At 44.3% G+C, this 144,179-nt stretch overlaps 2 protein-coding genes across 7 annotated transcripts; both read left to right on the forward strand.

Annotated features, from left to right (window-relative positions):
- The first annotated feature begins 1,161 nt into the window (after window positions 1-1,161).
- Window positions 1,162-44,237, forward strand: hipk3a (homeodomain interacting protein kinase 3a). 3 transcript variants are annotated; one of them, XM_023816912.2, is made up of 16 exons: window positions 1,162-1,537; window positions 10,335-11,541; window positions 34,548-34,671; window positions 36,487-36,606; window positions 36,780-36,866; window positions 37,201-37,385; window positions 37,650-37,809; window positions 39,119-39,242; window positions 39,465-39,586; window positions 40,070-40,197; window positions 40,282-40,449; window positions 40,822-41,130; window positions 41,572-41,718; window positions 41,799-42,049; window positions 43,337-43,476; window positions 43,565-44,237. In XM_023816912.2, exons 1-16 carry the CDS (start codon window positions 1,462-1,464, stop codon window positions 44,018-44,020), a joined length of 3,804 nt encoding a protein of 1,267 aa, XP_023672680.1. In that variant the 5' UTR covers window positions 1,162-1,461; the 3' UTR covers window positions 44,021-44,237. The 3 variants fall into 3 exon arrangements, with proteins under 3 accessions (XP_023672680.1, XP_023672689.1, XP_023672697.1); XM_023816921.2 differs by having other exon boundaries at window positions 40,073-40,197; XM_023816929.2 differs by lacking the exon at window positions 1,162-1,537 and adding an exon at window positions 8,141-8,307.
- Window positions 44,238-49,259: 5,022 nt separating this feature from the next.
- On the forward strand, window positions 49,260-104,460 carry LOC111847644 (UPF0606 protein KIAA1549L). Of its 4 annotated transcripts, none has more exons than XM_072718141.1 (23): window positions 49,260-50,121; window positions 74,064-74,387; window positions 76,568-77,062; window positions 77,301-77,416; window positions 79,674-79,893; window positions 80,878-81,011; window positions 81,487-81,655; window positions 83,400-83,459; window positions 84,662-84,813; window positions 85,171-85,342; window positions 85,802-85,965; window positions 86,075-86,110; window positions 88,569-88,759; window positions 92,275-92,337; window positions 92,445-92,578; window positions 93,474-93,598; window positions 94,609-94,832; window positions 95,635-95,767; window positions 97,027-97,392; window positions 97,664-97,761; window positions 98,072-98,220; window positions 99,997-100,148; window positions 100,513-104,460. In XM_072718141.1, the coding sequence occupies exons 1-23, from the start codon at window positions 49,911-49,913 to the stop codon at window positions 100,795-100,797; spliced, it is 4,173 nt and encodes a 1,390-aa protein (XP_072574242.1). In that variant the 5' UTR covers window positions 49,260-49,910; the 3' UTR covers window positions 100,798-104,460. The 4 variants fall into 4 exon arrangements, with proteins under 4 accessions (XP_072574242.1, XP_072574243.1, XP_072574241.1 ...); XM_072718140.1 differs by having other exon boundaries at window positions 49,261-50,121; window positions 92,272-92,337; XM_072718143.1 differs by having other exon boundaries at window positions 49,261-49,643; window positions 92,272-92,337.
- Window positions 104,461-144,179: the final 39,719 nt, after the last annotated feature.

Raw genomic sequence — 144,179 nt, forward strand, 5'->3', positions numbered from 1 at the left:
ATTTGCCAATAAGCTAACACGTGACGATACTTTTAAATGTCATTATAATGATTAGACATAGAAATGACGAATGACTAGTATAAGAAATTAAATTTTTTTTAAAAACCATATATATATATATAGAGGGAGAGAGAGAGAGTTTTAGAAATAATAATGGGATTTCACCGTCATATTTCCACGTACACGTGTATCCCTTTTTTATTGTCTTGTATCTTTCTTCGGGACAAGGGAATACCAACTCACCCCCCCCCCCCCCACCCAATTTTACGTATGATTTTGCGTACAATTTCACGTATTCAAAGAGCTCTGCAAAGTACAGGGCCTCCTGAATCTGCCAGCGTATTCGTATTCATTCCCAAAAAAATGAAAAAGTGAAGTTTTGCTATGTATTTATTTGCCAACAAACAGTTTGAAACGCTAGTATAACTAAACATTGTGTTGAATGAGACATGCTGCAGTTTTCAAAAGAGTGAATGACTCAATCATGCCCACTGCATATCAGTGACATAATAATTAAGGTAAAACTGAATACATAGCAATCATTATATCATATTGTAGGCCTATGTGAAAAAATGGCTAAATAGAAAAAGTCTATAACAATGTCTTTGCATGCCACAATTTGTGTACTTAAACCCTGTTTGAAAAACACGTGTAATCATTTCACCGTGTCTTTTACCAAAAGTGTGATATTAGAAAACGTCATATACATAGTCATGTGTGAGAATTTTTTTCTTGTTTTAATGCCAATGTTCATTATTTATACTGTTAAAATTTACAACGTTGTTATAGTCACGTCTTCGTGTGATGTAATATCAAATATAAAAATTCTGCAGTTTGGAATAAATGAAGAAATGCTGTGTTGCATGTGGAACGTTGCAATGGTCGATTACCGTAATATAAGAAAGAAATGATAGAAACGACATGCATTTATATAAATACACACTAATACATACTTCATTTGGTAATTCACTGAATAATTCTGGTTTTTATTAAACGTATGAAGAAATATCTTTCCACGCATGTCACGGCTCTGTCATGTGGCTTACTGTGCGCTTTAAATTTTTGGACTAGAATATTACGGTAGCTACGTGCAGTAAGCCTGAACTCGGCGATGGATTTTTCTGGTCTGACAAACACCCAAACATTCCACGCGCAGGGCAGAGCGAGAGAGACATGTTAGAGTGAGAGACAGTTACAGCCTGAAGAACGGCGGGGAGTCGGGGACGTTTGTCCCTTTTCAACTTTGGAAAATGGGCTTTATTGCCCTTCCAGCCAAGAGTAAAGCTATTTTTATCAAAGCAAAAGTCGTTAGGTACACAACGAACTCGATTTGGTTCGAGTAGATGCATTTCTGCGAGAGTTATTCGGAGTTTGAAATGTGGGCGATGGTGGTTTTGACGAGCGCGAGGTCTCCCCTCCTGTCGTCCAGGACAAGATGGCAGCAGCGCAGGCAGACTGAGCATGCTATGGGTGCGTTATAACTCCATAACATGTCCGGAGAAGTCCTGGATTTTATCAGTTGTTACACTCTGTGAAGGTGAGTTTTCCATATTTTTAAAGATATAACTACGTAGTTGGCGGTGTCTCATTACAGGTAAGCGGCAAGTGCGCAGTATGCTTAGATCACACTGAACTAGCGATATGTCAATAAGCTCGGGCATTAAATGTAATATGTGAAGTTTTACTCCTTAAGTAGGTATGAAACTAAGACATACTTAATTGTGTGCTATCCGAAGTGGGAGGGGGGTTGGCTTGCTTTAAATAACTGTTGCCTTTAGCTCGTTAGAAAACAGGTTAACGGTTAGCCGTTTGTACCCACGTAGCGATGTCCAGCTGTCTTTCATATAATTTTCCAACAGAAGAGCCGTGCCCTGCTGCCAGTTCTTTACCAAATGCTACCAACACCTTAACCAGCGCTACGTAACTGCGTTGTCAACACAGGACTATTTTCGGCCAGGCTAAATGGCTAGCGAGCTACCATGCCCTTTTGTATCTACGCCCATCACGACGCCTTTGTTTACCGTTTACAAAAACAGTCAACGAAAGTAATCATTATTTTCCACAAGATTATGGTACACGTAAACTAGCTGGTTGTAGCCAGAGTTGATTTATCTGCCTGTTTTTCGTTTTAATTCTCTAGCCGCCGTGGCTGACACTGCGCTGTGTTCTGCTGTTTATTGCCGTCTCGCCCGGCCTCTACCCGCTTAACCATTCGGCCCTATCTCCCTGTCCTTACTCTTATCGCACACGTCTTCGATTTGGCTACATTTTTGCCCACATTTTGTTAAAAGATAGCTTCCCTGTCGTCGTTTCAGCGTCGGAAGTCGGGATACGACTGCAAGTTACATTACAAGTAAGCATACTTGTATTAGAGCAGGACTCTCCTGTCACCTAGCTGGGCGCCTAGTCCTCCCAATATGCTGCTCCCACGTCCACAGTTGAAGCCAGTTCACTTTGGAGAGTCATTTGTGAAAATTTCTGCTTTACTACTTTATGCGACTGTACAGGAATGGGTTCCGTTAATATGTAGTACTTACGTACAGAAAGACACTAGAATTCTCGGGGAAAGTTTCTGGACTACTGATATTGTAGCTCAGATAAAATGTAGCAATTTTGAGGATTTCCGCTGTGCATTTTCTGTTTTTTACTGGATAAAAGTGACTGCTGTGAGCTTTGTTTCTGTACCATATAAGTCCAAGTGTGTATTATATATTGGAAATGGACATTACCCCTTCTCTTCTCTTGCATCTGTCACTTAAGCAGTCGCCACCAAATTCCACCCCTTGGCTAATACAGGAAATGCATTGGCTGCTACTGTTTCAGAAGAATGAACTTATTTATTGGCTATGGAAGTCAAATTGGAGTCACACGATGATGCGCCTGCCATCTGGGAATATAGCCCAAAGGCAGGGTCGCTTGTGTTTAATCAGTCTCTGGTTACTAGTTGAATAGTATGAGCTTGAAGTAATTTAGCATGTGGATAATTAAATGGCAGTTGTTTGTCTTAGCCCAGTTCATTGTAAGATGAGACCAGTTGAAACCCCCCACTTCCATTTCACCCATGTTCACCAGTTTTTGAGAATTGCAGAATGTTTTATGAAAGTAAAATATATGTTGGTTATCATATAAAAAATAATTTGCTGTTGGTGCTACATTGCAGTTTAATTTTACAATTTAATGCATAGCATAGACTTAGGGTGGGGGCAGCATTCTTTTAATGAAATTTACAGAGGATTTGAGTCACCATCTTCAGTTGAATAAAAAGTACTTTTAAACATAAAGGCACTAATATTCTGTAGCACAGTATGTACTGTAAGTTCTGTAGTCTTCTCCTATTGCCTCTTTTGAAACAATCTCTCTGAAGAGTCTTTACTTGACACCCAACCCTGTGTTCCTGAAAAGCAACTAGCAGGTCTATGGTGTAGATGGTTGTCTTTATCGGTAGCTTTTGAATTATGAGAATTGGACCTTTTAATGCAAGTCTTAGATTGTTCAGATTACTCGGAGTGGTGCAAAATCTTTCTCACCTCGATATTTATGTAGAATGTTAGTTTTAGTATTTACCTCCTAAGAATGACAATTTGTATGTACCATTAAACATAAGGAAAATGTCACTTTTATGATTGGGAAAAAATTGGCATATACATACACACTGATAACTGACTCAATCCTGTCTCCATGTGACTGGGACTTGCTTGATTGCATTGTACTGATTATGTGAACTTATCCCTAGCTTTCTAAGTATCTGGAACACTTGTGTAGTGTAATATCAGGCATCAAGGCCCATTATAGACCATTTTTTGCAATCCTAGAGTATTTGAGTCAGTTGACCAGCCTCATGGCTGAAAATTTAGTGTTTGCAGTGAATAAAGGGAGTGTGTCTTAGCACACACAATTAGCCACATCTGGAACTGGGAAGTGATTCATTTTACACTCTGCCATGGTGTAGGTCAATATCAGGTCAAGTAATCTTTAATGTTAAACACTAAAGTTAATATTAGCTTTCCTCTCTGGGGGTAGAAAGGTTATGCGGGATTTTTTGGTTTGGAATTCTTAACTCTGCTATTGTAATAATCTCAAGATGGAGCTCTTAAGATTTTTTTTTTGGCTTTTCCATTCTTAGGAATGCTGGGCAACTTGTAGTGACAAATAGGGGTGATTTATTCATGTAACCGAATCCCCTTTTGAAGGTTATATAAGACGCGTGACTTCTGAGTTATAGTCAGTTCTTTCTCATTTGTGAAATTCTCTGGTGCTTTTAGCTGTGCATTCCTGATGACCTTCATTGGTGCTGCCCTGTGTTGTCGGTGCTACTCAGGTAGAGTCATCTTGTTTAGTGCAGGGCTGCTGGCAGCTGTGTCTTGCTGGTGATGACAGGCCTGTTCAGGTCCATTAATGCTTGCAGCATATGGTTGCCGCTGCTGCTTCATAAATTGAGATAATGCAGCTGGGTTCATCTGTCTGCCAGCAGTCACACTGTCCCAGCATGTTAAGATCCTAACCCTTCCGTATGCTTTCACCCATCATGCATTATTTTTCAGAATGCAAACATGCGGCCAGCAGACTACTTCCTGAACAGGAAATGTTTCATTTCCATTGCATAATAGAAGCTTCCCAGCTAATGTTTGGGGATCAGAAAGGGGTCCACCCATTCAGAATGGGTTTATGCTGTGATGCAGTTTACGGAAATCCCACTTTATCTGGCTTATCTCGGAGATGTAACACTCTTAAAAACAACAGTGGCAGAATCTACTGGCCTAAACAATCCACTGGATGTATTGATAATGCATTAAACCACTGGAATTTCTTTGGAGTTTGTGCAATTTGGAGTTACTTTCATAAACTACTGAAAAGAGAACTGAAAAGTGCAGTGAACTGCAACTAGCTGACTTTTTTTTGGAATAGTCCTATTCCACTCACTTCCTGTGTTTTTTTCCCTGTTTACCACTGTGTAGTGATTAAAAATTTGCCATATACATAAGTAAATGTAATCTGATTTTAGCTGGCCTGTAAGAATGACTAGAATATTTTTCTGGGCCAGCAGAGGGTGGTAGATCTAGGTAAGTTGCTGTTTTTGTACTCGATGAATAAACCGCCAATTACACTGTTATTGAGTTAGTCAATTTAGCAAGATTTTGTGATCTGGTCACTTGAAAGTAATGTCAGGCTGGGTGACTGTTTCACTCAGTTTTAGCTTAAAGTGGCCATGCTGCTCCTCCAGAGATTTTTGTGTTTCTCAATACACTAGAATAGGCCTAAAACACCCTTTAACCACTAGCCATCAAGGCACATAAATAAAGTGTGTAACCCAGTATTAATGGAGATTCCTCACAAGCTGCAGACACTGATATGGGATCTTACTGCTGTACTTCTACTCTATTAGGCCTTGTATCTCTTTCTTGTTGTTGAACTTTACTGTTGCCACATTGGATCCTTTGTGCCTTACCATTGAAGTACATTCTGTTCCTTGCTGCTGCTATTGAATGTTACATGAAGTCTGGCTTATCTGGTCATTTCCGTGAAGCCCCAACTGGACTTGGACATTGTGTGGCACATGTTGCATGGGGTGTGATGTTTACCACCCATCTGGGTGCAGCTGAGTTCTTTGCTGTTTGGATGAGCTAGTGCATTGAATGGTTCAGGTTGTTCTACAACTTGGCCCTGATAGTTGGCCTGCTCATTTGATACACAGATATGCTGTTTGAAAGTCATTTGTGTCTTATAAATGGCACAGTTGATTTTCTTTAATACTTTATTGAAGTACCAAAAGTATGGTACTTGGTGCAGTAAAAAAGCGCCCAGAAAATAAACTGTGCCATTTATAAGACACAAATGAGGTTAACAACCACACTCAGAATCTTGAATGTCAGTTTGTAACTGATGTCAGTAATACTTCACATTTCTGTTTAATATGCCGAAACTGGATTGGATGTGAGTCTGGTTTTAATACGCTGTAAATAACTCTGGTTATATCCATAACGCAGCTTAATACCAGGAGATACATAAAGCTAAATTAATGAAACAATGATTGAATTAGATTGGATGTGTGTATAGACACATTCATACATACATTTATATTGTATTCATAGATATGCATACATATATACGTACACATACTTTCTCTCTGTAGCCCTGAGTTAACACTTAAAACTGGCTTACAGAGAAATTTTGAATTAAAGATTGTGGCTTTGGTCATATATAACAAATATTTAATAGTAGTAGGCGTCCAATTTTTGATACCGTCCAGGCATCACAGTCAGGTATATGGTATTTTGGCTGCATTTTAAAAAGCACCACTCTTCCAGTATTTTGAAATCCCCCAAAATACAGTTTTGCCAAAAGGAAATACCGTGGTGTGCTGTGGTGTGCCATTATACTGCTAAGCTTGAATATTAGTTCTACTGATAAATGCATTGATAGTTCAAAAATGTGAAAATAATTTCAAGTACAAACATGTAAGTGGAGTTGGTGTGTATTAACCCTTACATAGTTGATTAAAATGCACATATAGGAATAGATAAGTGGAACTGTAATTCAGATGCCTTATTGAATTCTCGGTTCTTAAAAATTTAGAACGTTTCAAATTTGGAAACTACTTCTCACTACCCAGCCTTACACACCAATCCTCACTCCCTCCTGGTGTTTTACGTGATATACAGTGATGGTTCATAAAAATGGCAAGTCGCACTGGTGCGCCTAATTATAAAATTTAATCGCAGTCTGAACCCTTATACTAGCTGATAGCTGCAACTTCCCCTCTGGAAAAACTGTAGGCCTCAACACTGACGCATTTGAATATTTTACATTATTTAATGACATTTTTTTGGCATATGCGTTAATCCAAAGCAGGGTCAGCCAGTCTCTGGCCTTGCTCAAGGGCCCAACGGTGAAATCACTTCACTAACCATAGAATTTGAACTGACAGCCTTCCAGTCATGGGCACAACCCTCAGAGCCACGCACCATGCACTAATATAAACTGTTGTGCTATGCCGGAACTGGTATTTACCTGGGTCGACTTCAGGTATACTGTTGTGGCTAGGTCAATACAAATTTGCCCCACCCTCTGATACCTTTTGTGTTCTATTGTGTCACTGTGTATAATTGCTGGTAAAAAATAGTTAAGCTTGGGAAATAAAATAGTCTTGCTTCAGCAAAGACATGTCCAGCAAAGACATGACTAAGTTCCACAGATAATGAGGACTGTCTGACAATCTGTTTGTGTGCTTCAACAGTTGCTGATGTTCTAGTTCCCAGACCATCTTCTACAAGTCTGAAGTAACTGGATTTATCTTGCAAAACCAGTCCCAGGACAGCTTGTTTTCTCTTAACAGTGACAGTGTTAGATCCTGAAAAGAGAAGTTGTCCTTCACATTATTAAATAAATTCATGTAAGACTTTTCATTTAAGTTTATTTTAATGGTAGCTATTTGTGCAAATTGTCTACAATATAAAGTAGTATTTAACTTGTGATTTATGAGTTACATTCATACTTTTACTGTGGTCGAAAATTGGAATTCTAGTGGAGAACCTTCAGTAATCTTCAAGCATGTGACATATTTTAAGGAACTTTGGGTTCTAAGGAACTACAGAATTCCCCAATTAGATTCACATTTTCTGGAATATAGCTAATCTATATTCCAGAAAATTTCCTTTCGTCCTTGACACTTGCTGGCTTAGTTACAAAACTTAGAGCATGGTGTGAAGTTCTGACTTGCAGTCATTTGCGTGATATCAGTCAGCTGCTACACACCTTTTCACCAGTCTGGGCATGTGCTATGAGCTCTCCCTGTGTGACTTGATATACAGAAAAGCCCAAAGCCAGGCACTATTGGGAAAGTTGGTAGGACATGCTTGTGAAAACCACATTCCCTTTGTTCTCTAGTTTGTGCTGGAAAGTGTGACTGCCACCTGTTGAGCTTTGATAGTCATGATGGAGTTGTCAGTTGGCTTTTGGATGTGTTCTGTTTTGCTGTGGTTAAGTTGTGCATCTTCGCATGTGTGCCTGTGCTGTGTGGGGGAGGGTGTCGGGGTTTTCAGCAGCCGGGGAGGTTGTGAGCTGCAGAGGCAGTCGTGCAAAGGGGAAGCTCGTGGGCTGCCTGTTGCAGTCACGTGGACTGCCTGTTGAGCACTGCACTTGTAGCCTGCTCCCTGGAGCGGTGTGACGGAGGCAGGCAGGCAGGCAGGCAGACACAGCCTGTCATCCTTTAAAAAAAGAAAAAAAGATAGCAAAGGTGTGGGCTTGAGCGTCGGCTTAGGTCTTGGCATGGCCAAGATGGTGGAAAGAGAGCAAAATGAAAAACAAAAGGTAGGCTGACACCTAGTGTAACGTTTGCTGTTTGACATTGCTGTCCTTAACAGCAACTATTTAAGCAGGGTGTTGTTTCACTGCTACTGGCTAATTATAGTGCTGGGCAGTAACCTATGATTTTAAAACTATTTTTGCCCTGGCTTTGGTAATGCTATTACTGACCACTTGGGTTTGAGTGCAGGGGGAATAGAAAATTTGGGTGAGGCACGTCTCCTTTTTTTTGTGCTGTCTCCCCATCCTGGGCTCTGTTTGATTACAGCTGAAATGGCAGCTGGTCTGTCAGATGATGTGTCTGCTGGGACTCCAATAGAGAACTGGGTCGACGGCACCAGTAGTGCTCAGGCAGTCTAGGTAGTGTCAGTGTACCAGAGCTTTGAGTGGGTAAATGAAGCAAGGTGTGGTTCCCTCACCAAAGCCTGAGGCAGAACAGAGAGTTGTGCTTCTCGTCTCTTGGCTGGGCTGCATCACTCCCCAGGCTTTGGGCTCTTTTTTTCCCTTCAAACTGGAATAATTGGCTAAAAGGTCTTTCAGTCTGTAATTTGAGAGGACCCTAGCGTTCAGGGTTGCTGCTGTGGCTGTAGGTGACGCAGTGTGCCTCCAAACTTTCTCTTTGCTGAGTAACATTCAGTTGATGAATCAGTTGCCTAGAGACCCAAAAGGTGCTGCTAGGAAACCAACTATAAAAGGTCATGCAAACGTTTTGAAGATAGATGTTAGTCATTCTTTACCTGCCCTAGATGTTGGGCACATCACTTTTTGTTGTGTGACTGTGTCCCAGTAAATCGACTCTCATGCAGTTCAGTTTTACAGTATGCGAATTGAATGAAGCACCGTCATATGAGGTCTTCGGCCTCTTTTGTTCCAAATTGGTGAGCGAATGTCTGTCATCTCTTACATTAGCTTGTCATACTGCTGAAAACTGGCTAATGGGCTTATCTTGGTATATGGGTTGTCAACAGCAAGAGTGTTGCTGAAATTTGTTGCTATCTTATGCAATCTCCCAAGCAAATATTACAAAATGAGCAAGCTTGGATAGGCGAAAAAAAGAAACTTTGCTTCCATTACATTTCCAGTACAACACTGGAAAGCTGCATTTCAGAAGCTTACTTGGGCTTTGCCCATTAAAGCATCTAGTATGGCATGAGCTCTTATGAAAATGTCAAATTATCTGGCTGGCTGTTTTATATTTTAATGTACAGTTTTCAGTTCCTTTTAATCAGCCTCTCTGGAGAACAAATGAACTGTGTAAAAATGCTGTAGACATTATACTCGGCATGTAAAGCTGGGTATTAAGTTATCTTTCAGGTTTCAAATGCAGCCGTTGTTGACTTCAGTGTGGTTGCCCCTCTGTCGGTTGTGAATCCTAAACAGTAGTTTTCGCATGAGGTTTTTATGGACCTGGAAAGTTGTGTCTTGGTTTCATCTTTATAATGGGTATCTATAAAACACTTGCAATGTGCTTAATGATAAACTGACAGCAGGGTGTCTTAATCCATCGTGCAGCAACATGCTGCATTTTAGCTTCATGAGTGAGTGTGAACACTTGGCCCCAAACAGAAACATTTCTTTTCATTTTTGCAGTGTGCCTTTTATAAATAACTAGAATGACACCTTCTTTCAGCGACACATACTTCAGCAGCTGTGCCACCAAGCTGAGGTTGAGCCTGTTCATTGCCAGATATGCTGCTATGTTTGAACGCGAGTGACCTGTTTTAAATTAGATGTTAAGTTGTGTGTTTTACTTTGATGCCAAATTCAGTTATGCAGATGTTACATTTCCTTTCTTAAAAATGTTTGTTTCATGAACATTACAGCTAACATAAACTGCAAATGGCTAACAATGTTATTTAATGCAATGACATATAAGCACAGAACTTACAAATCTCACGCCAGCATAGACAATGTATTGGCTTGATAGTAAGTTGAACAGGATATGATGAACATATGTCTTGATGATTCTGTCTGTGTGATGGACTTTTTGAACCATCTCTTACTGTGCTGATTTATCCATTTCTCTTCCACAGGTATGGCCTCACAAGTCTTGGTCTACCAACCACATGTTTATCAAACCCAGACAAGTGCCTTTTGTAGTGTGAAGAAACTTAAAGTAGAGCCCAGCAGCTGTGTTTACCATGAGAGAGCCAACCCACGGACCTATTTGAATGGTAGATCCTTCGGCGTTGTGCACTCTACGAATATCGTTCCTTCATTTCAGAGAAAACACTCAGCGGCTGGGCGGAACTTTTCATTGCAAGCCTTGAGTGACGTGAGAGGCGAACAGGACAAAGGAGTCGGGCTCACCTCACAGTGCAAGGGGGCACAGCAGGAGGGTGTGGGGTGTGGAGGAACAGCGGGGAGGGTGAGCGGACGGGACGGGGGCACCGCTGGCCAGAGAGGCATAGGTGACAGCAGCAGCAGTGGCTGGACGAACTGCGACGAACGGAAAGAGCAGCAGGAGGAGGACAGCGACGAAGGTTTGAACTTGACAGAGAAAGCCCAGCGATGTGGGCTGAAACGTAAGAGCGAAGACTTGGAGAGCCGCCGAAGCGCCATGCAGATAGTGGAGGATCTGTCCATGTTGCCTGCGATGTTGCAAACGAATGTGGGGAACCCAGCGGCAGGGGGTGGGCCCAAGCCAGGTGGGGGAGGGGCTGGGCCCGGGGGTGGTGAAGGGGATTACCAGCTGGTTCAGCATGAGGTTTTGTGCTCCATGAAGAACACCTATGAGGTGCTGGACTTCCTGGGCCGGGGCACTTTTGGGCAGGTGGTCAAATGCTGGAAGCGTGGTACAGGTGAGGTCGTGGCTGTGAAGATCCTGAAGAACCACCCGTCATATGCACGCCAGGGTCAGATCGAGGTGGGCATCTTAGCACGGCTGAGCAGTGAAAACGCTGATGAACACAACCTGGTGCGTGCCTACGAGTGCTTCCAGCACCGCAGCCACACCTGCCTGGTGTTCGAGATGCTGGAGCAGAACCTGTATGACTTCCTGAAGCAGAACAAGTTCAGCCCGTTGCCTTTGAAAGTCATCCGGCCCATATTGCAGCAGGTGGCCACGGCCCTGAAGAAGCTGAAATCTCTGGGCCTCATCCATGCCGACCTGAAGCCAGAGAACATCATGCTGGTAGACCCGGTGCGTCAGCCCTACAGGGTGAAGGTCATAGACTTTGGCTCAGCCAGTCATGTCTCCAAAGCTGTGTGCTCCACGTACCTGCAGTCGCGGTATTACAGGTGGGTTTGTAGTTTGCGTTTGCTCCGGGCTCCTCCTCCATTCCTTCCTGCTTTAGTCGCATCTCTAATGGTACAGTGTAATTTTCTCTGTGGCTTTTCACCACTATTGCAGTTCTGAGTTTGATCACTTTTCTTTGATATAAACTTCCTTTTACCCAAATAGCATTTAAACTGCCACATACTGTTGTCCAGAAAGTTCCGAATCATTTGAATAACACCACTGATGGTCAAAAGCATATACTCATCTATCTATCTATCTATCTATCTATCTATCTATCTATCTATCTTCCATACCAGTAATCTAGTACGTGGATCTCTGTGAACCTGGAGCCTATCATAGGACAAAAGTGGGGGAAAACACTATACAGGATGCTGGTCCCTCACATGTTATTTTAATATGTAGTTTATGGTTTGATTGATTATGGGCAATTGTTCTGCTTACAGTGACTTATAATTGTATCCATGTTCCTACATAATTATTCTGTTCACTGTGGAAATGGTGAGACATTCAGTGTTTATCCTCATGAGGTTTAGAGCACTTTTAGAAAAAGGTGCTATCTGAGAGCAGTTTGTCAGACAAGACTTATTTTTGTGTTTTTGATAAGTTGTATTTTCAGCAGGAAATAAGACTTGATGCAAGCTGAGCATCTGTTGTGCTAATCGCTTGTAAGTTTGTAATAAGTCAGCCTAAGAATGTGCAAGAAAATATTTTCTTTGTCTTTGCTTTTCTGTGTATTAGATATTTAGTGGTAATGTGCCAAAAGATGTGAGGAATGGATTATTTTTTAACCATTGAAATGCCTTGCATGCCATGAGCAGTTAACATGTTAAGCTGACTAAGTACTGAGTAATGACCTGCAGATTTTAGTATGAGCGGTGCAGCCAAATGTCTGTTGAGGATCAGAGTCACACCCAGGTGTCTTATATAACTGGTCAGCAGAGCCGATATGTTTATAGCAGCAGGGTCTCCTTTATTATGTCTTGCATATTTCTTGACTGGCAAATGGAAAATTCTTTGATTGAAGGGCCACTTCTATACTCACCTATTTCCTTTTAAAGTATTTCATGCCTTGTGTGCAACCAAGAGGGGTGACACATTTGGCTGTACCAGTGGCGTTGCTGGGTCACGTGTCTCTCGAGGTTTGCAAGGCCAGCCACCTGCAGCCATACCTCTCTTGCTCCATACCCTGTTGCCTGGGGGTAAGAGCCGTGGGCATGGGCCTGCCTTTGGTCTGGCTTATGGAATACTCTGAATGATCGGCGTATCAGCAGAGCTCTGTGTCTTCAGCTCGTCAGCCTCTGTAGCTGCTCTGCTTTTCTGGCCTTTGCTTGTGGGGATTCCAGCTGTCCTCGCTTCGCCATCACTTCTTGTAAATGCCGTGTTTGTCAGGAAGTGGCATTTTTCCTACTTCCTGTATCTCAGAATTGTTCTCTGCAGCTTTTTAGAATTTCCTGCCTGTAATTAAGCCAGACTAACTGTAATTAAGGCCAGTCTTCATCCTGGGGAGAAGTGCTCAGCTGCTGTCTAGAGTAATATTACTCATGCTTTTGTTAAATTAACTACTAAACAAGTGAACAGGACTTTTTTACCCCCAATACTTACCTCTTCCAAACACCTGAGGGAGTTGGACTTTTCACATCTATTATACACTGTATAATGAAAAGTGTGTTAGCTTGGCTAATCTTTGACTTTTGTAGCGAGGTTATCAATTGCACGATAAAAAAAGGGTCCAGTGCACATTCTGAAGGTCAGATCTGTTTGAAATGGTAGAATGTCTGTGCCTTGCATTTAGCGTAGGCCCTTGAATCAGCAGTCTGCAATTAGCAACGCTAGTGTCTTGGCTAAAATGCATGTCTCTGGCGTCATAGGTGATTGGATTAAAGTAGCAAATGCATCATTTGGCCCAGGTTCAGGCTAAAAGGACCCAGGCGGCAATGCTGAAGGTATTGGGTGGAAGTGGGGCACAGAGGCGCACTGGTTAGTAGTTAATTGGATTTTAATTCCAATTCCAATTTTGGGGTACCTACCATTTTCAAAACAAAATAATCAAGATAAAACGATTGTGCTGCATTTCATTTTGCAGTGATGCTCCTCTTTTGTCTTGTTATAAATCTAGCGTACCCCTTTTTTTTCCTCAGTTAAATTTTATATTTATAATTTTGCCTTAAAATTTGTTTGAACTATGAGGCTTTCCCCTCTGGACCCAGTTCGGTCCACTATGGCTGAGGTTAATGTGTTTGATCCACCCGAGGGATAAGCAAGCTCAGCGTTTGAGGCCTCCATGGGGTGGTTCTGCAGTCCAGCCTGTGCGGGGTGACCCTGGTGCAAGTGCTCCACTTTTGGGGAATAAGCCATGTTACCAATTTGTACCAGGGTGCAGAGAAAACCAGGTGCATTTTATTCCTGGCAGTCTGCATGTGCCTGTCGAATGTGCCTATTCAGCAGCGCAGGGAGGTTTCCTGACATTAACACCTTAGGTTAGTGGTAGGATTGTGATGACACCCAGTCAGATCTACTAAATGGTTGTGAGTAACTTCAGCGATGGCAATGTTCTTAGCCTGCAGGCGTGGACCCCAGTGCCTAAACACATGACTGCTTTTGGGCAGTCATGAAAGTCGGGCTTTGCTTCTTTGCCAAGTAGCCATCGTGCATGGTTTTGTGCTGAGAAGAACAATCCCTCAGCTGAAGTATGGACCGTGTAGCAGATCAGCTTTGCCTACTGCTATTGATTAGCTGCTGCTAAGCTTCTGCCTGGTGTCAAGAATTGGGAGTGTAATGTGATCTGTTAGCCATCTAGTGTGATTAATATAGTCACCATGTGATGAGAAGCGCGTATGTAAAGTGTATTTATAGAGCGTTTTGCTGTTGGTGACGGTCACTCAGCTTCCTACAGGTATGGGGCATGTGGGTATTCCTGATCAATCCGAGCTATTATTACAACAGTCGTGTGTGTGTGGGTGTGGGTGTGGGTGGGTGGTGCTGGTGGGGGTAAGCTGATTTTATGATGCCGCATACCTGACCAGGTCCAGTTGCATGATGTCGTACAAGGTTTTAAATCTCATTGCCTTGGTTGGCTGTTTTGGTGAGTGGCTGTTTGAATGGCATGTGCTGCTAAGGTGTTAAGGGCAGGTGGCTGTGGACACCTACCTCCCAACATGACCCTTAAGCTCAAAGCACCGGTAGTAATGCTGTCCGCTGTGTGGGCCGAGGCTCTCCCTCAGTGTGAGATGGCTGCTTTGCTAATGCTCACTTTGATCCATCTTTGTATTTGAAACTTCTGAACCAACGTGACACCTGTAACTATACCTGTAAATAAATCATATCAAAAGTACTTTTATTGTAATAGGTTTAATCGTTCTCCCTTCTCAACACATACATTATTTTTCTGTTATGGTTTTACCCCAGACCGTACCGTACCACTACCAGAATCTCTGCACATATTGAGAAAATTTAGAGTCTGATTCTGCATCGTTATTATCTTGTAAAGGGATCAGTTCAATGTTTCAAGCCTAATATTGCTATCCAAAGTTTTTTTTTTTTTTTACACCCCATCAATTCTACTTCTGTTTAAGCCAACTAATTAGGCTATTTTGAACAAGTGACACTATCCTGTTTACTGTTTATATACATTGTTCATAATTTATTTATAATTTGCATTTCTACATAATTTTTTCAAATCTGGTAGCAAATATGCTGCATTCTGCATGTTTTGTGTGCTTGTGTTGTAATACTGATCATCAGTTAAATTTGAGCTGTAAACAGGAATGCATTTTGCTGAAATGTGAATGCTGTGGTGTAACAGCAGATATCAGTGGGATCTTTAAGTGAAGATTTGTGTGCCATCACAGGGTATACATGCTGCTCTGTACGTCTTGCATATGTTGTTTTATCAGTATCAAATGTGACAAACGTCACTGATCTCCCCGCTGTTTCTTTGGTAACGCGGACTGAAAACATAATTTGCCTGCTCTGTGAGACTCCTCTCAGTCTTACATTCCTCTGAGGTTTCTGCACATTTTGATCATGAACAGGAAGGATTCAGGCCTGGGGAATTGGCGTGTTTTCAAATGCAGGCTGGGCAGTTCGCTGTGACATGCACTGGTGGCTGTGGCTGCCCCTGGCCCCAGAGCAGAAAGCTACCACAGCCGCTGCCCCTGCACACTCGGTCCCCATTCGCTTGTTTCTGGTAAACGCAGGACCTTTCAGGAAATGACTCAAAAATAGAAGAGTACATTTGTACTTTGTAGCACAGAGAGGAAGTTTGGTGAAGCACGCAGAAGCAACTCAACATCGTCAGTTGTTGCTGTTCATCCACCAAGTAGCACCGCTAACTTTTGTGTGATGAAACTGATGAGAATACTTTCAGGATTACTTAGCAGTTCACCTTTTATTTACACTTCCTCACTTTTATGTCAAGAATATCAGTATTTAAATGTCTTATATTAAATGTGTTATATTAGAAGCTTTATAAGTATCTTCCCTCTGAAATCTAAATGTATGACAGCTGTATTCAGGCAACTAATGCTACAACACAGAAGTCTATTTTTTTGGGTAGTATAAATTTTGCTGTGCCAAACTACGTGGCCTCAGCTATAGATTTCTGAACTTCTCTGTATCACATATGTACCAACTACATAGCAGCCCAGTGTACAGGGAAAAAAAACGTAAACAGGAAATGTGTGCTCTGTGCTGTATAATGTGTGCTGAGACAGAAATCTGGGATCTTTACAACTTGAAAAGAAATGTGTGGAATGCCATGTCTGCAGTTGTTTTTCTGCCTCCGACCTCCCCACCCCTTCCCCCCCGGTGCCCGCGTGCTTGATGGGGAATCGGCAATGTCGCTGCTGCACTGCCGGGGCCAGTGCATGAGCACACGAGGAGCTCCTTAAAATAGCCAATGGGAGGTGACCAAAGCCCGTGCACTACTATAGATGGTGATGCTTTCTGGCAGTCAGGGGGAAATAAGACAGAACTGAATGCTACTGAGGTCAATCAGCAGTTCAAGGTCAGTGTACTCCCATGTCAGCTGTTTTCCTCTTTGCTCTTCTGACAGCACTGAGGCGATCTGGAGAGCAGAGCAGAGCAGTGAAGTGTAGGGCAGGCCAGGGTGGTTTGATGCTTTTTTTCCATTAGAAAAGGCTGCTGGGTTTTTTTTACGCACACACACACACACACACACACACACACACACACACACACTCACACACTCTATCTTATAGTATCTGCTTCATTTCTTGTGCCAAGTTATGTTTAGTGTCCTTGGATAACTTTATTTTAATTGCTTCCTTGCATGATACTTCATGCAGATTCTCCAAAAGATCCTCCACCCCTACAGTTTCTATATAATTACTCTATGCATTAACTCATAAATGCCAGTGTGGAGCTGTAAATTACAGTTAATTGTGCTGCAGCAAAGTATATGCGAACAAGCCTAGTTCTATTATTTATAAGCTTTTGTGCTAAATGTAAGACTTGACATTTAAAATGGCCAAAATGTGTGTTAGCTTTGAGTCAATTTGAGTCAACTGCTCTTATGTAACTTCGTTTGTTTCATACTGTCAAAGCTGCTGTGCTTTTATGCTTCGAAACACAATGCGGATAAGCAGCCAAGGTTACTGCCTGAAGTTAACAGCACATTGAGCCTGTTAATGGTGCTGTTCATCCAGCGCGACAGCCTGTGTCACATGTAGATGGCCTTGCGTCTTTGCTTTATGCACTTCATGTGTTTAATCCCATGCTGAACTTGTTCTGGTCAGTTGTTCTGTGTGTTTTAGTTGTATATTTTTGGATGGGAATGTAATGAAGTGTCAAGGTGCTGAATCCTACCTCTTTCAATAGATATGTAAATTGTGAAATATTACTCTTTGGGGAAATACGATTTCATTGGTGAACAAATAAAACCAAGATGGGTTCTGGCCAGTTTGAAAAGTCTCTGTATCATGTTAAAAGTATTAAGAGAGAAGCTGGTTTTGTTCTCATCCATCCATTCATCCTTTATCTTCAGCTTATCCAGGGTCGGGTTGCTTGGGATGGTAGTCTCAACAGCCACCACCTCCAGCTCCACTGGAGCCATACCATATGCATGTAGACTAGTTGGGCAAGCTCCCATGAGCCCTCCAGTATCCTTGTGAGGGTAAAGTGCTGATCCCACGTTCTGCAACCCGGGGTGGAATTCACATGGTTCCTCCTGGATCCGAGTGTCGACCAAAGAGTGGACCCTGCTTTCCAGTACCCCTGCACAGACCTTCCCCCTGAAGTTGGAAAACATCCTCCAGTCCCCGTTTTTAAAAACTGGCAGACTGGGATGGTGGTCCCAATCCAAAGACACAGTCCCCAGTATCCATGCAGTGTTGAAGAGGCGTGGCAGCCATGACAGCCGAACAACATGAAGAGCTTTTCAGAACTCCAGGATCTATATTATCTCATCCACCCCTGGAACCTTATCACCAAAGAATATTTTGACTACTTCGGTGACCTCAGTCCTAGAGATCGGCTAGCCCAAGTTTTCAAGCTCTACTTCCTCCAAGGAAGGCGTATCACTGGGATTCAGGAGGCTCCCATAATATTCTTTCCACTGCCTGACTATATCCCCATTAGAGGTCAATAGTTATCCATCCCTACTGTAAACAGCATGGGTAAAGCCCTGACAATTTGCCAGAATCTTTTTGAGGCCAACTGAAAGTCCTTCTTAATGGCCTCACCATACTCCTCCCACACCTGAGTTTTTGCTTCGGCAAGCTGCTTTCCGCAAGGCCTGCTGGGACCTTTCAGCTGCTTCAGGAGTCACGCAAGCTAACCAAGCACTTACAGCTTGACAGCTCCCTTTACTGCTGGTGTCCGCCATCAGCTTGGGGGATTGCCACCACAACAGGTATCAGCAACCTTACAGCCACAGCTCTGCACAGCGCCTCACCAATTGAGTCACGGAACACTGCCCATTCAGGCTCAGTGTCCCCTGACTGCGTGACTGCCAGAGGTGTGAGTTAAAGATCTCTGGGACCAGGGGTCTCTGCCAAATGCTCCAAGCATACCCCCTCTATGCGTTTGGGTCTACCAGGTCTATCTGACACGTTTCCCCACCATTGGATCCAACTCGCCACCAGGTGGTGATCAGTTGACAGCTCATGCCCTTTCTTCACCCAAGTGTGCGAAATGCATGGACGCAGATCCGACGATACAATTACAAAATTGATCATTGAACTGTGGCCAAGGGTGGTCTGGTCCCAGGTGGACTTTTGAATACCCTTGTGTTCGAACATGGTGCCCATCATGGACAAACTGTGGTAAGCACAGAAGTCCAATAACTGGATACTCTGAGCTGGTCTTTGATGCATGAGCACAGACAACAGTCAGAGCCCATTCCCCAACTCAAAGTCGGCATGAATGCCTCCATGAAAACAGTTGCAGAAAACAAAGTACAAAATAATAAAAAGGAGGTGACCATCTTCTTTACCAGGGTGAACTCCCAACATACTGGCAATGAACCAGGAGGATCAAGCATCTAATGGAAATGTGACTATTTTGCCGAGACTCGAACTGTTGATCTTCTGGGCGCTTTTCCAATGCTCCAAGTACCTTACTTTTGGTATGGTATTTTTGGTACTTTCGCTTTTCTTTCTTGAAGTACAAAAAGTACAGTACCTGGTGCAGTGAAAAAGCGTCCTCTGATCACAGGCATAAGGGCCTAACCTGCTGAGCTACACAGCACCCTCTAGAGTACATCACCATGTCATAAAGATTCAGACCTGTTTGGGGAAACTCCAGTGTATTTCAGATCTAATTCCGTAACCTCATATATATAATTGTTGACCTGAATGTTCCCTGTTTGTTTTGGGTGAACAGTTAATATCCTTTTTACTATGCCAATATACTTTCTTGCAAGTATAACACTATGGTTTCTGAAGAAAGGGCAATACAGAGTAATGCTTTGTTTAACCAAACAAGAGCTGATATTGCATCACAAGCAGCTTATTTTTTTTGGCTAGGTTCAGCAATCAAGCAGGTACATGGGATGCTCATAGATTGGCTGCCTTGTGTTTCACTGCGGTTTTGTTCACCATTTGGGGAAACAGATCATAAAATGATTTATTCATTATTGTTAAAAATGCATGAGTAGTTCTGACTGTTCCTCGGGTTTCTGAGAGAGGATCCCGGGAGTCTCTCTGATGAAGGGAAACTTTAGGTGCTTAGAGGAAATTACATGGAACCACCCCACCCACCCAGAATCACCAGATTACGTACCCCTTAAGCCCGACTCACACTTCTTATCTGTATCCCGTCATGGTCAGTGCACTGTGCATGTGATGTAAATCACCAGTGTCCATACAGCCCTGACTTTGCATGTAGTGGATGTTTTGTGTGTTGACTGAAAATGTGCAAGGAATTGATAGTCTACTGGTAGAATTTCATTCCTGTACATATGCACCAACAGGGACCATCTTCTTAAACAGATGAATGTAGTATGAATGTAGATATCTGCGTGCCGATGGCATGCAGAGCATTTCCGCTTATGGAAAGGTGAAGTTTTAACTAGGCTTAATTTGCATACTCTTTAGGGCACTAAAAATACCGCCCAAACCTAGTAAGAACTTGTAAAATTTTACCCATATCAATACAATGTTTGTGTTTGTTGCAATACATCTGCCCTGTGGTGATCATGGGGAATATCATTGCTGTGCACATGTTCCGACTGTGACCATCTACATCCATTGACATATTTGGTATGAATAGAGTCTGAGCTCGGGCCGAGTGTGTAAGCTGAAAAGTCAAGTATGGACTAGGCTTTAGCGTGCTGCATCCATAAAGCTGTCCTCAGTGGAAAGTGAAATGGGGGCAGGAGCACGAGCCACCCTATGGGGTCATGTCTGGCACAGCCCTGTCGCATTCGTGTCTTTCGGACTATTTAGCATGGCTGAGATGATGGGCTCGTAATTCTTGGCCCTACGGCGTACATGAGTGAGGTGTGTGCAGTGTAAGGGATTGAACTTATTTATCAGATGTTTTTGTCCCAAGCGACTTAGAAGTGAGGAATGCTTTGGAACAAAGAAGGTTGACCTAGCATCCCTGGAGCAGTCGGGGTTAAGGGTCTTGTCCAACGGCCCAATTGTGATGTGATATTACTCTGTCAGGATTTGAACCCATACCCATACGAGCACAGCTCTCTAACCACTGAGATACATATGGCACTCTTTTATCAGTATAGCAGAACCTTGTTGCGCATAGGTGTGTAAGTGACTTTATTGCATTAATTTTTATTTGTTTTTCTTTTTGTGCTGTGTGTGTTTGTGGCCTCCTGTGGCAACACAAACTGATTACTGAAAACAGTGTTCTTTATCTTTTTCCTCACATCCTCCTGTCATGTTTTCTGTTCCTGTGGGTTTTTGTTGAATGCCTTCAATTCATGTTATATGTATTAGAATTCATTTTTTTAATTTTAAAGTTTTTCATCATGCGTCTTTTATGCTCTTGTGTAAAACTAGAAGCAATGGATCTGTAATCCTTTTTTTTTTTTTTTGCAGCAGCATTTAGTCAGGCCTTCAGCTGCTTTATGGTCTGTGTGGCCTTCATCAGTTACAGCGTCTCACCAGCTGCTATATTTACAGAGCTGATGGCCCTGACATGTTAAAAGCATAATTAGTGGGCAGAGTTATTTTCTGCTGTCGTCCCCTTTTGTTATTCTGGCCTTGACTTGACGTGCAGGACAACAGTGCACATGGAACAGCCCTGGGCTGGAATATCGAACATGTATCCAGTGGATAAGCCCCTAACAACAGATGATGGGAGGCTCATATGTGAAGGAGGTTGTTCCACGCTCTCCTCACCAGTGGGCCGGCCCCTGCGCTGTGGCAGACGGGAGGCTCTGAAACACTGGACAGGGGAGCCAGCATTTCAGTCTGTCAATAATTTAAGCTGCAGTTTGGCTCAGTGGATTACATTTCCCGGGGGGTGCACTGGCCATATTCTCCAGTCAGCTTGTCTCAGACGGGGGGAGATGGCGTCCTGCTTCGCTCGCCCCCTTGCGAGTGTCTCCTGTTAGTGCTATGGAGCCAGTAGCACAATGACAGCCTAGCCTAGTGAATAAGTACCACGTCACCCCTCCCCCCAGTGAAATATTCCACATTCGGCACTTTCGTGAGCACAGCACTTGTTACTCTATACCCAGCGATCCCGTGACGCAGGACGGATCTCCTGCTAGCAGTGTGGAAGCATATTTCTGAAGCATGAGATCATGTCCTTGAATAATGCATGCCCATCTAGCTAATAGGCAGGGCACACCCAGTCCCTCCTGCAGGCGTGCATCTCATTTGCACAGGCTGTTCGAACAATACTTGTTTTTCATCAGTGTAATGTGAAATTTGTTGACATTGTAGAAGGACCTTTTTTCGTGTGTGTGTCTGTGTGTGTGTGTGTTAAAAGGAAAACCATTTTCTTTTTCAGGACTACTGCTTTGTTTTTGACTAAAATACTACTTAAGGGTCCCTTCCATGAACTCCTTGATCCTCCTCGTTTTGTCTTTCAGTGCTCTTCTGAACTCTGTCCATCTTACAGATTGGCTGAACACTTCATTGAGTGGATTTTATCTGAGAAACCCCTTGTGTATGTTATGAAAGTTGTTTCTTGATCTCTAACGAAGCAAACTTTTTCCACTCTGCTGTCCTCAGGCTGCCTTCAGCATGCTGGTGAACAGCAGAAGTCTCATTTTGTTTTAAATAATGCAGCTTGTAACTCTGCAGGCCATATGCACTTTTGTGGCTAATTATAACAAAAGTAGATCACTGGGAAAGGTGATATTAGCTGGCAGGGGCCCGCATGCAGAGCCATTAGCATTTAACCGGCTGCATGATGATGGCGCTCAGCCCCATGAGCCTGCGCAGAATGTCGGCCTAACTTTATGTTCTCGCGGGTTTGTCCGTTTATAGACACCCTTTGCTGGCATGCTAATGAATGTGTGCCTAGCTGGTCATGTGTCTTGGGGAATGGCACCATGCTTGGTCCATGTGTGAGCTTTCTTGGCGACAAAGTGATTTCGCCTTGCCGCTGGCTGGGACTTCAGAACCAGTCCTACAGAGACGCCTTCACTGGGGTGTGCAAGCCTCACTTGGCCAGACTGTTGTATTATGGCTGAGAGCGTCTTGGAACAAGCGGCAGTTTGTTTGGATTGGCCTCCTCCCGCCTCAGTCTGAAGTGTTTAGCTGGAGGCTTCGGCAGCTGATCTGCTGGGAATGAAAAGGCCTGTTGGTGCCCTTGTATTGTTTTGCCCCGTGGTGCTGGCACTTCACCTGGAGCAGCTCCAGGTCAGCGTCTCTGAGAAGCAGGGGGCACGATGAAATGTCACTAGCACTAGCAGCCGCGTCCAGCCGCATACAATGTGATGCCCTTTGGTTGCAGGTAAGAGTGTTAAGACCCATCAGCACTTCCCCTTTGAAACAGGTGGCTTGGTGTGGTGCTTTCAGTGAGGCTACCAGTGGGAACTGTGCCCACTCGAGTGCCCATATTTTGAGCCCGTACATGGAATTGGCATCACGTTTGCACTTTGGCATCACGATATTTTATCATCTGGCAAATAATATGCCAATTCTGATTATTTTAATTTGTATCTTTATAACAAGAAAAGGCAAAGGCGGGAGGTCACATCTAATTTGACAGCAGAGTTACCTTAGTCTAAATTAAGCATGTAGCATTTGTGCCAAGGAGAGCTGGGGGTCGTGTGAGTGATCCATGCACGATAGGGAGTCCTACCAGCCTGCTTTATGTGCCGTGGAGAAAATGACCGATACATAAATGGACTTGTAGAAGCACAGCTGATGGCATGAGCACATCACTAACTTCCTCACCAGCACTAGTGGTGCTGCTTTCTCCATTAGTCTAACAGTGAAGTAAAGCTTATTTCTTAATGTCGTCCTGCTTTAAACAGGGTAAGGCTGCCATTCACTGCCATTTGCCTTCATGTGACAGTAGCACTGCAACTGAAATTAGCTGCTGAGTCATTTTCAAAATGTGATGATTCTTTGACTTGCAAAAGGTTCTGCTTATTTTTGTGGGTTTTTTTTTTGTTTTCAAACAGGTTGGTGGTAAAAATGGTTAATCTCTTGCCATTATCAAAAATTACAAAGGGCATCTTTACTTTTGTTGTTTGATTTTTCTTTTATGGTGGTTCCGTGTTTTCCATCATTGGTTTTACAATACTTTAGATTGTTATTCTGCCTTCAAAAAGTATTACCTGATGAATGCAACAAAATCTACAAATTTTTAATCTTCTAAAGCAAAAGTTGTGATGTATAGCATTTAAAAAAAAATATGTATTTAACTAGTTTGCATGTGACCTTTTCATCTCATTGCATCTGAATTTAGTATAACATGACAAATTATTGAGATTCAATAATTAAAATTGAATCCAGGTAACCTTATAAAATGGTTGTTCAAATTGAACCAGTTTTTGGAGTTTAAACAACAATAGAACACCAAATGTGAAATTTTGTTTGACGCTCAAAATACATCCAATAACACCCATGATGAAGTATAACACCAATGACTTTATACTGAATATCAGTTTGATTTATTTTTCCCATTCATCAGATAAAATATTTTATTTCAGTCTGGTAATTTAAATGACTTTATAAACTTGGCAAAACAAATGTGAAATGGCAATGAAAGGCCCACACAAATTAAGAAAACTGCTCATGTTGATACAACAAATACAGTGCCTTGCAGAAGTACTGAACTCCCCTTAAAATGATCAGATTTGCCTGAATTACAAATGATACATGCATATTATTCTTGTCAGCATTTTTATTACAAACCAAAGTCTTTCATAATACATTTTCAAAGTCAAAATCAATTGTTGGGAAATTCTTTAAAGAAACTCAAAGTGAAAAATGCCGCTTGTAAAAATTTTCAGTGTAGTTTTTGCTATAGTCACCTTTGGTTGCAATAACAGCTCTAAGTATTTTGTGCCCCATAGCTACCACCTTTTTATATATATGTTCAGGAATGATTTTGTCCATTCTTCATGGCAGCTCCAGATCCTTCACATAGGTTGGATGTCACTTGTTGACTGCAGTTTCCAAAGAGTCACAGGTTTTCAGGGATTTAGACCTGTGCTTTGACCTGGTCCGTTTACGATATTCACCTTGTGCTTAGGATCATTCTTCTGCTAGAAGACAGATTTGCAGATTGAAGCAGGTTTTCTTGTAAAATCTTCCTGTATTTTATCCATCTCTTCTCTTTGATTTTGACAAAATGCCCAGATCCTGAAAATAAAAATAATGCCCTTAGTGTAATGGTGCCACCACCATACTTTACTGTAGGGATGGTGTTAATTGAGGCATGGGTCGTATTACGTTTGCATCACACACGGTGCTTTGAATTTTGGCCAAAAATTCTCATCAGACCACAAAACCTTGACCAGTTATGTTAGCTGGGTCACTGTCATCATTGCAATGTGCCCATGTGCAATAATCACATAACCAGACATGCTATGTTAAGTAAGGCAAATCAAACATGCCATGCTACAAATGTTTTTGTTGCTTGATGAAAAAAAACTTGCATGTTCTTATTTTCCATGATTAATCTACAAGAGGAGTCTGTCTGATAGTTACTCTGATTTAAGGGTTTTTGGATACATAGAGTTTGTTGCCAATGAGTGACGTGGGCTGTACCTGCACAGTGAACCACCAATCACAGTTAGGGCTGGATGACATGCGATCTTAATATTGACATCACATGTTATGCACGTGCAATTCTCGCATTGCAAGGACAGCGATAGGAGTGTTGTGATCAGGTTTTTCCATACCCTCATACCGTCAGGATATTATAATGCCGTTTATTCTCAAAGACAGTATTTTGCAATACAGTTTAAGTATTTTGAAGTTTCGGTGAAAAGATTTGTTGAGTATGGGAGGGGTTTTGCTTTTGCTAAAACCATTTTTACTCTGTCCTGAGAAACAACTTATCAAGCTTTGCAGTTTTTTTAATGATTGTTCCTTTAGAAGTGTATCTGTATGTTCAAAAATCAGCTTAAAGTTTATTGCCGCTGCTTTTGCATGAGCTTGGCATGCTTTCTCCAAGGAAGTCATAATCATTTTTATCCTTGCTGTTTATATCACTCATGGATGGGTTCATGAGAAATTTGTTTTGAACTCCATTTTAGATATGTAAAAATCGCATTATATAAAACACATCACAATATCTGTAGTTTTCCAAAATTATGCAGCCCTGCTGTCATATTTTCTGGCAAACTCTGGTTAGCTCTTCTTGAGTAATTTCTTTCTGGCCACCATCCCATAAGAGCCAGCAGTCCGCACTGCTCCAGTATGCTCTTGACATGGTTGACTAGTGCACCTTTACTCCTCTCTCAGCCACTGAACTCTGTAGCTCCTTCACAGTGATAGTTGGCCTCATGTTGGCTTTGCTCACCAGTCTCCTTTTTTGCGTCATTGCTGGGTTTTAAGGGAGTGCAGGTTTGGTCTAACTTCCACTTTCTCAGTATTGTATAACAGTATTACACTGTGTACTGGGAGGACCAACCTCTTGGATATTTTTTGTACCCTATTCTAAGTATATGCAATTTGGTTAGTTTTTATCTAGCTTTATTATAATTCTCTTTAGTTGGGGTGTAACAGTACACAAAAATCAGTTTGGTACGTACCTCGGGTTTGAAGTCATGGTTCGGTACGTTTTTGGTATAGTGGGGGTAAAAGGAAAAAACAAAAATTGCTGGTTTTTTCTTTATTAAACAGTGACTTAAAGTCTCTGTCAATACTGCTGCAACCTACTAGTAATAAAGTAAATCTCTCAGGTAAATACAAGTAAAATGAATATCCATTAAGGTGCACATTTAGGAAATTAACTGTGCTGGATCCTGAACCTGAACTGTACCTCATTAGCAGCTTTGAGCTTCATATTAAAACTGTGCAAAATATTGTCTCAACATACAAAGCATAACAAAATAAAAATCCATTATGGTGCAGCACTACAGAAAATACCTGTGCTGTACTTGTATTGACATTAACAACTTCCAGCTTCAGAGTAGGGTGTTCGCATGGATGCGCTGTGGTGCGGCTTCGTCCGCCCCTCTTCGAATGTTGCTCGGGGGAATCACAAAAACACACAAAGGTTCCGCATTTGCTGCATTTGTTCAGTACATATGCGTATGGAACCAAAAGACTTGTTCGTTACACTCCTGCTCTTTAGTCTTCATTTTCATTCTAGAAGGTGAGATGTCATACCCATGAGAAACTCCCATAAAATATGCATCTTCCAAGATGGTGTCAATATCTTCTTGATCTAGCCATCATTAGTCACACTAAAGTCAATATATTATGCCATTGCTTTTTTTGCACAAAAAACATTTACAAGAGCATAACATCATATAACATCAATGATACAATTAAACTGATGATACAATGATACAAGGAAACACTTCTCTACAGCTTTTTGTACTTTCAAAATGGCTGTTTTTAAAATCAGCAATACCAATAACATGAAAATAATGGACAAATGTTAATTTGAAATTTATAATCTTAATTTTGTTCTGTTTACATATTTGATGCACCTTGTACCTATATGAAGTCTATGGGGAAAAAAGTGAAATATCTTTTTAAGTCTCTGAAGCAGCATACACTATTCAGGGAACAAATACATGGCTTTTTCAAGAACTTGGCAATTAGAAATAAATTTAGGGGGAAAAAAATGGTAATCAATTTAGTGCCAAACCCTTATATATAATTGGGCAAAAATTTGGCTTATAAAATTGAGATAGGGGCATATTTGCAAGTTGCACTCTTATGTCCGAATATGCCCCCCATATAGAGGCTGACCACATCGTCGCATATCATGTGAAACACCTGGAGTGAGCGAGGAATTGGTCTGTGTATGCATGTGTGTGTGAGCGAGACCACTGGAACTCGGTCCAATTCAGTTCCTCGGAGGTACTACTGAGGGGGCACTTACAGTGATAAACTTGGTCATTGCTTGACCACAAGTACTGGCACTAACGTGAAAGTTATGTTGAGGTGCAGAAATACAGATGGTAGATAGAATTATTTTTGTTCCTCAGTAAGGTTGAATTGTCTCCAATTAGTGCTGGTGGTGAAACGTGCCTGCGCTTATTAGCAGGGTAACTTAAGATCACTTTTTTATTCTGTCAAATGAAAGATCGATCTGCTGGCCAGATTTATTTATGAATTATAAACATGACACGGGTCGTATAGGTAAAATCAGGGTTCTGAAGTCTTGCGCTTTGACCGTGAGACATGCATTTCAACCAGTTCACACGCTCTCACATGCCACACCTTGTGTTTCTCATGCTGAGAATTAAGGGATAGTGCCTGCCAAGGTTTCCTGTTATAATATAGAATTAATGGGCTTACTGAGTGAAGTTCTCAACCGAGTTCATAGTTGTCCCTACTGAGTTAGTTAGTCACCTACCAGCCAATTGGAAAATAGCATTTGTTACATGTGATCCAGCTGCAAGTATGTTATCACATGGATGTACACACATGCGGAGTGCAGACAAGGTGGAAGTGGCAGAGCAAGATCCGATGAATCTTGTAGGCCGGGCTCTGAAGTGTCATGCACTAACCCTGAGACACACTGCGCCTCTAACAGATGTAATCTTGCTCAAACTTTTGATGAAACTTGAGCCCTGTTAAAATATAAATAAAAGGCTGTGTCCCGTTATGATCGCGATTGATCCCCCCTGTTACTACCCAATAACTAACAAAAGAACTTGTTCAAATATGAGATTAGTGCTGTAATGTTTAATATATTTTTGTTGTTGTTGAAACTGATTTAAATACATATTTGTATTGAAAAAGTATTGCTCAGGAACCTGTATTGAAATCACGGTATTCTGGTACTGGTATCGGAAAATTTTGAACGATTCCCAGCCCTACACGTTTGTCACCACATCTTGAAAAAGACCCTGACATTTATGTCTTTAAGCCAAATTCCGTTTTTCCTGTTAATGTGTTCCGTCCTTTTTTCATCATGACAGTGCCCATGCTGGAAAATGTGTGTCTCTTGTCAAAAAACTTTTGGCTAAGTGATTCATTTTCAACAGTGAAAACCTTGCTGGGCCAGCAGTGCTTCTTTCTTCAGACTGCTCCTTGCACTTGTTTGGTGATAGTTGTGGGGTTACACTTCTCATTTACATTACAGGAAGCACAACAAGCCTCATGTCCTTGCCTGCTTGGAACATAATGTGCTCAAGCAGTAGCCTTTGAAGTCAGCTTTGCACTCCTTTTCTCATGATGGAGCAGTTCCCATTCTCCTGGGCTCCTGTCAAAGTCTGAGAAACATGACAGTCATTGCAGCCCTGTTTCCGTAATTGTTTTGTGGAGGTTTGAGGGTTCCCCAGTCCTGTTAATTCTGGAATAGATCGACACCCCTGTGTAACTGATCCCATGGCTTTTCTTATGTAAGAGTCGAGTTTCTATTCCCTGTGTCCGCTTTCTTAAAACGGCTGTGTGCGTTTGCATCATCTGGGCATGAAGTATGTGTCTGGTCTGTTTGTGATCTTTGCATTGAATATTCTTTGCTACATTGTGACTTAAAATTGCTAGATTTATAATATTGATAGCTCCCCCATAATTTGCATAAAGCATTGTTTTGGATCTGGTTTTAAATTAAATTGCTTTTGATGAATTCTTTATGCTGCGTGGGACGCCAGACCGCCCCGACCTGGTGGCCGTGTGCCGCTGCTCATCCTCTCTGACCCCCAGCCTCCTGCTTTTAACACTTCCTAACTGCAGGCCTGAACTTTGGTCTGTTCATGGCTCAGGTGGATGGGCCAGTTGTATCCACCCGGCTGGGTTCTGTCTTTCCTGGGTCTTCTGTGAGGAAGGTGACCTCATACATGCCGCCTGCATACATTTGCCCTGTCTGCCCTGGGCTCAGTCGTTTGCTGTTCTTCTGTAGTGAATTACAATGTGAAGCACCACATTTCCAAATTGCTGCTTGGTGTGAATTTGCAGGTCTGCTGCAAAATGTCGCTCAGCCTGAGTGCGTCCTGTATGGCTGTGTTGAATTGCAGTGCCTTGCGGCCACGTGCTTGGCTGTGGCATGCTCGGCCAGCGGGTTCCCTCCGTCCACGTGACTGGCTGTGCTCACGGCCCTCTGGCTCACCGGAGACGGCAGGCGTCAGTCACTCGCACTTCGTACAGCAAAAGAGAAAGGGTGGTGCTGCTAGGGAAGCTTCTGAAGTGCCCTGTTGCCAAGGGAACGGCCACGCAGCATAGTCGGAAGGCGCTGTGCCTGCTGCTCCTGAGGTTCACATATCAGCTGTGTTTGTTCTCTGGGAGCTGCACCAGATATGCAAAACATGAATGACGTGCAACATTTTAAATTTTATATTATATTTTTTTGCGTCTGTTAGTTGACCCCCCCATCCCCCCCCCCCCCCCCCCTTCAAGCCACGTTGGGCATGATTACATCTACTTAACACGTGTCACATGGCTACAGCCCTGGGCTCGACAGATCGATGGCTGCCGTAGCCACTTTTAGAGCCAATAAGCTTTTAATGGGTCACAAGATTCCTCATGAAGACCAATTGCTCTGACTAGTGGCCACCCGGCCCGTTAGTCTTTGCCAGCAATCTCTTGAAGCATCTTGGATGGGATGGGCCTGAACTTTGTACTATTTCGATTTTATGCGGCTACCATTTGTCTGCAGATGTGCCTTTATTGCCTAAAGCCGACACTGTTCAGAGAGCTCAGAATGGCCCAGTGTGCTTTAATTGGGGAAATAGTCACTCAAGGCATGCGCTACATCAAAATAAAATTAGCTTGCACACCACCAGCTGTTTGCTGGAAGTGTGCCTTTCTCACAGGGTGTGTCTGGAGCTTGCTGCCAGTGGCAGGTGCTCTTCAGGAAGTTGAGTGTATGTCGGGCTCCCCTGTCTCTCTAACTTCTATATGGTGTGATTCTCGCCATTTGACGTCGTTTGGCTTCCCCTGGAGGCAGCTTTGCACGCTGGGCCTCAGCTTCACTAACCTTGCTGTCATCTTTGGTCTTGTTCTCTGCTGCTGGAGGGTGTGTCACTTTCTGATTGGCTGTGCTCAGATGGCTCAAAAGGTTCTCCTGCCCCTGGGCCAACCGCAGAGAATCGTTTCCCGGGCACAGCAGTATATGCCATGTCCGTCTTCGGTTTGTCTGGCTGCTTTGGGTCCAGTTGTCCTACATTCTTGTTAAACCCTGAACTTCGGTGTGACGGTCGCTGGGCCAGGAGCTGCTGCTGGGGACCAGGCTTTAGGCCCTTCCCATGATGCTGAGTGTTAAGTGTTACCCTTTGGGGGCCTGTGAGTGGAGGCCCGAGGTCTTAAGTTTCACAGACGTTGGGCTCATGAAGCAAATGCTCATTCTTCCCATAATGTCATGGGTTGGGTTTCTTTTGCTCATGTTGCTTCAGGGATGTTTTTAGATCTGTTTTCATGCGGAGTAATACAATACTGCTGTCTGCATGGGAGAAAAGAATAGATGAAGAAAAGCAGCATTTGAACAGCGTCCCTGAAACCGGCGGTCTCGGCTCCATGTTAATGTTTGTGTGGTTTCATGTGGATCACTTCGGTGTGCGTGTGAATAGCAGTGTGAGTCGCAATGCCGTCTACGCCCTGCTCTCAGCGGCCTTCTATAGTTTGGAATTGTCGTCTTCCTGTTTCTTGTAGCTGTCTACTCACCTGACACCTTCAGCTGCTCCTTGGATACCCGCTGTCCGTAATGGGCTTTTATTAAGTGTATAGTACCATCATCGCACTCAGCAGGTTTTATACCGTTCACAAGCATATGTTTTATTCAATTTAGTGCTGATGTGTTTTCACAGTGGCTGGTGTCCTTAGGTGATTTTGTGGTTAACTGCTGTTTCCATGGTGACCTGCAGAGCTGCAGCTGGGTAAACTGCGATCTGTACGCAGCGTTCACCTTTTCCCAAGCCCCAATGATTCTTTAGTGATTCTCTCGCTCTTGGGTAGCGAGGGTGTGGAGGGTCTGTGCCTCCTGGGCCTGTCCTGCGAATTAAAGATGATGTTCAGCAAAGCGCAATGCTTCAGGGGCAAGAGGAAGATGAACGTTTTGGTAAAACCCCCACCCCAGTGGCTGATCAGCCGAGTTGACCACCCCCAATGAGCCATAGCATAGTCATATAGCGGTGGAATCTGAACATGTGGAGCTGTGTCATGTTATGAAGATGTTAAATGACTCCTTTGCTGTGTAGTCTGCTCTTTCACACATGAGATGGCATTAGGAAGCTGTCAGGGCCGCTGGCTGAGAACTGCAGGGTGTCTGCCTGGCCGCCACGGCACCCGGCAGAAACGGCCCATTGATTGCTTTTCACATGTTTGGGTGCTCATTTACATTCTTCGGGTCATTGTGCTTGTCTTGTTAGAACAGACTCTTTAGCAGAATATGGTCTACAGTCGTATTGTTTTGTACATATACTAACATGTCAGGAAGGCTTGAATGGCCTGAATTTCTTTTAAGCTCCTTTTTGGAAAAGAACAAACTTGAGGTTTGAGCACATGAGGTAGGACCCATTCTTCTCCCTTGTCATAGTTATACACGCCACCTTGCAGAAGAACAGTGTCTCCTCATTGTTGCCCTTGGTCAGGAGGGTCTTGGCTGTACCCTGTGTGTCGCCTCCTCGCTGGGGAGCCTGATTCTGTCCTTGGCAGATAACAGGGTGATGCCTTAAAATCACCTTAGGAGCTGCAATGGAAGGAGCTCTTTGTTCTGTGTGACTTTGTGTTTGCTCTAGAGGGTTTGCTGGGATACCCAGGTTTTCTGGTTTCTTTTTTAAACTTTTCCCCTGTTTATTTGGGGGAAAAATTAAACTATTGTTATACTTTACCGTTCGGGTTTATGATGTCGTGATACAAATGTGTGTCTTCTCCTGACGTTGTTTACTTTAGAGTAGTGAATGAGGGCTTTAGTTTTCTGAAAAGCTTCCATAATTTCGGTTTACAATGTTGACTTTACTGTTGCTAAAAATGGCAGTGGTTCGGCATTCTGTGAATTGTTCTTAAATTAGTACTTTTCCTGTCAGTGAACCTGTGTTTATTTTAAACCTACATCAAATATATTTTAAAGATCCCACCTGTTGTCTATGTATTCTTAGCGCTGTCAGCTGCTCTATCTTGGCTTCTTGTCTCACACCTGCTGTAGCCCCCCCCAGCAACCAGGATGCTCCCTGTATTGTTATTGGTGGCTGGTGTCCGATTGGGTTGAGAGCTCTTTCTCGTTGTCTTTAACTGTTGTCCTCTAGGCCCCAGGAAAATGTGCTGAAAGAAAAGATGTTGAAATGACAAACCTGTCACCCCATCTAATCCATACTCCTCGTACAGCCCCATCTTTACTGGATGGATTAACTGGAAATGTGAAAGCCAATAATGTTTTTACCTGGTTGTGACACTCCTTGTGAAACAAATTACACCTATTAAAAAACACTATGAAAAGAACCACAAACGTTATTTTACAATATTCAGAAATTTTTCTTGCGCCACACAGCTTGATTATCCCTGACCTGTACAATGTTCCTGAGAAATATTCACTGAATATGTTTAGATGGCAAATTGGCAAGATAGTGGCTGCAGGCTCCCTTTGCTGCCCCCTATTGCTGCTGTTTCCGTCCTCTGCTGCCCAATCAAATTAAAGTTTATTTATCAAATGCACAACAGTACAGCAATGAAATGAGTTGGACTTAAACATTATCCAGGAGACCAATTACTCAGGTTCCTCAGTTTATCCTGGTCTTCTGCATGTTTTCCCCTCTTCCTGCAGTATCGTCTCCATCCCACAGAAGGTAAAAGTGGGACACTGAAGCCCAGATGATCGATCATACTTTGGTCATCTGTCTTAACTGATCAATGACTCAACAGTATGTGTATATAAAAGCAAATACAATTGGGAAAAAAAACTATGGATAAATTAAAATAAAGAGTAAGAACAGATGGGCACATGGAGGATGGCGTCCATACTTGCCGGCACCATCTTGATATTTTGGGGAAATAATGGCAATGAATTAAAATGATTACATTTCGGACAAAACCTGAAGAAGTAGATGTTCAACTCTGAAAACACTGTTAACTGTGATCAGTTCCAGAGACACTCCCACGTAACTTAAATCGGTAGTTTGAAAACTTTTTGGTTTCCCGATAAATTTCGCCAGCACTGGAGAGAGTTGTTAAGAATCACATCCAACATGCTTACTCATTTTAGACGACATCCGAGTGCATGTGCGACCAGAGCAAGGCAGAAACAGCCTTTGTAACTGGGCAAATACATCAACAGTAACAAATGTAACCAACATGATTACAATAACCTATGTTTAATATCTTAAAATATTTTTGTTTAATCTTGTGACATTTCAAAATCACCACCTCAAAGAATCGTGATGTGTAACTGAATTGAACATGAAATACCTCATGATTTGGTTTTCTAGGCTTCTGGACGTACTTGTATCTGGTTATGGTGTTACACAGTGGAAGATGATTTTTTTAAAGTGCATGTTGTGGGTGTCTCACCTCCATGTTGAACAATGGCTTGTTTGTGAGTGGCAGGTCATCTCCCTGATCGGGTTGTAGCATGAAGTAAGTGGCTGTGACCTGGGTGTCGTGGGTCACCGCTCGGTATGTCATTCTGTAATGGCTCTGCTCTTACAAGCGATTCATGTTTCCTTCGTCACCAAGGAGGTGCCATGAACCACGTGATCAGGTGAAGCCAGAGTGGCCTGGCTTGCGTGTAGACATGCTAGCTTGTATAAGGGTGTATGGCACGCTTGCGCCCAGTCACTGCGTTTGCGTAAAGGGAGATAATTGTGTCGTCTTACTGGGTTGCTTAGTGACAGTATGCTGACAACGCTCCAGTAATGTGTTTATGATCTGAAGCACAGCAGCATGGGACCAGCGGCAGAGAAGCACAGAGTAACCAGCGTATGCTTTGTTTCTTTAATGTTTAATGGTTTGTCGCCTTCGGCATGGTGGCCACTAAACGCCTCACCCTGGTCTCCTCGCAGGGCTCCAGAGATCATCCTGGGGTTGCCGTTCTGTGAGGCCATCGACATGTGGTCACTGGGCTGTGTCATCGCAGAGCTCTTCCTTGGCTGGCCGCTCTACCCAGGCGCGCTGGAGTATGACCAGGTACACTGCCCCCCCCCCCCCCCCCCCCCCGCTGCCATCCTCCTTTCTGCTCCAGCCCCATCCTGCAGCTGCGGAGCTGTGGGGAGCCCCTTCCTCCCTGGGAAGACACCAAAGTATTTTGGGGTTTCGCCCAGCTTGGTGTCGCTTTCAGCGTCAGGTGCCCTTCACACACATTTTGCTTTGCAGGCATGTTTAAGATGTCACTGCTGCGTCTTCAGCCTGGGAGGCACACGGGCACTGCTCCCCCCCCCCCCCCCCATGATGTGACAGCTGCACATCTCGCTGGGCACCCAATGGAGGTGCACCATATATCAAAAAATCAAGATATCTGTATTCAATATTCAAAGTTGGTAACATAACTACAAAAATAATGGAAAAGATCACATTGGACAGTCAGTCAATTTCCATGGTGGATGGAAGGATTTTGTTGGCTCTTCTGAGAAGTAGAATTGCCACATTCAATCTGAAAAAATATGGGACTGATGGAAAATTAAGGTCTCAAGCTACCGTCCCGTGATATGTTTTTAATTCATTAATAATCGTGGCCCACAGATCAATCTTTATTTTTCCACTGAATTTAAAAAAAATGACGTAACATCATTCCACTAATCTGTGCTTGCAAACTCCCAGCCCCCGCTCAGCCAGAGGTGCCTCAGAGGTTTTCCGGTTATCGGTATTGACGATATTAAACTAAAATGTAATAGTTGTTGGTACCTTTCACACCCAATTATCTCCAATGGCAGCAGGAGGCCTGCAGCCCTGCCTTTATCCGCTAGATCACAGTGCTCCGTTCGCTTTGGCAGTATTGGACTGGCTGCTCTTTGTAGATATATGCTTATTGTTTGTGTGCGTATGTGTGTGTGTGAGTGGACTGTCTCCTGGATCGTTCGTAGGTATACAAACAAAATTGGACCATTATTATATTGGTTCCTTTCTTTGAAACTTTTACTATGCTGCCTCTTTAAATCTCTCTGCGGGGCCCCAGAGCTGATATGTCGGGGGTCACCCAGCAGCTCTGTTGGCTGGCTGCTCCTGTTCCCTCTTCCAGCTCTGGGTCCAGTTCCGCTCCACACAGCAGAATGTATTTATAGCATCAGGGGGCTCACATCCCCACAGCCCCATCAGCAGCCTCTCGTCGCATGGGTCCGAAGCCGGGCCTCTGCTCGTCTCTGCTACTCGCTGTAGCTTGACCTGGCAGCACAGCATGTGGGTGTGGCCTGGTCCATTTTCGCTGGATGAGGTGCTGTGTGCCCGTGATTGCTGCTGCTGTCTGCGTGTTTGTGTGCTGCGGGTGGGGCCTCAACTTGATGGCACAGCATGCGATAGGAATCCTGGGAGTCCCGGAAACGGTGAGGCCACAGAGTAGGGCGGGGCACTGAGATTGCTCGCCGCCTCAACATGCCGAAGTGCTTACCGCCGGTGCCCTTCCCTGTGTGGCAGGCCAGCGCTAATGGAAGCCTCCCTCCTTGCACCCCAGCGTCACAAACGTCAGCACTGCAGGCCCCCTCCATGCTGCCCCCCCTGCATGCCACTGCAGCATCACATTGCAATACTTCACCACATTTCAACCCTCCTTTGATGCTAATTGATTGTGCAAAATATTGTTCATGTTTTAAGTTATTTTCTTCGAAAATGATGATGAACTACTTGACTACAGCATTTGTTTTGGCATCTGCATTCTGGCGTTCTTTCCCAGGAGTCTGTGCGTGACGTGTTCTGCTCTCCGACTCCAAGCCGAGCAGCATCAGGGAATCTGCTGTGTGAACTAAGCCTTTATTTACTGGGCAGTATTTAAACACCTGTACACTTCCACAGATCCGTTACATCTCTCAGACGCAAGGCCAGCCGGCTGATCACCTGCTGAACGTGGGCACGAAAACGAGCCGCTTCTTCTGCAGGGAGTCGGACTCCCCGTACGCTTCGTGGAGACTTAAGGTGAGCGCAGTGTGCTTGTGCTCACCGGGGATGCCGCCCCTGCACTGATGGGGCCCCTGCACTGATGGGGCCCCTGCACTGATGGGGCCCCTGCACTGATGGGGCCCCTGCACTGATGGGGCCCCTGCACTGATGGCGCTGCCTCCCTCCTAATCTCCATTCCCTCTCTGCAGACGACTGAGGAGCACGAGACTGAGACGGGCATGAAGTCAAAGGAAGCGAGGAAGTACATCTTCAGCTGTTTGGATGATGTGGCGCATGTAAGTGGCATGAGCACCGGGTCTGGGCTCAGGACCCACCTTTGGCCCAGTCTGTGGTCATGCTGAAGTTGGGGGCTTCTCACTTTATCTGCTCAAATAGGGAAACGCAGCAAATAAAAAAAAACAAACAGATTAAGTCTTGATTAGTCATACCAGGAAGACATTAAAGAAACAGCAGGCTTTGTTCATGTGACCCAAGGCAGGTCCTGCACACCTAAGAAGGTGCATTCAGTTGTGGGCCTGTGTGTTTGCTCTTGTATGCAAATCACTGGTTTGAATTGACAGCATGAACATGGAGCCATTCTCCATGGACTCATGGCTTCCTATTCCCCAGGTGAACTTGGTGATGAATTTGGACGGAGGTGACTTGTTGGCAGAGAAGGCTGACAGGAGAGAGTTTGTCGGCCTCCTGAAGAAGATGCTGTTGATAGATGCAGAGAAGAGGATCGTTCCCGCTGAGGCCCTGTGCCACCCCTTCGTCACCATGCAGCACCTGCTGGACTTCCCCCACAGCAACCAGTAAGGGGGGGGGGGGGGCGGCATGCACACAGCCTGTGGTGTGTCTCTGTCAGGCCTCAGACTTTTTGGAAGCACGTTTGTTAAAAGCTGTGTGATAAGCTGCTCTTATGAGGAATGTGACCTGACCTGCTCCTAAAGTGCTCACTCTGCTCTCTGACAGCAGTATAGCAGCCTCGCATTGCTCAGGATAACATAGGTGTGTGGCTCATACAGCACTCACTATTCAGCAGACACTGACGTTATTCCTTTGCTCCCTTCACATAGTGTCAAATCATGCTTTCACATTATGGACACATGCTGTTGTCGTTCCAACACCTACGATGTCATCAACCGCAATAAGGCTCCGTTCATGAGGCCTGTGGGCTCCAGCAGCACGACCAACCTGACCGTGGCCTTTAACAAGATGGCTGCGGTCCATACACAGGTGAGCCATCGCAGCAGCGCTCTCTCTGATGATGCCCGTGGCTGACCATGTGCTTGCTGGCCTCTGAATACCAGCCTCTTCCCATGCAGTGTGAGCAAGCGTTGAGCCTGGTAGTCAGGCCGGGAGGGTACGCCATGAGCTCCAGAAGGTAGCGACTCTGCTGGTATAACGTGTTTTTGTGCCCAGCATTTGGTCGCTTCTCTCCAGATCACGTGGCACCACTAATGCCTTGTGGTAACATGCCACATCTTGGAGACCCTACTCTGTGGTTGCTGGAGGAGGCGTTCTCCCTCAATTCACACAAGGACATTTTCTCTAGGGCCTTTCAGTCCTTCTGAGAACTTTTATTCAGTACATTATTGGTTTTCAAAGAAATTCACTTGAATTCGGAACTGCAGAGAATAAGAAAAAATTACACTAGATAGGAAAGCTTTTCTCTGCTGTGAATTTTTCAGCACATTGAATCTGGCTTTCATTCAGGTTTAGCTTGTGGATTTTATGAAACGGCTACCGCTGCAGGAGTATCTCATGCAAAAAGAATGCTGTCGGTGTTACACCGCTGTAGCAAAACCATATCTCTTCAGACTTAGAATTTATGAAAGCTAATTAGATTAGCACTATTAAGACAGCAACTGTTTAAAAGGTGGGCAGCATGTGGCTTAGCAGGCTAAGCCTCTGTGCCGGTGATCAGAAGGTTGCCGGTTTGAGCCCAGCCATGGCAGGATAGTCATGTTTGTGGGCCCTTGATCAAGGCCCTTAACCCCCAGCTCCAAGGGCGCTACTGCAGGTGGCTGCCCTTCGCTGCCTGGCTCGCTCTCACCTACATAAGTGTCTGTGTGTCATGGAGAGCAAAATGGGAGGCGGAAAAAGAATTTTCCCCTCAATAGATCAATAAAAATGTATTATTATTAATAATAATAATAATGATAATAATAAAACGCACAGTAGACTTATTTCCCAGAACAAAGATGCTTGAGCAAATGATCCATTATGTTTATGTACCATCAGCTATAAGTTAATGCCCATTATCTCATAATTATTTATTTCATGATTAATGTGCAGGTGAACTTTAAGAAACAGCATCTTGTTGTTTTCAGCATTGGCTCCCTAGAATTGTTACAGACTTTACAATATTGCCACCTACGGGGTTGTTGCTGTAATTGCAGCTTTTTTTTCTTTTTTTTCCATCCTTCACCCAGGCCCTTCCCCTCTCAATTCCTGTTAACTTTCATGCTTGCAGTTTTAAGACTGACATTGTTTTTGTCTAACATTTCTGTATATCTCTTCTTCACCTGATTTTTCTGTGCAGGCTTTAGCACCATCTGCTCCCAGTGTGATGCATCCTGGGATACCGCTGCAGACAGGAAGTGCTCAATTTGGCTGTAATGATTCCTTCCAGCAAACGCTGATCCTCTGTCCCCCAGCCATTCAAGGTATTTGTCAGTATTTGTATTCCTTCTTTATAATATTTATTTTTATATAATTGTAAATTTCAACAAACTCTTATCTTAACATTTGTGTTTTCCCGTCATTTAACTTAAAATTAATTATTGTGGTGATTGATTGGAGGGTTTAATAACGTGCTTCTCAGCAGGGGTTGCCTACAGAGCTGCCCTACCCTTCCCTTAACCATCAAGCACTCGTCTGTCCCACAGGAATCCCCCCAAACCCAAACAAGCCAACAGGATACCCGGTACGGATGGAGAACGCCCTGCCGCTGGTCAGTCAGGCCCCCGCAATACAGCCGCTGCCCATCCAGCCGGGAGTCCTTGCACAGGTGTGACATGAGGGGCTGTCTGTGTCTGTCTGTGTGTGTGTGTGTGGTCATGCATATATGTTATTGTGGGGATCAGTTGTACCCACAATGTGATTAAAAACCTGTTATTTTGACATTGTTGTGGCCATTTTGGTCCTCACAAGGGCAAACTCAGTTTTATAAAAATCTGTGACTGCAATCAAAAAATTAAAATAGCCAAAAGTCTTGTATTTTGTTTGGTTGTCATAGTTGGGATTTGGATTTTGCCCATAGAAATGAATGGATGGTCCACACAAAGTTGTGAATACAAACGTGTGTGTGTGTGTGTGTGTGTGTGTGTGTGTGTGTGTGTGTGTGTGTGTGTGTGTGAGTGTGAGTGAGTAAGTTACTGCCTGGATTTTTAGCCCCTGGGTGGGATGTGTTACGCCTCTGTGTTGAATTTTGTTGTTTTCAAAGAAGTCTTTCTACTGCACTCGCCTGCATAATGGTATCTCTCCTGTGCAGCAGACATGGTCTAACCGGGCCCAGCAGATCTTGGTCCCAGCCTGGCAGCAGGTGGCACCGGTGGCTCCCCCCTCCACAACACTGGCGTCTGACACTGTGGCTGGCCCACAGAGACTGGGGGATTGGGGGTGAGCGGCAGGCCTGAGGCTTTAACACTTACAGGACAGCAGCCTCTCTCTCTGCTGACGCCTCCTGTTGCTGTGTGTTTTCAGGAAAGTGAGGCCCCATGGCAGCCATTACAGCTCCATGATGGCCCAGCCTCTTCTGACCAACCAAATGAGCATGACAGCCCACCAGCCAATCAGCATAGGCATCGCACATGTGGTGTGGCCGCAGCCCACCGCCACCGCCGGCAAGAGGAGCAAGCCCTGCCAAAACAGGTGAGCGGAAAGGTGCTCTGGCGCTGTGCCGTGTAAAGAAACGGGATGCATACAGCGTTGAGCAGGAATCCCGGGACCGGTCACAACTGAGATGGGCAGCAGAGGAGCCATCGCCTCATCCCACTAAGATGTTTCAGAAAGTACTGCTGGGGCTCCTGTCTCTGCATAAAGCCTCTTCCAAGTGCTCCCATGTTCATCCGTACTAGCTGTAACTGGACTGGTTCCTATCGGGAGTCAGTGCCTGCTGGGTAAATCGTGTTTACGGTCAGCGGTCCTGCTCATCTGTCCACCTGTTGCTTCACACTACTGTTCTCTGGCCGTATTTGGTTGTTTTTTTTTTGTGGCTCTGATTTAGATGTTTTCCATCTGCAGGGTGAACACTTTCATACACAACACCAATGCCCAAAACTCAGCGTGCCAGTCCCCAAAGATAGCGGACCCAGTGAAGAGCGTGCAGGACGGCCGGCCTGGCGTGGGGCAGGAAGCGGAGCCCGAGCCGCCCCCAGAGGTGGGCAGGGAGGCCGAGGGGCATGAAGCATCCCAACAGCAGCAGCAGCAACAGCAGCAGCAGCGTCAGGCCATCGTCATCGCAGACTCACCCAGCCCCGTGCTCAGCGTCATCACCATCAGCAGTGACACTGATGAGGACGCTGACACCACTCAGAGGCACTCGCTGGGGGAGTGAGTACCCACCGGGAACCATTGGCACTCTATGCGGGAAGGTGTGGGGCAGGACCCCCTACTCGGGGTTACTTACTTCCTGGGGAGCTGTAACCTTCTGCACCCCAGGAGCCGTATCCCTCTAATCCCTAGTGTCTGCACCTTTCCAGCCTTGCATGAAAGGTTAGAGGTCCTTGCAGAGAGAGAGAGAGACGCATTCCTGGCCTGTGACTTTACAGCTGTCCAGCCATTTAAAATGCTGGGTTTGTTTTAGTCTCTGCTTGATGCTGTTGGTTGAAATACTGCTGTAATCTGTCAGGAAGCCTTCCCTGCCTGCTCTGGCTGTGGAATCATGGTCTGAGGTCTCTGTTTGATCTTCGCTACTTAGTCGTCATCTTGGCACACGGTTGACGGCCTGGCTATTGTCTCTTGAACATACTCCTGGTTGCTGCATCCTTGCAGGTGTAAGGGCAGCCCAGACTGTGAGGCGTGTCAGAGTACCCTGAACATGGAGCGTGTCTGTTCCCTGAGCAGCCCGGATAGCACGCTGAGCACCAGCTCGTCCGCATCGGTGCAGTCCAGCCCGTCTCCGTGCAAAAGGCCTAACAGGTAGAGTGCTCAGGCGGGTCCCTCTGCATGCTCATTCGCAGCTGCCGTGTTCTCTGAGTGCGATCCCTCTGCCCTTGTAGCATGTCTGACGACGAGCAGGAGAGTGGCTGCGACACGGTGGACGGCTCCCCGGCCTCCGATTCGTCGGGTCGGAGTGACAGCCCCTTCATGGAGCAACGCTACATCGAGAGCAACCAGAACCGGTCGGGTCGCGAGGCCCGCGTGTCGCCCGAGGTGGAGGCCAGCAAGCCCGGCGTTCGCACTATGGTGGTGCCGCCCATGCGGGTGCAAAACGGCAACAGCATGGCTGACGAGCAGATGGCCAACACAGGTAACGAGCTCTGATTCCCTGGCCGCCCTCGTAGGCTGTACCTGCCAGCCACTGTCCAGCAGTGGCTATGGCTGTATTTCACCGTCACCCCCCAGCGAAGTGCCCGCCTGCTGTATTCAGCCGTTACTCCCTGTTATTCTTTACGCTTAGCTTGTTAGGAACCCACAGCTCTGCTGCTGTTACCAGGTTACCAGACGGCTAGCTTGGGGCATGCCATCAACCTTTACCGCCCCTACAGACAACATGTAAAAACAGATCCTTCCCAGAGCAATAGGGCACGTGCCCCGGGGCAGGCGGTGGGTGTGGGGTACCAGTCAGGAGGAATCACTGGTGCTGATGTCTGCTTTGCAGGTCACATGGCTTGGGCAGGGGATAACACGTCCCTTATAGGTCACAGCGCTTGTCACAGGTGACTATGGGTGCTGTACCAGTCAGCCTCTTTCTGTGCATTCAGCTCACAGTTCTGCGTGCACATCCCTTCACTGTCTCTCTCGTCCATCTCGGTTTTATTGGGACACATTCTCCAATTCATTCTGGTGTGTGTTTGTGCACACAGTCAAATATATACATCAAGGTCTGTGATATGTATATATCTTTCTGTGCTGTACTATTCAAAGTGCATGTTATAAAACTATATAATGCCTCAGTGCTTTTCATAAGCATTCGGAAATGTTTGAGCGGTCCTGATGACCTCACGAAGACCTTACGCTACTGGCATTTTAGGAATGTCTATGGCAAGCGCCTCTGGCTTTATGTGGAGTTTGCAGCATGCACTCGATGTACCTCGACGTTCCCGTCGCTCTCTGTATTACCCAGCTGAACCTGTAGGGGGCGCCAGTTAGAATATAGACAGCTGAGTTTTGACTGAAGACCCCCATCTAAAGCTGATATTCCCAGATATCATATTTCATTGAAAGAAGCCCCTTACTGTGCCCCCCCCCCCCCAATTCCAGAAATAAAGCTGTACATAAAAGCCCTACACAGGCTATTTTCAGGCCTCAGCTGTTAACTATCAAAGAGTATGTGTCAGACTCTCTCCTTCCAGGAGACATGCAGCTGGGGTTAAATTGGCTGCCCGTCTGATGCTCTTTAGAAGGTCGCTCCCAAGTCAGTTGTGTTTGTATTTCATGTTGAAGCTGCAGCTGACAGGACTCAAAGTGGCCCACCCCCTGATAGCTCCAGCACAGCCCGTGCCCGCATTTGGCACTGAGAGCTTCAGGACTGGGTTGGCCACTTTGGGCCCCTCTGGAGAGCCCTTGCGCTGACTCGGCCCGCTGTCTCCCGCAGTCTTAGACACCTCGTGCCAGTCCAGGGGGCGCTGTGGCCTTGGCCGGCTGAACCTCCACTCCACCCCGCTCCTCAACCGGCAGCAGAAGATGACCTGCGCATTCCAGCAACAGCAGCAGCAGGCTCTCGGCTTTGGGCAGGTCAGCAGGGGGCTCGCTGTGCCGCACCACGGGAGTGACGAGTTCTGATCTGAGGGCCTCAGCTGAATGTTTCCTCCTTCCCCACCAGGTCCAACACTTCGGCTCCTGCCACCAGGAGTGGAACGGAAACTACAGCCACCGCCGGCAGCAGGCCTACGTGCCCCCCTCGGTGCCCGGGCACACCTTCACCCTGCCCCACGGCAGCCCCAACCACACTACAGCGCACCCGCACCTGGGGGGCCCCCAGCCCGCGCTGCTGTCCTACCCCCCCGCAGCGCCCCTGGTCACTGCCGCGCCAGTGACCCACATCCTTGCATCACCCTGCACCACGCGGCCCGTCCTGCAGCCGCCTTACAGCATTTCCCACCCGGGTGCCATCCTGCACCAAGTGACTGTGGGCATCAACCCACGCCTGCTACCCTCCCCCACCATCCATCAGAGTCAGTTCAAGCCTCTCTTCCCCCCCCACTCCTACATCGCCTCTCCCGCTTACGCTGGCTTCCCCCTCAGCCCCCCCAAACTCAGCCAGTACCCCTACATCTGAGCTCTGGGCCGGTCCCCAAGCAGGCCGGCCCGGCCCCGTCCCTGAGCAGCCTGCGCCTGCGGAGGCAGGGGCTACCGGAGAGCAACGTGGTTTTCATCTCCAAAGCCATGGCACAACAGAAAAACAACCTATTTTTTGAATCATGTAGACTTGGGTGCAATTGAAACTTTGAGCTTTAAAGAGTTAATGAAAAAGAATAAATCAAACTCACTTTTAATGTGTTTTGCACATTTGATATACCTTCCCATTGGATCTTCTATGGTTACTCTAAAACAGCTGAATATCGGGGGTATCCCACTATTTTTCTATAATGCCTTCTACCTTGTGCAAGACACATCTGCTCCATTTGTAAAGCCATCCCCGTCTCGAGTCTGAGGGCGACGGGCGCACATGCCTCTCCAGGCCGTGCGGCAGTCTCACTCTGCGTGTTATTTCAGTGTCTTCAGTGTGTTCGGTGTCTCAGAGGTTTTCACTTATCAGAAAAGGTTCCTCACGCTGCATGTCTTTTGCATGGGCAGAAAATGTAAGGAAAGATGCCTAGACGTTGCTCTTATTGTTCGTGTCCTGAGACGCTGCATTGTAACTCGTTCCCACACATAGTGCCTTAAATATTTGAGGTTGTTAATGTTACTACTTATATTAATGTACTGGACTGCAGCACTTGAAATTCAAAGCTGTCAATGCGGTCTGTGTGTGTGTGTGCGTGTGTGCGTGCGCGCGTGTGTGTGTGTGTACACGGGGCACATGCACATATCTGCATGGATGTGACGGATAGCATTGATCAGCGGTCATTTTTGGGTTCAGCAGATATTTCAGAAATTGCGAGTTTTGGAAGATGGCATGCTTTGCTGAGGCAAATGTTTGCTGTATTTTTTTTGCCCCCCCCCCCCCCCCCCCCATCAAATGAACTAGTGTACAAAGAGCAAGACGTTAAATATTGCTTAATATTTGATAATCAATTTCTATTTAGTATACTCTTACTAACAGTATTTATACTGTTTAATGAAACTGCAATACAATCTGAATACTTGTTGATTTTGTTTTTTGTATTTTCCTTGTGTTTGGATTTCTTTGAACATTTAGAGTTGTGGTGGGCATGGCTTTGGGTAGATTAAGACAAATGCAAATAGCTCTTCACGGTTTGGATTTATCTTAGCTTGAGTAAACCATGCAGTATTTGGTATGTGATTTTATATATATATAATTGTCATATATATATAAAATGTAGATCTAGATTTAGTGCTGAAGCTTGAAAAGGTGTGAGTTGTGTGCAATTTCCTCATTTATGCATGTGACAGAATTTTCCTTATTTTCTCCTTTATTACACCATTTAAGGCTTGTTGGTGTCGACTGCTTATTTTATACATTCCGTCAGGGAGAATATATATGCTGTGTGCCCCCCTCCCCGTTGTCTGTTTGCTGGTATGTGCATAAAGTTTTTGTCTTTACTTTTAAATGAAGTTGCTTTTGCAGCACCAAAGACTGTAATTGATTTTCCTAAGCAAGGTAGCTACTCTTTGCATAGACCTCAAGTACGCTGTTTTTCTGGAAATGGGGTAAACTTACAAAAAAGGTATTGAAAAAATGGTTGAGGCTATGTTTAGCTTTTGGGCGAGTAATAAGTTGTATCCTTTATCTTGAATGTATCATAGATAAGCTGCTATATAATGATTGCCACTTCAGATAGCTGTGAAATTAGGTGATTAACTTAGTTCAATCTTAGCATTCTTATTTTTGTATGTCTAATTACCTGAAATAGAAGTGGGTTTTTGATTTTAATTTTTTTGCTTTCATGTTTGGAGTGTCATTGTAACTACTGTATTGCAGATTATGGAAGTTAGTTGCATTTTTTCTGGGGTGTTTTTTGCATCAGTATTTTATCTTCATTAACCTTTTGGGCTCATCACTGCATATAAATGGTCGTATTGATGTAACTTAATTTTTTGTATGTTTTCTTATTGGCATTTTGTAGACAAGCAAAGCTATAGCTTGCAGGATTGACTTAACTTTTCAATGTGGCAGTTAAGTACTAACAAGGATTAACTCCAAGACGTATGGTTTCCCTGGCATAGAGCAGTAAATGAAATGCCAAGGCATTCAGTAATGTCTTCATGTAATAACACACCACTAAGCACTTGTTTGACTGTCAATAAGCTAAAACTAGATGAAAATCATATGCCTTTTTCCTGTTTAGTGACATTGCAGTGTTCAGCTGAAAACGTTTGTCAATTACATGAAATTTGTGCTATCAGTTCAATCCTTATGAAAGTGATTTTAAACCCATTTTTATCAAAGACATGAATTACTGTACGTTTTCTACCAATTGTTTTTACCTGTTCAATGTAATATTTAATCAGACTGGGATGTTTCAGGGTTCCTCTCCTGGTCTCAGTGTAACTTGGCTGAACCATATAAGAAGCTGGTCTGATTGGTCTGTCTGAAGCCCTCTTTACCCCTTGCTAGTCCTTTCATATCAGAGTGGGCTCAGTGACTCGCTGACCACTCCGTTGACGACAGTGTGAGCAGCACTGTATTTGTGCCTTGAGAATCCAGTGGTTTAGAGCACTGACCACCACCACCTGCCCCCCCCCCCCCCCCACCCCCAAACCTGCTTTTCAACCGCTCGCTAGATAGGGGACAGGGGGAATGTGGGGAGGAGTGTAAAGAATGGTGAAATTCTGTCGCAGAACCAACAGCGAACGACGCAGCGCTCCAAAAGTTGCAGTTTGACCAAAAAAAGAAATTGTCATGCTGTCGTCATTCCTGGGATCTAAATTCTGCTTTTGCAAGCTGTTGAGCAGAACAGCATTATCTGGGAATGACGACGGGCGCTGAGGACATATAAGCTCCTTGGCTGATTTCAGGAACTGTTGCCTGTCTACAAAGCGTCAGCATGTTGCACAATGGCCACCGCTGAGAAGGAACTTTAGCTGTCTGACATCTAATGCTCCTTTTGGAAATCCGACTGTGGCAGAATGGAAGCTGGAATCTTTTAATGTGTTTCATCAGGCTGTTTTGATGAGTGTTCTTAGAGTTCTCCATAGTCGTCAGTGTAATCATTGAGTTGAATAACATGAGCACATTCAAATTGTTAATGTGAAAACTCTGGCTATTATTTTTTTCATAAAGAAAAAGTTACCAAGGAAATTATAAAATGGCTTTCTACTTAGTCAGGAAATGTGTTCGCAGTGCTTAACACTCAGAGCACGCTTGTGTTGTCTCCGGAAAGCTTTACTTCTACACTGTGAATGTACACATACTGTTCCAGGAGATTATTCGCGGTTTACAGCCATGAGGAAAGTCCAGCTCCGATCTGAGTAGCTTTCAAAGGAGAACTGCCTTTACTGAATAACCTTTAATGCTCCAAGGGGCTGCGACTGATCAAACTGGGTGACAGACCCCAAAAGGAGTGCGAATGAGTACAGACGAGAACCGGGTATGGAGGCTCGCTGGTGGTTTTTGCATCCAATTTAAAAATGTTCTTTTCAATGAAAATGGCAAGTTATACGCATTGAGAACAATTAATTAAAAAATGCATGATCTTGACAAATCACATGCTGCGAATTTGCTGTCTGATATGCATGTGTGACTTAAGCTGTATTTTGATGTTATCTACCAGCAAATATGGCTGCACAAAATGCCCACGGTAACCAAAACTACAGAGAAATGCAATTGAGTAGGATTTGATTTAACAGGCAATTCCAGTGTCGTCATCCAAAATGGGATTTGATAAACAAAAAAAGCATTTTCTAAGCAAGTACAGAACTAATCAAACACTGCAGTTTTAAAATTTCCATTGAGTTTTTAGTTTGCTAAATTATTTTATATACAACTGGTATTACTCTTAGACATGCTTACAAAGTTAATTCAGGGTCTTTGTATTAATCCAATGTGCTACTGTATTAATCTTAAATCCTTACTACTTGGTTTGATTGCTTTGTATTCTTTTTTTTTTTTTTTAAAAAAAAAACAAAAAACATTTATTTCCTTTTCAGGTTAGCTGTGCTAGAAAAAGTTAATTCACGCTGCAAGTTATGGAATCTATTTAGATTACACGGCAAATAGACTTGATTACTAAATTTGAACTGTTACTGTTTTAATATTTGTAGATTTTGTGGCTTTCCTTTGTGTTATTTTTTTTTTTTTGCTTTTGATTTTATGCTACACTAGTTTGCCATGTAGCAATCGCACTGTGCAATATTTACAATATGAGGACTGGGAAAATAAATTTCTGGATGTAATGTCTCTTACAGTTTGCGATAGTATTTCTCTCTAGTTCTCAGTGATTTAAATGTGACCAAGCCTTCTGTACTTTGTCACAAAAAGCGGGTTTTCCAGGTGACTATTTTGGTGAGTGTCAAAATAAGAATTTATGGTGTATTATTGTCAAGATTCACTTTGAATTAAATATCTATTGCTGCAGCAAACTGGTGTGTGTGTTAATTGGTTTAGAAATGGCTGCATGGATAAAAGTTTTTTCCTTTTTATACGCTTGTTAACCGCTCTGTAGATGGGGATCCGGGCATTTGATACAGGTGATCAGCTGTTTAAACTAGTTTGTAAGCTAATCGGTCCTGTTACATTAACACATTGCGCATGTCCCCAGAGTGAGAACACAGCAGGAGGATTCAGTCCTTAAAATGGCCCACCCTCTGAGAACGTGTCTGTTGTCCAAAATTTATTCAAATCCTAACAATGTCTTATCTCTCCCTTTATATATAGCCTGTTTAAACTGGGGAGCCTCTTCTGGATACTAATGCAATGCTGCTCATTTCAAGCTAGGTAATGGCTCTGTGCAAAATGTCAAGGGGAATGTGAATTTGACCTTCCGGCGGGGGTGGGGGCGGATGGAATATTGTATTACGGCTGTATGTTTGATTGGAATTGAAAATGTTGACATGGTATTGAGCTCCTCACAAAATAGTTGAGTGTTGAGCTATGAAAAGTCACCACAGACCATGCAGCTGTGGCTGGTGAATTGCATTATGGCCTCACACCTCCAGGACTCCACTCTGTTGTTGAGGTGTCCTGTGATGGATTGGCACCCTGACCTGGGTGTTCCCTGCAACAGCTGTAATTATAATCAACCTGGCATTTTCCTGGTGGGTCAATAGGCTTTCTGGCAAAATTTATAGTGGGAGACCCCACAGTTCTGCCCTGATTTAAGAAACATCGAAATTCAATGTATACGTATTGCATTCAGTTTTATCATTGCTTTGTTTTTGTACGGATGTGTTAGCAGGACAAAATAATACAATCTCCTGTACAGGCTAGTCATCCTCATTTAAACGGTTATAAAAGCCTCTCTCTCTCTCTCACACACACACACACACACACACACACACACACACACACACACACACACACACACACACACACACACACACACACACACACACAGACGAGAGAAATGTCAGCTACAGTGGCGTCTTCAACGCACCGCACGAGGCTTTCGGGAGGCTGCCGTAATAGCAGGGATGGCCACCAGGTGTCGACAAATCCTTCAGCAAAGCGCGCTGCCCCTTCGTACTTTCGCACAGATGCTTCCGTACGTGATTTTTTTTTCTAATGAAATGACGTCTCTTGCAACAACTGCAGTAACACACGCTCACACACATCAACGGTAAACTGCTGGAAACTATTTATCCTGCTTCTTTGTCGAGCCGGAAATAGGCTACAGGAAAGGGGTACAGCTGAATAGAACGAAATATGTGCATCAGTGTTTATCTCTGCAATACTGCGGCGCTGCAAAAGCATCCCTCTAGGTTTCAATGCCGCCGCGCCTGTTAACATACGTGCGGAAAGGGGACCACCTCATTTCTGTCAAATCTGGAATAGATCAAATGCCTTTTTCACGACTAAGACTAGCACATATGTTCTGGATACGCAAATGGCTTCAAGTGTGAGGAGCGCCGACAGCCTTTCGCACGGTGCGGACGCCGGCGAGCGGCGCCGGGCTGCAGTCCCCGCTTCACGGGGAGGGAGAAGCTCGGAAGCCGCAGGATGCGCACTGAAGACCGGGAGGGAGGGATCGCCTGCTAGGAGTCTGATAGCAATGGGGATGCTTTTGCTTCTGTTGCAGGCGGCTTTTGCTACTGAGGGTAAGGGTTAAAGAATCCCTTTCTGCGGCGGGATGCCTGCATGACGCGTCCTGATATGCATTACAAACACACCTGCTCTCCCGCTCCATCCGTCTCACTATTTTAAAATCACATTTTCTGTGTGACACCCCGTATTCAAAGCTGACGAGCTAATTAAAACCACTACCGATTAATCCTTAGAGTTGTCACGAAATAACTCGCAATAAAAACATGTATGTACCGTAATGGGAAGAAGTTCAGTCATTTGCAGGCAAATTTTATGGAGGGTGGAGAGTGTGGATGCATTTAGTACTGGATCACAGTATGTCTCCATGGGAAATGAATGGTTTGAACGGATAACTTAACACATATTAAAGTTTAAATGATAATATTAATATTTGGTGGAGATGCAGAGTGAAATGTTCTTGCATGTGAGGCAGCGGTTTGCGTGGGAGTGCGGGTGGGGAGAGAACGGTTTGGGGCGCTGTGTCGCTTCATCTTCAGCTTGACAATTAAATCTGGGAGCTCCATTGAATTGGCTATGTAAACGGCAGCGTGACAGCGCCGTGGTTGTAAAAGCAACGCCATCGCCTCACTAAAATACGTTTCCTTTAATTTAATTTTTAAATTTTGTTCGTATCTATGTATTTGCGAAAGTCCGCTTACAACACGTAAGTGTTACATAAGTGAATCCCCATATTTTGGTGTTACGTTTAGTAACCAGCAATGGGCATGGAATTGCCTTGCCGGATGTAACTCAGTGATTGACTGCAGTTATGCGGGAAAATGTACATTTTACCTGGGAAAACAGGCGGCGAACGTGTCCCCAGCACACGGGATGCTGGTCGGAGATTAAGCGCTCAATGGCAGCCGAACGCGCCCGTTTGAAGCTGTGCAACTGGGTCACGATGTTGCGGCACTGATCTAAATAATGAGGAAAGAACTCGCTAAGTTTATACATGATTACTGCCGTTTCCTTTGAAAATATCTTTGGAAAGACGAGGCACAAGTGACCAAATTTTTATATGCAAATTCTCTACAGGTTTATGTTTCTGTTTACTTTTATTAATACAAATTAATAATCTAACGTGTTCGCCAGGAATCATAATGCGTCCAATCCAACCCATTTTGGGAAGATGCTAATGTCAAACTAATCTGAAAAGAAAGGAAGTTAGCTAATGCTCGTTTAAACTGCCTATTTTAAAATGTGTTGCTCTGATTTCCAAGCATTGTCCCAATACAAAGGGCTAAGAGGAAAGCTATTTTGGCTGTGAGTTTGACCCTTTTCAGGCTTTCAAAGAGCACCTACATTGCTATAGGGTTAGCAGAGCCACAGGACAGGTTTTATTGGCACCAAACAGGATGCCGTTTGGCCAAGGGAAATGATTTACCCATCAGGGTTGAGAATAGCCAGTGTAAGAGTCTGCTCTAGCTGTATGCTTCAAGAAGCCTCAGAAGGGAGCTTGGCGCCAGTGTTGTTAGCCCTGAGTATTTTAGCCCCGATGCCAATCTTCCTTCAGAGAAAAAGTCGAGCCCCAGGTAAACTTCACTCAGCCCCTGATCTTTTCACTAGCTAGAAACACCCCTAGGGCTTGGCTTTTGATTCTGGTGAGTAACAGTTCTTGCCAGAATTTCCAATATGCTTCAAGTTTCAGGATGGCCAAAAGTCACCTTCGTCCCATGGCACATTATACCCCCAGAGAATTTTATAATTTACAATTCTTATAGACAGGTACCTTTCCTGTTGAATTGTCACAGTTTCAATGAGCTGTGGGTTCAGCACAATACGTGAGATATGATGACATAACAAGCTATATACTGCGTGTTCTCCTATAATGCGTGATTTAAAAATGTGAATCTGAGAACAGTTGCGACATAAACCAATATTCACGTTTATGCGTGATTTTGTCTGCAACAAATACCAGGTGAGAGCAGAAAACAGCGCCCAGCCAAACCGAAATGCATGGAGCATACACACCCGAGGCACCCAGTAACTGCATCAGTTCACTGTGTATTATCCTGTTTGTTTTACTGTTCTTATGCATTTATCTGTTTAACAGCTATTAATTATTTATAACACTGCGATCATTCCTTACTTACAAGGTTTCTGAGTGTTGTGCCCCAGCCCCATTTCTCCCATAATCCCTGTTGTTTATACAGCGAGAATTTACTTAAGTCCAGGTTTTTCAGGAACACAACTGTCACATTCTCCACTTTTGCAAATAAACTATGCTCCACTAGCCCTGCCAAAGTTTAGGTGTGACCAATACTTCCCAAAAACAAAATAATTGTGGAATCCTAAGTTATTAAGCCATCTTAAGTTATGTGAAGCCACCTGAAGGTGCTGTCTTGTGAAATGACTTCGCATTGGGATATTGGTAATATTAGACTAGCACTGGGAAGTCATAGTGCTCCTGGGGGGCACACTGTAAGGGAAGAGCACCGCATTTCACTAGAAACACTCAAACTGAACAGGAACAGGAACTCAAAGAGGGAATAAAATGGGATGTGATGTGAGGGCACAAAAGGTAAGAATAAAAGTAGATCTGGCTGCTGAGAGATTGTGATTCTGCTCTTTTATATGGTGTAATTATGCTTCATGTGCCACATCCTTCCACACTTAGTTGTACTCTTGTGACGCCCCTAATATTCTAACTGGCTTTCATACTGATTCAGTTTCATGATTCAGTTGCGGCTAAATGAATCAAAGACCCTGTTCACACTTGATTGTAAAGTGCGTCTTGGGTGACTGGATCACAAGTAGACATTGCCGTTTATACCTGCACCTCTCACGTGTCTCTAAGGTGTTCCGCTGACCACCTGGGCTCTGTCATCACTGCCCCACACACAGTGACTGAATAGTCTTTGTCGAGGACGCATCAGGACGCATTCGCATTTACACTAAGAAATGTGGTCGAATGCATTCCAGACCACAGCAAGTGATTTGAGAGATCAGATCACAATGCATCTTTGTGGCCATTTGCAGTTATGTTTAGCACTTGCAAGCTGATCACCCAAATGACTGAAAACTGGGCCAAAGCCCCCTTTTCAGTAGTAACTTTAAAACTCCACCAGTGGCATCAGGATGCATTTAGAAGGCAGTGCGGCCTAATAGATGTAAACAGTTTAGGTGTTACATATATACATTTCAATACATAAAAATCTATGAGATCCATGCTTATATATTCTTGGTATTTATGATGGTTGTGAGCCAAAATGATCAGCAATTGTAAATACTAATGTTTGAAAAGTGCAGTTCATTTTTCATTAAGCAGTATTCAAATGTTTATTTTCTAATATTATAAGCATAGTCTCTTCATTCATGTTGTTTTGTTTATGCTTTTCATGAATGTAGAGTTCTGATAAGATTAAGCCTCATTCTTACTATTGACAAGGAGTTATTGACGGTACCCTTCAGGATTGTCAAGAGCATCTGGGGTACCTGCACGTAGCAAACAGGCCAGACAGCAGTGACAAGGAAGGCAAATATTTGGGCTGTAATTACATTCATGCCTGTGACTAGTGCTGATGTGGTTAATAAGATGAACCTGAGAAAATTACAGCAAGTTCATATCATAAGAAGGAGTTTCTGTACACCTGGGAAAAGATAATTACTTATAATACAGTGAAGATGAGAGATGTGGATGAGTGTAATTTGAAGACGGAGAGATGGATGGATGGATAGGTGGATAGATGGATGGAAGAGTATTTCTCGTGGAAATAAATGAACCTGTACTAAACAATCTCCCGCCCGAAACGTCCCACGCTACCTAGGATAGGCGTCAGGTTCACCCTGACCCTGTCACCAACAAGCAGTTATGGAAGATGGATAAAAGGTGATTAGAAGGATGAACTGAAGTGAGCTGTGTATGATTACATATGATGACCGAGAACTGAGCATTTTGCTTAATAGGAGAACAATCATGTGCACTAGGTCGGAAGAAAGTGACGGTGGTTGAAGTGATTCTTAAATGGTTTTGTAGAGTCCTTTGGGTGTCTTGGAAAGCGCCATATGAATGTAACATTCATTCATTCATTTATTCAAGATGTACCTCCTCTGAACTTAAGAACTATTCACAAGACTGTTTGAAATATGCTCTTGTCTCATTTATTTGATGTCTTCTTGCAGTTAGAGGGATGTGTCATTTATCTAAAGCAGTAAAACACTTGGTAAAAGGCCAGTATTTAACAGAGAATACTTTATAAATGAAGCGTAAGTTCAAACTGAATAGAACTGCATCTGTAAAGAAGAGTCTTAAAAATTATATCTGTCTATGGGAGCCTATGAAGTGTTTATGCAAACAATAATCTTTTTGATTATACGTCAGATTTAGATCATTTGTCATTTTATAATTATGTAATTATTTAATAAATGGGAGCTGGTTGGATTTTAAAGGGTTTACTCGTGATGTTTTGCTTACAGATAATGATTGCAATATCTAATAGGTGAAAGGGGCAGACACTATCTCTGCACCCTCTGTCCTGAATGAACTGTCTCCATCCTAGACATCAAAACAGGAGATTCTGTATTCAGTTGCTGCAAAGGGATCCTGAGTGAGGAGGTGTCATTCTACTGGCTTTTTTTAATAGCCCTCTGTATGTCACCACCCACCATTTCCTTTTTTCTAGGTCAGTGTTTCCCAATCCAGGCCTCGGGGCCCACAGACAGTCCACATTTTTGCTCCCTCCCAGCTCCCAGGAGCAAAAACATAGACTGTCTGTGGGCCCTGAGGACCAGATGTAGGAAACACTGGTCTAGGTCAAGAGATCCAAAACTCTATATCATGTTAGGAACAGGAAGCACAAAAACACAAAGTCATATTGCTTGGAAACCTGAAAACAGTACTTGGGTCTGGTCCAGGTTAATTTGTAAATCAGAAGGTGCCGGAAGGGCAAAGGGCATATGAGAGTGGAGGGGTACCAAGGCAGGCGCAGGTTCCGGAACGCATAATAAAACATGGTGCAGAAAACATGCTATGTATTTTTAAGAATAAATCTAAACTAATAAAGGATGTAAAATTGTGTGAAAATTGATGTGTAAATTAAAATTATACTTATTTAATTTAATTTTTTATTTTTTTAACCAGAGTGCTGCCAGATCCACTGAAATAGGTGCTGGAATGCAGACAGTCAAAAGCGAGAGGCCCAGAACGTGTTCTGGCAGGATCCGGCACGAATTAGGCACTGGTTCTGACAGAGTAGACATGACGGAACACCATGGTGTTTGGGGACGTGATGTAGTGACCGAAGCAGGGGAATGACGGGGACCACCCTGCAACATTCTTTGGGGGAGGAATGTTGTTTGCTGCTTTTCCACCACAGAGCAATTGATGCGTGGAGCTGTGCAGCCTGTAGTTATGGCAGAAGAGCTCATGCCGGCGGGGCCTTCGTCCTCCTGCACGGGCGTTGTGGCGGCCGCTGTGGAGGCCCTACCTCCCCCTGGGAGATGATGGACGCAGACTGGGCACACAGACGCTGCCACTGATCGCTAGGCTGGGAGGAGGCCCGTCTTGCCATTGAGGAGGCACTCACCGCGGCATCATTATGGTCTGCGCGGGGAGACACAGACCTCCTCCAAGGTTCCTTCTGCCAGCCTCCTTGTGTGTCTGAGTGTAACAGGAGGTGCGGATCAGGGCTTCCATTGCCCGTTACGCTTGTAAATACGCTGTGCTCTGATAAAGCTCTGAATGCCGCCCCTCAGCTCACTGTCACTGTTGCCGCAGATAAGAGGCATTTTAATCCAGAGGAAATGAGATTAGCTATCCCTGAGCTGTGGCACTCGTCTCAGCCTTGCTGGGAGAGTAATTAGCTGTCAGTCTGCGCTTTGGTCATTATTGGCCTAAAACTCGAATGAAAGCACCTTTAAGTTTCATCATGAGCAAACAGGATGTAAGCAAGGAGCAGAAAATCCGATTTTCACGCGGAACTGCAGTGGTCAAAATGAAAGTTTTATTGTCAGGATTGGAGACCTTGTGTGGACCCATAAAATCTTAATTTGGCTAACAAAAGAATATTAGAAGCAACATCGGGGCCAGTGAGCAGTAACTTATTCACTGGGAAAAGAGACTGTTTAATGTCCAGCTGCTCTTTTCATTAAATAACGGTGTGAAGAGCTGAGCTTCCTTTATGCAGGAAGCTTTCGCCAGTGTCTCTGTCACTGAATAATCAGATTGCCTCCTGACTGCCTCCAGTAAAGGGGGAATCACAGTGCTGTCAAAACACTGTCCTCCTCTGTCGGGAAACAGAAAGCTGCCGCAGTCTGTTTCACGTGTGTTTAAGGGACAGCGTGTGAAACCTGCTCCGCTAGGCGTCGCTGTCCTTCCCCCTGGACCTCTGAGACGCTGAGGCAAAGGGGGGTGGCCTGGCCCAGCTTGCACTGCTCATATGTTGCCGTAAAGCTCTGTTTATTAAGAGGGGAACAGTCCCTGGCAGCTGGAAGATTGTGCCGGTCGTCCTCTTTGCTCACCTCGCTCTGCTGGGCCCATTATCTTAATGGATGGTGGCGAGGCCAGCTTGAGTGTTGCTGTGTGGTAAACCTGCCCTGCCCCCCCCCATCACTCCCCAGCCGTTTGACAGATGTGTTTTTTTGGGGGGGTGGGGTCCCTGGTGACATGCCAGGCTTTAACGATTCTGATTAATGATTATGAAATGGTATTAATCTCGCCCCTTCCCATCTCACTGATCTTCTGCAGACTTCGACTCCTCCCGTTCCCTCCGATTCCCATCAGCAGGTCTCCCGTCTGTCCCAGACATTAAACTCTGCAGTCTGCACCATGGCTGCTAGAGCCTTTTCCCACACTGCAGCCAAACGCTAACACGCCTCCCCCCCACCCACGTCTAACACAATTTAAAGCTGCCGTTAAAAATCTTTTTAGGGTGGCATATTCACTTGGAATATCTACTTGAATTATCTACTTGAAAGCTCATGACTTATTGCTTTGACGTGTCTGATTTATTGGTGTTTTATTGTTAATAATATAACAATTGTAATAACAAATTCAAACCAGAAGCAGTGCAGCCCCACTACTGTTACACATCACTGACCCCTGCATTTTGACCTGCACTGGATCCATCAGCACACTGTTCCTGCTCCTTCAGCCTCCTCTTCCTCTTCCTATCACACTAAGTCTTTTCACAGCTTTGAATTCTCAATAAATGAATCCCGTGTGACAGAGAGGCTTGAGGAGCTAACAGATGCCTTTTCAGTGATGCTGCGGTGCTGCTGCTTCTCTGCTCTGCTCGCTGAAGGCTCGAGGTTCTTCCTTGGCTCTTTGGCTAAGAAGCAGGAAATCAGCCAAACCTGCCAGCTGCTCTGAAGCAAACCTCAGAAAGACTTTTCTGCAAAGACCCTTGGTGTTTACTTGAGGGCTTCTATGCTGTGTGATCTAATCCCTCCTGGATGTTTTCCTGATCAGGGTGCAAATTGGTTTAAAACTCCTCATAGGAGGTCATTTTCCTCAGAAATATTCCCCTTTGAGTCCATTGTGAAATGCATGGATGTTAACTCTAATTACATGAGATACACAGATGAGCCACAACATTATGACCACCCCAACATAAAAACTGTGCCTGTCAATGTCTGGGATATATTAAATAGTAAGCAAACATTCTGTACTCATAGCCGACATGTTCAATGCAGTCAAAATGGGCAGAGGTAAAGATTGAGTGACTTTGATAAGGGCCAAATCATTGTGGTAAGACGACTGGGTCAAAGGTCTGAGGAGGAAAAAATCATGAACTGACAATAAGGTGTTGGACAGCCAAGACTCGACAGTGCATGATGTAAATGAGGGCTATCCCATGTGGAAGATCTACTGTGGTACAAATAATGGTTGCAGGAATTATGTATTACGACACATAAGCATCGAGCCCTGCTACGTATGAGCCTATATAGCCTTGGATTTGATTCTTTGGTCCACAAATCCTTGACATGTACCCGACCATCCAGTTGATGCAACAGAAAATGGGATTCATCAAACCAGGAGACCTCTCATTGCTCCATGGTCCAGTTCTCAAACTTGCTTGCTTGCCCATTGTAGGTGCTTTTGAGAGTGGACAGGGATTTGCATAAACACTCTGACCAGCCTGCAGCTATACAGTCCATTACAATTTCTACCAAACGTGACATCCTGCATCGACAAGTCCTGGTCACTCAGCACCCTGTTGGCAGGTCATGGTTTTTCCCTCCTTGGACCTCTTACAGTAGGTTGTCACCATGACTGATGATCTTTAGTGATGTCATTAGTGTATTAGTGTGTGCTGCACAGCACATCTTTAGTGATGTCATTAATGTATTAGTGTGTGCTGCACAGCACATCTTTAGTGATGTCATTAGTGTATTAGTGTGTGCTGCACAGCACATCTTTAGTGATGTCATTAGTGTATTAGTGTGTGCTGCACAGCACATCTTTAGTGATGTCATTAATGTATTAGTCTGTGCTGCACAGCACATCTTTAGTGATGTCATTAGTGTATTAGTCTGTGCTGCACAGCACGTCTTTAGTGATGTCATTAGTGTATTAGTGTGTGCTGCACAGCACATCTTTAGTGATGTCATTAATGTATTAGTCTGTGCTGCACAGCACATCTTTAGTGATGTCATTAGTGTATTAGTCTGTGCTGCACAGCACATCTTTAGTGATGTCATTAGAGAACACACATTGTCTTCATCGCAGCCGCTTGCTTGGTAAAAGTTGGAGGCTCCAGTTAAACACTGCGTATGTGTGCTGCTCTGGCCTCTGCTGCTCGTGTGATTCTTCATTGTTCTGCTTATTTTTTACTAGCCATCGGGTTGGATGGCATGGCGGCTCTCTGGGTAGCGCTGTCGCCTCCTGCCTCTGCTCTGTGCGTGGAACTTGCAGGTTCCCTCTTTGTCGCATGGGATTTCTCAGGGTTCCCTCCTATAGTGCAAAAACATGTTGCTAGGCCAGTGGTTCCCAAACTTTCTCTGCAGGGCCCCCCCTTTTCTAGATAGGAACATTATTGAGCACAGATTAAAGATTCAGCCTATACTATAGCACAAAACAACACTAAATCATACTCATTAATTGATAGTCTCCCTGCACTTAATGTAGAAAATTTTAAACCTCGTTTTTCATGATACGGTTAGATTTTTTTGTCCGGTGCTGCAAAACGTTGTCACGCGTCATCATGTCACATGGTACAAAAACCTTGCAAGAGCAAGACGACTTAAGACAGATCGTACAGCCGGCTGAACAAACTGGAACTGCCTCCGTGACGACAGAACTTTGCTCTTATTGGCTGAAGAATGTGACGTTGGCATGACGTTGTTATCCCAGGAAGTTCCGATGCGTTATCTGCTATTTCTCCCTAATATCACGTAAAGCAGTGAGAACTGGTTTTCAGTTAATTTACCTGGTAAAATAAAGTTGAAATAAATGACATAAATGCTGTAATACTACACATAAGGTAGTGGTTTATATATTGTTAGTTACTGTAATGTTGCACTGCTTTATTTGTTTAATCGTCCAGTCTGTGAAGAGATTATTTTGCCCCTGAGGCTATTTCTTCGGTGTGCCCCCCCCCCCCCCCCGCAATACCTCTGTGCCCCCTTGGGGGGGCACGCCCCCCAGTTTGGGAACCACTGTGCTAGGCTAATTGGCAGTGATGTGTGCTCTGTGATGGCATGGCACCCTGTCCGGGGGGGGGGCCTGCGTCATGCTCTGTGATGGACAGGCACTCTGTCCAGGGGGGGCCCTGCCTAGTGCTCTGTAATGGCCTGATCTTTAGCACTAAAACATGTGTGTTAGCACTCAGCTCAGGGATTCATCCAGACAGAATGCTTAGCATCTTTTCTCTGTGCAGATGGTGTAGATTTGGAAACATGCTGTCATTGTCTGTCTAGGCTGTTAGTGTAGATTTCAGTACTGTTATTACAATGGCAAAAGAGTGTAAAACAGTTTAAAGCATCAATCCCCTGGCTAATAGCTATGGACTCAATGTGATGGATCCCCACAATCATGCCAGTATAAATTTTCCAGTTACTTAGAAAAGGAAGTGTGGTTTTTGCCCTTGACTGTTTTTCAGGCTGTAACACTGACAGGATGACAGGAAATGGTTTGGAAAAATCCTGATGTTTCAGTATCCAGCTAAATGCAGTGTTTTTAATATAGCCTGAATGTGGGTTGAGGTGATATGGGCAAATGGTGAGCTGAACTGAGTAAGTTTCCATGCAAAAATAAATCCATAAATGTAGGGTATTCTTCATAATTTACTGATTTGTAAGACTCCTTTAACTCTGGTTCAAAACACATTATCAAATCACTGATGAACATAGATTTCTGCAATAAATCCTCTGAGTAAAAGAACATTTAAGTCAGATTTGAATTGATATAATTTATTTGACCTCGGAGCCTTAATGCTGTAGATGCTAACCGCTAAAAACTAATGTATCTTACGTAAGGAAAACCAGCCATCTTACAGATATATAGACCCCAATGACATGTGACGGCACCTGCTGTAAACCCTGATTTGCTGTCCAGGTTGAGATGTGTGGAAGATGGTCCTGATTAAACGGGCTCGAGTGTGACTGTCGGGCTGCATTCAGGATGTTATATATCGATTTATGTCCTGTTGATTCTGATAAAGATGTGTGTCAGACCAGTGAACCAGCGTGATATCTGACCAGACTAGAAAATGGAGGAACAAGGCGGCTCATAAACATGAGAAAACAACAGCCAATGACCTGAGGTGGGTCGCTGAGCTCTGGAATGACTTTTTGTACATTTTGTAGCTCTGGGTTGGCCCTCATTTCCGTCTCTCTCTATAGATATCCTGCTATTTAAAGCAGCTGCATTGACAATCATTAGCCGTTTAGTGAAGTATACCAATATTCTGTTGCTATGCTGATTGTAGTCTTTGTCTCTGGTTTGGTTATTATAATTAATCTCAGTGCTCTCCAGGATAAGTGTTTTGAAGGAGAATGAATCTGTGTGTGCCGTATTAATTTCAGTATACAAAAATTGTAGCACAGTTTTGCATTCATGAGACTGGCTTTACCTGTAACCAAAGGAGTAGTCCTTTAATCTTGCAGTTTTTCTCAGTCACTTTGGTACATTTCTCAACTCATCCTTAAAATTTGCATAACAGTAAGTACATTTCTTGACACGATTCGTACAAGCAGCGCCACATGATGGATTACCTGCAAAAGCCTGTGACTTCCTCAAAATCCTTAGTTTATCCTTCAAAAGTAAATATTAATGTCAACGAGCTTGTCAGTGCCATCAGAATGAAAAGTCCTTTTGCCACGAACAAGACGGTCAAAATGCTTAGCCATGTTGTCAATAGAACAGTGTATTTTCTGATGTTAACTACGGGTAAGGTTTTGATGACGATGATTGAAAATGCACAGGGTTGTACTTTTTCTGTATGACACATGTCAATTTCAACAGTACAAAGTCACACAAACTGTACATACACTGTAACACACAACCACACACATATGTATACATATCTACACACTGTAAGTATGCATACATATGTGTGTGTGCTGAATTACACACAGTATGTAACTCTATAAAGTAAATTTACTGTATATTATAAAATGCAAGTGGAATACTGTAATACAAAGCATTGTAGTAAGTATTCAATATTAGAGTACAGTGCACATTGTTGGATTACATACCTGTTGCCTCTATGAAAGGTTTGAATGTTTGAGGACACGGTTGTTCTCCCAACATTTGGCTGCACCCTTCGACCAGCCTGTAAGACCATGACTGAGGACATGGTCCACTATTGTGACCCTTATTTCATCAGGAACATGCCTCTGTTCTTGGCCTCTTCTACCTTTTCCTCTATTTTGCCTCCCTATCTTTTCACCAAGCTGCCTCTTCTTCTTACCGGCTGTTGACCCTGTTCATTTCCTTGTTGTTCTTCCATTGCCAAATTGTAACATTGTGTTGTGCTCTGTCAATATATGCTTGCCAACTGAAAGTTCATAAAATGTACCTCTGAGATATTTTAGTGAACTGGTTGATCAGTGGTCAATCTAATGCTTCAAACATTCACCTCAAATGCTGAAAGTCAAGATTCAACTGAGAGAAATTCATCAGCTCAGGACAAATTTATAAAAAAAAAACTATAACAGATGTATAGAGAATATGCTTGATAGATTATGACAACTGGTTCAACCATTTTGCATGTAATGACTTATACAATGAGCTAATGCCTAGATGTTTTTGGGGGTAAGACTAATCAACAGAGTACCAGTAGAATACATTTTGACCAACATGTCATAAACAATTGAAAATGTAGGAATCAGCAGCTGATTGTACATAATCATTTGCATTATTGTGCCAAAGCATTTGCAATTTGACCAAAATAATGAGACTTTGCATTTGAGCTGTGCTGCTGCTGCCTTTGCTCTGCTCCATTATGTCTGGCGTTAATGGTTCTGAACAGTGCTGTGAATACAGGACCAGCCACGCGCTTATCTTTTTGGTTACGCATTACATTAACTGCACCTTCATAAAGCATTCATTATGCATTAATAGAACATTCAGTGGACTGTTATAGTACATTCATAATGCATTTATAGAACAGTCATAGTCAGCATGTATCTATACTTTAACATCCTAAAATACCTTAACAGCTTTAATTTACATCAATAACAAACATTATCAGATTATATGATTATAATGTTTGTTATTATCATATGTTTGTTTTAGTGTATATTAAGGCTATTAAGGTATGTTAGGATATTAAGGTATACTTACATGCTTCTTATGAATGCTCTATAAATGCCTTATTTAGGGGTACTAAATGTTCTATGAATGCATTATAAAGGCATCATGAAGCTGCAGTTAATGTAAAGTGTTACCATTTGTTTTTAATGGAATTTAAGGACTTGCTTTCACTGATTCGCGACAAAGAAAAAGCTGTTTATTCCGGTTGCGATTCTTACAGTTCAGTTCATCTTAGGAATGACAGATACAAGTCCTGCACAGTGACCAGAGGGATTTCGAGACATTCCTCTTGCAGTACAGTGGCCAGATCACTACATGATGTAGGTGGAGGAAAACGTTTCCTGACTCACTCCTCCAAAACACTCCAAAGTGGCTCAATAATATTCAGATCTGGTGACTCTGCAGGTCATGGGAGATGTTCAACTTCACTTTCAAGCTCATCAAACCACTTTGTTACAAGTCTTACTGTGTATATTGGTGCATCATCATTCTGATACACAGCACCACCTTCAGGGTACAATGTTTGAACCACTGGGTAAACATGGTCCTCCAGAATGGTTCGGTAGTCCTTGGCAATGATGTGCCCACCAAGATCATGTAGTGGGCCTAGGGAATGCCATGATATTGCAGTCGAGAACAACAACGATCCACCCCCGTGCTGCACTCTGGGTACGCAACAGTCCAGGTAGCAAGCTTCTCTGGGGCTTCACCACACCCTTACTCTCCTGGATGTGGAAAGACAGTGAAGGTGGATTCATCAAAGAACAATACATGTTTCACATTGTCCACAGCCTAAGATTTGCACTGTTGGCACCATTGAAACTGACATTTGTTATTGGCACGAGTGACCAAAGGTTTGGCTATAGCAGCCCAACCATGAATATTGACCCTGTGGAACTCCCAATGAACAGTTTTGGGGGAAACAGTTGAGGTGCACATTTAATTCTGCAGTGAGTTGGGCAGCTGTGGTTTTGGATACAATTTGGGTTAGTGTCTGGATATCCCTTTCAGACAGCTTCCTCTTTTGTCGACAGTTACTCCTGTTGGATATGGTCTGACTTTTGTGGTGATATGTCAACATTACCCTGGATGCCATGGCTCTCTATACACCACAAAGACTTGCTGTCCTGATCACAGATGTTCCAGCGAGGCACGCACAAACAATTTGTCCTCTTTTGAACTCTGATATACAGTATCTCCCATTATGTTATGTGGATTGAAGTATTTTATGTACAGCTTTGCTATTACCCTGCTAATTCAACCTTCACACTCTGTTCTTAGTAATGGAGAGTGCAATCAGTGAAGATTGGCCATCAGGCCGCGCATATATAGGCATGAAACCTCAAACACTATACTGGCCAATGTTTCAGTTTCATTGTCCAATCCCTGTAACTAATATATTAATAATGATATTAAGCTTTATCTTAATATAGATAAAGATGCCTGTGGAGCAAGGTATGTGAAGGACACCAATGCCTTAGATCAAGGGTTTCCAACTGCAGTCTGGTGAGCTACTATCCAGCAGGGTTTTCTATCCTACCTGGCTTCTGATGAGCCATAGCTGCTCCTGGTATTTACCTGAGAACTAGTGTGGCTCATCAGAAGCCAGGTAGGATAGAAAACCTACTGGACAGTAACTCTGTAGAACCACAGCTGGAGATCCCTGCCTTAGACCATCTCTGATGCCTGAGCAGATAAATGGAGGCTCTGGACAGGAAGCTCAAATGTCATTTGTCACAGAGAAAATGCCTCCGGGTGTCTCTCTCAGGCCCTGTCCCACTCTTAAGGGTATCTGTCCAATGCCCTATCCCACCCTGTGGGGGTGTCTCTCTGAGGCACTGTCCTGTCCTGCAGGGTGTCTCTCTCACGTCCTGTCCCGAGCTGTGGGGTGTCTATCTAAGGTCCTCTCCTTCCCCACTGGGTGTCTCTTTCAGGCCCTGACCCGCCCTGCAGGGTGTGTCTCTAAGGCACTATCCCACCCTGCAGGGTGTCTATCTCAGGCCCTGTCCCACCCTGCAGAGTGTGTCTCTAAGGCTGCTCATAAGAAGGATGCAGTCTGTCTGGCACCATTACTGTTCATTAACGTGATCTTTTTATTATTAAGTCAGCCTTTCCCTCCATTTTCCTCCCACCGTCCAAAAACACACAGCCTGTGGATTTATACTGCAGATTCTGCTTGTGTGTCTGTCATAGACTGGCAATGCCACTGCAGGGATAAGGTGCCACTAAAAATGGATGCATGATAAATTTACTGCAAACACTAAATACTGTATTGGATTTTTATGCCATACACAAGTAAAATATTGTGTACATACTCTGATATTGATTGTATTGCTTTCAACTATTCTTTGATGCTAGTTTACAGTAGGCTATTGAAATTCATGTTAAGGCGGTCATGCTTTCATTGTTCTTTCCTCTTACTTGCTATTTTCCTGAGTGATTTTTGCTCATATTGTTCATATAGGTACAGTTTGTAGACCACAAGTGAATTTAAAGGTCCCTATTTAGGAATTATTTTGTTAAAATGATGTTTGAAAGACCAGGATAAGGGTTGGATGGATGTATGGATGGAGGTCTGGAAAAAATGAAGAGACCACAGCTGATTTTTAAATTTCCCTCATGTTTCAGCTTCTGTGTAAAATATAATTTTTTTTCTCTGTTTCTCATTGATGGCCTTCTGTCTTGCTGTATGGGATTCTATGAGTCTGTTATGAACTTGTCCTAGCAGTGCACTTCACACCTGCACTTAATGTTTCCCATTCCTTTTGAAGGTCACTTCAGGTCATTCTCCGATTCATGAGGCACTGTTGGATAAGTTGATGGCCATCTCTGGCATTAGAAAGTCGCTTCTGCCTGACTGGTTTCTGGTCATTCCCAGTGTCTCCTGCTTCACCTTGTTCTTATGTACCATGCTTTTCAGCTAGGGGGAGCAAACCTGCAACTCAGTGCAGCCTTCTGCCAGCAGAACCATGATCAAACCTGGATATAACAATGCAGATTTAAAACAAATATGGAGTGGCCTCTTAATTTTTTCCAGAGCTGTACATGTATACACACACACACATGTTGGGCCTGCCCTCAATTCCTGCACTTTATGTACTGTATTGTGCCATCTACTGTAATGGATGACCACCCCGGCACAAGAATTTTGCTGCATTCCTGAATGCACGTGACAGAAAAATTGAAACTTGAACATCAAATATAGTGGTATAGTTGAGGATTTCTCAACCAGGTCATTGGGGACCGCCTGACCCTCCACTCCCTCCCAGCTCCCAGCCTATCAGGATGACTGGATACCTGATACAGGCATGTAGGGAGCTGGGAGACAAATTCTCAGCTGTATGAAGTGCATTACATTTAAGGTGGCCATATACCACAATCGAAATCAACTTTATTTTAGTAATACAACGCAGTATGAGCAGTCATTACCATTTCAACACATGACCTGTGTAAGGTCCTCAAGGTGAACTTTTTATTTTGCTCTGATCCTACCCACTGTCCTTGGCTGACATAGTGTGATGCTGCGGGCTTGGTCAAAACATTAATTATGCAGTTACTGGCATGCTTTGCCCCATGTATATCGTTAAATAGTGTAAATTACTATGTGTATTTGAGTATTTATGCTAGTAGTATATTTCCTAAAAATGTAATGTTTATTTCACTAGCATGTAACCATGAGTGTCGTGTAAATAATTGGTTTCTCTGTCTGTGTGGCTGTTAGTATTAAACCAATAAGGGCTGTTAATTAAGAGAGCAACTACCATTTTCCAACACAATTCGTTTATTTGTGCTCGATATCTGGGTCTGCTGCATTGAAAACAGTCTGCACCCTCGAGGGCTATGGCATGACATAGAATGAACAAGATGGTGGCATCATTTTAAGTATGTGACAGGTTGTTCTTGCAGATGTGTTTGATCTTGGGGAAGTTACCAATACTCTGTGTGTGGGGAAGTTTCTCTTACTCTGGCAATGGGAAAGTTACGATAACTCTGGCACAGGGAAAGTTATCATATATTAGTCTGGTGCCAGAGGAGTTATTGTAACTCTGGCACCAGAGAGGTTACATTACTCTGGCACTGGGGCAGTTATCGTAACTCTGACATAGGGGAAGTTACTATTACTCTGGCACTGGGGTAATTGCCATTATCCTGGCACTGGGAAAGTTACCATAACTCAGGCACTGGGGAAGCTATCATTACTCTGGATCTGGGGATGCTAGTATTACTCTGGCACAGGGGAAGTCACTGTAAGTTACTGTAACTCTGGCACCAGGGAGGTCATTGTAACTCTGACACTGAGGTAGGCACTGGGGAAGTTGCCATTACTCTGGCACTGGGGAAGTTATTATTGATCTGGGTCTGGGAAAGTTGCCATTACTCTGGCACTGGGGAAGTTATTATTTTTCTGGGTCTGGGAAAGTTGCCATTACTCTGACACTGGGGAAGTTACAATTACTCTGTAATAGGTGATGCAGCATAGCTAAGAAGCGTTGACTATGTGCATCTTCATGGTTGGAACAATCTGCTGGTTGAACATGTGAGGCTCCCCTATCTGATCTCCATTTGAGGGGAAAAATACCAAACAGAACAGATCAGAGAGCCTGGCAGTGCCAACCTGTTTCCTGTGGGGAAGCATTCAACTCTCTGCAGTAAAAAATAGATTGAGAAAATTAGGTCTTTAATTTGTGGGCCATAGGAGCTGAGTGCATCGAATGGGATGGGCTTGAAGATCTCATGCAGACGGGCTTGGATTTTCCATGGAAGCAATGCACATTTCTGGACAAGACAATGTATACTCTATTAATCCCTGACGGAGATTCCTTATGCATTATACTATAGTATATGCATTATTCATATTGCTGTTTTATGATATTTTAACGGAATGTTGGACATCAGATTAATAATTCAGTAATGACACATTTAGCTTGACCACAAACACAAATGAACTTAATGCTAATGGGGGATGATGTGAATCTAGCAAAATGGTTCCTTTACGTGGCACCATATGTGTGTTGAAGATGCATGCTATTCAAAATAGCATTGTTTATGTCCTGTGAATAAGATTCCAGTAAAGATCACGTATTACACATATTGTGAAAAACAAACAAACAAACAAACAAATAAATAGATAATAATAATAATAATAATAATAGTAACAATAATAATAATAATACATTTGTTGGTGGTATAATTGCATTTTAAAAAACAGCACTGGACTTCACAGTAACAAAATCAGAATCAGCTTTATTGTCATTCAAACCACTTGACATGATTAGAACGAAACACAGATGGGTTGCTTCCTGGCGTGTCGTGTAGCTGGGGGTGGGGGGGGGGGGGGGGGGGGGGGGGGGAGTGGCTCACTGGGAGGAGGCACTTTGGTGTCTGATGGCAGCAGGCAGGAATGATGACCAGTAGTGCCTTTTAGAACCCTGTGCTGGAATGAGCCGCTGGGTAAATGTGCTCTAGAGCACACAGTTAAATATATATCTGTTAAAGCAGATGATGCATCACAGCTCTGGTTGAGAAGACTGTCTACTAGATATCCGGTGTTGGATGGCAACAAAAATTCCTTATGTTAAACACAGAAAAAAACAGAAGTACTGCTAATTGGTCTCAAGGCTGCTCAAAATAAGTTTTACAACCTCAACCTCAGTGGTCTTCCTACTCACCTTAACACAGTGGTCAGAGATCTTGGTGTTCTGGTTGATTCAGATTTATGTTTCAATGCTCACATAAGAAGTATTACTAGAACTGTGTTCTACCATCTACAGAACATAGCCAAGTTTTGGAAGATGCTCTCCTTTCAAGATGTGGAAAAACTAATACATGTCTTTATAACTTCCAGAATGGACTACTGTAATGCCCTCTTTTCTGGTTGCCCATCTGGATCCTTACATAAACTTTAGCTAGTAGAAAATGCAGAAGCCAGAGTTCTTACAGACATAAAAAAATGGTCATATTAGTTCTGTTCTATGCTCCCTTCACTGGCTTCCAATTAAGTCTCGGATTAACTATAAAACACTGCTATTAACTTAAAAAGCACTGAATGGCCTTGCACCAGAATTCATTAGAGATCTACTGGCCTCTTACAATCCTCCTTGCCTCCTTAGATCTCAAGAAGTAGGATATCTATTAGTACATAGAGTAGAAAGTACTACAGCAGGCTGCAGAGCATTCTCTTATAGAGCTCCTCAGCTGTGGAATAGTCTTCCAGTGGATGTGCAAGATTCAGGCTCACTCTCAATGTTCAAGTCTAGACTAAAAACACACTTATTTAGTCTAGCTTTTAGGGACTCTAGTTCTAGCTCTAGCTAACTGCTCGCTCCCAGTTAGACCTGCAGTGCGAGGTGTGGAGCAGGGTGGGGATCGGTCCCATTGGTTTGGATGAACTGAACTGTCAGTGCTGTCACTCTAGCTTCACACCTCCTTGTGGAATTGGAGTGCTGACGTTTCAGGGACTCCCCATGCCTGCGTTCCCACTTGTCTCTCCCTCCTACTTATGCTACCATAGCTATATGTTCCAGAGCTTACAGATTGCACTCGCCTAACTGTTTGCTCTGTCTCTAGTCTTCCATGCTTTAGCTAACTGCACATTTTATTTCCTCTACCCCTCCTGGGTGATGCTACCTGGAGATCCCAAATTATAAAGATATTCTGCCTACCCTGCTGCCTGCGACATCTCCAATACTTGTGGTGTCTTTCCGACTTGCTCGCCCTTCTGCCTGTGGGGTCTCTCCTGAACGCCCTGCTGCTGTACCGCTGCTCGTCCTGCCATCAGAAGCAGCACCAGCACCTGCCTGCCATCACCTGCCTGCCCCCCACCTTTGAGACTCAGATGTTAAAATTGGGACAGTGTGAACTGGAACTTTCTATCTTGCTCATCTGACTTCCTCTGCCGCCCCCTGGAGGATGGGCTCCCCCTTTGAGTCTGGTTCCTTCCAAGGTTTCTTCCTTCTAGGGAGTTTTTTCTTGCCACTGTCACCTCTGACTTGCTCACTGGGGGCTTTGGGCAGGGATGCTGTAAAGCACTTTGAGACAATGTAATGTGAAAATGTGCTATCCAGATAAAATTGAATTGAATTGAATAGCGCCACCCACCCCCTCCACCCCCCGACACATATGGGTTGAATTGTTCACAATGTTGTTCAGTTTTGCCAACTTCCTTTTCTATCCCATTGCACCCAGTGGGTTTGGGGTCAGTCCTTTGATAGAGCTGGCCTTCCTGAGGAGTTTGGCTGAACTGATGCCAAGAGTTTAGCTTCTCACACCATGCGCGCTATTGCTGGAACCGCCATTTATCGTTTGATCCATCCTGCTTTTTAATAGCTGCTGGACAATCTGACGCCATTCACCGAAATAAGCATTTAGTAGTCTGTGGTCTGCACCAGTGTTTCCCCACCTGGTTCTCGAGGACCCCCAGACTGTCCACATTTTTGCTCCCTCCCAACTTCCATGGAGTGCTCTGGGGTCCCCAAGGATTGGATTGGGAAACGCTGGTACTGTCTACCCAATGAAAGGCTGTGTGACCCACGGGTTTGAGAACCTACGGCACGTTTCCTCTCAGTAGTACCAGATCTATGACAGCAGATGCTTTTTGATGATTGTGGGCTGGATACAATCCATCACAAACCTCCAGCTCCCCCCCTTAGCTGTATCTGTTGTATCCTGTCTTGTTGCCATGGTTTTCAGGAAGTTAATGCAGAAATACCTTATGCTGGTTAGTTGGATTTTTACTAGATTGCACAAACTTGTACAATAATTAAACCAGAAGCTAAATGCTATGTAGGCTGGGCTAAACGTTGTGTTTATTTGTTGAATGAACCAGGTCTCTTTATGCAAAGTAATACTGCACTTGCACATGACTAGATGTAGAATATAGAAGATATCAAATATTATTTTCATTCATGCATGTATTCAGCTGAACACTTACACCCAATGCCCACAGTAGTATTATTATTAGGTGTCCCTGCATGTTACCAGGTAGGACCCCCCCGAATCACTGCGGGGCTTGGTGAGTGAGTTGTGTGTTCAGTGAAGCCTTTCTGCTCGCCACTGTTAACTGCTTTTTTTTTGCACTTTGTGACCTTCCTGTTAGCTTTAACCGGTCTGGCCATTCTCCTCTGACCTCTCTCATTAACAGCGAGTTTTTACCCACAGTACTGTGGCTGCCTGCGTGCCTATTGCACCATCCTTTATAAACTCTAGACACTGTAGTATATGAAATTCAAAGGAAGGCAACAGTATCTGATTGGCTTGAATCACCAACGACCATACTACATTTAAAAATGATTGAGATCTAGCATTTAAGCCAGCCGAACAGTAAGTGAACCTTCTGAGTTTGTCTGTGTGTGTATGTATTTGACTGCAGTCATATACTTGTTTGTAATATGTCACATTGGACAAAAGCATTTGGTAAAAAAAAAATAAAAAGAAATGTACATTTATGGGTAAGACCATTTTATGGATCCACCCCACTATATTTCCATATATTGTCGACACCTCCAGAGGGATTTGAGATTTAGTGCAATAAAAACGTAAATACTGAGTGCACTATACAGTTGAGATGTAGTCCCAGCTGGGCACCTCATAGGAGGAGAATATGTGGCAGGGTAGCAGATCATTGTAATTCCCAAAACCAAATCACTGGACAGATGTGTGGAGGTTATTGTTGACAGCATAGCATCTGACTGTAAATCCCAAAAATAAAACTCTGACATGTGGGTTGGGCAAGAGGTTGCGTTAGACTTTCTCACACATAATTTTTTCACGGACAGGGTCGTAACAATTCCATCAATTTCTCCTTAGCTGAGGGATTTATTTAAAGGTGTTTCACAGAATCCCATTTAAAGGTTTCATTAGTTAAGGAAAAACGTTTACTGCATCGAAAGACATTTCACGGCAATAAAATTGTAGTTTCCATAGTTAGCGTTTGCATGTTTGCTCGCCCTCACGCCTGCTCATGATACCTGGTATTGCCTCCAGTGTTAATTTCATTGACAAAAATGTTGACGAGAATATGTTGACGAAGGTTTTTGCGTAACAATAATTAAAACAAAAACGTGATTTAAATATGCGTTTCATGACAATGACGAAATGAAACATGCTATTCGTCTGACGAATATAAATAACATTGTGAAAGCCGGATTTTGTCCCCACGCATTCCTTATCTGAGGAAAATGTGGATTGTTCTCCCTGCTGTATTGTGTTCACTACGAGTAAGTACTTTACCCTCGACTAAGAACAACTGAGTGGAGCATATAGCCAGGGGCGCCGTAAGGGGGAGGAAAGCTAGGACGATTCCGAGGGCCCCTGAGTGACAGGGGCCGTAAAAAATTAGGAAAATAACTGGATTGGTTTGGACTGGGGGGCCTAATATGATATGCTTTCATGGGGCCCAAAATCTCTAGCAACGCCCCTGCATATAGCGATAATCTTTGTTGAATGGTTGACGACAAGCACCGGCGTTCTGACGAGTTGAGCTACCTATCTAGACGTGCTATCGAGCCTTTCCGCGCATGTACAGTTCCACCGTTTTGGGATTAGGGTTAGTTTTTAGGGGTTAGGGTAAGGGCCTTAGGGTTACGGTTACGGTTTAGGGTTACGGTTAGGGCTATCGATTAGCACTTCGGTAGCCTAACTCGACAGAACACCGGCGCTAACTAGTTAGATAACTGGGAAAAGAGAAGCAGTGGAGGGAAAATCGAGCAGACAGAATCATTGTTGTATTTCAGTTATATTAAATATATTTTCGTATGTGTCTGCATATTTCTGCATCAGAAAATTTGTTCCATAACCGATGTACTTCTAATATTGCCTATGCCCAGGGTGAAACTTGCCGGTTTCACCTCTGACACTGTGAAATCGTTATCCAATTTCCGGTGTACAAATATGACGACACAAGCAAAAAGGTAGTCATTAATTTATGAAAGGTAATTGATCGAGGTACAAAAATAATTTAATCTACTTCCACTATTTTTTGTACCACTACTTCTATCTTTTTTCCAGGCTCTTCCAACACTTGTGGAGTCAGCAAGTTTAACGGTATAAAATAATGAGGTCATGAATGTGAGATTGAAGACAAGACTAGACAATAGCTAATATGCATACTCACCACCACCTGGACAGTGGTGTGAATTACTTAAATTTACGGTAGATCGCCCTCAGTGTTCTAATCTTTCAAAATTAAGATTTTTATGTCATTGTTAAAAATATTCCATCAATGACGGAATATATTCGGTGACCTCAGGATTCAGGTTATCGCAATATGCGGCAGGGAAGCAGCTCCTTGTAATTCTCAAAACCAAAAATCTCTTACTTGTGGTTACATGTTTATTCACTCTTATTTGCCATTAGATGTATTTTTTACTTGTGGTTTCATATTTGTTTTCTTTTACTAGGGGCTACATTTTTGTTTTCTCTTGCTTGTGGTTCCATGTTTGTTTTGCCTTACATGGGCTACATCTTTGTTTTGTTTTACTTGCGGTTCCACATTTGTTTTCGCTTACTTAGGGCTACAGATTTGTTTTGTCAGTAACACTTTACTTGATGGGGCACAAATATAGTATTATACTATTACTTATTTATTAATTAACCACAAATTAAGTCTTACTTACGTATTGCTCTCATGTTAATTCATCATTAATAAATCGTAGCGCGTGTTTTATCTCAAGCAGTTACTATATTTGTTATTATATCAGTTAATTCTGTAAACCTTTGTGAACTGTTGAAGGGACTACTAAGGAACTACTGAAGGAACAAGAATGAATAACACAAGTGAAATACTGATCTCCTGTTTGTTAATCTCTGTTTATTAACAGACAATTTTTGTGTGTCATCCTTATGTCATTAGAGTGGATATTGATAAAATATTTTTAGATAATTCATGTTTTGGAAAGGAATGTTTTACCTTCTTATGTAATATTTAATTGATATAAGAAATAATTTAAACAGTCTATGAAAATTAGCCTCACTGTATTGTTTCTACTTAGATAATCTTCTCCCCTACTTTTCCTATAATGTATTACATATTAGTGTATTTACTGCATTATCTGGGTATTATACATTGTATGTGATATTGGAACAAAATCCCCGAATGATATATAAAACAAAAACATTCTTGTGACAAATGGTAGGTAGTCATTAGTCAGTTTTCTTTTACATTTTCTAATATATCTGCTGGAATTAAGGACCTGAGAACACAGATCATATTGGTTCAATGGCCCCAACTGACCCCAGTAATCTGCTATTTCCTGCTTGCAGATGAAGGAACCTCAGGTTACTCAAACCCCTCACAGGAGGCAGGGGCTTTGGCTGGTTCTGTGCACCCATTCGCTCGATTGCTCCTGGGAGATGGGGATGCTTTTCCAGGAATTCACACAGGTCCACCAGGGGCAGCAGAGAGCACAAGAGTACAGCCAGCGTTCTCATCCATATTGACTCTTATGGCCAGCTCAGGCAAAAAGTCCCAGGCCTTAGTTCAATCTTCTCCGATCATATCTAACAATGGGTCCAATAATCCCAAAAGTGAAACAGAGCCGTTCTCCTCTGCACCTGCTGCCACCAGCAACTTCTCTTCAAGCTCAGGTTTGATTACCACCATGCATGACCAATATGTGTCTGTACCACAGCCAGAACCAAAGTAGTTGCTCAGCATCATTACAGTATGCATTATTTCATTGATCCTTCATATGAAGACTGTCATTGCCATTGTCGTCGTCATCGTCTCCGTCATCACCATCATTGTCATCATCCTCAACCATCATCGTCTTGACTATCATCTTCTTTGTTATCATCATCATCGTCATCATCGTCGTCTTCAACTGCAACAAAGTTCACGCTAGCATTAACCATGTGGCTGCTCTCTTGCCCAAATGCAAGTCTGCCAACAGTAGCTATAAAAACTTAATTCTCTTTAAAATCTGACATTTCATTCAAATCCAGTTTATCCACTGTACTCCATACCCGCACCGTTTCAGATTATATGACAGGGGGCCATTCTACCAAAACTTTAACCAGTGAGACACAGCCTACACTAACTGGACAACCATTATTAAAAAGTGCCTTAGATACCCAAAAATCCACAGAATTTTCTACTACAGCTTCCAATGGGTCACCATTTAAAGCTACTGGAGTTTCTTTTGTTTCCTACCAAACTTTTGTTTGTGTTCTGTCAGCTGCAATGAATGTAGCATCATCAGCTGTAAACCACTACCAGCAAATTCACAAGGGAGTCTAAAATCCACACACTCTGTAAAGCATAAAGATAAAGGAAGCACACTAGGCCATTTCTCATCCAGCAAAGACAAGGCGGGTAAATCTGCAGTACATACAGTATCTGTTTCTTTCACTCTGATAGTGACAGAGGTCAGCAACTATGTACAAATGATCTCTCCCAGCACTTCTCCACCCGCCCTGAAAGATGCTGCAAGCACAGAGCAAACATCAGGACCTGTCTCATCCCCATTACTAATTTTGACTAAGCTGTGCAATGCACATTACTGTTTCATATTAAGCACACAGTTCCTATCAAGAAACCCTCTGAATAATTAATGACTACATCCAGTTGCAACTTCTATGCCACCATCTCTTTCTGATGATACCTTTCATGCCACTTCTGTCAGTGATGTAACCTTAGAATTGGCTTCAGTGGTCCCATACAGTGGGTCCACAAGCACATCTGTGGCATATTCCATCCTTTTTCTTAAGGGTTTAACGATACAGTCTACCCATGATTCCGTTTGACAGACGATTCGGTGCTCACGGTTTGATACACTCACAATGTAGTCAACAAAATAAGACTGAAAACAAACTAAGACCCACAGTTGTTATGTATTTCCTTTAGGCATGTACATTTACCAAAAAATCCATTTTCAAAGCAATTATTTTTTTTTTGCCGTTTTTTTCCCCTTATTCTGCAGACTGCGGTGCAAAATGCAAAAATAAAATCTCAAAGTATAATGAAGATTATGCCTATTGCTTCTCCTTGAATTAACATTAATAAATGATTTTGTGCCACGGTGCAGTGTAAGGAATATATATCTCAGACATATCAAAATAAGTCTTTCGGCCACTTGAAATTTTTACCAAGCATCATCAAGACCAGAGCCTTTCATGTCTTCTGATCCTGGAACACTTTCAGTGGCTGATGTGATAGACAACATAAATTCAACAGCAAAGGCAACAACAACAAAGCCTTTTGGTCCATGCATCTAGGATTGAGTATTTCACCATTCACCACAAGTGGACTTGACTCTGTTTCTCCTATAAGAAGTTCTACATCAATCCAAGTATTAACCACAGAAGGAAAGGGAAGCAGGAACTTCTTTGAGCCCCACCACTACCTTACACACTGCACTGTCAAAATCACAACTATGTCTCTTGAATCAACTGATGAGTCCATAGCCTCAGCCTTCAATTAACTGTCTCCCTTTCATCAGTAAGAAAGGAAACAGAGCATCCCACTTCAGAAACATCATCTGGTGAAGCTCATGTCATCATTGTGACCTTGCTTGACACTCCAACACATGTGCTCTCATTCCAAGCTCATGCAACTAAACCGTTATGGTCAAGACCCTCCTTGTCCACTCATGACTCACCAGTATCCCCAGTCAGATTCATTTGACTTCTGGGGACAATGTCTAGTCCTTCGGTATCTTTAGGTTTGACATCATCTGCTTTTAAGATTCTGCCTGACATGCTCTCATCCAGAACCATGATGTCCACTGTAGGTGCCACTGTGAATGTTACTCCCTTTCTCATTACAGAGGAGTCATCAAGGGATGACTTGTCTACAGCTGCAGCCCCTCGAGATAGAGATGCACTAGAGAATGTGACTAGTGCATTAGATGGTCAATTAGGGAATGCTACAGCACCAGAGAAAGTTAAAAGCACGTCCAGAAAGGCATCATCTACAGCAGTCATGAAGGCCACTCAGGGCACGAATGGCATGCCTCAGCTTATGACAATAACCAACACAACCGTGGCCTTAACCACAAGAGTCCCAAGGACCCCAATCACCACAACAAAGCTGAGCAATGCCCGTCAAACGACTATGAGCATGGTTGAGACGACAACTTCAGAAAAGACCGGAGCCTTTGGCAAACAATCAACAACTGCCCTGACCACAACGGTGGCTGCTGCTACCCAAACGCTCAAGATCCCAGCATTTAGACTAACCACAACTTCTGCTCGTAGTACCTCTACAACTGAAGTTTCTCCACTGCAGTGCAACGTTACGGAGGCTTTCTGGTTGAAAACAGGTATTGGAGACCATTATCATTTGTAAGGTATTTCTTGCATTCCAAATGTTAATATAGTTTTGCACAGATACAATGTCAAAATGATCCATTTTTTAAATGACTGATGCCACATTGTGGCAAAGGTTAACTGAAGACCTTAGCGTTAACCAGAATTCTTCCATGGGTAGAGTGTTATAACATGTGATGTCCATGTGATGTTAGGTGTCTATTCCTCTCATATTCTACTGTTCACTTGCAGTTCTGTCAGTACACCCAAGGAGAAACCGTCTGGATAACATACTGAAACAGAACCTCCCAAAAGGCCTTACACAGGCACTGCGGAAAGCTTTCAACAGCAGCACGATTCGTGTCCAGGTCAGCAAGTTTCTGCATGACATCAGACATGGAAGTTAATTATACTTTTTTGTGGGGGGGGGGGGGGGGGGGTGTGATAAACATATGTCCCTCAGGCAAGGTTACTTCATACTTTAGACACTTCTTATCTTCAAATTCAAATTCATTAAATTCATGTATGGTGAATTTTAAATCAGTCAGACTTGGCTTTATACACCAAGTACTTTCAGAAGTAGAAGCTTGTTTGATGTTGAGTATTAAGGACAGGACAGGAAATATGTGGTGAGTACACAGTTACAGTGTGTATAGTAAGGACAGGAAATATGTGGTGCGTACACAGTTACAGTGTGTATAGTAAGGACAGGATACATGCAGTACGTACACAGTAACAATGCATGTAGTAAGGACAGGAAATATGTGGTGCGTACACAGTTACAATGTGTATAGTAAGGACAGGAAATATGTGGCGTGTACACAGTTACAGTGTGTATAGTAAGGACAGGAAATATGCGGTGTGTAGACAGTAACAGTGCGTATAGTAAGGACAGGAAACATGCGGTGTGTAGACAGTAACAGAGCATATAGTAAGGACAGGAAACATGCGAAGTGTAGACAGTAACAGAGCATATAGTAAGGACAGGAAACATGCGGTGTGTAGACAGTAACAGAGCATATAGTAAGGACAGGAAACATGCGGTGTGTAGACAGTAACAGAGCATATAGTAAGGCCAGGAAACATGCGGTGTGTAGACAGTAACAGAGCGTATAGTAAGGACAGGAAACATGCGGTGTGTAGACAGTAACAGAGCATATAGTAAGGCCAGGAAACATGCGGTGTGTAGACAGTAACAGAGCGTATAGTAAGGACAGGAAACATGCGGTGTGTAGACAGTAACAGAGCATATAGTAAGGCCAGGAAACATGCGGTGTGTAGACAGTAACAGAGCGTATAGTAAGGACAGGAAACATGCGGTGTGTAGACAGTAACAGAGCATATAGTAAGGCCAGGAAACATGCGGTGTGTAGACAGTAACAGAGCGTATAGTAAGGACAGGAAACATGCAGTGTGTAGACAGTAACAGAGCATATAGTAAGGACAGGAAACTTGTCTTATTTGATGGCCTCAGATTACCTGGTGGAAAGTCATTCAGCATAGGGGAAATATGCAAACTCCATACAGATAGAGAAGAGTGGAGGCAGGATTTAAACTCCCAAGCATGACGTTAGGGGGTTAAGTTTCCAGATGAAACAATGATCTTGGACTCAGGAGAGGTGTCTGGGTTTGGTGCCGATGGTTTGAATGCTTCCAGTGTTTCGCATGAATGTTCCTAGTGTTGCACTTCTCATTATTCAACTGTCTTATTGGCTTTGTTGGAAGATGTCAAGCATGTTTAGATTTGAAGCTGGGCATTCATCAGAAGCTCAGAAAAGCTGCACTTATGCCTAGGCAACTCCTTGAGAGCAGTTTGTTTGTAATGTGCTATCTGCAACACATTCGTGTCGCTTTGGACAAAGACTTTTGTTGAATAAAATAAACGTAATGTAAAAATAAAAATTTAATTTCAGAATCATTTCGATTTGTGTATATCATATAGTATACCATATAGTATATCATAGTACTGGTTGTTCTGAACGCTAGAAAAACCATCAGCTGTTAAGAGGTCTCTCTACTCTCTCATTGCCAATATAGAAATGGGAATGTCTTTCTCATACAGCTTGGCCCTTAGGAAAGATGTAGATTGCAAAGAAAATTATATGCATTTTAATTATAGTACTGAAACTTTTTAAAAGGAATAGAGAGAATCCATGGTAATGAATATATGACACTGAATCCATTGAAATGCAGTGGTGGGCCTTAGCATTAATGCGGGGCTTGATGAAATGCAGTTTCTCAGTAAAGGCGGAATCAGGCAGCAGTGGTAGCAGCGCTGCAATGAAGAGCCTCTTCATGGTTCTGACTGCAGGCCTGATTGTTGGGAGGTGCTACAGAGTCACAGCCGCTTCTGGGGTGGTCTCACACTAAGGACACTGGATGGTGATTGAAGTCGAGGTTGATAGTACGTTTCTGTTTGCCTCTCTATGATATTTATCATGATATTGTTGACTGGCTTATATTTCGTAAATGATTCTGTGTCCTGCTTAAAAAGGCGTGGTGACTCAGTGACTGGCACTGTAGGGTTGTGGGTTCCGATCCCAGCCTGGCCCTAAGAGTGCAGCATATTGGTGATGTATAAACACAGCACAGAATGTGCCTGTGACCTTCCGTGTCCTCCTGCAGCTGGAGAACCTGACGGGCACCTCCAACGTGACAGTGGCGTACTCGGTGGGCAGCGGCAGCACGGTCTTCATGACCTCCGTGGTGATCGAGGCCCTCGCCGTGTACGGGATTGACAAGTTGATGACTGACATCCGGCAGTTCGTGCCTTTGGTGCAATCCCTTTCCATACCTGTCGCCCCCTGGAGGCCCAGCCCTGCCATTTCACTTCAGCTCAAAACAGGTGATGCTCAGGAAACTCCAAGCCATCACTGCAAGGGCCGTGACTTTGTTTCATTTGTGAGCGGCTCAGTCTTTGGTGCTGCTTTGATATATACAGTACTGTGCAAAAGTCTTAGGCAGTCAAGAGAAATGCTTAAACCTATTTATCTGTGTACTTTTGCTAATATCAAAAATACAATTTGTCGTTAGAACATATGCAAGTTAAGACTAACACAATAAAAACTAGCAAGAATTTCTTCTGCTCTCCAAAAAGTTCCTGATATCTAGTTGGATGGCTAGATGAACGCCGCTTCAGTTCCCAAGCATCTCCTCAGGGGCACCTCAGCCATTCCATGTGTTTATTAAATTTCACTACCAGCTCATTTAATTAATTAATTAGTTTAAAAAAAGTCAATGAGATATTCATTAGCTATATGAGTTGTGCTAGTGGTATATGCTGGATTGATTTTAGCAGTTTTGAAATGGCTAAGCTAACACACTTTGACAGGCATGACAGCAAAGTTATACCAACATGAAAATCATTTAAACATCATTTTCTCTGGCTGCTTAAGACTTTCGCACAGTACTGTGTATGAACAGACTTATGTGATACAGTTTACGTTGGTGTATTTTCATATTAAGCTTTCAGTAAACGTGTAAAATTAAATATGCATAATCACTGTGGGTGTATAAGAAATACTGGTAATATTTTACTTTAAGGCCACGTTTTTAGTCATTTCTATACACATTCATAACAAATAATAATGCATCCATAAAACGTATAAACATGGCTATAAATATTTATTAGATTATTAAAAAACATATTATAGCCGTGTGTTTTATGCATTGTGATTGCCTTATGAAGCTCTCATCTATATTGGACAATAGATACCTTTATAATGCCTTATAATGGTTAGTATAAGCATTAAGGATTCTTTGTACTGTATCTTTCACAATGGGCATGTAAGCAAACTTTCGATTTCGACTGCTATCTGTTCCGATGCAGTGCTGCGGTTTGTGGGCCCAGGAGAGAACATCAAGTCTTGCAGTTTCTCTCAGCTGATGGAACGGCGACTGGAACTTGCATTTGCAGAAGCGGAATCCAAAGTGCTGAATTCCAACAGCAAGCTGACTGTACAGGTAACGAGATTCTGCAGGGTGTCTCTGTATCGGACCTGCACCTCTGATCACTGGGATCCTTCAATGCCGGATGATCACAGTTTCTCTGTGGCTTATTTTTACACTTCCTTACGTAACATGATGTTTTCTGGTGGTGTGAATTTGTGTTTTGGATGTCAACCGATGGTAGCCAGCTTAGCAGATGAAGTGATACGGCACACCAAATATAATGGAGAAATTGTTTTATTGAGTAGATTTTCATACCAAACGCATTGTAATCGTTCTCATATGGTGCTGATACACAGATAGGAATTTGGAGCTTCATGTACATGAAAAACCACAATGAAACCCAAATTTCATTTGCACCTGTTTTGGCTGAGCTTGGTGTCTTTAATATTTTTGGTTATATTCCGTAACTTTGTCCAGAGTAAGCGGACAGTCTATCACTGGGCGTTCCCATGCTGACATGTGCTGCCGTGGGGGGGTTCTGGGTTAGATCCTGGGCTCCTCGCGAGCGCTGAGCTCCCCGGCTGTTTCCCTCATCTATGTGGTGTTGAACGGCAGCGTCCCTCTGAACGGCACTACCTCCAGCAGCCTCCTGAACCAGCTGACCGCCGAGATGGTTGGCTACTTCCTCCTCTTCCCCCCACTCATCATCGCGGAGCGTAAGTGGTTTTTATTCACGTGTCCCCATGAGGCCAGAGTCACTGGGGTGCAGGAGGTGACGCGGTTATGGGCTGGTGATCAGGATGGGAGCACATGGGATCGTTGGCTTTGTGATCAGTGTGACAGCAGCAGCCTCACAGCTGTATTCTCCAACACAGTGTTTCCCAGTCCGGTCCTCAGGGACCCACAGACAGTCCACATTTTTGCTCCCTCCCAACTCCCTGCCAGATAGTCCGGTAGCTGGGAGGAAGCAAAAATGTGGACTGTCTGCAAGTCACTGAGGACTGGATTGGGAAACACTGCCCTAACAGACCATCTGTGCTTTCATCTTTTATTTGTCTTATGAAATATGGGGGGAAATTCAGAACAACAGGCTGGCTTTACAACTAACTGGAACAAAAGCCTTGCATTTAGTCTAATGGGGTGGGGGGGGGCTTAGCTTTGTCTGACATAGAGAATCAGCCTCGTGTTATCAGAGGAGGATTCTAAACAAGACAGGAGGACTGTTAGCAGACTTACCTGGGTCTCTAGTGGCTTTTATCCCCCTTTTCTCTGTTTCTTTGCTTGAATAACGGGTTGGTAAATATGTGAATCAAAATAAGTGGCATATTTCATTTATACTGGTTAAAATAAGATGCAGGCAAATATGCCACACAGCAGAAGTTTGCTACGCCTGCACTTAATCCACTTATTAATGATGAATCTGTCAAGCTGTTATGTAAACACACGATGGAGTGGTGAAGGTAATTCTGCATTTCATGGCTCTGCTCTCTGCTTGTTCATTTGCTCAGTTAGAGACATTTCCCCCATATGTTGATATTTCCCACATCAAAGTCGACCGCAGAGGTGAATCGTTCACACTGAAGGCTCTCCGGTCCAGTGAAGTCACCCTGCAGGCCATATTACTCCTATGCTGGGCTGCGGTGGAGAGCATTTTATGTTTATTAAAGCTCTGCTTCACCTTTGGGGTACATCATAAACATTCAGAACGTTTTTTGATGATTTTTTTTTAAAGCTGTCCCCCTAACATGACCATCTGTGGCTGAAAGATACTGGCTGCCTGAGAGGTTCCCTGCTTGCAGTCAAACATGAGCTTATCAGCATCTTTCATGGCTGTGTGGGCAGTCAGAAGGCCCAGCGGTGCCTGGTCAGCACCAGCGCATGCTGTGCAGTTATGCTGCATTACAGTTATTTATTTAGCAGATACTTTTATCCAGAACGATATACATTTTTGAGAAAGTGGGCTCAGCCAGTCCTGGAGTAATTGGGAATTACAAGCCTTGCCCAAGGGCCCAACAATGACATCACTCTGCCAACCCTGGGATTTGAACCAGCATCTTTCTGGTCATGGGCACAGTGTCCTGAGCCACACAGCACATTAGAGCCCATGCCCCAGACACCAGCTTCTGTCCTGCGAGGGGGGTGTGACTTCCCACAACCCTCTCTCGGCGGTGATGAGTGGGTGACGTCGCCCTTCCCTACCTGAAGGGGGAGCCAGTCAGCATGCATTCTGGGGGAAGTGTGTACTGGTCTGTACAGTCCCCGCACTCACACGGCCTGGTGTATGGAGAGCCGACTGGTTGGAGAATTAGAAGAACGCGGTTTGACCTGACTTTGCGGGTCACTGCATGCCCATGCAGCACTGCACCTGGCAGACAGGCTTCTGCTGCCACTCTGAGCCGCAGCAGATAATGCGGAACCGAGAGCCTCGCTGCTGATGGCGAACGTGTCCTTCCCTTACAGCCCTGGAGTACCACAACCTCAACACGTCCACCGCCACCAGGGACTATTGGGTGATCACAGGTAATTCACATCATCACGATGTTTACATTACAGCGATACACAGAGTTACACATACATAATGCCAATGTGTTCAGATGTTTCAGAGCCCTCTCATATATTCACAGCTTACTGAGCTGTCAAAGCAGATTCTCAAAGTGTGGGAAACAGCAGTCTCCCCGTAGCGAGGCTGACCAGCAGGAATGTCCTCTACCCTCAATGGCGGTGTGCAAAGGCCAGCTTAGAAGCCAGTAAGATTTTATTACACAGCGCTCTGACCTTGGGTTTAGCTCTGGGACCATATGAAATAAGAGAGCATTCAGTACCTGGCATTATGGAATAAGAAGGAGGGAGATAAGGATGAGCCTTGTGTATCCCCTGCGATGGAGGGGGGTCCGGGCCAAGGCGTCCCCTGCCTCGGGCACTCTGATGCCTGTCAGAGGCTCCAGTCCCCTGTACTGTATGAGTGGCTGGAAGATGATGGATGCATGGAGAGATTCTTGAATTTTTCCAATGTTTCACAGTTTTTTTTTTAACTCACCGATTTCTTCTTTAGACTGTCTTGCTTCCACAAGCTTGATTATTTTTTTCTGTCTGACTTCGCCTTTCCCTGACTGAAGTGACCCGACCCCCCCGGGGGCACTCACCTGAATAATCTGTCAAGAAAATGTGCTTACGCTTGTATGTCGCCTGTTCCCAGCATACAAAATGTAAATAATAATAATAATAATAATAATAATAGTAATAATAACATATTTATTTCAGACTCAATTAGCATACGTATTTAGGGGGGGCACGGGGGGGGGACATGCATGTTGCCCCCCCCCCCCCCAGAACTGCCCCTGCTGTTATGTCAGTTTTGGGCTTTACACAATCAGGCAAGCAGCAACAGATGAGTGAATCTGTGGTGAAGAGCTGCTCTGAGATCTCTGCGCTGAGAATACAGCAGCTTTCTCCAAGCGACTGACCCTCGCATTGTGGTTCTGACCCACTTCCCGCTGACGATGTCAGACCTTAAATTAGACTGGATAGCAGCCTCCTTCTCCTGTCCCTGACTCTACTTATGCATTCTGGCCATTGACGGCTAATCTGGGTGCCCATCCATCCTCCTGCTTCAGCTCCAGACACAGGAAGGTGTGGCCGGGGTTGACTGTCACTGTGTCTCTGGCGCTCCTTTATGATGAGCACCCCCACCCCCCGCCCCCCATTCTGTACACTGCCCGCAGTCATCCAGGATGTGGACAACTCCTCCCTGGAGGGAAACTACCAAAGCTTTGCCAGCCTGATGGAACAGCGGCTCGCCGAGGTCTTCGTCATCACCAGGCAGCAAGGGACACGTTTCCGCCGGGCCACCACAGTGGGGGGCTACACCGTCCAGGTGGGACGGAGCACCGAGCCCCACGGCATCACCCGGTGGGGGGGCCCATCTTAGTGCCCTTGTCACTGATGTAAAGGCAGGAGCCCGAGTTGCAAGGATACTGTGGACCTGGGCCCCCCACCTCATACTGTGATTATGAATCAATGACAGGAGCAAAGACACTGAGCTCAGCTGCCCAGACAGACCTGTATCTGATATGTTCACATTCTGCTGAAATTAGCTAAATATTCTGTTGAACTGTGTGCGTCTAGCGGAAATGTAGTCTTTGTAATCATATTCGTTTTTCTTAAAGTGAAACTAGGACTAGTTGACTGCACACAGCTGTGTAAGCAAAAGGGCTGCATCTTGTTGCTTTAGATGGTGGGCATACGGCGAGTTCCTGGCTCGAAGAATCCTGCTGAGATGACCTACTACGTCCAGCTGAACGGCATCCCCATGCCTGGCACGTCCGCCGCCAAAATCCTCAACACGGTGGACTCGCAGACGATGGCCCTCACCCTGGGCTACTTCGTTCAGCTGCAAGCCGAACGTACGTGAACAGCGTGTGCGAACGGCACACGCAAATGATTTGTCTCAAACCAAAGGCTGTGCCTCTACAGCTTTCACGCGGCTTTTGAGGAAGACGGTTGACTCATTGAATGAGACTTGAATGTGCCGCTCCAGGTGGCCACATGCTGCTAGGATATCTTTCAGCAGAGAGCTGGTACCTCTGTATTGATATATTGAAAATACAGCTATATTGCTGCTTTCATACATTTTTGCTTGTTTAGTTGGATGCGTCTCTAAAATAATTTGGGTTACATGCACTCAGGGATGCCACCTGAATTCCTCTGCCTTGGTCCGTGTGTTTCTCATCCCTAAATCCTGCTCTTGCAGCAGCTTGTCATGCCTGATCTGTGGCTATCTTCCAGTTAGCATATGTGCAAAGCTCTCCTGTAAGCGGTTAGCGGCTGGATCGACTGATACCTCATGACATGGGCTTTAACAGCTGTGGTGAAGAACCCGCCAAATAACCTGTGGATCATCGCCGCCATCCTGGCACCCATTGCCGTGGTGACCGTGATCATCATCATCATCACCGCCGTGCTGTGCCGCAAGAACAAGGGCGACTTCAAGGCCGACACCATGGGCAACCTCAACCCCAGGAGCAAGGTGCCCCCCCGACGCCCCCCTAGATGTGCACGCCAATCAGATGCTCTGCCTTGATCTGGCTTGGCCCAGGAAGCAACTTTTAATGTGACTGATTTGCTCCCTTGTTTAGACGGCGTACCGGAGAGAGGCCAGTTACTACCACCAGGTAACGATACTCGCTGCTTGGCATCTACATGTAGTGCGAGAGTGAAAGCAGGACCTGGCTAGGCACTGCTACTTTCTGGATCTTTCACAACTGCTCTGTCTAGAGTAACTGGGGCAGTTCTTTAGACCCCACAAACTCAAGGGGAAATTTGGCTTTGATGTGAAAGCGCAGTCGTATTCTGTTTAGCATCACAGCACTATTTCCTAAAGAATTAGTGAGGAAGAGGAAGTTCATGCTGATCTATACTATTATATGCTGAGGTATACTATCACATACTGATCTAAAATATCATATACTGATCTATACTATCATATGCTGATCTATACTGCCATATGCTGATTCATAAAATCAAGGTGTTTATGTTATTATTCACACATGGTGGCTCTGAGAGGAGCACTGTTGACTCACATCTCCAGGACTGGTGTAGATTTGATGTCTTTAAACTGCCCATTGGGTGTGAGCTCTCTGATGTCCCTGCCATGTTTACTGCGCTCCTGCCTTGGAAAAGCCATTAGGGCAGATGGAAGGATAGATTGTTTAAATGATTATTATTATTCTGATGATGAACATTAATGCTGTATCTATTGGATTACACAGGGCGATGTGGAAGGTACAGTGCGTAGCACATTCCATGTGATTTTCCACACGAGTGTGTAGTGCAGTGAATGCACTGCATGTTGCACAAATGGGGTCAAATATTCCCAGGCTGGTGTTAAAAAATAGGTCAGTGCGGCGCCACCTTAAGTAGGGCTCCTTAGCGGCTGGTTGTATGCCTGTAGATCAGACGTGGCGCACTGGGAGCTGCGCTCACGCCCCCCGCCTGCCTGGCCACGCACCGACCCATGCCGCATGCTGCTACCACTGCACCTTGCTGGCACACTGATCTATACATCTCAATGACACACTGCTGCTCTACAGACTCCATACAGGACAAATGACCATGCAATGGCTGTTTATCGTAGTGACACAATTGAGTATCCGCTAATTAATCTCGTAGGTCTGACTGTCATAGTTTTCACAGATTTATCTCATGAGTCCAGATAAATAAATGGGTTTGCTTGTTATCGTGGAGTGTATTTATATATCTCTGTGAATTACAGGACTGCCATCACTGGCTCTGGTGTAAGTTAGCTATACTGTAGTTATAAATGAAGACGGGAGTGTGCAAGGAAGCTGGTGTCTTTTTAATGGTGATGTTGTTAAATGCCAGAGTCACCTTGGGGTCAGAAAGATGCTCAGTGATGGGCTGGCTGGGTTTTGCAAGCTCAGCACAGATACACAGCCGACCGCACCTCATCAGTCAGAGTGGGCCATTCAGATGTCAGCAGATGGGCACAGACTCATGCTATTGGCTTTAACATGTATATGTGTTAATGTCTGTGTGATAAGAATATGCATGTCTGTTCAGAGTTAAAGAATCAGCTGTTCCTCCAGAACTGGTCTGGCATTTTGCAGAGGACTGCCAATTCCACTGGATCCCATTTATTTCTCCAGTGCCTTTTGATGATCAACAAAGTTATCTTTAGGGTAATCCCATAAAGAACACTGGCAATGAATCCATCTCAGCCAAGCTGAAAATGGAACAGTTCAAAACCGCAAATTGGGAGGAGACAGCTGACATTGCTGTGGATGAATGAGAGGGAATCTCCAGCCATAGGTCCAGTAGTCATACTTCAAACCGATCATTGCGTGGAGAATTATGGCGGCAGGCAGCAGTTTGACCTGGAGCAAGGTTAATGACAGCATTCCTGTCACCATTCCCGGGGTGCATTCAGCAGAGTCAGCTTTCTGTCTGCGTCTCAGTGAGTGAGTGCGGCCGCATCCCAAAGGTAATTCCGGAATGAGGATCGACGAGGCCGCAAAAAATCCATGTATTGATTTCTCCTTTGCTGGGCGGCAAGTGAGTGTGAGCCGCAGTGTGAGTGTGAGCTATAGTGTGGGTGTGAGCTATAGTGTGAGCCAAAGTGTTAGTGTGGGTTACATTGCGAGTGTGAGCCACAGTGTGAGAGTGAGATATAGTGCGAGTGTAACCTATAGTATGATTCTGAGCCACAGTGCCACTGTGAGCTAAATGTGAGCCACAGTGCGAGGTTTAGCTACAGTGTGAGGTGCAGTTTTGATGTCAGCCACTGTGTTTGGCTCAGCATGAGGTCTGCATTTAAACATTTCTTATGGCACCCTGGGACAGCGTGATGCACAGACTTGCACCTGAATGGTGTTCTGTATTATGTGCAGTATATGTTTGTGCATGGAAAAGAAACTATGAAAACAGGCTGTTTGTATCCAAAAGTCCACTTTGCTTACTTCACTTTGGGCTCAGTATATTGGTACTGGAATATCTTATGTAAAAATCTGAGTTGAGATGCCAGGCAGTTTTGTATGTGAGACATCATGTAGTCATCAGTTTTCTTTACTAAGCAAGCAGAAAATACTGACCAGTGGTTGTTCTCCCTCACAGCCAGTACAAGGGTTTGACTATGCCAAGCAGCACCTTGGCCAACAGGGCGGCGATGAAGAGGCTCTCCCTGTTACCCAAGAGACGATGGTCCTGCCCCTTCCCATCCGGGATGCCCCACTCTCTCAGGAGAGGGGTATGCATCAAGATGGCACCACCTCCAAAAAGACCCTCTCCAGTGAGGTGCGCAAAAGGTACGGACCTCTGGCCAGTGGTAACCATACATGGTTTGGGCTGGTGTGAATCTCTAACTCTGTTCTAGTGTTAATTTCCATTAGAGAGTAGGATGTTTTATATCCATGATATGCACCAGGTCAAAAGTTAGCAGGCTTTAGGTTTAAGCAAAGTTAATAACAGCAATCATGTACCTGGTGTACCTAAGATAGTGTGCTGGGACAGGAAACATTCTGACCGTCTAAAATATAGTATATGGCTTTAACAAATGTTGCTTGTAATAGAGACTATTACACCTTTCAACACTGGTGTGGTGGAAGCTTGTGGAAAAGGAGGCTTGTACATCTTTTAGTTTTCCATTGGGGACTTTTTGGAAAAACAGTCCCAAATGCTGAATAATTCCCTGAAATGATTCCAAGAGAGGTGAGAGAGAAGCTTTGGGAGCCATTTAAGGGTGACGCTGAGGTTGTTGATGGCACATTGATGCTGTGACTGTAAACCATACTCAGAAACTCTGCATCCTACGCCTTGAACAGGCTGCATTTTCCTGATGGGTTCTTGTGTGGTGCAGTGCTCCCTCAATCTGGTGCAGTGCACCCTCAATCTAGTGCAGTGCTCCCTCAATCTGGTGCAGTGCTCCCTCAATCTAGCTGCTGTTAACTTAGGAAAGAGGATGCAGGAACTGCACCGTTGAACTGACATCCCATTTATAGGTGCTGAAGCTGTTAATCTCCCTGTGAATTTTTCATTATAGAGGAGATCCAGCTGAGCTGCTGGATTGTTGGTGAACCAGCAGCTCATGGGAATCATTTTCGCTCCAGGTTCAGGGCTGGAGGGTGTCGTTGGCTTTTCATTCAATTTTCATTCAGCTTAATTCATACAATGGATTATTAATGAAGTTAATGTTTTTTCTTTCTAAGAATGGATGATAAATTTATGATCAGAAAATTAATCAGTATCAAGTACAATCAAACATTGTTCCCAAATACTGTCAAGATAGAAAGGACAACACAATATTCCAGATGTGTCTGCTCAAACTGTAGCTATTTTGCAGTTTTAGGAACATGAATACTGCCTTTTAAATCATAACGTTATGGAATTGCAAATAGTCGGACAAAAATTCAATTTGCATTGACCACCGGAGTGACATTCCCTCCATTACAGCACACTCCCCATTACAGGTCACCCCCATTACAGCACACCCCCCCATTTCAGGTCACCCAATTACAGTATACCCCCCATTTCAGGTCACCCTATTACAGCACATCCCCCCATTACAGTACACCCACACTGCAGCAAACCCCCATTACAGCACACTCCGCATTACAGGTCACCCCCATTACAGCACACTCCGCATTACAGGTCACCCCCATTACAGTACACCGCCAATTATAGGTCACCCGCACTGCACTTCAGTACTCCCCCCATTACAGGTCACTCTCACTGCACTACAGTACTACCCCCATTACAGGTCACCCCCATTACAGCACACTCCGCATTACAGGTCACCCCCATTACAGCACACTCCGCATTACAGGTCACCCCCATTACAGTACACCCCCCATTTCAGGTCATCCTATTACGGCACACCCCCCCCCCCTCATTATGGCACATCCCCCCATTACAGTACACCCACACTGCAGCAAACCCCCATTACAGCATCCACCAATCACAGCAAACCTCCGCATAACACCACACTATCATCACAGGGCACCCCCCATTATACCACACCTCCCCATGACAGCACAAACCCCCATTACACCACACTACCAATTACAGGACAACCCCCCCCCCCCCCCCAATACAGCAAACCTTGCATTACCCCATTACATCACACTCCCATGACAGCACCTACCCCCATTACAGCACAACATCCATTACAGCACACCATCCATTACAGCACACCATCCATTACACCACACCATCCATTACACCACACCATCCATTACAGCACAACATGCATTACAGCACACCATCCATTACAGCACAACATCCATTACAGGACACCATCCATTACAGCACAACATGCATTACAGCACAACATCCATTACAGCACAACATCCATTACAGGACACCATCCATTACAGCACAACATGCATTACAGCACAACATCCATTACAGGACACCATCCATTACAGGACACCATCCATTACAGCACACCATCCATTACAGCACACCATCCATTACAGCACAACATCCATTACAGCACACCATCCATTACAGCACACCATCCATTACAGGACACCATCCATTACAGCACACCATCCATTACAGCACACCATCCATTACAGCACACCATCCATTACAGCACACCATCCATTACAGGACACCATCCATTACAGGACACCATCCATTACAGCACACCATCCATTACACCACACCATCCATTACAGCACACCATCCATTACAGCACACCATCCATTACAGGACACCATCCATTACAGGACACCATCCATTAAAGCACACCATCCATTACACCACACCATCCATTACAGGACACCATCCATTACAACACAACATCCATTACACCACACCATCCATTACAGGACACCATCCATTACAGCACACCATCCATTACAGCACACCATCCATTACAGGACACCATCCATTACAGGACACCATCCATTACAGCACACCATCCATTACAGCACACCATCCATTACAGCACACCATCCATTACAGCACAACATCCATTACAGCACAACATCCATTACAGCACACCATCCATTACAGGACACCCCTCACCATTACAGCACACCATCCATTACAGCACACCCCTCACATTACAGGACACCATCCATTACAGCACACCATCCATTACAGGACACCATCCATTACAGCACACCATCCATTACAGCACACCATCCATTACAGGACACCATCCATTACAGCACACCATCCATTACAGGACACCATCCATTACAGCACACCATCCATTACAGGACACCATCCATTACAGCACACCATCCATTACAGGACACCATCCATTACAGCACACCATCCATTACAGCACAACATGCATTACAGGACACCATCCATTACAGCACACCATCCATTACAGCACACCCCTCACCATTACAGCACACCCCTCACCATTACAGTACACCCCCAAAGGATGAAGGAGTGCTGAATCTGTAGTTGCATGTTCTCCAACACAGCCTGTTTCCATGACAGTTAGAGCACAGGCTGGAATTCAGGCTTTGTGGTTTATTCCAAAATGTACAGGCTGGCACAGAGGAGGCGCCCCCCTCCCAATTGCCCGCCCCCTCTTTTTCACACTTGGTGCCCTTGGTGGCTTCAGTTCCTGAAGACGTCTGTTTAATTTCCCTCATATATATGCAGGTTTATGTATCAAAATGTTCTGATTGATTACTTCCTGCCCAGGGTGAGGCCTGCCCTCTAGGGGGATTTACAGTTACACTGATAACATGGCTGAATCTGAACACTGGAATTGCAGTGTCCTCATCACACAAAGCAGTATTTTAAAGGGTCGGTTCAGTGTGACGCTCAGCTGGTCATGTGACATTCCCAGCAGCCTTGCTGTCCGGCCATGTCCTTCTGGAGATGCCCCCCCCAGCAAACACTGCAGTCAGCACAGGTAAGTGTGGCACCTTGGGGGAGGGGGGTGGTGCGTCACATGACCGCTCGCCGGGGCCGAAACGTGGCCCACTTGACTGCCGCTTTTGTTGCTATGGTTACCTGCAGTAAGTTGCCTAGTGAAGATGGTTCCGTCATCAGCAACGAATCAGAGAACCTTACCTCCGGGAGGGGGACAGCAGCGCAAAAGAAAGTGACAGCGCAGCAGAAACTGGTGAAGGAGGAGGCGCGCGGGAGGACTGGTGAGCCTTAGGGTGGGGGGGGGGGGGTGGTAGCAGTAAGCCTGGGAAGTGTGGGGGGTGTGGGAGTAGAATTGAGCATGGAGGTGGGGGGAGGGGGCAGGAGGAGCAGTGAACCTAGGGGGGTGCAGGGGGGCAGGAGGAACAGTGAGCCTAGGGGGAAAGGTGGCGCAGGAGGAGCAGTGAGCCTGAAGGGGTGGGGGGGCAGAAGGAGCGGTGAGCCTGGGGTGGGGAGGGTAGAGGAATGGTAAGGTTAGGGGCAGGGGGGGTGGGAGGAGAGGGGCACGGGGGGGCGGCTAGGAGTGGTGAGCCAGGGGGGTGGGAGGAGCAGTAAGCCTGGGGAGCGAGGGGGCTGGAGGAGCCTGGGGGGTGGTGGGGGCAGAGGGCCGGCTAGGAGCAGAATGCCTAGGGGACTGGGAAGGGGGCAGGAGTGAGCTTGGGGAGTGAGGGGAAAGTTGGGAGGAGCAGTGAGCCTGCTGAGAGGGGACGGGGACAGGAGAAGCAGTGAGCTTGGGGAGTCAGGGGTTGAAGGAGGAGCAGTGAGTCTGGGGAGTGAGGGGGGATGGGAGGAGCAGTGAGCCAAGGGGGGCAGAAGGAGTGGGGACCGGATGTCCTCTTTATGGTTCCCCTAATCTAAATGAAGGTTAATGTGCAAAATGAAGTGCATTTGTCAAAGTGGTCAATAGGAGGCAAATGGTAATGCTGCTATTAGAGTAGCCCTCATATAGGAAAAGGTCTTTATCTGGGTCACGTGATGTGGTAAGATTACAGGCTTATTACAGCAGAGTTTGGTCTTGGCGGGGGCAGAAGGAGCAAGGGAGGGAGGGAGGCCGCTCCCCCTGACTCTCCTCTGGGAGGGAGAGGGAGCCTCCTGACTCTCTGTCCATCTTTCTGACAGACCCCTACGACTCCTCCTCCGGCTCTCTGCAGCTCATCTCCATCAAGCCTATGGCGGCTCAGCCCGCCTACTCACATCCACCATCATCGGACCGCAGCCAGGATTCGGCCATCATCAACGGGGAGGTGAGCCTTAGCACTGTGAACTCAGACATTCTGGACACTTACATTCACCTGGCTGTTTGTGGATGGATATAAATACACTCAGTGGCTGGTTTGTTAGGTAAAGAAACAGCCAATCATACCTCCAAACAGGCAGTCATGTGACTGTAACCGAATACATAAGCTCAGAGGGTTCATTTAATGGTTGGCTGAGCAGTAAAATGGCTAATAAGCTTGATTTCAGTCATTGTAATGATGATTGTTTGTGGTTGACACTTCTCATGACACTTCTCAGATACAGAATTTCGTGTCTAAAGTTTACCGAGGATGGCGCAATAAACAAAAGACACCCAGGCAGCCACAGTACTGTGGGTAAAAACTCGCTGTTAATGAGAGAGGTCAGAGGAGAATGGCCAGACCGGTTAAAGCTAACAGGAAGGTCACAAAGTGCAAAAAAACAGCTCAGTGTAACAGTGGCGAGCAGAAAGGCTTCACTGAACAGACAACTCACTCACCAAGCCCCGCGGTGATTCAGGGGAAAAACAGGGTACTATTCAGTGTTAGATACATATACCTAATACACTGGGCAAATAATCAACCAGAGATTTTCAACCGTGGTGGCCAATCTTATCCGCAAAGGCCCAGTGAGTATGCAGGTTTTTGGGATAACCTTTAGGTCAGATGGTCAAACCCAGGTGTGAGGACTCTTCAGCCAATCCGTCCTCTAATTAGTAATCTAATAGGGAGTTGCAGCAAAAACGGGCCTTTCTGGATAAGATTGTTCACTCCTGTTTTATACCAAAGTGAACTTGAAAATAACCTCATAAAAATGGCACTGACTGAAGAACCCCCCCCCCCCCCCCATTAACCCATTTTACGTGCTCAGGCAGCAGTGGTCAGCAAGTCGACGTGAGCTGATGCTTGTTGATCTTGCAGAAGCTGCCTAATGTTTCCAGATGTGTGTAACATAGACACAGGGGGGAAATGTCAGCACTCTCAGTGTGCCCCCCCTGCCCCCCCATATCGCACATCAGGTGAGCATGGCCCTAAAGCAGAAGTCGGACATTGAGCACTACAGGAACAAGCTCCGGCTGAAGGCCAAGCGGAAGGGATACTACGACTTTCCAGCCATCAACTCCGGCTACAAGTCTGGGGGCCACAGGCAGAGGTACAGCCACGAGAAGCTCCAGCTGGAGCTCAGTATGGGCCAGGATGCTGATGACGAGAAGGCCTCCACTTACGTCAAATCCAGGAAAAGGTGACATTTGGCCACGCAGAACGTTCTGCTGCATTCTCTAAATCTGTGTTCCATTTTGGACCATGCTGTAGGTGAACCTCCTGTTCTCATCTGCAGCTCTGCTTTAATTGTAGTGTTTCTGTTGAGTGCATTACTTCATTTTATGTGGTTGCCTTGTTGTGGTTTGAGGGATACGGTTGCATCGTCACAGGTTGAGGGCTACGGTTGCCTTGTTGTGGGTTGAGGTTTAGGGTTGCCTTGTTGTAGGTTGGGAATTAGGGTTGCCTTGTTGTGTGTTGGGGGTTCGGGTTGCCTTGTTGCATATTGGGAATTAGGGTTGCCTAGTTGCAAGTCGGGGGTTAGGGCTGCCTTGTTGTGGGCTGAGGTTAGGGGTGAGGTTCTGTAAATAGTTATTTTCACAGCTTTATGCTGCTTTTCCTGAGTCACACACACATAGCACCTGAGAGACAAAGATGAAAGCAAAAAACCAGGTGTGTGTCACTGGAAGATAATATGCTGATATCATAATTCATCATCCAGAATTCCTTGATGCATAGAAAAACATACTATAAATGTATGTTTTTTTTGGGGGGGTTGGGAGTCTATCCACATATTTGCACTGTCTGCTTTGCACGTCTTCTGCAGAAAATCTAACAGTGTGGCAATGACACAAATGTGAGTGAGACCAAAGAGGAAAAGGTTCACACCATATCAAGGTCAAGGTGAAGGTTATGTGGGGCCTAGCAGCGTGCTGCTGCTGCTGAGGGAGCTGATGATGAGGAGGGTGATGATAAAGATGATGACGACAGTGACATGATTTCAGACATTCCCAGCCAAGGAATCCTGTCTACCGGAGCCGCCAGTCGCTGAACAGCCCCAGTCCTGGAGGAACAGAGATGGACCTGCTGGTGATGAGGGAGCGACCCAGGAGAGGGATCCGCAACAGTGGCTACGACGTAAGTGCGAGCGAGAAAGACATGCGTGTGCTGTGATGAAGGATGCGTGTGCTTTGGTACAGCATGCATGTGGAGGGACATGGATGTCCAGTGGTAGAAGATGCATGGGGAGGGATACACATGTGCTGTGGTAGAGGATGCGTGTAAAGGGACACGCGTGTGCTGTGGTAGAGGATGCGTGTGGAGGGACACGCGTGTGCTGTAGTAGGGGATGCGTGTGGAGGGGTATGCGTGTTCTGTGGTAGAGGTTGTGTGGGGAGATACAGAAGCTGTTCTGGAGAGCATTCAGGGCTTTGCTTCAAAATATTCTCAGATTTACTTTTCCTGAGCAATTATGCTAAGAAACAGACAGTATTCAGAGAGAAGAGCCTTTCAAAATGAAGTGCATGCAGGACTGTGGGAAGTGTGACAGTACACCAGAGAAAGCCGGTCATTTCCTTAAATACCTCAGTCCTTCTGGACCGTTCTGTGCTGGTTTCGGCCCTCGTGCTTGCAGGAGTCGTCGTCCTTCTGTGCCGCGCTGCTTCTTGATGTGTTGTGGCTTTGCGCTGATATTGGCACCGCGCGCTTGTGGCTCGAGGCGAGAAAGCTGCATATTCAGCTGCCCGTGTTGTCGGAGGACTTATTTATCAGGCATTCATTTTCCAGGGGTCCACTGCGGCTCACTTTCAGACGCACAGGAAGTAGGGCACCCATGCCTTCCCCTGATTTATCACAGAGTGAAGGAAAGGCACAGACAGAGAGGACGAAGCTGCAGCAGTTAATTACTTCCCTCCTATTTTCTGGACAGTTTATCAGAGCAATTAACCCCAAGGGTGAACAATAAATAAACAAAACTTATACTAAACTGTCCACTTGTTACCCCAAGGGACTCATATCAGACTCTTGCATCAGCCTTTCTGACTAGGCTAAATCGAAAGCTAAAGTCAATATTCCTGCTCTGAGTTTTAGTAGCTAATGGCAGGGCTGCGGGCAGCAAGAATGTCTGCCGTCTCTCCTCGTCTGTGTTTAACTCACGCTTAAGAGGTATAAAGTTCAAATGCACCTGTAAGTGAGGGGGTGATGCCACCTCAGGCAGAGACAAAGATAGAGAATGTCACCTTCATGAATGTCAGCGAAGGGGACCTTTGTCGTGGGCTGGTTCTGGAATCCAGTGGGAGATGAGTTGCCCACAATGTGCCCATTCGCAGAGTATAAATAGAGGACCAGGTGCACTATGGGAAAACTAACCCTGCGTGTACGGGGGCTCTATCTGTCAGACGGAGCCGGAATTAATCGAGGAGACCAACGTGGACCGCTTGATAGGCTCCCGGATCTGTGGCGGTGGGAGGCAGGTCAAAGGTCACTCGGACACATCCACCCTGAGCTCACAGCCGTCCATCGACGAGGTGCGACAGCAGATGCACCTACTGCTGGAGGAGGCCTTCAGCCTGGCCTCAGCTGGTCACTCCATGGGCAGCCGCCGGCACCATCACCAACACCACGGCCCCTACAGCCTACGGCACCCCGGGCCCTATGCTGAGGTGGTGACCAGCGCCCCCGGGACCATGAGCCGGCCCCGCGGGGCCTTGCAGTGGGTCCCTGCGTACAGGCCTGACGTTTTCCAGTACAGCCTCCCCAAACCGGTGAGTGTGATGCTCTTGGAGACAGATTACATGAGGAACCGAAGGGTGGGAAGGTGCAGAACAGCAGCCAACATCACGTTATATAGCCGCATTTCACATGAGGAGCTCTTACACGTCTCGTTGTGTCTGTATTGTAATTGATGCCTGTTGCTGCCTGCATGCCTTAAGGCTCTTGTTTATCTGAGGCTGACACCCCTCCTCGATTTGCCCCGAGTGCAGTGCGTCCAGGTGCAGGGGGGTGGAGCGCTCACCCTTCTTCTTGCCCCCGCAGGCCTTTAGGTTCACGCAGCTTCCTGACATGGCCATGGGCTCCCCGCCGCCCCCCATCCCCCCCAGAAATGCAGCCACTCCTGGGGCCTCACTCAGGCGGTAGGAGCATCAGGGCCATCGCCACTGTTCTTCTGCAGCTGATCGCATTTAGCTACCATCTGACTGTTTATGCAAGGAGGCCCAAAATATTTATGGAAATGTAAATTTTGGCAAGCCTAGTGTGATTTTTATACCATACTCATGTATAAATTTAAATCCTAAATTATTTAAACTGAACTGATGTGAATATCAATGAACGTGCTGAGAAGCTGTGGTGTCCTGCAGGTCTGCTGTTAGCTGGAGCACATCTGACACCTAGTGGTGAGTGATGGTGTAACAATGCTGAACACTTTAATGCTTCTGCTCTCAGTTCCTCTTCTGACATTGGCCCGAAGGCTCGGACCTCAGAGTCCTCTGCACCTGAGACACGCAGTCAGCACGACAGCGCCCCCTATATGCCGATCACAAGACCGCCAGTTGCTTCTGTCGCTGCTGAGCTTCCTATGTCAAACTACTCAGGTTCGAAACTGTTTCTCTTTGGGTCATATAAAAAATGACACTGTGAATATCTTGCTTAGTTATCTAAACATATGAGAATATCTCCCTAAAAACATGAGCGTGGCGTGTCAGGCGTCCTGTATACCATTTACCCTGCACCAATGTAAAGGCTGACCCCTGCTGGCTCACCCCTGCCATGTGCTGGGGAAGATTCTGCCCCCCCCCCCAACACACACATTCACTGACCCCCCCAACACACACATTCACTGACCCCCCCAACACACGCAGTCACTGACCCCCCAACACACACATTCACTGACCCCCCAACACACGCAGTCACTGACCCCCCAACACACACATTCACTGACCCCCCAACACACGCAGTCACTGACCACCCAACACACACAGTCACTGACCCCCCCAACACACGCAGTCACTGACCCCCCAACACACGCAGTCACTGACCCCCCAACACACGCAGTCACTGACTCCCCAACATACGCAGTCACTGACCCCCCAACACACGCAGTCACTGACCCCCCAACATACGCATACACTGACCCACCCAAACACATACATTCACTGACCCCCCAACACACGCAGTCACTGACCCCCCAACACACGCAGTCACTGACCCCCCAACATACGCAGTCACTGACCCCCCAACACACGCAGTCACTGACCCCCCCAACACACGCAGTCACTGACCCCCCAAACACACACATTCACTGACCCCCCAACACACGCAGTCACTGACCCCCCAAACACACACATTCACTGACCCCCCAACACACGCAGTCACTGACCCCCCAACACACGCAGTCACTGACCCCCCAACATACGCAGTCACTGACCCCCCAAACACACACATTCACTGACCCCCCAACATACACATTCCTTGATACAGCCTTCAAACTATGACGTGGAACTCCATTTAGCATTTCTCAATATTAACCTTGTAAATTAATGTATAACTGGATAAATACATTCATAGATGCAGTAAAATTTTTAGAAATGCCTTTTGTAATAAATGTTTTTGGTGTCAAATTAATAGAGTGTTTTAGATTGGATAGTATATTATCTTATTTATCTGACACTTTGATCCAAAGCAACTTGTAAAAGAGGGAAAGGTTACAGTTTAGAATCATTCCCAGGGATTTGAACCCACAACATTTGAATTGTTAGCACAATGCTCTTCCTGTCCAGCTAGTAGTTCTCAAGCTTACAATGTGTTCTTAGGTGAATTTGTATTTTTATGTTGCCCGTAGTCTGTGTGTGTGCCCTGTGCTGTACTGGCTTCCCATCCAAGGTGTTGCCCTTCCATGTCTCCTGCGCTACCTGGGATATGTTCCAGGACCCGCCATGAGACTGGAAGATGGATAACAGACATCAGATCTAAAGAGTTTATTGATAGAGGACAGAATAAATCCCATGCAATGAGTTTTATTTTTCCAGCTACTGTCCAACCAATACAATGTTATTCATCACTGACTGCTACATGAATAATCACTTGCAGTTCTGATCTCAAAACTGTCATTGCTAACTTGAATGGATGGAGCCTGAACTTCTGGGGCTTGGATTTCTCTGAATATGATGAGGAACAATGAAAACAAATGTCATTTCTGGAAAAGAAAAAAAATCACGCTTACCTCAAGAAAATGTACAATATGAGTTTTTTACTTTCCATAAAAGCCATAGATATTGTCACAAAGCACCTAGACGGTCTTTGGCCTGTCACTAATAGTTTATGTCTGAGAGGCTGCTTTCATTGGCTCAGCATGCTGTCAATCTCCTCAGGAAACCCCATGTCAGCAGTCTACGCCATACCAGCCAACCGGTCCGACTACTCGGCCTACGTTGTGTCCACGCCACCGAGCTCGTACCATAGCCCTTCCTGGATGTCCTACCCCCCTGAGCCAGAGGATGTTCCTCCCCAGTGGGCAGATTCTGTAAGACAACCATCTGCTTTTTAAAAACTTTTTCTTTCTCTATCCATGGAACGTCACCCAGGTTGTACGGACTCTGTCCTCTGCTGTCCTCTGTCCTTCAGCCAGATGCTCTCATCGTTTTACTAGTACCATTTAGAAACCTTTTAGAAGCACTTTTCTCAGCTATATGTATGTATGACACTGTGTGGACACAGTCATATGCCAGGGTAATTGAGCACATCTCTTAAGTCAGCACAGGAATATTTTTATGGAGTCTCTAGCTGTATATGTCAAAGATGATGTATTTACAGAGTTATATATTGGGGTGGTTGTGAACAAAGTGGTTGGTAATGCTATAATGATGTCTGCGTTCCTGTCTGTCTAGGTGCCCCTCCCGGGCTATGTAGAAGCCTTCCCACATCCCCGCTACCCCCAGGGCAGCCCCCCCATGCTGCCGAGGCAGTACAGCCAAGCGTCATCCAGCCACAGCGCCCCAGACCACCCGGCTACACCGTCAACTGCTGCTTCCCAGCAGAGTCTGACCGGCACTGTGGACACCCCCGACACCTCCCTCAGCAATCTCTCCACGGCCGCCCTGGTCAAGGCCATCCGAGAGGAAGTGGCCAAGCTGGCCAAGAAGCAGACGGATATGTTTGAGTTTCAAGTCTAGAGCCCCTAGTGTCCTGGAGGCCAAACCAATTTTTGTGTACTGTGGTGCAGAAAGCCACCGGCCCAGGCAGGACAGAACTGTATCTAAAAGTGTCCCCTGTCCCCTTTTTAAATAGGATTTGCTTGATTCTGTTTTGTTGTGATTTCCCCTTTTTCCCTTTCATTTGTCTAAGACAAACTGTTTACCTGTGTTGTTTGCATTCAGTTTCTGGCATCTTCTTTGGCACTTACAACTGAAAAGCTATATCTAACAAACATCCTGTGTGATTGTGTTAATCACGGACAGCAGCATTTTACTCAAGGAAAGAATCCTAATGAAGATGAAAAGCCTAGAGGTGCATGTCCTCACAGAATAAAAAAATCTGTGAAGATAATGCATCAAAGCAAAGTGAGCTGTATACATCCTGGAGAATCCCAGAACTACCCGGAAACACCCATCTGATTTACATGCTGTGTAATAGTGTCATGCTTATCTAGATGGAAGACTCCGGCATGGAACATTTCATTTTTTTTTGCTCTCCATTACTCAGAGACTTTCAGAAGACACTGGTGAATCCAGCGACATGGTCCACTGAACAGAAATGAAACTGACAAAGGTTTATGTTGCATGGCAATGGGTAGCTGTCAAGAGGCTGTCAAACCTAGTAAAACATACCATTTTAAAAGTGTGTTAAATAATTTGTTTCTGTCCCAATTTTCATAATCACTCATGTGACTATGACATTACTGACCAATTCCTAGTAATTTCATTCATGACACAAACACGGCATGATGAGTTTGCTCAGTGGTTCTGTATTCCTGTCTTAGGAAAATCAGCAGGAAATCTGTAACTAACCTATGCAGTCTGTATCTGTAACAGCGACAGTGGTCATTCAGATCACACAAATCAGAGAACAGCTCCAGTAAGTCACTTTAGCAATGAAATCTTGCTATAACAAACATTACTGTGGATTTTTTAAGTAAGTTATGTAACAATGAATATCACAAAAATATATTTGAAAGTATAGCTAATGGAAGTTTCATTAGTAATGCAATGGATTGATACTTTCTTATGAATTGTACAAAATCACATATTTTCATGAATTTATTTAAATGATTACCCCGTTACATATTACTGAAACCAGTCATTGCACACGTCATCGCAAAAACATGCAACCTTACTTTACCATGAGGTCACTGTTTTGGGGTCACTGTAGTGCTAAAATATTATAAAATGTTACCATAAAAGGCGTAATACCAGCAATAAATTCCCTCTTAATTTATATATGACAGCAATTTGTAACATTTTTAAAGATTGCTTATCACAACGTAGAAACATTTGCTTATCTCTTAAACTGGATTTCAGTAGGAGTCCACAGTGAGTGCATCCATATTGGTGAACTAAGGCTTTATTTGGAATATGCAGCTTTTGCCAGCCCTGAATATCCAGTATGCAGAGAAAGGTTTAAATGGACAGTTCAGGTGGACAGTTTGTTGTGCTAAATAAGGACTTTGTGCCAATTAACTGGAAATCCCTTTTCTTTTGGCAACAAGCCTGTAGAAATTTAACATGTATCTTTGTACACCTTTTATTGCAGCCTTATGAGTAAAGCCTGAACACAATTTTTAAATATTTTTACTCAGTCTTTTGTAAAGTAGCATTAGTCTTTTAAAATACATATGTTCATAATATGTTTTTAAAATACATATATAATTTAGATTTGCAGTAATTTGGGATTTGTTTGTGAAAATTCAGTACCAAGAAATATGTATGAATATAAAATGATATATTGTACTGAAGTGACTAAAATAACATTCTCAAAAATGATGGTATAGCTATTTACAGGTTATGCAGTTCTCACCCCCCGCCCCCCCACCAAAAAAAGCTTTCTGCTTTATCCATGTTTTCATGGACAGTAATGTTATACCTTTAATGTGTTACATGTGTTGATGTAACTGGCATGTGCTCTTCCAAAAGAATGTGTTTGCTGCATGCAGTGTGAGTAACTCTGACACAAAGGGCTTTTTGTACCTGTGCTCCTTCTCAATGGTGATGGAACTGGAAACGCTGTGGTCCCCGGTGAGGCCCGAATTGGTGATTCATCACTGCAGACTGTAAATGTCCTTTGTGCACTTTCATCGCCTCGTAAATGATGTACTGTGATGCATAAATGAAAGTACTAAAATGCACTTTAAACCACCAAGCATACATTCATTATAATGGATTATTTAAGAGACGCCCGGAAGACCGCTCGAGGTTTTCCTAAATTAAAAGTGAGGCTTGGTTCCCCCCCTCCCCCCCCCACATTGCTTTGAACCAGAATAATAGGAACTTAAAATGGAGCAAGAAAAATCAGGACCAGTGCCAGGATTGTTAAACCAAACCAGTGTTAACATCTTTATTGCAACAAATGCTACATATCAGTTTGTACAACTAAAACACCCCAGATACCAAATGGGGATACATTATATACCTGTGAGTTTGATATATGCTTTACAGTGTAGTTGCAATTGTTTATGTTGACGGGTTTTATCCGTGGAGTGTAATTTAATTATTCCGGGGACTTCACTGCTTTAATATCCTTATATATTGCTAATTGATCTAACCACTAAAACTCCTATAATTTGCAAGGCATCCTCCCAGGAGCCCATAGAAGGCAGTTTCAGGCTCCTGTAAAGTATATCTGTGTGTCCCCCGTCCCAGCAAAGCCTGTCTTGCAGCCAGCTGCAGCACAGCCAGCCACGATGGCTCATTGTCCCTGCAGCACTCTGTTTTCTCATTACATACGTAAAAAAAATGTACAGCTCTGTTGTTTTAACAAACTTTGCTACCCAGAAGGGTTTGTATGTAAATATGTTACTTATAATTAAGCATTCTCTTACTTTTAAAATATTTTCCATTTTTTCCATGTTTACTAGTATTATGACTAACTGCTATTTGAAAAATGTATAAAACAAATGTCTTTCAGCGATTAATTTTATTTATAAGAATTAACATACGTTTACATACATTTTAAAGCTGAGTTTTATCTGATTTCATCTGAACAACATAAATGAGTGAAATAAATGTATGAACATTGAAATTGTACTTTTTTCCTACTGTCTGCATCAAAATAAGTTATATTATTTTTGGAGATGGCATAGCAACTTCTTGTAGCTCATAACGAAACTGAATTTGGGCTCAGAATTCTGCAAATTTAATTTACCATTTACTTTATTAGGCATACAACCCCCAAAAAGCTGGGACAGTGTGAAACTACAGTGTAATTAGTTCAAACTTTACATATGATATTTTTATATTTTGAATTACATATGAGCAAAAGAGAATTTACCAACCACCATTTTTGTTTTTTGTTGCATTTTTCACTGTCCCAAGGGGTTGTAGATTTCTTTTATTCTGCTGAACGTTTTAATAAATCTATAAAAATGTAGCAAATATTATAACATGATACCCATTACGATAAAATTAGCTTCTGGTCAGTATTGTTACACCATAACAGCTATTTGGTTCCTGGACCTAACAGTCCGGCGTGACTTGTACAGAACCGGAAGTACGCTGGTTCAATATTCCCATTACACCGAGCACCCCTCTCGTTGCTTTTCGGGTTAGCTGTCGGTTCAGTCCTGCATTTCGTTTCTGGGTTTTCAGGTTGCTTTTATCTTTTTTCATTTCCAGCTGTTTGTCCTTTCTGTCTCCTACTTAGCGGTCTGGTTCCTGGAACCCCATTTTTGGAATTGCAATCCATTTTTTCGGCGCCAGGTCCCTGGCTTCGTGGTTTCAGTTCGTCGCCATATTACTTTCATAGTGCCATGTCCTGGCTCCCCCAGAGCCCTGCAGAGCTCGTCCTGTAGCCGCCCGTCCAACCAGCGGCCCCATGTCCTGCCTTTTCCCTGTATTGCCAGAAGGGATATGAATCCATCGGAGTGAAAACCCAGCACCATGGTTTGCTGGGTTGTCTTCAGGGGCGTATTAAGGTGTACAGAGGCCCCTAGGCTACAGTAGTCTGTGGGCCCCCCAACCCAGCCCCGCTCCGCACCAATGGGGGCCCCCTTGCAGGCTGGCACACGTGGGGCCCCTAGGCTTAAGCCGTATCTAGCCTGTGCGTTAATCCGCCCCTGGTTGTCTTGTATAGTTATTTGTTGGTTAAGGACATAAATAAAATGAGCTTTAACCATGTACACCGAGTCCTATATCTTGCTATGTACAGAATGTATTTTACTTAGGAACATCTGGTAAAGATGCTCGTATTTGTTTTGCTGTAGCCGTAGCTGTTAATCTGATTTTGTATTACATTTTTCAGTCGTTAAATTTAGGTGGTGGGTCACAGTGGGTTTAGTTCTTCAGTTCTGATATCCTAAAATATATTCTCAAAAATGATAAAAAAAATCACATTCAATCAGCATGATTCCACTGAAACGGAATCTGCTGCTTTGCTGTAGTTTCCTTCCATGATAATATGTTTAAATTGAATTTTCATCAGACCAGTAGGGGGTGCAACTGCACCGTTTCCACCGCCAACAAAATCACCTATGGGAATATACATAATTGTAGTCAATTGTATTGTGGTCACCTATATTGTAACATTGTGCGTGTGTTAGTGTATATAGTGTTGAAAAAGGCCATGAATGGATGGATGCTCTGACTATCAATTGGGGCATCTTCACCAAGTACTCAGGTAAAGTAACAGGATGGCGAGCTCACTGGTAAACAATGCGGCAAGGGGACCATGTCACCTGGCAAAATTCACGCACTCACACCGCAGGAAACCAACAATAATAGTATTGATATTAGTAGCTGCTACTAAGCTACATGTTTAACAGAGAAATCTTTCTCTTTTCTTTCATCTGAGATCTTTCAGATATTCTGAGATCTTATCTTTATGCTTTTGTTGCTCTCCCATTTACAAACTTCATTTACATAATGAAATGATTTATATTAAGAAAAAGTGAACTACCATTATGCATTCAACACTTTTTGTTATGTCGTGTCTAAGGCTGCCTCTCGTGCATGCAAAGAGTCTATGTACACAGAAGAAGGGAACAATTGTCATGATCATCATGACATCATTAACGGTGCTTTACAGCAAATATTCAACCTGAGGTGAAAAATACATGCAGCATCAGCAAGGCGTCTGCCAAACTGTGTTAATAACGTATTGATAGCTACAGCTAATTGAGGTACAGCATTCATGAAAGATAAACTGCAATCAAATATATTTACTATATTTAGAAAAGTGAATTTGTGTGGCTCCAACCTGCCTGTAAGGAAATGCTCAGTACACACAACATGGCACTTCCTCACAGTATTGTTGTTTAAGTTCTTTCGATTGATGGCTTTTAGCCAAGCTTTCTGTCACCTTTCTCTTAGTTATTCGTTTCTCTGCCTTGATTTTTCCGAACTGAAGGTATACAAAACAAACTTAGCTTTGAGTTTTTCTTGTTGATGTTACTACAGCCAAACAGACAACAGTCCATAGACACGATCGTCTAACTTGTTCCCTGGTAAAATGGCCGCCACCTCGTTTACATTTTCGTGTACTTTGTCAATGACGTCAGCATTTAATTTTAGTTAATTTTAGATGTGGTCTCTCTTTTAACAAATTTGTAAATAACATCTTTAACCAAAGATAAAGCTTGATTTCTCTGAAATTAAAACTTTAATTTTGTACACATCAGAACATCTTTGCTACTAGTTACTAATTTCGGCAATCGACACGTTGCCTGCTGTTGTTTAAGTGATGGAAACTAACTTTCCCTTTCTGAGTATATCTCAAAATTTTTAAATATGTCCAGAGAAATGAATGGACAGGTGTTGCTGTAGATTTTACTTTTCTATTTACTTTATTTTACTTACACATTTCTACTCACATACTTGTTTTGAAAGGCCTATTTCGTAGTCAGCCCATTCGTATTTCAGGTTTGCCGTTTACAGCATAGTTTAAATTCTCATATGGAAACCATAAGCTTCAAGTGTGTGTGATGAAAAGACAATGAGTATGATTTTGTATAAAATGTGGGAAGATGAGCCTGGCAGCCCAAGTGCTGATGGCCAGTGGACGAAATACCAAAGACTGCTGCAGCTAGAGCCTCAGGTGTAGGATTTTACTGTTATGTGACACACCAGTTACTTAATGATTCCTAACCGAAAATGTGTCACATGACCTAGAGAGAGAGTGCGAGCGAAGGAAAACGTATATTTTCTATAAATTTGCATTAAAATCAGCATTTTTCACATCAGCCGGTGCTATACATGTTATTCCCGATTGACTTCCTGTCAATGTTGTGGACAAAATGAAATGGGAAGTTTTGTGCAGATGGCTATCAGCACACAAAATATCAAAACAAAAACAAGATGGGATCATTTTATTACCTGTAAAATTTAAACTATGCTAATTGTCAATCTATACTAAAGTAAATATTGACCAGTTATATCAATACTTTGTGGTAGAAGCTTTAATGGGGGTCTGAAATAACAGTGTAGCCTCGACTAATGTGCTCATAGATGCACTTCAAGCTTAGGAGAACAGGAAAAGTTCCCCTATTTAAATAGAACTTTTAGCACTGCTGCTGACTGATAGTGCAGAACCTACTTGATGTAGTGGTTTGTTCCTTAATGCGATTCCATCTAATGTTTTTCCCCACTGAGTAACATTTGTAATATTCATCCCTGTAGGCAGCATGTCCAATTAACGCTCTGGTGGTATCACAGAAAATGATGTGCTTATGCAGTATGTTTATCTAATATCTCCCTTAGCCTAATGTGCACTGCAGAGCAACGTTTACATTAATCTTCATAGTTTCTTTATGAAAAATGGCTATGAAATGTTTTAATATTCGGCCACATTTCTTTGGCAGATGTAGTCAAAGTGGTTATATCCATGGATGGGAAGGAAAGCGTGGACACAATGCCTTGTGAAATGAAAGTGACGAAAACTTGTACGGTGACTTTGCATGTAACTTTGCGATGTGTCTGCCTTGTATAGATTCATGTTAACAATGAAGATGTGGAGATTGTATTTTAAGTTAATGTGTTAAAAATGTGTTTCTATTACTAAAGTAATTATTTTCTTTTTCTGTATTTTGTTGTGGTCATATTTAGACAGGGGTGGGCAATCTTATCCAGAAAGGGGCGCTGTGTGTGTGGGTTTTCGCTGCAGCTCCCTAATTAGATTCCTAATTAGAGGACTGATTGGCTGAAGAGTCCTCACACCTGGGTTTGAACAGTTGACCTAAAGGTTATCCCAAAAACCTGCATACACACCGGCCCTTTCTGGATAAGATTGGCCACCCCTGGTTTAAGAGCAGCAGAAAGTTGCATCACTTAGGGATTAAGTGAGAAACACATGGAGAATTGTTTTATCGTGTCGTATTATATCTTATCTGGCAACTTTTGCATCCATTTTATGTCTTCGGTAGCATCGTGGGTATGTATTGATTCTTTTATCATTATCTACAATTACAGATAATTAATTTTTGGACAAGTTACATTCTGTGAAATCTACCTAGTTGTTATTGCGATTGACTATACTGTTCCTAGGCCACTGGAAGTTCTGAAAATGGAAAATACAAATAAGTAAATCAACATATAAATGATGGCATTTCTAAATATGATTCCATATTTTACATTTAAAGTTAAATATGCAAAAATACATACAACCTGTAATAGTAAAAAAACAAGGGGCTTAAATTCATATTTATGATTAAGTTGGAATATTAACATAGTGTATATTAGTACCTGTTACGTGCAAGTGTTGTGTTTCACCCTTTCACACACACACAGACATACATGTAGGGTAAACATATCCTTATGGGGACCGCTCATTCATTTCAATGGGAAAAATGCTAACGCTAACTATGACAACCTTAACCCCTACCCTGCCCTAACCATAACCATAAGTAACCTAACAAAATACAAGAGTTTTTGCATTTTTAGTTTTTTCATAGCAGTCACCGATTTTTATAAAATAGAGTTTTCCCTTATGGGGACCAGGAAAACGGTCCCCATAAGGGGAAAAAAACAGATTTTTATCATGTTATGGGGACATTATGTCCCCATAAGGATAGGTAAACCCGCTCACGCACACACACACACACACACACACACAGGTTTGTAATTATATCTCCTTTCATTTCTATAGGGAAAACTCTAATCACAACATGAGAATCTTAACCCCTGCCCAGTCCTAACCATAACCATAAGTAAGATATGAGATACGAGACTTTTGGCGTTTTTACTTTTTTGATTGCATTCACAGATCTTTGTAGGGACCAGAAAAATGATCCCCACAACGTCAAAAAACAGAACTTTATTACATTATTACATTTTTGGTCCCCATGAGTGTCATCTTGGCATCATGTGGCCCTTCTCTGTGGTCTCACAGTATTCTCCATCTCTGACACACAAGTTGGTGTCATTTTTTTAGATGCCATTCTTGACACTCCTAATGTGTCAGCTAGTTCTGTCCATCTGTCTTTAGCTACCAGCAATATTGAATTGTGTTTTAGTCCCATTCCCTCCCCGCCCTCACACACGTTGCAGGGGGTGAATGGCAGCTTTTAGATACACTCCAAAGAATTCTAGTATCACAGCAGCTTCATCGACATGCTCTGGCTGTCATGTTCATAAGCATCAGTACCTGTAGTTTTGATAGCAGGAGATAAATGAATAGTGACCCTGAAAATGTGAAACCAACACCCTTTGTTCGGAATAACGTTTATGATGATGCAGCAACTTCTATTTCTCTCTAGACCTCAGATGTCAAAGTTAATAGTGACAGCATTGATGCTGAACTCCTGTCATCTGAGACAAATCCTGAACAGTGGCTTCAATTGCTGTCTCAGACGGTGGGCTGACATTGCCTGACTCAGATTGGATTGCAATGAATTCTCTAATATCTTTTATACCTCTGCCAGATGAAACAACAATTCAAAACACATTAACCAACTGCAGAGACTGCTCTGGCTCCAGTCCCGATTCACCATAAACTATTCACATTTCTTCCCTGTCTGTAAAGTCCTGGCCTTAAGAATTTTGCCTTACAACGTCTTTAAATATGCAATATGATTAACATTATGAATTATGAAGTGCAGAATCTGTCAGTTTTTGCTATAGCTCATCATTATAACACAACCTATAGATCTCCAGTGAACGTACAATCCCCTGACAGTTGATGAATAGGCCTACTGTAGTACCTGTATAGTGATAAAATAGTGCAGATTTTGACTGGAACCCTGTAGAGTATTTCAAACACACCTGTAGACATTCTTGACTTCATAGACAACCCTCTCAGAAGTGCTTACATAGATACAAATGTATTTTCTGGAAGATTTTTGTTTCTTTGAACATAGAGTCTTAAATGTCTTCTTTTCACACTGAGCCACTTTCTTAACTATATACAGTAGTACAGTGTTGGAAAGGTTACTTATGAAATGCAATGGGTTACAGATTACTAGTTACCCCATTAAAAACGTAATAAGTAATGTAACTATTTTGATTGCTTCATCAACGTAAATCAACACACACACGCACACACACACACAAAGTATTTCTACATGGCAAAAAGATGCAAAGCAACAAAACGAATGTTATATTTTACATATAAGCTTTTTACCAAAAAGAATAAACCTAGATGTAACCCAGGGGTCTCAAACTCCAGTCCTGTGGGGCCGGAGCCCTACACAGTTTTTGGTTCACCCTCATTTAACACACCTGATTCAACTCCTTGTGCTAATTACCACACAGCTCTTGAGCTGAATCATTTGTGGTGGAACAGGGAAAGAACTAAGCTACACAGGGCTCCGGCCCCCCAGGACTGGAGTTTCAGACCCCTGATGTAACCCCTTTGTACTCACCAAAATTTTGATTAATTGCTGTAATTTAATTCCATATTTTTTCTCAGTAACTGTAACGGATTACAATTACATTTATTTTGTAATTTTGGTATGTAATGCTGTTATATGTAATTAGTTACTCCCCGACAATGCATTCATCCCCCAATATCCGTGAGGCATTCATTCCACAGCCCCCACTGATGCCAAAATCCGTGGATGATCTAGTCCTGTTTATAAAATGGCGTAGTGTTTGCTTATGACCTACGCATATCCTTCTGCATACTTTAAATAATCTCTAAATTAATATTTAATGCAATGTACATGCTGTGTGCTAAGCTATTATACTGTATTATTTAGGGAATAATGACAAGGGAAAAAAAGTCTGTACATGTTCAGTCCAGATGTAACCATTGTAGTCCTAAGTATATAGTACACGTCAGCAACAATGTAACATTTCCTTTCTTTCAACACTTACAGATTTGTTTGTGTGGATTTAGTGTAGTGCTTACCGCATGACAAGTTTTGCTGTAATTTTTTTTAGAATATTTTCAATTAATAGTTTCCACAAATGTGGAAACCCTGGATACGGAGGGCCGACTGTATATCTCACCACAGAAAGTCAAGTATTCCACTATGAAATATTATTTCTGCAGAAAAGCATGGCATTTCAGAACACATCATAAATGCAACTGACACCAGAATCTGAAAACAGCAAATTAACAGTTGATATAATTTTAGCTAAAATGATTTTAATCACCACAAATCAGACAAAGGGATTCCCCAATCAGAAATGAGATGCATCTTAAAATTGGCTAATCATTAGATATTCTTCACATCCTTTCATTGACATTTTTGACAGCTGACTCCTCAGAAGTCATACAGAACTTGCATTATTTACCTCAATTAATTGACATGAGAGCAGTTCGGGGGGGGGGGGGGGGATGGGGGGAGGAGACATTGTTTATATAAATGAACCATGAAATGTTCTCATCTGAAACATACCAGGCAAATGATGAGTAGTTTTTCAACACCACATCAACAACCTGCTACATCCATCAACACCAAGACCATTGTTCTAGATAGACCATCTGCAATAATTGAAACAAAGATTAATGTGAGAACATTACTGACAAACCTTGGACTGAGGCATTATCATTTACAAACATTTATGGGCCTTTGACAGCCATGGCAAGGTTTGATTTACACAGTAATGGCTTCGCCTCTGCTGAGCCTGCAGGGCTGTCTTTTACATCTGTGTACACAGACGTGACATTGTAACCTGTGAAAAATAGAGATTCAGTCCTTTCCGGTGAGATAATATGCTAGTCTGCTCTGTTGATTCCTGTTGCTTAGCCTTGGCTTAGTTCCATCCAGAGTTGGAGATTTCAGGTCCAGAAAGTAAAAATCCTGACCAAGATTTTGTTTCAACCAACCAGTATTTTATACTTAACTTGGGGGCACTTGGGTGCCTCAGCAGCCGAAGCCTCTGTACAGTGTTGGTTCATGACCTGGCCTCAGCAGAATAACCACACGTCCCTGAGCAAAGGCCCTTAACCCCAAGCTCCAGGGCTCTGCATGCTGGTTGACCCTTGCTTTGACCCCCAAGCTTGCTCCATGAGACTCCTGTAAGTGTGTCTCATGGAGAGCAAGATGGGCCAGATAGAGAGAATTTCCCCACAGGGATTAATAAAGTATCAGTATTGTACTGAATGATGAAGTAGATGCAGCTGGTGTAAAAAGTGTGCATTTGGAGTCCTTGACACCAAGCCTGCAAAGTGTAATTTCATCTTACAGTCTAATGCATTGGCTCTCCATAGGGATAGATACAATTGTAAATGGATGACTCAGTCTTCATTTCTCTCTTCTACTTCATTGTTTATTCTATATTAGACAATGTTGGTTCTACTTCAGACTTTTATCAGGGGAATGTGCTTTACTTTAACTCAGAGTCAGAAGATCAACTTTTTGTTATGAAACCTTAATTTCCGGTACATGAGCTTTGTGAAGTCTGAGGATTTACTTAACACTAAAAGCACAGCTCCGTTGTGGAAACCTGTGTCATATTAGTCTGTAATGGCACCTTCTCCATTAAAACTTCTTTTTCATGTTCCCTTGAATTTGTACTTAGTCTTTGGGATAATTTTGTTCTTTGTATTTTGTAACTGTGGTATAGCAAGTACTTCCTTTATCTCTCCACAAGAGGGCAACAGCGACTCTATTTCCCTGAATCCACCCAAGCTTAAATCCTTCATCATGTTCAGTGAAAACATCAGCTGAATTTTTGAATGATTTGCCATACAGCTTATCTACAACACCAATCATTGATATCCTTGCGAATATCAGAATCCCTGCTTACTGGAGCAGGATCTCTCTCGATAGCACTGTGATGGCAGCTCTCTGTAGTATTGCAAGGAGTTGGCCAGTAAAGACTGTGGCTGCAGGGCTGTCAGCATCTGTGACAGTTCCTCCCCAGGATGGTTTGGACCGGCAGTCTGTAACCTGAACTGTTCTTTCCCTTACTGTGGACTGCAATGCTGTAGATTCTTCTTTGTCTTGGCCTTCCATGGTTTTTTTTTTGCCTTTAAAACAATCCATTCAGCATTTACAGACAATAACCTCAGCTGTTATGAGTTTCACTCTTCCTGCAATAGAATAATCCATCAATTGGCCAGTTGATTGAACACAGACAATAACGGCAGTTCTTCTGGAGCTGCATTTACTGGATCTGCGGTCTCTCTCTCTCTGTTAGCCCTGAGACTCTTGGTGTTGACAAGCACACAGTCTCACTCTGATGCTGCTGAGTTTGGCAGGTCTGCCTTTAAACATCTGCTCCTCTTTCCACCTCCTTTTGTTATTTCATCGCCAGCTCCTCCTCTGCCCGGCATTAATGCTGGAAACTTTGCCGTGGAGCTGACTGCTGTTTATCCCTCGAGTGCGAAGCCTTCCTCCGGTGTAGCAGTGATTTAGCTACATCCTGGGTTCTCCCGACTTAATGGTAGCTTGGTGGCCAGCCCATATAACTGTGATGGGCATCACCATGTTCACGCTATCCATCCTGCAAGAGCACCTGCTAGAGGTCACCCTGTAGGTCAAGAGCAGCATGCGCCTCTTCGAGAAGAGCTTCCAGGCCGCTGTCTCCCAGGGCCTGTGGTTGACCTTCTGGTGAGCAACGCAGCTGAAGCGGACCAGATCGATAAGCACTGAGCCCCGCGTTACAGTACATGATTACCAGTCGGCACCATGTTCTGTTCTGTGTATTGTTCCATGGTGTAGGTCATTTCATAAGCCTTATCAGCGGCTTTCAAAAGCACAGCGGAGCTTTCAGTGAACCGAGACTCAGCATTCATGTGTAAATGAAGGAATCTGGATGGAGCTTCTGTTGAGAGATTAGAGCAGCCCAGCCTGCTGCAGTCCTGCAGGCAGAGCGCTCCCCACAGCCTCATAATGAGATTGTGGTCATGGAGTTAAACTCATTAGTTAAGTGCATTGATTTGTGCTCTCTCAACTGAATTGAAATAGATTGAGCACCAGAAGTTTTCACTAGTGTATTGAGCATGGCAGTCTAAGCACCATTTAGTCTCACTCATGCAGACTGATCTGAGCCTTCAAAGAGTATATGGACTTGAGCAAAAGAAATACAGAAAGAAGACAAACTAGAGGATGCAAGCTTTGCGATTCAATAGTTAGCCAGTCTATATAATTTTATATGAGTTGGAAGGTCCATGCTAATCTGGTGTGTGAATTTATCTTTGCTTGTTTTTCTGACCTGGAGTTGTACCTCTTTTATACAAGGCAAAATGATTCAAAGTATAACATTGATAAAAAATATTGATTTTCCAATCATCACCTTGGTGGTGGAAATTTTCTCAGCTGGTAAACTTACTGGCAGTAATGTCCTGGTACAGCATCATGAAAAACCCATGAAGGCAGTGGATGTTCAGAACATCTACAGAAGACTTCTGGACCTTTTGGGCACTTTAAATGCAAACTTACCTTTTCGGGTATTGCATCATCCATTATTTTATAAGTCAGTATATTTCCAAAGAGACATACAGGGACTGGAGCTACATGCCATTGTGTGACAGAGCGCTTGGTTATCCGTAGGTGGTGAAGCTGCCAACAGCTGAATTGGCAAACTGGCAGGCGCTGCTGTTGGATGTCAGCAGCTGGCTGTCAGTGGTGCTGTTGGATGTCAGCAGCTGGCTATCAGTGGTGCTGTTGGATGTCAGCAGATGGATATCAGTGGTGCTGTTGGATGTCAGCAGCTGGCTATCAGTGGTGCTGTTGGATGTCAGCAGCTGGATATCAGTGGTGCTGTTGCATGTCAGCAGCTGGCTGTCAGTGGTGCTGTTGGATGTCAGCAGCTGGATATGAGTGGTGCTGTTGGATGTCAGCAGCTGGATATCAGTGGTGCTGTTGGATGTCAGCAGCTGGCTATCAGTGGTGCTGTTGGATGTCAGCAGCTGGATATCAGTGGTGCTGTTGCATGTCAGCAGCTGGCTGTCAGTGGTGCTGTTGGATGTCAGCAGCTGGATATCAGTGGTGCTGTTGGATGTCAGCAGCTGGCTATCAGTGGTGCTGTTGGATGTCAGCAGCTGGATATCAGTGGTGCTGTTGGATGTCAGCAGCTGGCTATCAGTGGTGCTGTTGGATGTCAGCAGCTGGATATCAGTGGTGCTGTTGGATGTCAGCAGCTGGATATCAGTGGTGCTGTTGGATGTCAGCAGCTGGATATCAGTGGTGCTGTTGGATGTCAGCAGCTGGCTATCAGTGGTGCTGTTGGATGTCAGCAGTTGGCTATCGGTGGTGCTGTTGGATGTCAGCAGCTGGCTATCAGTGGTGCTGTTGGATGTCAGCAGCTGGATATCAGTGGTGCTGTTGGATGTCAGCAGTTGGCTATCAGTGGTGCTGTTGGATGTCAGCAGCTGGATATCAGTGGTGCTGTTGGATGTCAGCAGCTGGATATCAGTGGTGCTGTTGCATGTCAGCAGCTGGCTATCAGTGGTGCTGTTGGATGTCAGCAGATGGATATCAGTGGTGCTGTTGCATGTCAGCAGCTGGATATCAGTGGTGCTGTTGCATGTCAGCAGTTGGCTATCAGTGGTGCTGTTGGATGTCAGCAGCTGGATATCAGTGGTGCTGTTGGATGTCAGCAGCTGGATATCAGTGGTGCTGTTGCATGTCAGCAGCTGGCTATCAGTGGTGCTGTTGGATGTCAGCAGATGGATATCAGTGGTGCTGTTGCATGTCAGCAGTTGGCTATCAGTGGTGCTGTTGGATGTCAGCAGCTGGATATCAGTGGTGCTGTTGCATGTCAGCAGCTGGATATCAGTGGTGCTGTTGCATGTCAGCAGTTGGCTATCAGTGGTGCTGTTGCATGTCAGCAGATGGCTATCAGTGGTGCTGTTGGATGTCAGCAGCTGGATATCAGTGGTGCTGTTCGATGTCAGCAGCTGGATATCAGTGGTGTTGTTGCATGTCAGCAGCTGGATATCAGTGGTGCTGTTGGATGTCAGCAGCTGGATATCAGTGGTGCTGTTGGATGTCAGCAGCTGGATATCAGTGGTGCTGTTGCATGTCAGCAGTTGGCTATCAGTGGTGCTGTTGCATGTCAGCAGTTGGTTGTCAGTGCTGCTGTTGGATGTCAGCAGCTGGCTGTCAGTGCTGCTGTTGCATGTCAGCAGCTGGCTGTCAGTGGTGCTGTTGGATGTCAGCAGCTGGCTGTCAGTGCTGCTGTTGCATGTCAGCAGCTGCCTGTCAGTGGTGCTGTTGGATGTCAGCAGTTGGCTGTCAGTGGTGCTGTTGCTGGCCTTTGTCTTCTTGCTGCTGCTGCTGTCTCTCCTCACAGTGTCCTTGATGACATCCAAGTCGATAGGAGCAGCGGGACCTGCCGGGACCTTAATCCTCTCAGGGGAGAGTCATGGGGTGAAGGTGATGTTCATTACAACAGTCTTTTCAGACTGGTGTGCCGTCAAAACTGGCCAGCTTTGCTGTGTATATACAGCTCTAAAATTAAGAGACCACTCTATATATTTTACAAAAATCTGCATGTTTAAATCCTGATTTAACCCTGGTTCTGCTGGTGGAAGGCCACACTGCGAGGCAGGCTGCTTACAAGCTCAAAGTTTCTAAGACAGCAGTACACAAGAACAAGGTGAAGCAGGAGACACTGGGAGAGACCAAAAACCAGTCAGGTAGAGGGCAGAAGTGACTTTCTAATGCCAGAGATTACTGGCAGCTTTTCCAGCAGGGCCTCATAAATTGGAGAATGACCTCAAGTGACCTTCAAAAAGAGAGGGAAACAATACTGTGAAGTGCACTGATAGGATAATTTAAAACAGGCTCCTAGAAGCAGGACTGAAGACCTATAAAACAAGGAAGAAGCCCTTCATCAGTGAGAAGCAGGGAAAAGCCAGGCTGGAGTTCGCAAAAACAAAAATGTATATTTTACACAGACACATACCCATGAATTGAGAAATGAGGGAAGCTGAAAATTTTGCTGTGGTCTTAGAGCTGTATAAACTAAATAAAATATACTAATGTTTTAATAGTTAAATTATTAATGTACTTTAAGTGGCCTAGACGAAGAAAATGCTTTGCATGTACAGTTAAGGTCATTGTTATTAGCCCCCGGCCAAAACTGAACAAAAATTTGTTTTTCTATGAGAATAGTATAGATAGAGTATAAGAGTATTTAAATGTTTGAGAATTGCTTCCAAAGACACAATTTCCAAGAAGTTTGATGAAAAATATTTTACTGATGCACTTAATTGAAACAAGGAAAACACGAAAATAGCATGGCCAAAATTATTGGCCCTCTGACAATTAATAGTCAGTAGTATACCCCTTCTGACTCGCAACTCCTCTTGTAGTTTCTCAAACGGTTTGCACAAGTCTCCTGAGGGATCTTAGATCATTCTTCCATGGCAAATTGTCTCAGCTCATGCAAATTAGATGGTTTTCGAGCATGGACCTTAACCTAGAGCTTTCACCAAAGATTCTCAATAGGATTGCGATTTGGGCTTTGAGACACAAAAAAACGTTCTGAACCAACTGTGATATGTGCTTTGGGTTATTATCTTGCTGAAAGACCCAGCGACGACCCAAAGCCAGACTGGCAGCAGATTTCTTCAAATCATCCTTTAAAATGTCAGCGTAATCTTCTTTCTTTATGCCTTGAACTTTGAACAGGGTTTCCTGTGCAAAATGACCCCACAGCATTACGCTCCCACCCCCAGGTTTGAGTGTGGGAACCGTGTTTTTACAGTTGAAGGCCCCTCCCTTCCTTCGCCAGAAAAAAGCTGTATCCATGTGCCCAAACAGCTTCAGTTTTGTCTAATCAGACCAGAACAGACTTCCAAATTTCTGTTCTCCCTGGCCGATGACATCGAAGCTTCCCAGGATGAAGAGGCCTCACAACAGGCTTTTGGAGACTTCAAGTTCAGAAGAGGCCAGTTCGGTGACAATGGCGTTTGCCGTGATCCAGAGGTTCTTATTGGCATTATTTTCCTCTCCAAAGTCTTTGAGATCTTGCACTTGCAACCACTCCCAGGTTTGTTTCTGACAGAATGGGTCACTTTGTGTTTCGCAATGATGCAACTTACACCTGATCTGGACACAGGGAAACACTTAGAAAGGGCCGTACAGCCATCCCCCTTAATATGAGCATCCACTATCTTAACTCTGAGGTCCTTAGTTATTTTTGATTTTTGGCATGATGAAATTACTTTTTACAAAGAATATAAGTGTGATGCCTCTCCATCTTGCCTTTAAGTACCACCGCTGCTCATTTCAGTCTGTTTATTAGATTGTGGCGCTAACTGATTGAGCCAATCATGTCATATGGGGTTCAGATGTCGTTTGACATCAGAACATTTAACTTTACTACAATGTTTCCTGACAAATTCACATGGGGCTAATAATTTTGACCATACCTGTCACGCCCAGCTCGTCCGATCCTCGTGTGTGCTGCCCTGATTGTGATCACCTGTTTCCTGTTATTTTCGGCTTGTCTTGTGTATTTCAGTCCGCGTTCAAGTCTGTTTCTCCAGGTCTGTTATTAACGCTACATGTTTACCCCGAATAAACCCTGTTTTCTAGTATTCACGGCTCCCTTCGTCTGCTTCCCTGTCCTGACACAACAATACCAAATTTCAATATAGCTGTTATACAGCAATACAGAAGTTGTTTCTTAAATAAAAATGTACCAATTGGAGGTTTTTACACTGATGAATGTTTTTCTTTGTAAACTTTGATAAATTATATTTATATTGGACATAGATGAAGGAAAATGTCCAATTTCTCATAGAGGCTAATAATTATAACCTTAATTTATTCATTAATTATCCAATAGGCTGTAAGCTTACTTCTCATATAATCAAATGCTGCTGAGAATATGACTGCCCTACTGACACTCATTCATGTATATTATGTTCAACAATTTGCAGACTGCCCTGTAATAAAAAGACAAGATCATGGAGAAACTTTTGAAAAGGATCATTTCAGAAAAGGTACTTGATCCTGAACCAACAGGTTAAGTTAATATCAGTCACTGTTATTTCTGTTATGTTCTTCCTGCTGTTTTCAGTGTGAATTGAAAAGAGGCTCTAGAGCAATTTTATCATGTGGGATGGCCAGTGTTTCTGCATCATGCTGACAGCAGTTCCTCAGAGTTCAGCTTTTAATCCTTTGCAATTGTATTTGGCGGCACATTCTGTTTCCGAATGCATTGACTGTTGCTGCTGGCTCTCTCTGAGGTCCATGTGCATTTGTCAATGGAACATCTTCATAAAGCTGAGCTCTGTGAGTACGAGTGTGCGGGGTAATGGGGGACATGTTCGTGTCATTGCCGATACTCAACGGCCATTACTGAAGAACAAAAATCAGCAATGCAAAGTTGCAGGGCCAAGCGCTGCAAAGACGGCTTCTCTTTTTTGCAATCAAGACATTATTGAGTTACTCTAGGAATAAATGTCGTCGAATTTATGGAAGGTGTGAATATTATTGATGATAATTTGACAAAGGCAGAGTAATGTCCTAGCTGCAGGCCATTGGTCAGTCATGCAAGGCGAGTCTATGAGCACCTTTTACAGGGCGATTCTTCAAGATTTATGACTCAGGCTTTGCAATGAACCATAGTAGAGGTCAGATGTTAAGGATGAGGTTATGGCCATGGTTGTAATATATGAAGTCTTCACCGTGCCGAATCCTGCAGCTTAGTTACAGGGGCAGATTATTACTTAAAGTGATTTGGGGTTAATTCCGGCAGCTGAAGACTTTAATGGAGGTAAGTAGACTTACCGAAGTATGTGCCAAGACATTTAGGAGGCTGACTCTGGCTACTTTGAGTCCTGTTAGTATGACAGTCCGGTAACATTTATCATTGTATTATAATACCATAATTAATATATTTTGCGTCCGTGACCTTGCATAGGACAAACACGTATGGAAAATGTATGGATGCACGGATGGGTGAATGCATGGATGGATGGATAATATATTTTGTCCCTAAGCTTTGGTTTTATTTTATATTCTAATGATGGATGTCTTTGGTCTGCCAAAGGAAACTGTAATATGTGGAGAAAAGCCAAGTGAACATTCAAAGCAAGCCCAAAGGGAGAAGCGACAGGACTCAAATCCCCAAACCTGTAGACAGGAGGCACCAGTGTCACCACTGGGCCACCGTGATTGGTGGAGATATTGCTGCTGTAAAGTGGATAATATTTGCCCCGTAGGTCTTCCAGGATAAATGGGTCTCCGAGCAAATGATGACGGCAGCAAGTCCTGTGTTTTATAATTTAGTTGTTTGTATGATTTGAGAAGAACATGTTTGCAGTTGTGCACAAATAAGTTTCACTGCTGTGTTTAACAATGCACCGAACATAATACCTCTGCCAGTCACGGGTGATCAACTTATCTCTGGAAATCCTTGAACATCTTTGTAAAATGGATGAATACATCAAATGTTTGTGGTGTTTATAGCGTGCTTGGACTCCTTCTATTATGTTCTACAGCTTTCTGTTAAGTGATTCTTGCAGTGAGATCCCAGCAGTAGTTCACTGCTTCTTGTTACAGGTGGCATTTTAATCTTTGTGACAGATTTAATTTTATAAAATGTAGATGCAACCAAATATACAATAGACTATGCCCGAATACAGAATACCAAATTGCATTGAATTATCATATGAATAGTGCATGTTTTCACTGTAGATTTACAGTATCACAATGAACAATGTTGTGGTTCAGATTCAACCCTAAAAGCATGTCTCCCCTTGTCCTTTGAAATCTTTTCATAATTAATGGTTTTGTCTGAAATGAAGAATGCATTAATTGGTCAGGAATTGTCTGGCTGGTGTTCTTGGACTGGCTTTTGTGTCTGACACTGAGGGACAGCTTGGGGCAGTCGGCCGTTTCACACAGAAAGGTGTAGCTTCATGCCACAGCACACAGCTCACTTAAAGGGCCACGTCGTGCCCGTTAGGATCGAGTGGAATGAAAGAGGTGCTAAGTGTAGTAAGAGTTTATCTGACTGAGCCGTCGTAGCAGCAGGGAGACCCTGTGCTGGTCAGTCATCAGGATCTGCAGAGGCGAAGGCAGGATGTGGTCTGTTCTGTTGGCTGTGGGTGGCGGCGACTGCGCCAGACCTGCGAGGCTCCATCAGCACATTATGGCACTCTGCTATGAAGTGGTGGGCTTTTGAACGGGGGGGGGGGGTGGACCATGGAAAATCATGGAATGAAGGTGTGAAGAGAGGCCAGCTTGATTAGGACAGGCTCATGGAGAGAGGAGAAAAGGACACTGCCTGGTCAGCACCAAGTACCACCTAGGGGTAGGATTTCGTTTCACTGTTTGATACAGACGGATAAAAAAGCAGTTAGAGATAAGATTCTACACGAGGATGTAGAAGAACCTGAAACACTGAAAGCAGTCCTGCTAGAATCCCCTACAGTTTCATGGCTCCAGCTCAAAGGGAATCTCAAACAGGATGAATTTCAAGCTACTAGTAGTTCCAAGGTGTCCCTTAAATTCAGCTGTGTTTCCCGTCAGAGGCCTGTTTCATAGAGGACTGATCTGCACAGATTAATGTCTGTGTACCTCTGAAGTGTCCATGTGCTGGGTGATTATTCACTCTAAATGCCAGGTGATTATTCACTCTGGCTCTCATCCTGACTTCAGACTTTATAGGGTAATGCAGGAAAACACATGACCACATCCATCCCTTTCATTATTACATTTATTTGCTCTTTAGATGCTTCTTTTCATTGTGATGCTATAGCATTAGTCAGGATGACACCCACCTTTGTGGCATGGAGGATTGGGGCTCGAGGTGACTGCCTTTAGGGGCCTCAATGAGGCCCCCCATTATGGCATGGATGATCAGGGGGCCTAGGCCAACTGCCTTTAGGGGCCACATTGAGGCCCTCCTTTGTGGCATGGAGGATCGGGGGCCCGAGGCGTCTGCCTTTAGGGGCCACACTGACGTCCCACTTTGTGGCATGGAGGATCCGGGCCCAGGGAGATTGCCTGTAAGGGCCACACCGACGCCCTCCATTGTGGCATGGAGGATCGGGGCCCAGGGAGATTGCCTGTAAGGGCCACACCGACGCCCTCCATTGTGGCATGGAGGATCGGGGCCCAGGGAGATTGCCTGTAAGGGCCACACCGACACCCTCCATTGTGGCATGGAGGATCGGGGCCCAGGGAGATTGCCTGTAAGGGCCACACCGACGCCCTCCATTGTGGCATGGAGGATCGGGGCCCAGGGAGATTGCCTGTAAGGGCCACACCGATGCCCTCCAATGTGGCATGGAGGATCAGGGTCCCAGGCTGTCACACCGTAGTAAGACCATGGGAGTCACACCGATGTCCCCTGAATGTGGACCTGGGAGAGGCCCAGCAGTATAGACCAGCAATAGAGGCCAGCTATAGGGAAGTCAGCAACCTGGCCTGAGCCTCACTAAGCCTTGACCTCCACAGTGCCACCCTGGTGGGCTCCCAGTCCTGGTGAGCATGCAGCCATCTACATATGCCACCACATGTTGGACCTCTGGGCTCTCTGTTTTACTGCCCGACTGTCTCTGGCCTATGATCATTCCTCCAAGGCTATTGCTAATGCTGGCTTACTACATTCAGCTTTATTACAATTAAAGTGAGCTGGAGTCCTTCAGGTACGATAACGCATGATATTATTTAATACTGATAGTAACACAGGTTGTGTTGTGTTAAGTGGGATCAGTAGGAAATGTCCCTACTTACTGCCATTCATTTTCAATGAGACATGACTTAATGCGACCTAATGAAGCTGAAGTGAGATCCTCATGGGGGTGCCGTCCTGTTACGTGCTAAACTGCAGTGTAATCCTAGTGTAAATGATAACATTGTGAGTGTGCCTCCTTACACCCTTGCTCGACTCCTGCAGCGGTTTCATTATGGATGTGGCCCTGAATCCACAACCGCGGGAGAATGAGGTTGCCCTGTTTAGCCGGGTCATTAACCCACATGGCCTCAGCAGGACACGTAGGGCATGAAGGGCTAAAGTTGGCGAACAATGGATTGGGCACACATCTGATTAATGGTGAATGGCTTAACTGTAACATTTTTACATTGGCCTTTTAATGTGTGATGGGCAAAGAAGCCTGTTGGCAGATATATTTAAGTACCGTTTACTCCTGAGCAATCGTCCAGAGTCTCAAGTAGCAGCACGACGCGTTCAGCAGGTGTCTGACCACCGGAAAGGGAGCAACTGAAAAAATAGCAAACAGCTTCAGGGACAGAATTAATTTTCTTTTTCATGATCTGACTTTTTTTCTTCTCCCTTGTGTTGAATCACTGTTCGTGGTGTATTGCACTTGGGATTCAGCCAATTATCAGAAGTAGGCTTTATCGTCTAGGAAGCACATATCACTTTTATGATTTGAATGGATGGTACAAGCTTCAAGCACTGAATATATTTTTTGTTTAATGAAATATATGGCAGGAAATAAGCCAGGCCAGTAAGATCCTGCAGCCAACCCATTGGTGTTTTGCACACAGCAAATTCTATTGCCCGTTAGAGACAGAGAGTAAATGCGGATTAGTTACGCTTCCTAGACTCATATCAAATTGGATTTCTCACTTTTTTTAAAAACTAGCACATTTTCCTGTTGACTCACTTGATTATTGAAATATTCCCTGCAGCAATGCAAGGTGCTACGTCTGCACTGTGTCGCCTGCACTGCTGTGCATTGAAGGTTTATCTCCCAGGCTTTGATGTGTGTGGACCGCTAAGGTCATTTCAGAAAGGCAGTGGGAGGCATTCCCGGGTGGCCCAGCAGAGACGCTGTAGGAAACCTCAGGCTGCCCTTCAGTGGAGTAAGCCTTCCTTATTGGCCCTCTGGCCCTTTGGCTTCATGCTTCTATCCTTTCAGTGCCGTGTCCGGTTTGTTGTCCAGTTTGCCTGATTGTTTGCAACTTTACAACTTACTGTAATCAATACAAAAAATGCCTTTGCTTCTCCATTAGTATCTGTATTACAGTGAATTACCTTTACTTAAATGCTTATTTGCATGAACAATTCACCTGGTGAGGTGCCTAGGGGAATAATGGAGGGAGCTTGTATTTCTAACTTTCCTCCAGTAGGTGGAGCTCTGTATCACCTGAACTCTGACTCACTGCCCCTTTGTCCTGCATGCTACAGAAGCCTGGCTTTTGTCCTTGGAGTCTGGCTGCAGAGATAAACTGTGACACTCGGGGAATTGTGGGGCACTGGTCCAGTGCTGGGAAGCATATGTCTTCTCGTTCCCCTGACAAACAAATGGTCTTGCGATGAGCAAAATATGGCCAGCCAATCAGAAGCAACTTACAGTGTGCAGTCCATTTTGCACAACACTGTCTGTAATTGTGTCACTGTAACCCGAGAGATTGGGAGTCGGGGGTGACTGAAATGAAGGACTGCTCCACTTCCACACAGGCACTGCACTAGCTAAATAGTTTAGCACTCATAGCCCTCATTGTAGTCGTTCCCCTGCTGTAGCTCAGCCAATGTCTGACTGAGAGCTGAACACAGCCTCGTCACAGTGGCTAGCCTTCATGCTGAGTGCTGAACACAGCCTCGTCACAGTGGCTAGCCTTCATGCTGAGTGCTGAACACAGCCTCGTCACAGTGGCTAGCCTTCATGCTAACTGACTGCATGCTGAACATGGCCTCATCACAGCGGCTAGCCTTCATGCTAACTGACTGCATGCTGAACACAGCCTTGTCACAGTGGCTAACCTTCATGCTGAGTGCTGAACACAGCCTCGTCACAGTGGCTAGCCTTCATGCTATCTGACTGCATGCTGAACATGGCCTCATCACAGCGGCTAGCCTTCACGCTAACTGAGCGCTGAACGCGGCCTCGTCACAGCGGCTAACCTTCATGCTAAACCTGCCCCGCCCCAGATCGCTGCTGTGTCAGTGCCCATGCTGACTGTGGCCTGCCCAATGTCACAGTCCAGCTGTTTGATGCTTTGGACGTCTTCTCCCAAGCTCCGGCAGCACCTGTGCTTAAGGAAAGATCAGAGCATCTCTGCCACTCCCCCCCCCATAGTGCCAGCTTCTTTCCCAGAATGCCTCACTTCTCTCCTCTCTTGACGAGAAGGATGTCATATCTTTTGAATTCTGTTTTGTTGTGATGGGGATTAAGTATGATGTATTACCCTGAGGATTTTTTAATAGGCAGTAACGAGAGTTCAATCCCTAGGGTGCTGCACTGCTGCTGCTCTGCACTGCTGCTGCTCTGCACTGCTGCTGCTCTGTGCTCTCCAGATGTCATGTTGTTTTGCTAACCCGGCCACTTGGGGCTATTTCTGTGCCTGTCTTTCATATGTCCCCTGACAGGCTTCTACCACAGAGCTGTCACAGAAAGGGCACAGTTTGTAGCTGGCCGTAGAGCTGCCGTGAATCGCGGTGTGATCCATGAGGTCACCCCCAGCTTTCCTTATGCACCTCACATGCTTCCTGAATGCCCCCCCGGCCCTTTCCCTGTAAATGGGCATATAATAGCAGCTCACTTTTATTACTCACTCCTTCCCAAAAGGGTTGTGGTAAACAGACCCCCCTCCTCACATACCCCTGCCTCCGTCCCCCCTATAGGCTCACGTCCTGAACCATGTCCCTGGGCCATTTGGAATGTCACCCGTGGAGATCGTCCCCCGCAATCACCCCCCTCCCCCCCACCCCCACAGATGTAAACCTGCTTCACAGACGCTCTCAGAGTAAATAAAGGAGATTCGGGGGCATGGGAAAATGGGGAAGGTCATCCAAGCAGTGTCCTGGGGACCGATGGGAATCCTTAACTCCCCCACCCCCCCAGGGTCTGCCCCCCCATCAAACCAAAATTATTTTCAAACCAAATACACTGCTTTGCTCACTATCTCCAGTTTTAATTCACTGTGAACCATATAAAATCTGATGTGGGGGGGGGGGGGGGCATGATTTCCACAGTATTGAATTAATAATGTTGAGGGAACACAACAGCAACAGTGCAGGAGGGAATAGGGGATATCCTGGGCCTGTAATGAGGGGGTTATTATCATGAAGACCTGCTTTAAAGCCACAAGCAAAACAAACAGGGGAACAATTTTCCATAGGAAACGCACTCCAGTAATTAGTGGAAAACGGGAAACTGAGGAATGTAATAGTGGTACACGAGAGGACGACACAATCACATTAAAGTGCCAAACGTCGCCCTTGTGTTGCGAGTCTTTGGTTCTCGCTGCTGTGCTGCAAACGGCGCCGTGCGCAGGGTCATCGAGGGAATCTCACCAGGCTTCATTATTCCTTTGACTTTTTCAGATGTGATGGGTACCCTCTAAAGGTCAAGAGGTGTATTTTCCCCAGCACTTTATAATTCATTATTTCCTTTCGCCGTCTGTAACAGCCCCCTTGTGGCGATTATGTAAAATGAAGGGAGATGTCTTTCTGATGACTGCAGTATAGCTCTCGGGGAGAGGCATGCAGGCAGAAAGTGCTCGTTCAGGACACGGCTCCATGTATCAATGCTAAATGAGCTTTCCAGAGCCGTGCACACTTATCTGCTTATTGATGTCTCCACACTTTAGTCTATTTGCATATTCCAAGCTTATATTCTCACTGTTAGGTATAGAAATGATCGGTCCCATGTAGTTCAGACGTGGCAAGATGCTCCCGGCTTCTCTGGCCATAACTTTCTCACCCGCTCCGTACCTGCAGCTGTGTGTGTGGTAACAGCTGCGGCCATTGTTCAGTTACCATGGCGCCCGGGGTATCTATGGAAAACAATTGCAGTAATCCACATTAAGGCTGCGTCGTATGGGTGCCAGCGGGAACATGGTAGCATTAGCATCAGCATTACCACGCAGGGCTTCCTGGGACAGCCACATGTGACTCAGTGTGTGAGGTCTGTCTGCAGGGAATATTACTGTGGTCAGTGGGGTTGACAGCAGAGAACATGATCTTTGGTCAGCGGGGGTGACAATTTGACTACTTCCCTAAAGGACATCCCAGGATTCAAATGGGGAATGACAGGAGATGGAGAAGGAGCTGAGACCTTAAACCTATGAAATAATTAGATATGGTGGGTGGAGTTTTAGTAAGAGCTGCCCTGAGAGATGTAGAGGTCGTGGTAGATGGAGTTTTAGTAAGAGCTGCCTTAAGAGATGTAGCGGTTATTTTGGGTGGAGTTTTAGTAAGAGCTGCCCTGAGAGATGTAGAGGTTATGGTGGGTGGAGTTTTAGTCCGAGCTGCCCTGAGAGATGAAGAGGTTATGGTGGGTGGAGTGTTAGTAAGAGCTGCCTTAAGAGATATAGAGGTTATGGTGGGTGGAGTTTTAGTGAGAGCTGCCCTGAGAGATGTAGAGGTTATGGTGGGTGGAGTTTTAGTCCGAGCTGCCCTGAGAGATGAAGAGGTTATGGTGGGTGGAGTTTTAGTAAGAGCTGCCTTAAGAGATATAGAGGTTATGGTGGGTGGAGTTTTAGTGAGAGCTGCCCTGAGAGATGTAGAGGTTATGGTGGGTGGAGTTTTAGTCCGAGCTGCCCTGAGAGATGAAGAGGTTATGGTGGGTGGAGTTTTAGTAAGAGCTGCCTTAAGAGATATAGAGGTTATGGTGGGTGGAGTTTTAGTAAGAGCTGCCTTAAGAGATATAGAGGTTATGGTGGGTGGAGTTTTAGTGAGAGCTGCCTTAAGAGATATAGAGGTTATGGTGGGTGGAGTTTTAGTGAGAGCTGCCTTAAGAGATATAGAGGTTATGGTGGGTGGAGTTTTAGTGAGAGCTGCCTTAAGAGATATAGAGGTTATGGTGGGTGGAGTTTTAGTAAGAGCTGCCTTAAGAGATATAGAGGTTATGGTGGGTGGAGTTTTAGTGAGAGCTGCCCTGAGAGATGAAGAGGTTATGGTGGGTGGAGTTTTAGTAAGAGCTGCCCTGAGAGATATAGAGGTTATGGTGGGTGGAGTTTTAGTAAGAGCTGCCTTAAGAGATATAGAGGTTATGGTGGGTGGAGTTTTAGTGAGAGCTGCCCTGAGAGATATAGAAGTTATGGTGGGTGGAGTTTTAGTGAGAGCTGCCCTGAGAGATATAGAGGTTATGGTGGGTGGAGTTTTAGTGAGAGCTGCCCTGAGAGATATAGAGGTTATGGTGGGTGGAGTTTTAGTGAGAGCTGCCCTGAGAGATATAGAGGTTATGGTGGGTGGAGTTTTAGTGAGAGCTGCCCTGAGAGATGTAGAGGTTATGGTGGGTGGAGTTTTAGTCCGAGCTGCCCTGAGAGATGAAGAGGTTATGGTGGGTGGAGTTTTAGTAAGAGCTGCCTTTAGAGATATAGAGGTTATGGTGGGTGGAGTTTTAGTGAGAGCTGCCCTGAGAGATATAGAGGTTATGGTGGGTGGAGTTTTAGTGAGAGCTGCCCTGAGAGATATAGAGGTTATGGTGGGTGGAGTTTTAGTGAGAGCTGCCCTGAGAGATGAAGAGGTTATGGTGGGTGGAGTTTTAGTAAGAGCTGCCTTTAGAGATATAGAGGTTATGGTGGGTGGAGTTTTAGTGAGAGCTGCCCTGAGAGATGTAGAGGTTATGGTGGGTGGAGTTTTAGTGAGAGCTGCCCTGAGAGATGTAGAGGTTATGGTGGGTGGAGTTTTAGTGAGAGCTGCCTTAAGAGATATAGAGGTTATGGTGGGTGGAGTTTTAGTGAGAGCTGCCCTGAGAGATGAAGAGGTTATGGTGGGTGGAGTTTTAGTAAGAGCTGCCTTAAGAGATATAGAGGTTATGGTGGGTGGAGTTTTAGTCCGAGATGCCTTAAGAGATATAGAGGTTATGGTGGGTGGAGTTTTAGTAAGAGCTGCCTTAAGAGATATAGAGGTTATGGTGGGTGGAGTTTTAGTCCGAGATGCCTTAAGAGATATAGAGGTTATGGTGGGTGGAGTTTTAGTGAGAGCTGCCCTGAGAGATGTAGAGGTTATGGTGGGTGGAGTTTTAGTGAGAGCTGCCCTGAGAGATGTAGAAAATGCTGCTTGTGAAAGGTTTTATACAGTTTGGGCTCACAACACTTTTCTCTAAGAGCTTTCAGGAACATCTGCATAAGCCTAGAGGCATGACATTCAGATTTAGGGGTGCACAGCTGCATAGTGTCACCCTGCTGTGCCCATAGATTTGTTGGTGTCCTTCTCTGCTGCCTCACGGGACGAGTCTCCTCCACATATGTATTTTAAATGGCTTCTTCGCAATAAAAATGTCACACCATGAATAGAGTGAAGCACATATAGATCCACAGCTTGGAGTAGGGCCCCTCCAGGGAATGACATCAGTGATTCACCCCCCTCCCCATCGTTGGTAGTAAAGCTAAAAGACAGTCAAGAGCTGACAGGATATTTCACTGTGGATATGCCTCATTAGAGCCCTGAGTTTATAAGAGTTTAGATGGAATGATCATAAGCAGAAACTTGAATAAATTGTCGCAGTATCATTGTCTCCCATCTGCAGCTTGTGCCTTTTCTCAGTCTGGGCCCCTAGTATTGCGATGGTAGCTTTTATCTCTCAATAGCAGCTGCTGTACTGCACTGATACAAATCCTAGCAGGCATCCCATCCATATACTCGGGAGAAGGATGCGATACAAGAAAGGAGAACAAGTAATCGCTTTCGGTGTGTTGGTAGAGAGGTGTAAATAAAGCCGCCCCCCTTATAAAGGACAGCTTATTAAGGGTGGCTATGGGACAGGCAGGCTGGAAGTGCTTCCGCATGACAACAGAGATGTCATGGAGTGAAAAAGGTGGGACGCACACGGTCTGCCCCACGGGTCATGATGAAGCGATGCCGTAGGGTTTGCCCACTCTCCACTGAGCATCTGTACCTCGGCGCTGCCTCTCTGGCACCCCGTCACCTTCCCGAAAAGCTCAGATGCAAGCATGCAGCAAATGCGCCGAGCCAGAGCTCTTCACAGACCTTTCTGGTTCATGTTTCAAAATATGCTGCTTTGCATAACTATTTCATTAAATTCCATGTGGCATTGAAAGGAGGACCTGACATTTTGCTATCTTTCTGCCATTACTGAGGCAAAGCCATGGTTTTGTTTTCAATCGGGTTGCTTCCAGGTGACACTGTTGATGTGTATACCTGAAGGAATCTATTTAAATGCAGAGTGAGTTTATTTAATCAGGCAGCAACCCAACCAGGTCCTGATGGCTGGAATATTAAATTCTAAGTTAACGGGCCTGGTGTGCAGCTTTTAGCAGCTGAGATTACTAGCAGCTTTTACCATAGCAGCTGAGAAATATCTGCATGAGACATTTTTGGGATTTCACTACTCAGTGATGACCCAAGCTGATCTGCAGTGAAGTTCTCATTGAGAAAGAGTATTCATTCAGTGTTCATCGCTACAGTCACGACTGTGAGACCCCAAGCTCGACACCACGGTAAACAGATTCATTTAATGATGCAGTGTTCTGTTATTTTTATACAAAAACATGATGTTGTAGCAGAGGCAAAGAGCTGCTCATGGACTCAGTTATAACCCTAACCCTAACAGATCTGAGCAAACAGGCATCACATGACAACATATTTCTCTCCTAAAATTAGCAGATGCCGGTTTGTTTGGCAGGAGAGGCTCATTTGCCACATATCAGGCTAATTAGCAAAAGTAGGAAGAACATTATGCTCTAATAAAAGAAAATTACTGTTATTCTCTGGAAATCAATTTCAGCTCACGGTAATTTGAGGAATTAAGGGAATGTCAGAATTGATCCACTGGTTTGGAGTGAACAAGCCCCCTGCTGAGTGAGACCCCCTTTTAATAAAAATCTACAGTGGCTGAAAGCTGCATCCACCCCATCACAGGAAGAGAACTATATGTGCTTCAGCACCCTGCAGCAGCTGAGCATGCCCCTAGTGCGATTCACACATGCTGTGCTGGAGCATGCAATTACTGTTTGTTGACATTTGGTGCACCGCCTCTATCTAGGAGCTGGCGCTGCCCACCCTTTGGGTCCTTGTCTCTAATCAGAAGCTTCTGTTGTGTCCCTTTACTAATGGATTTTCCAGCCCAGTCGCCGTTAGGAAAGCTGGCTCCTTTCAGACTCCTGTTAAGATTGATTTCCCCGCCACCTGGGCCGTGATTTTTATGGATGAACTTGTACCTCGCTTTTCTTTTGTTAATTTTGTTGTGTTACAGTGATGTTAAGTCGGAGAGCTTGTGTGCGAGTCTCGGTGCCTGGTTCCCTGTACCTGGGGGCAGTATCAGTGAGCCTGTGCATTCCTCCTTCTACAGATTGTGCCAGAATGAAATTTTGTTTTCTGGAATGTTCTTCATAGACCTGTCAGGTATTCGCCTGCCGCTTCCCTTGTTGTGGCGGCTTTGAGGAGGCGGTACAGGTGAGCCGACAGAATGAGCGGCTGCTTGTAATGTTAGCTCACTAATAGTGAGGCAGGAGCTGATGGCATAAAATGTGAAGGATGCTTTGGATGGCACGACGCCTCAATTTACACAGTCATGTAGGCGCTTCAAGCCCACAGCCTTGTTCAGATCTGCTCTTCTGCTTTTGGGCTTTGGTGTATTATTAAGGAATACCCCAACCCATAGCAGCCTTTTCCATTATATAATGTATATCAACTGTGAATGTAGCCATTTCGCTGTTTTACTTTCTGTGCTTTTCTATAGGATTTGGATCCATTTCTCTGAGGGAAACAGACTAAATTGTCTCTCTTCTTGTTTTTATATCCTCTGCAGGATAATGGTTCATATAGAAACAGAAAGATGAATTTTGGAGCAATTTTCCCAAGACACCTTGTTCTGTGATTCATACACACCTCGAGTATCTTGCTGTTTTGTTTTTTTTATGCTCCTTCTTCCCTAAAATACCTTCCCAGAGGAGCCGGGCCTGCTGGGAGACTGGGACCGATATTACGGGCTAGATGTCGGGTGTCTTACTGGCCATTATCCTACATGTAGATGACACAGCTCACACAAACACACTTGTTCAGTCAGGAACACTGATGTACCAAAAATGAGAGTTTTGTTTTGGATATCTAAGGCCTTGTACTCCCTCAAACTGTGGTTGTTTTGTTGAAAAACAAATATACTGCATATCATTCGAAATTCAGGGAATTCAGTTAATGTGCTAAGAAATCAGGTGTCTGTCATGTCATTTTATGCCATCAGCTCCTGCCTCACTATTAGTGAGCTAACATTACAAGCAGCCTGCCCATCATGTCTGCCTGATCCCCCTGTCTCCTCCCTATCCTGGTGTTCAATTGTCATACCTCTCATTCCTGTCCTCATGTTTATCACCCCCAGCTGCCTCTTGTTTGCTCCCTTGTTGTATTTAAGTGCTCCCCAGTCCTGTGTTTCCCATATCCATCACTGAAGTTGTAGCCTGTGCCTGCCTTCCTCCATTACCCTGTTCTGATCCCCCGAGATCCTCTTTATTTTCAGATTTGTACTTTTGTGTTTAATAAACCCTTCCGGTTCAATTATTCCACTTGTTCTTGCATCTTTTGTCCCATCATATATGACAGTGTCCTCCTTCCTGATTTTTGCATCTGTATTTGGAGTGAAGTGCCTTGAAAGAGGGTTGGTGCTGGGTGATGATTTGGTAATTTAATCAGTCTCAATCAGGCTTATATACCAAATCGCATCAGTTTAACTAAAATAGTTGATCTGAACAACAACCAAAATATATTTGAAGGCTTTGGGGAGTTCTTTGGATGGTATGCTGGCTTCTGTCTTATCTGAATGGCCACAAGACAACAATAAAACCACGTTTATTTGCACTAAAACAACATAAACTACACAAACAATGGACAAATTTGATGAGTGTGTGAAGCAGGTAGGAAAGTGCGGATGTGATATGTGAGTGCGTGAAACAGGTGGTGTGGGTGTGAGTGTGTGTGTTGTATGTGTGCATGTGCCGCAGCAGAGTATGTGTCTGGCAGAAGGGCAACTAATAAGCACACAATGGAATGCAGCGGGACATTCAAATTTGTGTGGGAATTCCGCTATTCTGTGGAATTAATGAAATAAGAACTTGAATTCCCCTAATGCCACCCCGTCGCATGTAATGTTTTGTGTTTGTGTAATGGCAGGTTCGACAGATAGGAAATATGAGGAGGAGTGAGAAAAAAGAAAATGAAAATGAGAAAAGAGAAACAGAATCACCTTGGAATAAACTCAAACCATTAATCGTACAATTAAATGTCCAACAACCTAATCTAAAATTAACCTGCCCGGATGAGCAGTCTTCGTTTACGGTTGGTGTACAACAAAGGAGGGGGTCTGCTGTTCTTTTGGCAGCTCGTCCTGAAGTCCATTTCGACATGGATTCCTCAACGAACTTGACTCGTTCCATCCTGGAGCTCATCCGGTGGAGACATCCTTTAGGGTGTCCTGGGATTGAGTCAACCTAATAACACAAAGTCTACCTGTTGGGGCACATCCCACAGGAAGGTTGTAAATGTCTGATGGGCCTAGTGATCTCTGCATAGTCCTCTATAAACCACCTAGTGTAGTTGCTACTGCCCAGAAGGCTGCAAAATTATGGTACATTAGCAGGTGCCTTGATGTCTCATATAGCTTGGACCCTACTGGACTGTGGATGGCTGCTCTCAGTTCCAACTAGGAGACCAATGTACTCAACCTGGGTCCAGCACCACGCTCTCTTAGTAAGGGAGAGTTTTGTACCAGCAGCTGAAAGCTGACCAAGGACATGGCAAATTTCAACCAAGTGGGCTTCCCAGGGTTGGCTATGCATCTGGATGTCATCAACATAAATTAAGTTATCACATGTGGCTGCATCCGCCATGGCCTTATGAAGAAAGATGTTGAACTCTGCTGATGAGTTCGAATGTCTGAAGTGACACCTGTTCTGGAACTGTTGGTTCCCACATGAAAAAGCTAGCTTGTACTGGTCATTCAGGTCTACCTTCAGGGTCCAAAAACCATTAAACATCCACCATGAAAAACAATCTGGGTGTTTTGACCTTTGGGAGTTCTTGGTCCAGATGATGGGCCAGCAAAACAGAGGGACCTATCGTGTGAGGTGTAGAGTTGGGTGGAGATTGGTGCCATTGACTTTGGATGAACTGAGCAGTCAGTGCTGTCGCTCTAGCTTCACATTCACTCATGAAATTGGCTGACATTTCAGGGACTCCCTATGTCTGCGTTCCAACCTGTCTCTCCCACCTACTTTTGCTGCCATAGCCATATCTGTCAGAGCTTACAGATTCCACTTGCCTAACTGTTTGCTCTGTGTCTAGTCTCTCATGCTTTAGCTAACTGCACATTTTATTTCCTCTACCCTGTCTGGGATGTGCTGCATGGGGACCCCAAAATATATTCTGCTTACACTGTTGCCTGTGTCACCTCCACTACCTGTGATGTCTTTCCGGCTTGCTTACCCTTCTGCCTGTGACATCTTGCCTGAATGCCCTGCTGCTGTATCGCTGTTCATCTTGCCATCAGAAGCAGCAACAGCACCTGCCTGCCGCTGCTTTGGGACTCAAATCTTAAAGAATTCCCTTGCCACTGTTGCCTCTGGCTTGTTCACTGGGGGCTTTGGGCAGGGATAAGGTAAAGCGCTTTGAGACAATGTAATTTTAGATAAATGCACTATCAAATAAAATTGAATTGAATTGCTAGTATTCTATGGTCTGACATTTCCCAGAAGGCTTCAGGACTGGTCACAAGGGGCAGTTATATGTGGAATTACACTACTGAATTATCCCCTTCTCTTGGAGTGAGTCAAGGATGTCTTGGATTGACTCATAAGATGCCAGTGGGTTGACAGTGGGATCTTGTATCGGCAGATGGAGATATGAACCATGTGGAGGTCTGTGATTCGTTAGTCATGTGAGTCCCATGAAAACAGAACAGCTTCCTGAGCTTGACCCATTGCGCATCTGTGGTGAATGCATCTGTGTTTAGGAGTTGCTGTGTGACCTCAGCTTCAAAGCAGAGATAAGGTCCTTCTGCTGATGTAGCAGGGCTGTGCATGTCTCTCCTTTGAAGTGATAGCATAGATAAATCACTATTTAGGTGCTCTGACTTATATCTATGCAGCAGATGCCCTTCTATGACCTTAGTGCACTGGAAGCAAGGCGATCATCCATTCAGGATGGGTGAAAAACAGGGACTCACTGTCTTCAGGGCCAAAGCAGGATTTGGGTGGCTCCCTTATCAGAGGGATGCTGGAAGTCAGCTTCCATTAAGTACCCAAAATTCATGTGGACAGGCATCTTGGTGATGCAGTTAGTCGGGTTCTGAACAAAGAGGTAAATGGAACAAGTTACCTCCAATAATGGGGTACCACAAATGGTTAGGTCCAGGTGTAGGAAGGAGGGGTCATGCTGGAAGAAGGCTCATGAACTGTCTCAGTCCATTCAAGATCATGAGACGGAGGGGGACACCAGCAGTCCTTGCAGGTACCACTGCATCAAATTCACTGGCTACTTGGCACACCTGAGGAATGGTTTGACCTGACTGCAGGATCAGCAGTCAGTGATTTCTGCCAGAGACCAAAACACCTTGATGATAGTGTGGAGCCCTGCCAGGGTCTAGGAAGTTAGACCAGGAAGTTTTTTTTGCCCATAGTTAGAGCAAGTGCCCAGACTCTGGTGCTCTTCAATGGAGCACCAGAGGGGTCAACTGGTGAAATACAGTGACTCTTAGACAAAAATGAGGGAGCCAAGAGCTTCAAACAGCCCTTGACTGAGCGCGGACTTCTCTGACCATAGGATTACCACCGCATGTGTTACTGCGATCCCATTGACCTGGACATATCTGATGATCATTAGATCATAACTGGGAGTGTTTGTTTCCTCTGAGGCACAAAGGAAGGATTCATGGTCACTGGTCGGGTGAGCCGAGTACAGGTCTTTACCGACCGTTACCGTGTCACACATGCTAGCTAGGCTGATGTTTCCCTTCGCTAGTGCCCAGACAACTTGCTTCCTCCAGATTGCTTGTTTCCTCCCACAGTCCAAAAGCGTGTAGGGTTAGGCTGATTAGTGTGTCTAAATTGGCCCTGTAGTTGTGCGAGTGTGTGCACCCTGTGGTGTGTTGGCACCCGTCCAGGGTTGATTCCCACCCGTGCCCATTGTTCCCGGGATAGGCTCTGGGCCCCCCGCGACCCCCATGGGGATTAAGCGGTTACGATAATGGATGAATCTCAGTCAGTCTGATCACCAAATCCCATCAGTTTAACTGAAGTAGTTGATCTGAACAACTACCAAAATCTATCTGAAGGAGTTCTCTGGATAATATGCTGGCTTCTGTTGTATCTGAATGACAACAAGACAACAATTTATTTAATAAAAGACATTTATTTGCACTAAAACAACACAAACTACAACACACAATGGAATGTAGCAGGAGATTCAGATCGGTTTGGGAATTCTGATATTCTGTGGAATTAATGGAATAAGAAATGCCATTAATCGCAGTTAAATGTCCCACAATCTAGCCTAAAATTGACCTGCCCGGCTCCCTCTGGTGGCTCTAATGGTACCAATAAAAGCCCCTTCAACTTTGCTCTTTTTCTGTTGATGACTTTTCACCGATTGAGACCTCCCACTATATGCAGACTGCGTCCCCATTGATCAGACCATCTGGTGCTCCACAGCTTTGTTTTTACTCCTTACTTGTACCAGCCCCTTTGGATCCAGACGAAAAGCCCTGGCTGGAGCCCCATTTTCAGTTTACAAACCAGCTGATTGTTGCCCATTGCTGCGGCCATGTCTCACACCTAATGTCTCTCGCGCTGGATTTTTAATGAGCATGGAGAAAGCAAGATATAGCTCTCTGTCAGGAAAAGCGAACCCAGAAACAGCACTTTTAAAAAACCTCTCCAGCAGCTTTAATAGTGCCGTATATCATTCGGACACATTCCAAGTGACACACAGTAAAGCCATGGAAGGTTCTGGCTCTCCTCTCTCGTAAATACTCCAGTCCTCAAGTGAGCACTGTGGATCTGGCCATCACTACTCCTCCGTAGCGGAGTCACTGCTTCTCCGGCTCTGTGGGGACCAGATGGAGAATCCCTTGGTTCCTATGAGAGTTTCTTGTCACACGGGGAGATACAGCACTGGCATTCCCGCGGCACACCCTAAGTAGGGTGGGGGGTTTCTGACGAGTGTGTCGTCTGTTTAGCGGGGGCGTCCCGGCATGTAACAAGCATGTTTTTGCTGTGCTACACTGTGACACATGGCCCTGGTCATGGTGAAGGATTCAACTAAATAAATGAATAATAAGAAAATAATAGAAGAGCATACTGTATACCCATTAAGCATCCACCATGGAATAGAACTTCATTGACCCCTGTGGGGTAATTACCAAATGTCCCCCACAATGTGATAATAACCTGTTATTTTGACGTTGTGGGGACCATTTTTCAGGTCCCCACAAAGATCTGTGAATGCAATCAAAAAACTAAAAATGCGAAAAGTCTCATACTTTGTTTGGTTACTTATGGTTGGGGTTAGGGCTGGGTCGGGGTTAGGGTCGTCATGTTGGGATTAGTTTTCCCCAAAGAAATCAATGGAGAGTCCCCACAGAGATATAAGTACAAACCTGTGTGAGTGTGTGTGTTTGTGACTGCGTGCCTGCATGTGGATTATGTTTATATTACATTATTGAGCAAAACCATAATTGTCCTGACAAATTTTTAATTGCAAATATAGACCAAACCAAGGCTCATTTTTCCAGAGATATCAAATGGTCACCTGGGTCTTATTCTTCATCCACTCCCTATATATAACGTATGTTTACAAGCATATATGTGGCTCAGTGTTATTTTTAGTATAGCCAGGAGTATAATTATTGGAAAGAGGGCAAAAGGTGACATTCAATGTCAGTCCCCGCTGGGGCCTAAAGCCATGAATGATGTATGAATTGGCTGTACCCTCAAGGCTTAGTGTGGAAATGGATAATGTTAACTAATTAAGCTCTAGCACCACACCTCCACTTGTGTGATCTCGAAATCGCTCCTTCCTGAACGAGTTGGAAGGATTTAAATTTGCAGAAAGTGGGAATAATTCTGCATTTCTGCCTGTGCCCATATCAGTAATGACTCTGTCACCTCTCATGAAATACACATGAAGCCAATGCATTCGGCGACCTTATTAAGTTTGGTAGCAGCATCTGGCCTCCTTTGGTACATCATTCATGCACATTATTAGTTGCTCACGATGAAGCCACAGGAAATGCAAGCTTTCCTCTTTAATACAGCCAGTCCTCGGGTGACCACTGCAGCTCTAGCTTTCAGGAGGAACTTGCTCTCTGTCTTTTCCTCCACCTCTCATCTCTGAAGCCCGTCTGGCGAGCATGTCGCCACCCTGGAGGAGAGTGAATGCCACTGGAGCTCATGCAGAAAGTCTCGGTTACCTGATTGGCCAGGTGAAGATGGTGAGGCCCCCCCCCCCCCATGTCACAGGCGAACACATCAACATGAAGCACCGTGTGGATGTGAGATGGAGATGGAGATGGGCTTGGTATGCTGTTTGCCTGGGGATATTTTCTGTGCAGCATTCTCATCAGCTGTGGGACAATGCCAAAGGATTACGCTAACTTATATTACCTTAGTTTAGAGAAATATGCATGCATGCTTAATTAATATCTGGGTGATATAAGCGTGAGTAGATATGTATAGACATTGGGTTGAGTGTAGACATTGGGCTTCATTCACCAGTACAATCTTAAACTGCATAATTGTTCGCAAATGTATTCTTATAATGATGAATCTCCCTTGTCTTCGTAAATTGAAAGCATGTGCCAGTTGTTCCTAATCGGCTTAGGTAAACATCCCACCAATCTCCATAAAAGGGCATGACTGCAGTGCTGTGTGCAAGGGTGTGGAAAGAGGGGTGCTGAGGGTGCTGCAGCACCTCCTAATGTTTGGGTCTGGTCTTGTCATTTTATTTGCAAACATTAGTAAATATCTATTTTCATATGGCTATATGTACTATGAAGATGGTGAGGGGGGGTAATACTTTTGAGTTTAAAGAAAGGAAAAAGTAGTAATAAATAAAATGGAGTCGCGGAAATTGTAAGGCAGCTCCCTTATAAAAAATTTGTTCCTGGTCATGTGCAAACCCAAATCACAAACAGAAGTTAAGAAGAAAATTTGAGAGAGAAGTCAAGAATGCCTAAAAAGAACGTCTAAGGATCACCATGGTAACACTTCACTTGAGGGGGCACAAATAATATGGCATTATGAACTTACTTATCTATTAATTAACCGCAAACGAAATCTTAGTTACGTACTGAGTTCACGTTGGTTCATCATTAACTCCTTCACATTCACGAGGGTTAGAGACAGTAGATCTCCACAAGTCAGGTCAGGTTGGGAAACATGCAATGGTCCAGCACATGACAAAACACCTCAGGATCCCGGTTGGTAAACCCCCAGGCTGACACGATATCCAGTCCCTCCATCCAGAAGTGGCCATCTATCTGCTGCAGGCAGGTGTTACGTGGCCATCAGCAATGAGGATCCTACGAACTGCGTAGCCATAGTGCTGTAACTGACACTCCCTCGGAACGCAGGAAATGTGCCTCAGTTGGGACTCCCTGAGTAACCGCTCCTTCTACGTACCCAAAGATTCTTTGAAGAGACACAGTACCAAATGAGTCCAGTCTTCATCTCAGGTCACAGGATAGCATCCTCTCTCAACCATACTGCAAGACAGGGAACACCAGGATTCTAAAGATTTAGACTTTCATCCTCTTAAAAAGCTATTGGGAGCGTCACACACTCCTTTCCAGTGACCTCATGACCTCCCATGCTCTCCCAATCCATGTACTGACTTCATGGGAAAAGTCACCAGAGACATGAATGTTGCTGTAAGGTAAGTGAACCCTTCAACAACATTGACACTCTGTCTGCAGATAGACACACTGCTGACAGCTGTGCCCAAGAGGTCATTAAAGGCCTGAATTCTGAGGATCCAGTATACTTGCAAACCCAGGCACTCCTCAGTCTCTCAAGAGCCCCAATCAGAGCCTCCATTGACTCCACCAAGATCACAGTATCATTAGCAAAGTCAAGACAAGTAAAGCTTTCCTCACCATCAGATGCCCCACAGCCACTGGACCCTACGACCCTGCCCAACACCCAGTCCACGCAAGCATTGAACAGAGTATGATGAACCCCAGTAATCCACTGGGAAGAACGCAGAGGTTCTACACTCTGCACATCACTCATAGTACCAGTGTACAGGCTGGCCATGACATCAAGCAACTTTGGGAGGATCCCGCAAAGTCTTAGGGTGTTCCACAGGGCAGCTCGGACAACTGAGTCAAATGCTTTAGGCAAATCAACAAAAGCTGCAAAAAAAACCCTGCCAGTATTCACGTTTGTGCTCAATGAGAACCTTCAGTGACAAGATGCAGTTGATGGTAGACTTCTTAAGCATATAACCAGATTGCTGCTGTTGCTGGCAGGAGAGCAAGTGATCATGGATGCTGTTCGGATGATTCCTGTTTTCCAAATGGAAGCAAAGATTGCCTGCAACACCAAGTCTTACCACCAACCTGAAGAAGTTCACCTATTGATACCACAGATCCCTGCAGCCTTCCTTTTCCTCAACTGGTTCATCATTGTGAAATATCATTGAGATTGGGTGGTTCATAGTTAATAGGAGGATCAGCCTTATATAGCAGCTCAAAGTAGCTGGCCCAGCAGGTCACAACAGCAATGTCATCCGTAAGGACCATTCCATCACCTGCCCCAGTGTCCTGCACCGGGTCGGATACCCGCAGATAGTTGTTGAAACGGGCGGTTTTTAATGTTCTGGAATTTTACCGGCGGGTATGTGGGCGGGTAATTCATTACACACGGGTGGGTAGCAGCTCAATCAAAACAGTATTGTAGCCTGCAAAAATAACATATAAGTGAAAATATCTATGTATTAGACTATCATGTACAAATTGTCATCATCACAGTGTGTTCAGTATGTTGGGGGTACCTTATGGTGCTTTCAATTATTTCTCTCCAAGTCGGCACTCGGATGAAAACGTCACGAAACGTCACGAAAAACGTCACTTCCCGTCAGAAACACGCCTCTTTTATGACGTTGATGTCGGATAAGATTTTGTTGTCCGAGTTGCCCCTGTGATGTAATTTCAACGTGGCGGCTTACACACTCAACAATAATTCTATTTTATAAATCTTTAAAAATGTTTATTTTGTTAAATGTATTAATAGTTATAAATGTAACTGCACGTGTTCGATTTAGAGAATACCATATCATGACCGTAAACAGTATCCTATCATGCAATATCAGATTTTTACCAGACTTGTTAGTGTCTTTGGTTTGTTTGTAGTTTGTTTGCCTCTCGAAAAAAGAATATTGCTATGAATTTGCTAAAATATTTTATAAAGCTTTTAATGTGGTTTGACTAGTTCTACTTCATCGGACACCATTAGGAGGAGCTGATCTGCCACAGCAACAGCTACTCCCTGGGTATGGCAGCCATCAGAGTGACCAGACCAAAAATAGATACACCCACCTACAGAGGTCTAGCCACTCTCCAGTTTGCATACCTCAGAGTGCCACCACAGAAATGCAAAGTTTACAAAGCTTCCCCGACAGTAGGTGAAGATGGTCATTGTGCTGAGACATGACGTTCCACCACCTACCTGGATGCTCTGCCTCAAATTAGGAGCCCAGTGCAGCCGTGCAGTGGGTGATCCCGGCAAATGTGAGAGTACTTGAATAATACTTGGGCACCCCTGTCCTCAACCCATAACAGTTTGCCACCCTGAAGAATATCATAAAAAGTCTATTTATTACCAGATTCTAAAAAAATAGTATGCTACTGTACTTTACACTTTTCCTGTCAAATTGCTTTGTCATTTCAGATCTAGGCCTTTTTATATTATGTAGTATGCTCTTGCATACATCTACAAAGTTACTGCTGTACACACTGGGAACACTATGTTTTGGATCCGTTGTTAATAATGAAAAATTAACATGTATTGTAACCTCTCTGGTGGGAAAGGAGCCTGAATTAGTGTGGGAGGTAGGGAGATGTTGACTAGATATTAAATAATTATTCTAAAATATTATAAATGACAAAATATTATTCTAATTTAATTCCTATAATATTATATAACTGTACAATTGAAGAAAACGCAATAAGTAATTATTTTGCACAAACCTGTCATGTGCTCTTGAGTGTGATAGATTCTGTACTTACCTAAGAACAAATCCCAAATAAGAAAATATTGCTGAATGTCAGAATCATCCTAAAAACAGCAAATGATAACAGCGAACAGCACACGGTCTGATGTCAAACAAAGCAGATAACGGGGCACAATCTGATGTTACAAGCCAAAAACTCCATTTTCCCTGTCGACACATTGGCACTGAAAACAGAGTTTCCGAAAATGTTCGCTCTGGACAGAATTTTACAAAAGTTCCATTTTAAACATACGACAATGCCAAACAGTCAGCTGCTCCCTCTGGGTACCAATGACAACATGTGGCCAACAGAATCAAAGGAAAAGCCAAGGTATACTCCATAAACTATACTCCATGTCCATACTCAGTGTTTATACTTAATAACTATACTTGGCATCTATATTCAGTGTCTATACCTTGCATCTATACTCAACATTTATACTCAGCTTAACCATGAGTCATCAGTCCTGTTTGGTTCTGTGCATTGTAGGAATCAAACCAGAAAAATTAATATGATTATAACTACCTAAGCAAACATTCGTGCTTTACACGTGACTTTGGTTTATGACAAATTCAGCTTATTCATCTAGGAATAATAAGTGGTATTTTGATTTGGAACTAGAAGATTATTCTTCGGAATTGCAGAAAGAGTTCTTATTGTAGTGTTCTGCCAAGGCATGTAGTCAGCTTGTGAGGCTAAACCTTAGTGAGGATGAGTGGTAGCTCTCCACACAGTTATTTATAACATCTCATCAGTGCTACACTGTTTTTTTTGACTTGATAATGCATAGTTGGCCATGTACTATTTTGATTGAACCTTGGGTTTAGGTTATTTTGGGGCATTTTGCATTATAGACTTTCATTTTTTTAAACTGAGAAAGGCAGCAGGAGTCATCTTGCTTTAGTTGTGCTGTGAGGATACGTGCAGGTTGGCCGCTTTCACTGTGGAAATGTTGATTACAAAGCCCATGACTCAACGGCCCCTTGGCTGGGCGTCTTGCTGGGGGTGCTGGGTTCATTTGAGGTTTCTGCCTGATAGCTCAAGTTCTGGGGTCTAAATGTGATTAAGGTTGCAAAGTAATAGAAATGGGCTGCTTAAATTTCCGCAGCCCAGTCCAGCTATGAAGAGCTCACCTACAACGTCCATAAAGACCTGCTCTTTCATCCACAGTTAAATTAAGGACTCCTTCACCCTGCCAACCTCAATCCTGCAAGTAATATCTCCTTGATTTCAGGTTTTCCACATACGAGGGCTACAACTTGGTTGTCTGTGTGTATAGGGGTGTGTATAGTTTTTTGTAATTACTACATTGTGGTGACCAGATTTCGCCACAATGTGATAAAAAACATACAACTTTTTACCTTTTCAGTCCCCACAAGGATAACCTCATTTAAAAAATAAATAAATAAAAAATTCAAAGTCATATATTCTGTTTGGTTACTTATGGTTAGGGTTAGGGTTAGGGTTGGGTAGGGGTCAAGGTCATCATTGTTAGGATTAACAATGGGGTTATGCCCATAGAAGCGAATGGAGAGTCCCCATAAAATAGACAAACATGTGTGTGTGTGTGTGTGTGTTGGGGGGATGGGCTTGCATGTTATTACACAGGGTACCAAACAGCTTTTGTAAACATGTACAGTGTATTGACTTTTGCTGTCAGAATGGAAATGGAAGGGTAGATATTGGGCAGGGTGGGAGGGGGGGGGGCAACTAGCTTCAGAGCAGCAGGCAACTGACCTGCAGTGTGGGGTAGCAGCCAGTTTCAGAGCAGCAGGCCTTCAACCTGCAGTGGGGGGGCAGCCAGCTTCTGAACAGCAGGCTTCTGAATTATGATGGGGGGGACAGCCAGCTTCAGAGCAGCAGGCCTGCAAATTGCAGTATTGGGGGAGGGGCAGGCCTCCCACCTGCAGTGGGGGGT

This window comes from Paramormyrops kingsleyae, chromosome 11 (genome assembly GCF_048594095.1).
Source record: "Paramormyrops kingsleyae isolate MSU_618 chromosome 11, PKINGS_0.4, whole genome shotgun sequence".
NCBI lineage: Eukaryota > Metazoa > Chordata > Actinopteri > Osteoglossiformes > Mormyridae > Paramormyrops > Paramormyrops kingsleyae.

Bases quoted from the DNA above. Each gene is read 5' to 3' on its own strand.
- hipk3a (XM_023816912.2), top strand. From the start codon at position 1,462: ATGCTATGGGTGCGTTATAACTCCATAACATGTCCGGAGAAGTCCTGG. The intron at 34,672-36,486 runs GTACACTGCCCC...ACACTTCCACAG, and splicing joins GCGCGCTGGAGTATGACCAG to ATCCGTTACATCTCTCAGAC. The intron at 40,198-40,281 runs GTGAGCGGCAGG...GTGTGTTTTCAG, and splicing joins CAGAGACTGGGGGATTGGGG to GAAAGTGAGGCCCCATGGCA.
- LOC111847644 (XM_072718140.1), top strand. From the start codon at position 49,911: ATGGCTTCAAGTGTGAGGAGCGCCGACAGCCTTTCGCACGGTGCGGAC. The intron at 74,388-76,567 runs GTTTGATTACCA...TTCTCATTACAG, and splicing joins CAACTTCTCTTCAAGCTCAG to AGGAGTCATCAAGGGATGAC. The intron at 100,149-100,512 runs GTAAGACAACCA...CTGTCTGTCTAG, and splicing joins CTCCCCAGTGGGCAGATTCT to GTGCCCCTCCCGGGCTATGT.